The sequence below is a fragment of the Strongylocentrotus purpuratus genome, unplaced genomic scaffold (assembly GCF_000002235.5).
Source record: "Strongylocentrotus purpuratus isolate Spur 01 unplaced genomic scaffold, Spur_5.0 spur5_scaffold_14, whole genome shotgun sequence".
Lineage (NCBI taxonomy): Eukaryota > Metazoa > Echinodermata > Echinoidea > Camarodonta > Strongylocentrotidae > Strongylocentrotus > Strongylocentrotus purpuratus.
Window position 1 is genome coordinate 16,726,918 of NW_022145599.1, and position 122,212 is coordinate 16,849,129.

A 122,212-nucleotide genomic window follows, 5' to 3' on the forward strand; every position below is an offset into this window, starting at 1 on the left:
TAACGTAGTAGTAGTAGTAGTAGTAGTAGTAGTAGTAGTAGTAGTAGTATTTTTAGTAACGTAGTAGTAGTGGTGGTAGTAGTAGTAGTAGTAGTAGTAGTGTGGTGGTAGTAGTAGTAGTAGTAGTAGTAGTAGTAGTAGTAGTGTGTAGTAGTAGTAGTAGTAGTAGTACTAGTAGTGGTGGTAGTAGTAGTAGTAGTAGTAGTAGTAGTAGTAGTAGTAGTAGTAGTAGTAGTATTTTTAGTAACGTAGTAGTAGTGGTGGTGGTAGTAGTAGTAGTAGTAGTAGTAGTAGTAGTAGTGGTGGTAGTAGTAGTAGTAGTAGTAGTAGTAGTAGTAGTAGTAGTAGTGGTAGTAGTAGTAGTAGTAGTAGTAGTAGTAGTAGTAGTAGTAATAGTAGTATAGTAGTAGTAGTAGTAGTAGTAGTAGTAGTAGTAGTAGTAGTAGTAGTAGTAGTAGTAGTAGTGGTGGTAGTAGTAGTAGTAGTAGTAGTAGTAGTAGTAGTAGTAGTAGTAGTAGTAGTAGTAGTAGTAGTAGTAGTAGTAGTGGTGGTGGTGGTGGAAGTAGTAGTAGTAGTAGTAGTAGTAGTAGTAGTAGTAGTGGTAGTAGTGGTAGTAGTAGTAGTGGTGGTAGTAGTAGTAGTAGTAGTAGTAGTAGTAGTAGTAGTAGTAGTAGTAGTACTAGAAGTAGTAAAAGTGGTAGTAGTAGTAGTAGTAGTAACGTAGTAGTAGTAGTAGTAGTAGTAGTAGTAGTAGTAGTAGTAGTAGTAGTAGTAGTAGTAGTATTTTTAGTAACGTAGTAGTAGTGGTGGTGGTAGTAGTAGTAGTAGTAGTAGTAGTAGTGGTGGTGGTAGTAGTAGTAGTAGTAGTAGTAGTAGTAGTAGTAGTAGTAGTAGTAGTATAGTAGTAGTAGTAGTAGTAGTAGTAGTAGTAGTGGTAGTAGTAGTAGTAGTAGTAGTAGTAGTAGTAGTAGTAGTAGTAGTAGTAGTAGTAGTAGTAGTAGTATGAATAGTTATAATATCATTAATATCTTTACCATTACTATCAATATTTTCATTTCCACCATCAGTATTATTATAATCACTGTACCTGTTATTAGCATTATCAACATAGTTACACTACTTTAAGTGCTCGCCCAATACAAGTTCCTTGTACTTTTTTTGGCTCGATCATGTCTTTCATCCTGTCTTCATGGTATATCTCTCACATCCTTACTCCGAACTTGGCTCTGGCATCAGACATTTTCATTCATGAAAAAAACTCCTCCCTAATGCCCTGGCGCGCATGTGTGACCCTTGACCTCCGTTATTCGCATTTCCTCGAAACCGTGCTCGACTTTTGAAACATGATAGATTTGCACGCTTACCTCCGGACTTACAGGGTTTAAATCGTTCAAAAAATGTGGCGTTAAGAACATGTGAAGTGACATTAATCCGATTGGATCGGTTTTTCTCAACCAAAAGTTCAGATTCGTGTCGTAGACTGATAGTGGAGGGAGAACTAAAGCTCTCCCTCCCCTTCCCCCTACCTCATTCCCCTTTCCCGCATCTCCCTATCCTCCACCTTCCCCTTCCCCTTTCCACGTTGCCTGTTTGGGAATATATTTGTACATAAATGTGGAATGCAATATTATGTGCTCTTGTATTGGGGGCGTTTTCATAATAATTCAAGGGGGCAGGGGGAAATAGAAAGATATTCATGGGAGGGTCTTGGAAACTGGAAAGGGTATCCCTCTCCAGTGGTAGGGATTGAAAAAATTCTCTTCGCACATTGCACATAATAATAATAATGGTATTCTGGATTTATGTAACGCTTACTAGTTAATACACCAACGATGTTTGAAAACACTAAAGGGATACGTTCTTATTTTCTCCCTCCTCTACTTCCCAATGTTCTGTGGCTGTAATCCTCCCCTCTTTACTGAAAATCTTCCAAGTTAAACAAACTCTTTTTGCAATCATGACGTTCTTGTCATCAAGGTCCGCCTTTCGTCATCAATGTTTTTCCCTCAAACTTGAGTGTGTGCCCCCCCCCCCCCAGCCTCTCTGTAGTTGTTTCAATTTTCTTTCACTGAGAGGGTCCTTGCTTTATCAATGTCTCTCTAAAAAGTTTACCTGGTCACAGTTTTGGAACAGGTTAATCATATTATAATGACAACCAGTACACTTGTTTGTATATATCAAAATATATTGTGGTCTACATATTCCTATCTTTGCGCCAAAGAAATTTCGGTCAGCGAAATAGCTTTCCAGGAACCATTCTTGGTGGCGCTGTTTAAGATGTCTCAAATGGTACTTTGCTCGAAACCGGCTCGAAACTGTAACCAATGGTACGTTATATAATGTGCTAGTTGACAACCATTAATGCATTTTCCTCTAAATTTGCCCTCAAACCTAACCCGTGTAAAGGCGCTGTGATTTAAGTGGCGTTTTAATTCAACAAAATCAGGGGAGGGGGTAGTTATTTCCAGAGCGAGTGGTAATTATTCAAAATGGTCATGTAATAAATACAAAGAATTGAGTCTTTCTGATAATTACTTATCAATTTTAGATTCTAGATTTAAATATTATTATCTCTACTTTATATATGGGCTATAACTACAGCTCTTCATGAAGAGAGAGGGAGAGAGAGAGAGAGAGAGAGAGAGAGAGAAAGAAAAGAAAGACGGAGAGAGAGAGAGAGAAAGAAAAAGAAAGACGGAGAGAGAGAGAGAGAAAGAGAAAGAAAAAGAAAGAAAGAGAGAGAGAGAGAGAGAGAGAGAGAGAGAGAGAGATGAGAATGGATGGAGTGGGACAGATAGAGAGAGATGTAAATTGAAAGAGTAACGAGGAGGATCAAAGCGATCTTTTTATTTTCCTTTTTTATTTACCCTTCCCCAGGGTTCCTTTATTAATCATTAAAATCATTTTCACAAAAGATTGATACATGCACTATACCATTACGTGTCTAATTAATATTCAAACAATAAAATATTACAAAATAGCGTCTGCCGCAAAGCGATCATATCAAAGCTCAGGAATAATTCTTCTCAGTGTTGTTGGGAGCACTTTTATTTTGAAATCTATTTTAGGCAGCCGGGCAGATTTACTGCCTTGGAACCAAATCCATTTTCATGAATCTATCTGTATTATTCATATTTCATGGATTAAACCAGCAGGGAATGACGCAAATGCACTTGCACAGATCTATCATGATTATACTATACTGTCATGGGATTCAGTTTGTAGCTTTAAAGGTAATACAAAGTTTTGGTATGGGATCTTGAATTTGGTACAAATGAACATATTGGAAGCATATGCGATCCTACAATATTCAATGATCGTTGCCGCGGTTGAATTCGGGTCTGAAGTTATATAATTGTAAATAATAAACTCTTTATGTTGTATAGCTCCCTCTCAAGGTCAAGCTATTAATTAAGCTATAAAACAATGTTTCTTGACTAAAATCGACGATTAGCTATTCCCGTTTGGAAATTATATATCACAACTACATATTCTGAGATTTTCATGGTCACATGCTACTATTGTTCGGCCCTAGGCGCTATTTGAAATCGGGAGCACCGGTAAATTGTTATATTCAATTTTTCTCAAAAGCAGAGGTGCTTTAGGGGCTAAATTTTCTAGTGCTTATAATACGTCCACAGGGGCATCCAAATATATCAAAATTGTAAAGAATCACTATCCACCCAATTTTCAAAATTCCCCCAAACTTTGTCTTACCTTTAAAGGAAAATACAACCTTAATAGAGAACTACTCTTTAAAAAAAAATTATAAATCAGAAAGTTATAAATTGTTCAAGTCGTATTCAATCATTGGCAACGCTGTGACGTTTCTTACGAAGTCCTCCTCAATCTCTGTACTGAAAATGTTATACATTTCCATTTTCTTAGCTTCTGAAGAAGGAATATGTATACATATTCATAGAGGGGTTGTGTATAGACAGACACATATGTGCAATGATGGCTGATGATAGTGGGCATGTATGACTATTTTATGTTCTGTAGAGAAAATAACAATTCGATATTAGCTTTGCCAATTTGTCTTTTGGTCGATCAAAACTTTCAAACTTTCATAACTCATTTATATTTTATCGAATTTCGCTCAAGCTTTCACTCATCTGGTTTTTGTTTTTTTCTGCTGATTTCTTTTTTTTTCCATTGAAAACAGCTTCAGATTAGGGTGCACTTTCCCTTTAAAGACATTTTTTAAACAACGTTTCCAGTTTTACAAATCTGAGATGCATGGCCCTATGTGTTATTAATGTCTGCGATATGGTGTAATATTGAAGTTTTTTTGAGGCACTTCTTTATCATTTTGAAGCGCAATTTTTTAGGGCTTCAATATTACACCATATCACAGACACTGATAACACGTAGCCAGGGCCGTGGATCTCAGAATTAACATTGTTAAATGATGCCTTTTAAGAAGAAAAGGAACGTCTTGAAACGTTTATTTGAAACATCGATCCTTTGTAAGTTTTTACTTTTTTGAGGCACTTCTTGATCATTTTGAAGCGCAAATTTTTAGGGCTTCAATATTACACCATATCACAGACACTGATAACACGTAGCCAGGGCCGTGGATCTCAGAATTAACATTGTTAAATGATGCCTTTTAAGAAGAAAAGGAACGTCTTGAAACGTTTATTTGAAACATCGATCCTTTGTAAGTTTTTACTTTTTTGAGGCACTTCTTGATCATTTTGAAGCGCAAATTTTTAGGGCTTCAATATTACACCATATCACAGACACTGATAACACGTAGCCAGGGCCGTGGATCTCAGAATTAACATTGTTAAATGATGCCTTTTAAGAAGAAAAGTTACGTCTTGAAACGTTTATTTGAAACATCGATCCTTTGTAAAGAAAATCTTCTTTATGTATCAAACAGTGTGTAATGAGCAGAACGCTAGGTCTTGAATCAACCTAGTATAGTTAAGATACCATAAACGTTAAAGGGAAAGAACAGTAATGGTCATGCGATTGCATTGTGAAAGAAACATTGTGGAATCGATCAGAAAAGGTTGATCATCTAGCATATAAGTATTGGTCTGTACTGCAAGGTTCTGGAATCATCAAAATGATAAGAAATATGGCCCAGTCTTCGTAAAGTTACAAGCACGGTACACAGAAAGATGTATATGGGACTATATACGCACACGTGCGCGACACGTGTGCGTATATCTCTCACAGACCATGTAGATAAACTAATTTACCAAATATATCAATTAGTAGGCGGTTTCCCGGCAAATTTTTTATCATCGTGTATTTAGTCAAAACATATTCTTTCACATGATTGGTAATAAGAGCTTCCATTTCATTTTTTGAAATTGGGGCGTTTCCAATACTGGTCTTTACCTTTAATTGTTGGTTGTTATCTTTCTGCGTACTTTCAAGTAGGCTGTCTACATGCCCTTACAACTTAATATAAATGGAATCAAAGTTCAATTAATTCATTCTATGATCAGTGATATCAGAGTCGGAATAAACGTTATCAGCTTCAAGGGTGTCCTATACAACATTGATGTTTATCCACTGGGGAATTTCCACATACTTGACGTCACAGTCACGTGATGAATAGAGCGGTAACTTCATTTTGTGAAAGAAGAATAAAGGCACATTGCACAAGCATTTGACAGTGGCGGATCTAGAGAGTTTCAGAGATGGCCCTTACCCCCCCCCCCCCCGTCTCAGTCTGGTATATCCAAAAGAACACTCTGTTTATTCACTGGGGAATTCGACATGCTTGACGTCACAGTCACGTGATAAATAGAGCGGTAACTTCATTTTGTTAAAAGAAGAATAAAGGCACGATCACAAGCATTCAACAGTGGCGGATCCAGGGATTTTTTTAAAGAGAGGAACCGTGCCGCCCCCCCCCCCATCTAAGTCTGGTATATTTTATCAAACTACACTCCTCCTCCCTGGGTCCACCACTGTTTGCCCCCCCCCCTCTTTCTCTCATTTCTGCCTGGCTTCCAAGTTCCTCTGTACAAACAAACTCTCTCACTAAAAATAGTAATAGTTGCAATTTATATAGCGCCTTTTCCACTGGATACAAGGTGCTTTCCATTATGATAAAAATTCCCACTCTCTCACTCCTTCTGTCATCCCTCCCCTTCCCCTAACGTCCCCCTCCCCCGGCCCTTTCAAACAAACCGCCATACTTTGGCCCAATTTTCTGTAATTTACCCACCCCTCCCACTTACCCCCCCCCCCCCCCATCATTGCATCAGGGACAGTGCCCCTGATTACATTACAATAGTCCAAAGTGAGGTATGTACGTGTGCATTAGGAGCAATCAGATTATTTGCCACTTCAAATTGGGTCAATCTGTTCCTGGAATCATGCTCTTAGGGGCGCGTCGTACGAGGAAATGCCCCTAAAATAGATGGCCCTTTCCTCTCTTATCGCAATGCAATGCTGCAAATGTATTAACGACGATCACCATTCGGCATTAGTGCCTTAAATTGTCTCCCACGTGGGAAACTTCATAGCGGATTATATAGGCCTCGCTGATTTGACTGGAATGGGAATCAGATTCATTCAAGGAGGTATGTTTTATTAATTGTACGTCATCAGCATCCCGGAAGGAAGCTGTAAGTTTCTTTTTTTTCCTTCTTCTTTTTTTTTAAAACTTGGAAGAGACCCCAAAAGACTTTCGAAAATTGACCCGAGGCAGTGTAGCATTGTCCATCACCTGTTTGAAATGTATGAACACGACGATGATGTATTGCTTAATCCGAAAATAATATCTATAGGATATAAATAGGCTATTTGCGATCGTGTGTTTGGAAACTTTTGACCAAATAGCAGGAAACATAGATAACGACACATTCTTAGGATGGCTAAAGACATTACTCTGTCTTTTCAATTGAGGCAATATCGTCGACTTCTGTCGGCCACGGATGTAAAGTATTTTTTTGTTGTTGATTTGTACAAATGCACTCTTCACGAGGCTACACAAAATGAAAAGGTGACGACTCATCCACCCTTCTTCTACTCATTCTAGGCATTAATAACAATATAATTAACAATATAATTAATAAGGTAATAATAATGATAATAATAATAATGATAATAATAATGATAAGGATAATAAAAAATAATGATATTGATGATAATACTGTACTACTACTATTACCATTACTACTACTACTTTTACCTCGGTGCCAGGTAAAAATGTCAGATGTAAAAATCTGACAATCTGACAATTTTACCTCTGACATTTTTACCTCCGACATTTTTTCCTCTGACATTTTTACCTCCGACATTTTTACCTCTGACATTTTTTCCTCTGTCATTTTTACCTCTGACATTTTTACCTCTGACATTTTTTCCTCTGACATTTTTACACCGAGCCTTTACCTCTGCTACGTTTATTATTACTACTACTACTTTTACCTCTACTACTTCTAATAATGATAATAATCATCAGCTTAATAATAAAAATGATTTTGATAATGATGATGATGATGAAAAATGAAAGAAGCTGGTACAGATACGTGGAGGGGGGAGGGGTGGGGGATAGGGAGCGTTTGATATCGCGCTTTTGGACCCCCCCCCTTTTTTTTTTTAGAAAGGCCCTCGATATATTGATTAATACAAGTATTACATCTTGAGAAGTGATCGGAACTATATCACACCGGTTCTATAATTTGGATCATTTGTAAATATATTATTTTTGTATCACTCAAAGGGTATGCCTGTTTCCAAAGACCGAAACTGATCTCTCCAATGTTTCGATTTCTGTAAATTTCGTGTGCTGCCTCCAGTGGTAAAATTTTGCCAGTTTCCAGACGGTCTGCTCACGCATTCGAAGAGAGAGAGAGAGAGAGATGTATTGTCGTTTTACAATAGACCATTACGTAGTTAGCACATGGGTCAAATGACCCCAAATATCCACATATCTTTTACTCATGGAGAAGTCCCACTTTGTGTATTTTAGAATAATCAATGCCAAAGTCATGTATGTGCTTCATGAATAGCTTGTGTTTGCCCTCTTGTATCATATTAGGGACTTTTAGATTTGCACAACGACAACGTGGATTGCTACGATCGACGTCCTTTTAGTGCACTGCCTTGAATGGACGTCACACGTATCAGTCCACGCAAATCTAAAAGTCTTAGTATGTGTCGTAGGTGCACATATGAATAATGATTACATAACATGAGAATGTTCTCATCTCGGTGGGTTTTACAATTTTATCACAAATGGCCTTTATCGGCTCATGCGCAGATTGTTTCTACGAAATGGTCTAATTGACTGATAGTTGAGGTTTTGTTCCCGTTTGATTACATTGATGTCTGACAAAAAGTAAACTTTGGTGGTGATCTAACGTAATCTTTTCTTACATAATGAATGAGGGCCCGTGTTAAACATGTTGAATATGGGCGTGGCCGTGGCAGACTAATAGAGTGTTAGAGAGAGAGAGAGAGAGAGAGAGAGATGGGGGAAGAAATGGAGAGCAGAGAAGGGGGAGCGAGAGAGGGAGGGAGAGAGAGAGAGAGAGAGAGAGAGAGAGAGAGAGAGATAGAAAGAGAATGGACTGTATGGGTAGAGAGGAAATAAAAAATACTGCAACATTATGTGTTATTAAGACGGAAACGCATAATACTTGTAAAATAAACATTCATCATCACAATGGCAAGATCACGTTTATGCCAGGGAGGGGGGGGGGTTGAATAAATTGTGATGGGATAGCTGGAGCCCCCACCCCGCCCCTGCTTGAACCGCTACTAATTTCTGCAACTTGGAACAATCGGCTCCATCGACTTGAACTTCAGTCAGACGATCTACTTACTCAAAACTATTTACAACTCGAGTAGCTCCGTCAAAGTACCAGAGGCGTAGCCAGGGCCGTTTTCAGTGTCTGGGGGCACATAAGTAATTATTAATGGAGCGTTAAGTAAATTCATAGTCAGCAAGTGAGCGATCGAATCGAGTTAGCTAAAATGCATTTGGTAAATTGAAACTTGACGTTTTCATACTTGACCAAGTTAGATTGTATAATGTTATTGAGCATGGAAATCATTATCATAATTCTGTTTTTGGTTCTGTTTTGCACTCTCTATTTAGGGGGGGGGGGGCACTGGTAGGGACATGTCCCACGCCCATGCCCCTAATAGCTTCGATACTTAATTTTCCTAGAAACGAAACTTGAGATCTACCAAGCTTATTTATATAAGACGAGGGGGGATCCATTTTTCATTTTAGTAAAGAGGGGAGCGATCACAATAAAAATAAAATGACATAAAAGTGAAATTCTGATTTAAAAATTATAAGCGTGACACATTTTTAAAATATGAATTTAAGGTTTGCCACGTTGTTTTAAAGGGGGTACGGGCTATTTGTTTACCCTAAAGTGCTTCTGCTTAAGGGCCCGTTTCACAGTCTAAGCAGATCATGTCGCTCTACGTTCTCGGATTAGAAAAGAAAATGAGGAATATGATAATCTAGTTCATAGATCACACAATATGACTTGTCGAATCGAATAGGTAGAATATTATTTTTATTATTTTCACAAATTTCGCCCATTCCGATTTAGAGGCATTCCAAGTGTATTGAAATATTTTTGGACACACCCCTCCCGTCAATGAGAAATCGAAAGAAGACATTCCTCCAATCTTACCGGAAATTTCGTTTCCTCTTTTGATATCTTAAAATAAGGCACCCTCTTTATTTGTTTTCCCTACTTTGTGGAGCGTTTTGTTGTTTTTCTACTGTTCCTAACAACGAGACGGAATGTAGATACAGATATGGAGCAAACAATGTGGCAATGGCGGGGGGGGGGGGGGGGGTGGCGAAATAAGAGGAAGGTGGGTATCGGGTGTAACGTCTTGGCCCCCATTTAAAGTTCATGTACGAGAATTTCAAACAATTTCGAAATTTGTCGGCACGTCCGAATTTCAACCCAAACAAAATTATTGCGATTTTGTTTGGAACGATACATCTTTAAATTTCCTTTCCTTGCTTTCTTTGTACAATCCAGGTCAAGTTTGTACACCGTGGATCTGGCTTAGTGGATAGATTGATGATTCCGGGAACGGTGGAAATGGGGTTCGAAATCCCAATAAACCACCACAACGCCCCTTTGGTATTAAAGGTATGAATGACCCCTTGCGTTACTCCCTTTAGATAGGACGTTGACATGTTTAAGACCGAATGTGTTCTGGTTGCTATGTATGTACTACCGGTATTTGTTTTGTTGCTAAGTTGTATCGGTACTCACATAACAATGCTCACATCAACTTCATAAACCTAGTATAATTAGCGGTGGTTTTTTTTAGAGCTCCTAAACGAAGGACATACCTAATACCACCCTCCGGTAGCTACGCCCCATGTGTCCCATTGTATGCAACATCAAAGTGACATACATAATCTTGTGCCCGCTCCCTCTTAATCTGAAATAGAACATCGTTTGCACGCAACACGAGAGTTCACTGAACAGTATGGAGTATGGACGACCCACCCTGTTCGTCCTTGAATGAGTGTGATCTTTATGAAAAGATAATTCTGTAGAAATGATATTGCGTGTTGAACGCATTATAAAGAGGTGCTGCGACGCGCCGATGTTTTTCTGACCTGCGATATTTTCGTTATCATTATGAGCACTGTCGTGTATGTGATTTGGTGTTTAGCCGCGGCGGATAAGAAAATTGTATTGGTTAACATCATGTATTCGAGTTATACATTCTTGTAGACGTTTGTAGCTGTACCAAAATATAATTCCCATACCGTTATCATGATTATAATCCTCCAATTTTTCTACGGTTATTTTTTGAGAAATGTTATATCAAATGAGAAGAGGCGGCAGCGCAACTACTTTTAAAATGAGGAGGGGGTGCACTCAGGGAACATTGATGGTGACATGTTTTTCTCCTATTCCACAATCGGTAAACTACGGATGCTATTCTCCCTCCCTGACCCCAACCCACCCAACCCCCCCCCAAAAAAAAACTCGGCGGATGGGGGGGGGGGGGAACAATAGCATTGAAAAGCATCTTTGAAATGAAATGATATTTCAAAGACTTCTGTCCATGAGCTTGACCGGGAGCAAAAGTAGGGGCAAACGCTTTGGCGGAGCCTGGAGGGGCCGACGGAGTGGAGGGAGGGGGGGGGGGTGCCAACGCCCATTACCCCTATCAGAGCTGCACCCCATAGAGCGATTGAATTGTCCAACTTTTCAAATGATTAACAGAATTCGTAGACTTGACCGAGTTAGCCTATATAATTTTGTGGCCAGTATCATCGGTATAGATTATTTTTCACTTCTTCTGTATGGAATATTTATGTCCCAGGTAATAACAATTATCATTAGATCTTATTCAAATATCTGGGGTAGCACATCAGTGTTAATACTGCTAAACAAACAATTAATGGGGGGGGGGGTGCAAATGTGGATTGATGCCTTGCCAAGAGACACGAGTGCCGGGTTGAGATTCGAACCCTCACCCCTTGGATTGAGTATAACGTGAATGAACCACTATACCATTCTCCCTCTTTCATCTTTGACATAGGCTCAGTCTGAAGGGGGCGCAAAATGGATCATTACCCCTGTTATCTAGAGTAGTTTGTTCCAAAGAGCATAAAATCAAATTCGGTTGGAAGGAGTCGGTTTTCATTTTATCAATACACATAACCCTTCCATACTATTGTCTAAAAACAATGAAAATATTCGATATTTTACGCATTAACAACAGAAGAAAAAAAAATCCCCTCCCCGCTGTTAAAAAACTTGTATATCTTCAATCACTTCAAACCTCTAATATAAGCTCCCAAAACAGTACCAGGGGGTGTTTCATAAGGAGTTCGTAAAGTTACGCATGACTTTACGAACGACTTGTATATGAAGTGCCATATAGGATGCCCAAAGTTTTTTCTGATATTTCCAATAACCTCAATTAAATTATGGCAAAAAATATACTTTGCATTAAAAATGGTTGTTATAATAAAAATATTAATCTACATCTGCACAGTTCAACTTAATAAATAATGATCAATAATGATTTAGCATCTCATTTGGCTTTTCATATACAAGTCGTTCGTAAAGTCATGCGTAACTTTACGAACAACTTTATGAAACACCCCCCAGGATCACAATTTACAACCCACATCGGGTGTAATTAAATATCACGACAACTCGTCAGTCATCCCGCCTCATACGTCGTATGCCGTAATAACCGGGTTTTCAAAGGGGATTTCCCTTTCTTTATTCTCGCGTGCCTTTGTTGTGCGCTACATTGGCATAACCCAATATCACAATACTACTTCTCTCGCTCGAATTCTTCTTGCTTATCTCTCCACCCCTATATTTTACTCACATTCCGTTGGTTCCTAGCTCACATTCAGATGAAATAGCTATGAAAAGGAGGGCTCAAAATCAAACAGATCACCGTCAATACGTCTAGCTTTCGCGCGTCTGAATTCAAAGACAGACGAGATTTAAGAATTATGAACAATATATTACTACATGAGTGATTTTGGTCATTCGCAAGATGCACATAACACTATTTCTCATATTTGCCGATTCTGCGATTTCAGACATACCAACAACCGAACAACAGGCCTACATCGTTTAAGCGTCATAGAAAGACAACATCCCTTATCTATAATTTGTTACCATCTCTTGCTGGAAAAGCAGGTCAGGTTACAAGGGCAGTGCGAGTCTGTACGACCACGCGGAGGCGTCTAATTTTAAACCATGATTCATATTTGTACTTTCCACGCATAGGGTCGCCTTCTCTAAATATACGCGGGAATGTTTATCATGATTGTATTTACTTGTGTGTTTCGCGCGCCCCTGTTTCTTTTTTTCTTGGAAGCAGATAAAAATGGCATCCGGAAGATTTCCATGGTATTGGAGGCCGGTGGAAGGAATGGTTTGTATAAAGTGGTAGGAAAAGTCAGAAATTATGACATCATCAGCTGGACATTTAAAGTGGATTTAATATAGGTGGCCGATGAGCTTCATTCGGAACGAATCGGTATATATCAGAGTATAAAAGGTAAGCAATAATTGATGAAAATGTTTGCTTTAAGCGTTGTTTCATTTCTCCATACCTGCAAATAATGTTGTTGTTGTCAGTTCTTGTTGATTTGTGTTGTTGTTGGTGTTTTATGCTGTAGTTGGTTATCTAATCATATTACTTGATGTCGTAGAATCTGATTAACCCAACATTGTGTAGTAGGCCTAGCTATCATGGCGCTCCTTTCAAATTTATTGGGGTACACTTGTTGAGGGAGCATTAGCCTTCTGGTTGGATGAAATGGGAGGAGCTGGAGAGACGAACTGGGCAGGATGTAAGAGGGGCGGGGTCGACGGTGTATCTCTTTTCAATTTATCCTGCATCTCGCTATACCCCCACCACTTCTTTCTCTTTCACCCTCAGTACCCACACCCCTCCTCTACCTCCCTCTAGTTTGCGTTTCTTTCTTTTTGCCCTTCGGTGAGGAGGGGGTAGTTCCCCCTATTCAATAACCCCATCGGCGGTACACGCTACTCTTGTTGTGTAGTTTGAATGTTGCTGTAATGAAGTATCTTAGTATTCTTTTTGAAATTGAGAATTGAGAAAGAAATATCAAGAGATTGTCAAATTACAATAAAAAATGTAACTTATCAAAATTGAGTTATAGGGGCCATTGTCATCTTTGCAAATGATTATGATGATTGTTTTTACACAATATCGTTTCACTATACCACCGTTTTTATCATGAATGCAAATGATACCATGCAAGCGCAGTCAAACCTTTAACGTCTGGTATATCAATTGAATGTGTCTTACTGTTATGTTAACATTTAAACTGCCTTAATTATGTCAATTTGTGTGTAGTAATTTTTTGTGTGTAAATAGACTAAACTCATTTTTAGGTCAAATTAAAGATATTTTTTATGACAAATCGAAATATGATGTTCTTTTAACAGAATCATTTATTCAAGCATGTATATTCAGGATAACAGAACACTTTCAAATTACTTCTTTACATATTGGTTCTGTTAAAAAAAAACATAAGCATATCAATATCAGTGTTTATAAAGGTAAATTCAATACAATAATAATGAAAAAACAAATGATAAAAGAGAATATGAAAAATGAAACGAATAAATCATTATTAAAATCATTAATTTATAGTTTACAAGCATGTTCTGACCTTAAAAATCATATTAATATCATAATCATACTAGTAAATACGGGAAGAGCAAGATTAACTCACAAATGTTATTGTTGAGTTTACAATAGGACAAATAAAATAAAACTTTTAGACAAAATTCATACATTGGACAAAAATTACATTTTGGAAAATAATAATTAGGACGAGTAAAATCAATTAATTCTTACCCCTTTCCCCTTCCTCATGATTGACTTTTTTTTGTCTACCCCCCCCCCCCCCCCCCCGACAGTTTTCACGCTCTATATAAAAAAAGACCTTCAACGCTCTAAATAGGAAAAGCACTTAATGTCGAGACTTTATGAGGCAAATCGCGGGTAACACGACATCAGTCAATGGAGTAATCAGCATTAGAATCAGGTTGGGTCGGTTGCACTTTTGCATATTGTAATGAGGCCCATATTATATTCTTACCGTGTTGATATTGTTAATGAAGTATAGCGTTTTTTTTAGCAGAATGATTCTAGAGTTTCCTATTTACGAGTTTGGTGAGTAATTCTGAAGTTGTTCAAGGACATCGTAAGTTGTGTGCGTGTGTGTGTGAGTGTGTGCGTATTCATGTGTTCGTGTGGGAGTGTGTGTGTGTGTGCGTGTGTGTATGTGTTTTTGGGGTGACACAGCGGCCCCATTCGGTTTTCGTCACCACGTCCATAATTGTCCCGAATACATATAATGTTGTTTACTTCATTTCACTTTACATTTATTCATTTAATTCCATCTTTGAAACAAATAACTAAATAAAAACAACCTCCATTTGACATTAATACGTGATTGCATAATAAGGAAGATAGAATTGTATGGAAATATAAATGCAATAGAACAGAACTTTGAAGCAGAAAGGTTTATAACATGGTTTTGTCCAGACAGTTTCCCAGTTCGTTAATATCACGGACAAAATAATGAATCATCAAATATATGACTCGATTATCTAGAAAAGTATCACATTATTTCGTTTTTTTAATCATCATCAACATGCTAAGGCGATATTCCATATTTTCAAGTTTCCAGGAATGCCAAGGTAGTTCAGCTCAGCCAGTCGCATAATCCATTTTAATTTGAGGTGAGGAAACTAGCAAATTTATGAATAATCACTCGGGCTTTTAATATTTATGAAAGGCGATTACGTCACAATGACGGGCGTGTCCTTTTAAAGCTATTTTGCCTATCACGACTAAAATCATTAATATTGCTATTTTTACTGTAAAGGTGTACATACAACATATGAAATGTAGACACAATATATGTGATTGGTCCTTCAAAATAATAAAAAAAAGGTGTATTTTGGTCACTACCCTGCAAAGGAATCAGTCGTTATTTTCCAAGAGTGTCAACGTATATTATGTGAAAATTCTATTTCTGATCGCTGTATATTTTTCTTCACTAACTTTTGATAAGTTTGGACATTTATTTGAATAGTGCTATGTACATATTTTAACTGTTATATTAAGATAGTTGTTATGATAACTCTGGTTTGTAGTAGACCCAGGTTTGTATGATAACAAATTAAGCTTCGTAATTCTTAGTGTGATTTATTGTTTAATAATTAGTTTTTCCAATATTCTTCAGACACGAAGTTTTTAGTCATAAACGTCATATTTTGTAACTTAAAACAAAATTATTGTATCATCAAATTTGGTAATGACAGTATTTAGGGACTACTCGAGTGGGGGCCACCAAGTGGGCCTCAGTGTGCTTTTTTCAAGAGTTTATTCTTAAAACTTCTCGTTCAACCATGTACTATCTACTAAAATTTGGGTATATAGCACGTGTAATTCAAATCTCCATACCTGTACTTGAATACTATTTACTACGAATGGATATCACGTGCCGAGGTGTAGTGTAAAAAATGATATCATATATCGAGATGAATGAAAACGTGTCACACGCACCGCCATTCGTTGATATTACTTCATGATGAGTGCGCATGTCCAGTAGAATATTTCAAGTAAAGTGGCGCAAAGCACAGGTACATTAATCTTCAACTTTTTTTCACACGATTATAGAGCACGTGCGATAAATGATCTTTAATGAAACGAAACAATGGCATCTTCTTGGCAATTACTTCTGTGCTGACGTGAAATACAAATACCTATTGTTTTCCAGGTTGGAAGCCAATTGTATAAGGAAATAAAGAACTTGTACATTTTCATTTTTTCCTCTCTTGATTCTGTTCGTATAGTCCGGCGAGCAACCGCCACGTTCATGGTTTTAGCCCGGCACCGCCCCGTAACCAAACTAAGGGACATGGACGATTGAGATTGGGGTAAGTCGAGTTGACTCTTTTAAGTGTGTTACTTTGCAAATACACTTCTTATAAATGAAGTATTTATACCGGCCATTTTTTCATGGAATTCACTCCACAGAATTTAATCTGTTATTTTTATCTATATGAACGTTGTATTTTTTTTTATTAATTTAAAGCTGTAAGACATTTATAATCTCGCAATCCAACGCAGTTGTAGATTTAAATGTAAAAGAGTAGACTAGTCATTTTTAACAAGTGATAAATTCATAACCAGATTGCAAGACTAGATATACGAAACGAAGTTTTAAAAATATCTGTTTTATTTCTGTGGTGATGTATATCAGTTTTGTAAATTGATTTTTATGTATTGAATAACTATCAACATCATGTCAACATATAAACCTATTTTCAGGCTTTTCCGCTTAAAAGAAGCAATGTAATTTGTTGTAATGGAATATACTCATATCTCATTTCAAATTCTAATTTGATAGCGGAACAAAATTGATGCAATAATTTAAAGTAATTTACACATTAAAAAAAAAAAATCCATTTCGATGTCAAATGATATATCAACTTCTCCCAGATCGATTCAAATGGGTTTTAATAAAATACAGTAGTCACAGAATACAATTTTCGAGATAGGTGATACAATAATAAATATCTATTAAAAAAAAACATATGTATAATATATATATATATATATATATATTGCATATTATAAGAGCGAAAAATTTGTAAAAAACAATTTCTTCTTGTAAAGAGGATTCTTATATGTTGTTTCTGATTTCTCGCGTAAACAGATAAAGGCAATTAGAAAAAACTATATGAACGTTTGTTTGTCTGATGTGTTGGTTTTATTGTTCCACATAAAAACTGTTGTCTCATACGTAAAATTTAACAAGGTAATGCATAACTGACACAGTGATAGACTTGCAATATAGAGAAATAAAAAGCAAGGCCTGTGGTTCCTGAATTAAATACATAGTATCATATTAACCGGGCTAAATTGAATTGTATTAAAGTTGGCCTATAAACATAATATATGTTGATATGAACGATCAAATATCTAGGACTTTTATATACTTTTTCAAACTTGTATGGTTATTTCAACTTAAACAAATTATATAATCAATAATTCATTCATTTTCTGCATCGGATTAGTATGATGATTCGTAAAATATTTGGTTAAATGATAATATCATACTTTTTGTATACATATGATTCGAATAATAATAGTTCTGACTCAACAAGGGACTTCACAAAATATTGTGACTGTAGTATATTTTGTAAGATCTCTGCTGTATAATATTATATTTACTAGGGAATAATAATGCGACTTGTCTAATATGACTCAAAATCAACAAAAAATTTCCAATAATGAAAAATTTATACATGTTGTAAGAAATAAACATTCCAAAATAATGTACAAGCATAGCTTTTCACCATGCCCTAATATTTTGCACAAAAAGAGAAATCAATTATCATGAAGGTCATAACATGAAAATCATATATTGCTCTGCTATTACTGTTCAATTATTTTTTTAATGAGATTGACGTAAAACATCATTCTCAAAATAATTGAATCTAAATCTGCATCTCATTTGCATGCACATTTGCATAATAACAAATAGTTTATATTCTACATTCATTGCAATCATTATAAAGCGCAGCACTAGTATTTCAATTTCTGCATTATTGTCTTTTGCCTTTAAATGTTATGTTTATGTCTTAAAATAATGTCTTTACCTTGTTGAAAATACACTTGAATGGATCTTTAATAATATCATTTTTTCATGATTATTAACACATAGCCTATACACTATAATAGATTCGTGTTTTTTTAATAAATCTGTGGGTATACTGTTTTGCGGACTAATACATTCGTTAAACAGTTATAATAATCATGATCATGAAACAAAAATGGAAGAAATAAACAGATAACTAAATTTTCAAAAAAAAGATAGAAGGACAATGAAGAGATAAATGCAAGTTGCTTTTTTTACTAAGTATTAGATAGGTTGTACCAATTTTGTATATATATTATTTGTTATAGTGTACCAAACATTATAGGCACCAAATTGTAAAATAGTATACCACTTCATGATATTCTATTCATAGCTTTGTGGTTGACTACTCTCCACGAATTTCTCTTGTCACTTTTCTTGGAATCCTTCACAAACATTCGTTATTTTTAGTTCAAAGCCGATTCGAAGAGTGTATTCTTTTGACCTCATAATTTGCATAGGTTAGAGATCGCGTTCAGCTCCCACACAAAAAACATTTCAAGCACATGTTATAATAATGATAAGTCCATTTTATAAAGCGCAGCTACTCTATGAATATACACTACTGCGTTTAATACGAATTATCATATTATTACCACAGTTGTAGCTGAGCTGCCATAACATTTGAAGGCAGCTTAATTTTTTCTGTTTTCATGGAAAAAATACTCTCTTCTTAAACATTTTAAGATTGGGTTCTTTTGCAGGTAAAACTTGGTTGGTTGGTTGGTTTTACCCGATTGCTAAGAAAGCATGTTTAGCAACCAAATAAATTGTGACCTTTCTCATATTTGTTAGTAGTTTGAAGAAGGAAAAAATGCCCCCTTGAAAAGTATTTTTCTTCAAATGACTTCATAATCATGGCAAGAAACAGTTAAGGAGTTTGGACCAAGCTTTCATGAGTAATCCAATAGACGCATTTCTGTGAGAAGAGCAATATGACGTTCAGCAATATTTAATAACTTACTTATTATTTTGGGCGGGCGGGCTGGACATGGGGAGCTTGTGGCCGGAGTTTTCTCCAGGGGGCTGCTAGATATTTTGGCACGGAGGCCGGTCACTTTGTGGTCTGAGGACCGGTCGATAAGAAAGGTTTAGATCAAAATGACTGGTCTCATCAAAATTCCCTAACCGATTTTCAGTCCAAGTCCGCCCCTTTCAATCTACCATTATCTCGTTAAAAGAAGAATTTTATTCGTACCCTGGTTCGCGGTTGCGATAGGGTTACTTCTCCCCGTCACCTCCGCGATGAAACCGAGGCAGTATGTGCTAAACTCACTGAGCCAGTGAACATTGGAAACACACATTAAGCTGCCTGCCTGAATATTATATCGCAATTCATAATGGTTTAGGTGTCTTGCTACATGGATTTACTAACCGAAGTACATTTTCTTTCCACTATACTTGGTAACCGTATCACAAACAAACTTTGATATGGAAATATATTATTTCCAATGATATATTAGTATATTATCATACACCTGGTTCTACTACAGACAGATAACATATATACATAACACTATTCACATTAATGTCCAACTTATCAAAAGTTAGTGAACAAAAATATAAAGTAAAATAGAATTTCACACATGTGGTACGTTGACACTCTTGGAAAATAACGACTGATTCCTTTACAGGGTATTTACTTGAGAGATATAAATAAGAATGACATCGTGTGTAAAGCACAAGGTATTTCAAATGGTAAATAAGATATCAAAAATACAAATTTTTATTGTAGTGTTTTTGTCACAAAATGATAGCCGTAATGGATTCCTTTTGCTTTTGTTATGACTAGCTTTGAAATTTATTAATATTCAGTCTTCTTAAAATACAGGGTAGTCCCTTCAGATCCACAAGGCCTGCTTTTTAAGGGAGCTCTGTAGGCAAGAGACAAAGTACATGGTAAAAATTACACACACAAAAAAAAAACATTACACAAATAATACACAGTAATTTCCTATACTAGATATATTAGTTACGTTAACACAGAACACTTTCAGTTTTAAAAAAAGACGTTCATAACATTCAAGATTGGTTCAAATGAGCCAAATGAAGGAAGGGCGTATAATCATATTTGTCAATTAAACAAAGCAAGTTCACATAAATTGATATACTTGCACTGATAGTGATACGTTAAAATCGTGTTCCGAGTATAGTGTTCTTGTCAGCATGTCCCTGTTAGCAGACCTCGTTAACCCTTTCCAAGGCTCATTCCAAAGCACGTGGTAGTAACGTAGCCAGCAGAGGTTGGTCATGGCTTGCACCCCCTATTTAAAGGCCCAGAAGAAATGTCGATACAATTTACAGTGGGTCTATACGGCATGCGGGGTAACCCAGTTAAACTCAAGTCGATGTCGTCCTCGTTTTTACTGGCGGATTTACGGGCGCACAGGCCGGTGCCCCTTTTAAGATCCAGTCGTGTATTCAGTGGCGTGATGTGAGTCCCCCCCCCCCCCCCCTCCGTCAAGAGGGTACCGGAATGATTGGGGCGCTGCATGGTATTATTAAGAAAATAAAAAGCAAATTTACAAGGCTGCTGATTAGGGGGAGGGGTGTGGGAGGTGGTCAATGCGACTCCTCTATCGTTATTTACCCCTCCCCCAATCCCCTTTTCCCTCTTTCTTTTTCGTTTTATATATTTTTTTTCTTCTTCAGCACTCAATAAGGAATGGGAGGGAGGGGAAGGCACATGCCCCCGTGTCCCTTGTTACTACTTCACTCTGTATATATTAAGTACACCAAGAACAAAAAAGGGTACATCCAATCCCTTTGTTCAGGCACTAACCAAAGGTTTTTGATGATTTTCCCTATCATTTTTTTTGAAAAATGAGGTCACATGACGGCATGGAAATCACGAAAGTAGGAAAAGCAGCAGTTCATTACGACTCGTGTTCTCCAAAACTGTTACTAAACTGTAGCTTTTCCACGAAGTACAACTGATGCTCCGTAGCGTCTATAGACCCAGTAACCATGGTAACGTCAAAGTTGCGTTCCACAACGAACTGGATGCATGTAATATTCGGGACAAATAGTGGTCATCGGTTTTCTGGTTCGAAGGGAAAAAATCTATGACGCCTCGAGGTTCAAAACTGGAGCACGCCATCCTCGTGAGAAATCGTGATCATCAGTTTTCTGTTTCGAAATTAAAAAAAAAGCCTGTGACACCTCGACTTTCGACACTGGAGCACGTCATCCTCGGGAGAAAGCGTGGTCATTCGTTTGGACTTCCGGGTCAAGTCGTTTGGACTTCCGGGGTTGTCTTGGCTATTGTGTGTAAACACCCTCTTTCAGTCTCGGGGCAAGAAAGACGGGTTGTGACCCTGTTCATACTGGCCAGCACAATCCCAGAAGTAGAACAGACGAATACATCCCCGTGTGGACACGGCTTGGAAGATCTCGTCTTGACAATCTTAAAGTCATCTTATGCTACAGACCGAGTAGGGTTAATATTGGCTAATGTGTATCGAGACATTGTCATGGGCGGGAATGAGGGGGGGGGGGGGGGGGGGTCTCCTAAAAAAAAAAAGGATGTCCACACGCTAGCATTTTTTGTTCATGTTCTATGATTGCTTGTTTTATAAAAATATCTAATACCTCCTTATTGAGAATATTTGTGCTAAAGATGATCCGTATTTTGTCACAGTGGGGGAAAGAAGAGAAATTTCTACAAACAATAACTCTCACGTTAGCATTGGAACTGTGCAAAATTACTCATCCTCGAAGAACGAATCCTTTTATTTGGATTGGCTGATCTTATTATTTTTCTCCCATGTAATTATTCTCTACTTTATGTATGATATCCAGCGAAGTTGATTCATCATCATCATCATCATCGCAGTGAGGAGAGTATCGATAACAAAAAAAACGCGAGTACGTGGGGTTTTGAGGGGATTCATTGCGTCGAAAAATAGAGATCGGGCACCGTTTCGAATCTCAACTCGTAATGCCCCGCAAAATCCCAAATGCTCGTGAGTTGTACACACCGTCATCAACGACACTTCCGATGTCGGAAACATGACGATCGAGACAGAGAGTGATCCCGTAGCATGGATTCCTACCTATCCGAGGGACGGTGTCGAACGCACTTCACTTCGACGTTTAGCTGAAAACACCCGTTGACTAGTTATATGCCAACCTTTTAAACAAAAGTTTCCCCTATGTACATAAAGAGAAAGTAGATTGCAAACTTGCGATGGATTGGAGGACTTGTGATTGATTTGGATCAAACTCAACTCTTTGTAAGACGGGGGCCTGATCTTACATCGTACTCCAAGACTAATATTGTCATGATCAAAAGTAGCAATAAACAATGAAAATGATTGTGCTCTCTCAATACCAAGAGGGCAGCACATGGCATGGTTCTTCAGGACCATCCGTACACAGTTCGGCCGACTTGGTTTTACTTGGTCACAAAATGTCGTAGATTCTGTTGTTTGGTGCCTGCTCAACACAGCAGTCTTCACCATACTGTGCCCAACTCGAGCAGGGTTAGTTGGCCACACTCGTTTGTTCGGCGCCTTTGTGAGTCATTATGTTCTAATGAGAAAAAAAATCCTAAATTTATGGCTCGGCTCGTCATCAACGAAGATGGATTTTCCCAGACAATGTGCAGGTATTAAAGTCCTTTTCTACTCTTCATCCTCTGGATCAAGTAGCTTTGATGTTGTATATACTCAACATCTGTAGGTCCTAATTCCTACATGACCGGGTGTCTTTCCAATTTTCATGAAATTTGCCCCTTCCCCGTTTGTTCAACAAGCTGGAGACACAATTAATCTATTTTGATGAAAACAAAACAGACATGAATTTAGGCCCCACTGAAAATATTCGATTTTTGGCAAAAAATGCTGAATTAACCCCTCGTTCCATTTTTGTAAAAAAATAGTCTTTTTCAAATGTTCATGATGAATGTATCTCTCCACACATTTTCGACAAGGCTTCCGACAAGGCAGGGTCACATTAACCCTTATTTGATGAAAAAAACATAAAATAGGCCCAATTGTGAATTTTTAGTTTTTGACCAACAAGATGGAACTATCCTAGTAAAAAAAATTGTCGAAAATAGGAAGAAAAAAAAAGTCGATTTTCGGGCAAATATATAAGTGCTGAACTAACCCCTTACCGTTTTTGAAAAATACAGTCTTTTTCAAATGTTCATAAAGTGTATCTTTCCACTCGTCTTCGACAAAGTCTGGTTGTATGTACCCTTAATTAATAAAAAAAAACCCGTAAGAATATGCCAAGATTGTCAATTTCTGACCCAAAATGCTGAACTAATCTCCTTGCAAAGGATTTTTGTAATTTTTTTTTTCTTTTTCATATTTTTATGGAAATATGTTCATGCACCCTTTTTCGACAACCTGGGATGGTAGTAACCCTTATTTGATAATAAACTAGGAAAATAGGCTCGATGGAAATTTGTGACTTTTGGCCGAAAATGCTGAACCAACACCTTGCCGTTTTTGTCAAAAATTGATATTTTTCAATTTTCATAAAATTAGTCTCTCCACCTTTTTCGATTAACCTGGGTCACATTTACCCTTATTTGATTGAAAAAAAACATCAAATGTGCCCAATTGTAAATTCTCCATTTTGGGCAAAGAAAAATACTATGAAAATATGCCCGACTTACAATTCTTTACTTTCGGCTGATTTTTGTTGTCATAATCATTATAATCTTCTTTATTTTCATCAATAACATATTTACCAATTATGATTATTTTCATCACCATCATGACTATCATTACCATCAATGCGATTCTTTGTTGTAATCTTTACAATTCTCTTCTTAATGATTACCACTTTCGTCATCACCATCATCATCACCACCACATATATCATCACCATCATCGTCATCATAATCATTGTTATCACAATCATCATCACCATCACCATTATCGTCATCACCACCACCAATATCATCACCATCATCATCATCATCATCATCATTGTCATCACCATTCTGTGTTAATGGCGTTGGGGTTAAACTATCAGATACAGTATCAATAAAATTAAATAGCAAGAGACTGCTTCATTTGTAGAAATTTAATGGGGGTACATAACTGACAATAAAGTTTACAAATATACACAAATATGTTGAACATAATCTCAAATACAAAGGTAATTGCAAATGCACATTACACCTACACATTGCAATGATAACTTTGTGTAATGCACATCAAAGTACATGCTTCACAATTGGAGGGGAAGTCCAACCTGATATTGAGTTGTTTTGATAAAAGCAAACAAAATAGAAAACGTACAAAAAAAGAGTAACAGATGAGTGCAAGTTTGAGCAAAGTATGATTACATTTTTTCTTTTTAAAGGTAAGCATTTTTGAAGTTGTAATCAATGAAATGTAAATACTATTTTCGAGGACCTCTCCAATATGCTCTGTGCTGAAAATTACCTGAATTTCCATTTTCTTAGTTAATGATGAAGGAATGGATATGTTTCATATGAACAGGGTTGTGTAAAACATGTACAATAAGGTCACATGAGGTGCATGTGTGATTGAAACTTTCATAATAACAAATAAGTACAGACCTAATGGGAGAGGATCTCGAAAGATCTGCTGCAGAGTTGTAATTTTTGTATTTCATCGATCTTAAAAATGATCTATAATTAATCTTTGCTCAAACTTTCACCGATATATTTCTCTAATGTCCCTGTCTCTATCAAAACAAACTTCACATCTGTGTCAGCATGGACTTCCCCTTTAAACAATGACAAAACATCTCAGCACTGAACATAGTTTATAACATGTAAGTAACAACAAGAAACATATAGGCAAGGATGAACACATAGGTAACCTTTTCATACTGAACATAATCCATCTGCATAGAGTTATGAGACATCTATATATTTGTATAGTTTCTGTGATGAAAATTACTGTAACAATACTTGTAACAACAAGAGTTGAATTCAAAAGAGCTTCATATTCTCATATTCAAGATAAACCAACTGGAACTATTCCCAAAGTAAAATTGCACTATGAAAAAATGACTAATGTGTCAATGTTCACTTATTGCCCAAACAGAAAAGCAAATACCTGTATATAGATGTATGAAAGTGCTAAAATCTGAGTTTACAAAAAACATAAGTTTTTACATAAAAGTTTACAAAACACATTGAAATACATGTATCAGATTTATTGTTGCTTTTAAAAACACAACCAACTCATAAAGTTTATAAATCTTTGCAATTTGAAATCTGCCCGTTCATAGAGCTTTTTTCTGTACTACTAGGGAAGTGCTACGATATATTTATTTTTTAGATTCATTCATCATATACATATCTTTTGTTTAGTAGCACAAACTGGAATAATTTACAACCTTACATTACATTAATAACACATGAGCAAACAAGAAATGTTAGATAACACACAACATATAAAACTTCAGTTTAAAAAAAAGATGCAAATTTGCATCCCAGTTTATCCATTGGTTTGCCCCGATTGAATAAAATTCAGACACCAATACTGTAAGGCATTAACAGAACTACCCTATTATATGAATATACCAAATTTATGTATACTCCTTGACCAGATTCCCACCATTTTTATACATTTTATTTTTCGATCATCTTTGTCGTCCTCCCTTACACGTATGCCGCACAGAGCATTCTGAGCCCGATTGTCTCCACAAATCACACCATCCCCGAAAATCCCCCCGTTGTTTAGGAGGGTATAAATGAAAGGACTGTCCATGTTTTAGCGTTTCAGGGTGTGTTCTTTTCACAGCAGATTTGGCGCGCAACGCAGTAACAGTCCAGGCGGTGGCGACTAGTGTACTCCTTAAAACAGATTTGCAACCTTCACAGGCATGAATTAAAATAAGTGCACCCAGGGGAATAATTGTTGTGTGTAGTGGTGGTTATTTTACCCGACTGCTAAGAAAGCATAAATGCTTGTTAGTAAGCGACCAGAAGACCGTCGGCTTTAGGTCCTCTCCGAAAGACCTGGCAATAAGGATTAATATCTTACCAAAGGGCACTAGCGCATCGACTTGGTTTCGAACCCGGGTCGCCGGATTACAAGACTACTGTTCTACCAACTGAGCTATCGCGCCTCCTTATTATTCAAATAATTGCTTTCTTTTCCCTAATATGAACTGTGGGCTCATTCAAGCCCCCCCCCTCCCCATAAAAATTAATAACAATGAGGGAAGGGGGGGGGGGGTCATGTCATGTCACATCTCAATCTCATTCTCTTCAGATTCAAGTGATAATGCAGATCGAGGTATAATAACGTGACGTCAATGGCCAAAGTCAATTCTCTGAACTTGTCTATTATGCCAGAAAGGGTATTCCCTTTTTGAAACCCCAAACAGACACCATAGACTTCGACATGCAGACTGTATTCAATTTCTATTCGTTTGAGCACATATATAATGTCTACACTCAACCTTATGCTGCAGAATAATTTCAATTTTGGGTAGTTGTGTTTATTAAACCCCTATTTCTTTCACATTATTTAACTGAACTTATGCTTCCATTACCACACAATGTTTACATCCATAAGAAAACCTTCTGAATAGATGTTCAGGAAAAAAATAGTTGTCTGACTTCACTAAAATCAATAAAAATTTCACTGGCAATTAACTATTAACTTGACACAGCTCCAAAGGTGAAAAATGATGAAATCAAGCATGACTATAAACTGGAAAATATTTCTTCAAATCATACAGGAAAAAGAAACTTTTATTTTATTTTTCTTTTATTCGCATTAGTCGAGGGTAACAGAGTATAAGCTTGTAACTTGCCAACAATACTGCATGCTGAGGTCCTGTTCAAGGCAATCCCTAGACACACCATACATTGCTTTTGAATTTTGTTTTACAATCCCCCCCCCCCCCCTTCCCCCACCTCCCCACAAACTTCTCATCTTGCTGATGCGATAATGATCACATCATTATCACATGTAGTTTCAGGACAGTTCATTTGACAATGAACTGAATATCACTAAATGCCAATGCACTCGAGAGCCTTGCACATTTATCACTAATGTAGCCAGAGTAGGATCGGGGGGCGTTTCACAAAACTTGTCATCAGTGACAAATGACAGTTTTTGTTATAAGCTACTGAAATCCTTGCTTCTGATTGGTTATCAGCAGATTTGTCACAGATTGTTGTTGTATGTCATTGAAAAAATGCTTTGTGAAACACCCTCCTGGTCTCTGGTTTTCCGTATCTTGGTCTTAGTATCAACCCAAAGATCTATAGATGCAAATACATGGACTAACAAGTCCCCCTCCCCCTCCCCAGGTCTTATTCTTGTTAACCCAGGGGGTGTTTCACAAAGATCTTAAGTAGAACTTAACTCTAAGGTGGACTTAAAAATTATGGACAGCCATTGGAGTCTTAAAATGAAATATATTCAAAAGCAGAAATTCAAGTATTTTAGACTTTTTATAAATTCAACATCCAGAACATGAAATCTCCTTGATGATAGAAAATATGAATGATTAGAATAAACAATTAATGCCTTTCAAAATAATTTTTACAAAATATTTTCAAAGATGCTAATGGCTTTCCATAATTTTTAAGTCCAACTTAGAGTTAAGTTCTACTTAGGATCTTTGTGAAACACCCCCCAGATCTCTGGTACACAAGTTCTAATGCTATATACCCGATTATTTGATAATGATGTGCTGTATAAAGTAACTAGGGTCTGCGTTGAAAAGAAAAGTTAGAGGCCGTGCACACTGATAGTAGTAATCGCTCATTTGTGATATGCAAACTATTTATGAAGAGTTGGATAGAGTAACTTGGAGCGCTGCCAGCGCTTCCCAGGGTTGGGTAGTTACAGTGCTAGAGGTGCTAGCCCGCCACCGCTATGATACTGGAAATGTATGGTTGATGTAAGGCAAGGTCGATGGGGTGTACATGTATATATGTACAAAGGGGAGTGGGGTGGGGTGTAAAGTGGGGTGGGGTGTAAAGTGGGGTGGGAGTGGGGTTTGGAGTTGGGTGTGGGGGTATGGAGTGGGAGTGGGGTGTAGGCCTAGGGTGGGGGTCAGGTGTGGGGAGTGGGGTGTGGAGATGGTGGAGTTGGGGTGTGGAGTAGGGGTGTGGGGTGGGGTGGGGTGTGGAGTGGGATTGGAGACAGCATGCGGTGCTGGGAATGTCTAAATATAGCAGCAGCCGCAATCGTTTGTACTTGGTGGTGTGTAGGCGCTGAACGTCTATTGCCGAGGGAGCGGATGCGTGGAGCATTACTTCCGGGTTTCAATTTCCAAAGTTGATTTATCGGTTACGCAGGTTTGGAGAGCACAGTGTACTCTCACCAATTTCCTTGTTTCTTTCAAATTAATGGAAGCTACAAATGTACATGATAAATCACCATTTCTTACATTTTTCATTTCATATCACCAAGGGAGCTTTCACATGATGTTTTGAAATGTTCATCACATAATTCAGAAGCTTTAACTGGAAAATTGCAAGAAGGATTGACAAAGCAGAGCAATGCCTGTCATAAATTCCTTAAATAAATCTTCAAATATTCAAATATAAATACCAACAAACTGAATGATTTTGAGGGTTTCTTTCCCTGCAAGCAGGGAAAGAGTCACTTAACCCTACAAGCACCCAAGCTCCTCTACATTGTGAATCTAATCAATCCAACTCAGTTGTTCTCCATAAACAAAGAGGGTATTCTTACCCAACCCCACCCCCCTCAAAATAAAAAATCTCTTTGCTCCGGAAGAAAAAAATATCAAAACCAGAATATACATACACTGTAGTGCATCATTCAAAGTTTATATATATTTTAATTATCTACAGTACATTTTCAAAGAATTTATGGAATTATTCATGCATTGAGGATTCCGCAATGTGAAAATTAGTAATCAATCATTGAAATGTTATTGATTTAGTATTAAAGGGATCGTTTAACAATATTAAATCTGAGATACACGGTCCTACATGTTACCAGTGTCTGTGCATATGGTGTAATATTGAAGCCCTAAAAAAAAACGCGCTTCAAAATGATCGAGAAGTGCCTCAAAAAAGTAAAAATCTTTTAGTGACCGGTTTTACCATACTCGTTTTCCCCAATAGACTGTAGTGTTATGAAAACCGTTCAACGAACGGTTTTCAAAATTTGTAATTCCAATCATTACTATCTTGATAATCAGACAGGCGATCGGCTTGTAAAAGTCATGGAGTTCCTGACTGACCTAAAGGTTTATAGTTATCATTGCAGCATGAGCTAAATCAAGGATTATTTTTAAAGGATCTAAGACAAAGTTACCGGATCCCTTTAAAAGGCACATGATACTCGAGGCCCTTGTTGGGTTAAGGAATTAACTGATATATCCCATTTTTGATGGTATAAATACATGTAGGCCGTAGATCAAATGAAGCTGAAACAATCACAAGGAGCAATCAGCTGACAAACACAAACTCATGATGTCCTAAATAAAAATGGTATTTGCTTTAATCATAGCAACTCCATGAATGGATTCACTACAATATACACATGATTCCTTGAGCCCTTTCCTTAATACTTTTTTGGAGGGAGCCTTATGAAAAACTTTATTAAGAGGGTCTGAGTAAATCAGGAGCCAATCCTTTTAAGTCTTATTTTTAATCTCTCACAAAGACTCTTATCACAAGACCTCTATAATTACCCTTTCCTGTCCTGTACACTTCTTAGCTATTTGACTTCTTTTCATGAATGAGTTAAAAATAACTTCTAGCTATTTACAGGGGTTTTACTTAAAGGTAAAGACCAGTTATGGTCATGCGATTGCATTGTGAAAGAAACGTTGTGGAATCGATCAGAAAATGTTGATCATCTAGCATCTAGCATCTGCAAGGTTCTGGAATCATCAAAATGATAAGAAATTTGGCCCATTCTTCGTAAAGTTACAAGCACTATACGCAGAAAGATGTATATGGGACTACCCCATATCTCTCACAGACCATGAGAGAAACAAAATTTCCAAATATATGAATTAGTAGGCGGTTTCCCGGCAAATTTGTTATCATCATGTATTAGTCAAAACATATTATTTCACATGATTGGTAATGAGAGCTTCCATTTCATTTTTTGAAATTGGGGCGTTTCCAATACTGGTCTTTACCTGTAACACAAAACACTTGTGTTTCACACCGTGATATACACTGTCTATAAGTAGTTATTTTCACAGGGGTTTTATTTTTGCGAATTTTGCGAATCACTTATTGATCGCAAATTCAACATGCTAAATTTTTTCCAGCAAGTAATGTTGCATGTCTAAATCACTAAAGTGAACCTGGCTGGTATGTAGCACACATCATCTATACAGCACAAGTCATCAATGGGGCATGCAGTGCAGTTTGAGAGCACACCAATTGTAATGGGGCACTTCAATGGATTATTTCCATTTAATGCTCCCGAACTAATCCTCATATTATGATGATTGCAATTCTCGGGAATGAGTTCATGATCCACGGAAATAGAATAATTGATGAAAAAGCATATAATTGGTAATGGTTGCGCTTTTTAAAAGCAAATTAAAAAAATGATGAATTTGTCCTTAAAGGAAACCTCACTCCAAAGAATAAATGCAGGTATTCCGAAAAATGAGATGTATTACTGCCTTTTGATGTACGATATTCCTCACAAAACTGTACAAGAGATATACAATTGAAGAGATTCATGGCATGATGTGATACCTTTTAGCATGATGTGATTCTCTTGAAAATGTGACGTACCAGTTGAAGTTGTACATGTATCATGCACCATGCTTTAGTTGGAAAGACTTTTTAAATCAATAAGAAAACCTTTACTTTTCAATGAGGAAATATCGTAGATGAGAAGATAGAAATTATATTTGGTGAACAATATATAACAGGGGAACAATTGTAACAAAGTCATTTAAAAATACTAATATATAGGAGTTGACAAATCTATTGCTGAGAAAGTGAACATTATTCTTGTATTATGCCTCTCTCAAACATGGAAGACTATGAAATCTTGTAGATTAATGGGCAAGAATATAATAAATCTCTCAGAATAAGTAAGGTTATTTCTTGGGTTGAGGTTTCCTTTATACCCTTTGAAGGCGAAAATATCTTTACACATAAATATATGCTTATACACTAGGTGCCTTAATGTCCTTTATATACCATCACTTATGTATCGTCACCTCAGCCATGGGAACATACCTCTTCACAATGATATATGTCTTCTGGAAAATAGAAAGTATTTTCTTTTGATATGATATTAATTTTCCTGGTATGAAATATAATCCTGAATGGGATGAAAAGGGTTCATTGAGACGTCCTTGACTGCAGGGCGAGTACATCTACAATTTCATCTTCCCTGTGTATATCCTCAGGCAGCATTCATGACGAAAAACACGTGCAATAAAATGTAGTTAACTGCAGGCTGAATGCATCTTGTCTTCATGTTTATCTTTCCGATATAGAGTCAAAGGCAGAATGGAATGAAAGTATTCAGTGAGACTCAATTGACAGCAGGATAAACACATCTCGACTTGGTATGAATCTTCCTGAAGTAGTTTCTTATATAGAGCAGGAAGAAAACGCTCAGTTAAACGTAGACAACCATGTTGTGAACATGTCTAAATTCCATATTCATCTTCCTGCCATTAAGTCTCATACAGATGGGTCAAGAAATGTTCGGCCGAACATACATGGCTGCAGTGTGAACATACCTCGGCTTGATACTCATCTTCCCATCATGAAGTTTTCATGCAGGAAGAGATTAGAACGTTCAGTGAAACATAGCTGATTCCAAGACCAAGATCTGCCTCGGGTGGAGAATGCCCCTACCAACTGGCGGATTCTTCAAACAACTTAGTAGGTTCCTTGGCTGCAGCCTCTGTCGTGATAATTCATTAATCAAACACAGATATTATTACATAACAGTTATGAAGGAGGGAATATTTAAAGGAGAACTCCACCCTGATAATAAATTGCTTTTAATAGAAGCAGAAAAATAAGAGAAAAAAACTAAGTGAAAGTTTGAGCAAAATTTGATTAAAATAAGAAAGTAATTAATTTTGGAAGTTGTCATCAGGTAAACACAAATTGGCAACACTGTATCTTGTTAGCTTGTCTCTAACTTGCACTGTACAGAAAATTTCATAAGCTTTTCTTTTCTTAGTTATTAATAACAAAATATATTGATTCATACAGGGGTTTTATAAAAACATATTTGCAATAGTTACATATATTAAAGGTGAATGTATGATTTAATTTTTTCTTGAGGAAAACTATACATTTTTGAAGTTTTTTAGTACTACAGGACAAATGGGAGGGTTCTTAATTTGTGTTTATTTGATTGCACCTTCAAAAATTCATAACTTTCTTATTTGAAATCGGATTTTGCTCAAACTTTCACTGACCTATATCTCTTACTTAATATCAGAGTGGACTTCCCCTTTAACTGTATTATCTAATCATTGGTGTCAAATACCCTGAACATCAGTTGTCATTGATCTGCTTGGTACATGTAAATATCATGGCAAATATTTTGGTCCACCAGTATATCAAGAACAATTCAATTTCAAAACTCAAATTCTTAGGCGCAATGTGCGGCCCACAGCATGAGAAGGGTTTAAAGATGAAGTTGAGTTGTGGCCATGCGATTGCATTATGAAAGAAACGGTGTGGAACCGACCAGAAAAGGTTGATCATCTAGCATATAAGAATGTGTGTGTATTGCAAGGTTCTGGAATCATCAAAATGATAAGAAGTTCGGCCAAGTCTTGGTAAAGTTACAAGCACTTGCACAGAAAGATGTATATGGGACTACACAAACACGTGGCGTAAAAAGCCGGCCCCCCGATTTTTACGATGTGACATGCATATTTAGAATATGAAGGCATTTGAAGAGCCATGCTTTTCAGGGAACATGTCTTAACTGATGTTCTTCCACACTTGCATAATAAGAATGAGTAATGCTCACAAATTATTTTTCCCCTCTTCCCAGAACTCAACCTTCTCTTTAACATTATGCACATTATTTTCCACTTCATTATCTTGTCAGTATAGCATTCAGCAAACACATACATGTACATACATGTATATGTAGCTGAAATAGCAGACCACAGCGAAGATGGCTATCCAATATACATCGAGGGTTAAGTAACTCCATATTTTGCCAAAATGAGTATTTGATATCAAAATGTTCAGAAAAATGTGGGCTTTCCAGGAAACACATAAGACTAACTCAACCCAAAACCTCATTTTAATAAGTCAATGGCTAGCCAAACATAGACTTTACTCCTTAAGGCCCAAGGGCTCAGTGACACATAAACCTCTTTTTCTCAAAATGGCCAAAATGGAGTTATGTCTTTGTGTCACTGACCCCTTTAACATGAACTATTATGTGAAGGGTTATCATGATGGATTCCCTGTTGTTCATATTCATTGTGTTTCCAAGAAATTGGGAGGTAGTACTGGCACGCTCCACCGACACTCATCACTCGACAACCCCAGGCAGTGAAAGCATAGCTGCAGGTGCTGGGGCCCCGTTTCATTAAAAACTTTTTATCTATAACAAATGCTTATTTCTATGATAAATTTGCTCTCAGCCAATCAGATGCCTTGGTTTCAGTAGCTTATAACGGTAGCTTGTAACTTCTTATTGATATCAAGTTTCATGAAACAGGGCCCAGAAAATAATGCTGGCTCCCATGACAACCATTATACCGATGATCACCATTAGTGATGAGATCTAATTGGAATACAGTCTACCAGTCTACCACATGAAGTGATATTGTACTGGTACAGTTTTTTAAATCCTCTACATGAAAGGCAGGGATATGTAAGAAGAGGGGGAGGTGGGGGGGGGGGGGGGTGATATTAAGAAATATATGTCTTTAAAAGCATTCATGAAAATTAGAAACTTGTATAGACAATCTGATAAAAATTAGTGTCTGATATATTTTATCTTCAAAATAAAATAGTCTAGATTGTTGTGTATCTCTATAATGCAAAAAGAGGCCGTTTGTGAAGCTTTTACCATTTTCCCAATATACTTTGCTCAACATTCTCTGCAGTGCAGATGTATTTTAAAATAAAAATAAAAGCTTCTATTAAACTCTCTAACTAGCTTTTATGATAACCCTTCATAATTCATATTTCATTTTCTATCCCAACTTTTGAATTCAATTGCTATGCATCAAAGCCAATAAACATTTATGGTGCAAACTTGCATCACCAATTTTTGCCCATTTATCCAAGTCCAATATTTCACCATTTGTTTCTCCTACCATGTGAACATGACAAATTCAATTTACGCTGAATTTCAGCTTGCCGTCAGGGCCCCATTACACAAAACTTGTCATCAGTGACAACCAACAGTTTTTGTTACAAGCTACTGAAATCCTTGCTCTTGATTGGCTATCAGCAGATTTGTCACTGATATCTGTCATTTTTCATTGAAAAAAGGCTTTGTGAAACAGGTCCCAGGTTCCCATCGCTCTCCTGGGTAAAGAGCGGCACATATACATGTAAATTAATGTCTTACAGAGGGACATAAGAGTCACTCTTGGGATTCTAACTCAAACAACAGGAACGATTCAAAGCTGAATCAATTAATCCTTGATTATTTAATGACATTGCCGTAATCATTTTGTAACTACTTATTCACATCTTTGATATATTTGTCTAAATCTTTTATAATATTGCTGTGCGATGTAACCATTGTTATTTTGTTATGTTGCTTCTGTATTTTGATGTTTGTATTATGATGTAAATATTAGACTGGAGGTTGTATGTCTTTTTTAAATTTTTTTGATAACCAAACCAATTGTATGTTATCTTTGGAATGCCAAATAAATACTACTACAACTAAAGATAATAATAATACTGGATTCATAACATGAAAATTCATCCAAGGGACCATTCATTAGCTGCTGCATGTCGGATGTACCTCTGACAAGCCTTTTAGAGTGTAATATTACCGACTAAAGAGTGCAGAGTACTCATTTTGGAGCCAACAAATTAAAAATTATTAAAAGATATACATTTCTGACACCTCAGTCACACCGTCATACAACTTCAGACCGACTCCAAACCGATCGATCTTTGGCCATAGACGTAATGTAATATTTTTGTTCTGTCTGGTGTCGGTCTTGTCGGTGTGACCAAGGTATGATCATTGATCAGGGGTCTGTTTCATAAAACTTGTTATCTATAACAACTGCTAAATTTCTATGACAAATTTGATCTCAGTCAATCAGATGCATTGATTTCAGTAGCTTATAACAGTAGCTTGTAACTTGTTATTGATAACAAGTTTGCTCTCAGCCAATCACATGTCATGATTTCAGTAGCTTATAACAGTAGCTTGTAACTTGTTATTGATATCAAGTTTGCTCTCAGCCAATCACATGTCATGATTTCAGTAGCTTATAACAGTAGCTTGTAACTTGTTATTGATATCAAGTTTGCTCTCAGCCAATCACATGTCATGATTTCAGTAGCTTATAACAGTAGCTTGTAACTTGTTATTGATATCAAGTTTGCTCTCAGCCAATCACATGTCATGATTTCAGTAGCTTATAACAGTAGCTTGTAACTTGTTATTGATATCAAGTTTGCTCTCAGCCAATCACATGTCATGATTTCAGTAGCTTATAACAGTAGCTTGTAACTTGTTATTGATAACAAGTTTTATGAAACAGGGTCCTGTAGGGATAGAAATTACCATTATCCTCGCTGCTTGCTCTATCTAGTTTCTTGCCTTCTGAAGATGGTATAGGTGGAGTGACACTCTTTCTCGAGACAAAGGGGGTAGCACTAAAAAGAGAATCGATCATTTTCAAAATGAAAATTAGTCAATGAAATATTACTATTCCAGTCAACATCTATCTTATTTAAAGACCAAATGTATTGGTATTGATGAAGGGTTCTTTAATATCAAAAGGATGAGCATGTTTGAGTGAGATTACTTTTGAATTGCTTACCAAGAGAACAGGGCATTGCTTTCATTTCACAGTATTCATTGGTTGATGCTAGGTTAGCTGTACCTTGGACAATCTTTGAAATTTGCTCTGGTGTAGAAATATATTACTGACTAAAGAATGAATGAAAACTCAGTTTAAAGCCAATGACCTGGGCCCCGTCTTACAAAGAGTTGCAAGTCCTCCAATCAATCGCAACTTTGCAGTCTCCTATCTTTTATGTACATAGTTGCAATTGAATTAATCGCAAATAAGTTGCGATTACCGTAATATCAACTCTTTGTAAGACGGGGCCCAGGATATATTTGAACTATAGTTTTTACCTGTTGACACCCTGCATGAAAATTCTTCAAACAGACTAAAACAAAAAATGATAAAGAAATATCTGGCACCCGATGAAATCTTATCAAACTCACTTTGGATCCATCTGTTTGAGCTTCTTGGCCGTACTTGACATAAAGCTAGCGACCTCTGGGTCGTCGAAATTGGCCAATTTATCCGGGGACTCGTCAACCATGGCACGCTTCTTTCCACGAGGGCTCCCGGGTGTCTTCGCTTCGGCGGAGGAGGGGGCTTCTTGGAAAGCTGGGAAGGGGACAAAGTCTCCAGCCATGAACTGAGATTTCTTGTAGTCCGCGTAGGATGTGACCTGGTAGAGAGGGTTCTTCTCTAGGGTCCGTCGAACTGTGAAGAGAAAAGGTATCAAGTAAAATTAGTGAAAACAATACTTAAAGTGACTCAGGAACATTGCCTCAGATTCTGAAACAAAATCTTTGATTTAGCTCATGCTGCAATCATAGTTATAAGCCTTTAGGTCAGTCAGGAATACCATAACTTTTACAAACCCATCGCCTGCCTGCTTATCAAGATATTGATGAATGGAAATCAAAATTTCATTTTTAGTTTTCCTAACGGTTTTTATAGCACTAGAGTCTCTTAGGGAAAATGAGTATAGTAAAACCGATCCCTCAAAGATTTTTTACTTCTTTGAGGCACTTCATGATCAATTTGAAGCGCAATTTTTTAAAATAACACGTGGGGCTCTGCATCTCAGATTTAACATTGTTAAACGATGCCTTGAATAAAGATTTTACTGACAGCAGGGATAATAAAATAAGCTTTTTTTGAAGGGGCTCCTAATTGAACTATCTAGATTCTGCATGCACACTTCCAAGAAAAGTCATAAGCCATAGACCTATGGTGACAGAGCACTGACATGAGGAGGCCCAAAACTTTGGAACGCTCTCCCAGTATCGCTAAGCTCGATGACAGACGTTGAGGTGTTTAAGAAAGGACTAAAAAAGTGTTTTCAGTGATTATGAATTATCAATTGTATAGTACATTGAAAGGGCCTACGCTCCTGAAATGCGCTAACAGGAGAACAATATATCATGATCATTATGTAAGCTCTGCGTTATCATTTTGAAATTTAATAGGTCAAAAAAAAAATCATAATTGAAAACTTTCCTAAAAGTATTAGGGCAAAATATTTATTATTAGCAAGATTTAAATCATTTTTATTTTTGACATTTGAAGTTTGTAACTGGCAGTATTCTATTCATACCATTCGTTGTGGAAAACAAGGTCTTTAGATCTGAAATTTTGCACATACTTTCAAAAACTTGTTTTGCTACTATGGATAATTTGTTGTGATAAGATTTTGAGGGCTTGCAAGTCCCTGAAAAGGGCTTTAAATATATTGCTTGGGGAGATGAAGAAAAAAAAGGCTGCCGATTTTGTTTCATAAGAAAAATGATGTGATTCTCAGTTTAACCAAATTTGTTCAACTTTGTCTGAACAGCAATGGTACATGGTTCAGAAACTTGGAATGTAAAGACGATAGAAGAAGGTTCCTTGAGGCAACAGACAGAGCCATGATACAGATAACATGTAGTGTGAAACTGTCTGATAGAAAGAACACAAGTGTGCTCAAGGAAAGATTGACCTGGGAAGAAACATTAGTGGAACTGGTAAAACAAAGTGGATTGAGAAGGGAAGATGATTGATGAAACTGTGAAAAGAGCATGGGATCTGCCGGAAGTGGATGGCATAAGATGGAAAGGAAGACCGAGGATTTCATGGAAAGGTATGGTGGAGAAAGAAAGCAGTAAGGTTTGTCATCATGGTGCAGAAGTCGGTAATCCCTCATAAGTGGGAAAATACTGACGTTAAAACATAATGCTGCTGCTGCTGATGATGATGACAATGTTCTTGGGAAGCAATAGCTGCCTTTAGCTAAGGGGAGGGATTAAGGTGTACCAATCACAAACAAATTTATGTAGGTGCATATGGGTGCGTCGAGAAGTCTACCGGTACTCATACGTCACTTTACGCTTATTAAGAGTGCATTTAAAATTGCAATATCACTTTATAATTGAAAACCATATTCAAAGTATAGTATAGTGACATGGAAGCTCTAACATAAAGAGGAAGAAAGGTTAGAGAGTGCTGTAAATGTCAATGATCTACATAATCTATTTGCATCATGTTCTTCTGCGAAATGAACAAGAGAGGAAGCTGTATACAGTGACCAGGCGGTCAAGATAGGCGATCTGGGAATTAATTTTCATAGAGCCTTTTGCTCTGGAAGCAATGTACATAGTTAAGTATACGTGTATAGGGTGAGGTAAAAGGTGAGATAGTGCCCTAAATGTCAATGATCTACATAATCTATTCCCATCATGTTCTACTGTGAAATGAACTCGAGAGGAAGCTGTATACAGTGACCAGACGGTCAAGAGAGTTGATCTGGGAATTGAATTTCATAGAGCCTCTCACTCCGGAAGCGATGAACATAGAATATGTATATAAATCCTCTGGTTTCTCTATGCCAAGGGCAAGGTTTCCACGGAGGTAGGATTTCAAATGGCATTTAAATACAGGATGTGTCTTTCCTAGCACAGTGTACATTTCATCTATAACACATTTTTTTGGTATGTACATCTGGGGAGTGTTTCACAAAGACTAAGATCGCCTTTAAGTTGGACTTAATTACGGCAGGCCATTCATGACACTGGTTGCACTCACCATTATGATCTTTAGATATTATTTCTTCCTTTAATATTGAACTATCAGAACATTTAAATGCCCTAGATTTGTGACCATGATTTGTACGTCCCTTGATAGACAAATGCCAGTAAATGGTGAGAGAAAACAGTGGCATGAACGGCCTGCCATAGTTAAGTCAAACTTAAAGTCGATCTTAGTCTGCTTGAAACACTCCCCTGGGCCTATATTCATAAAACCTTAGCTAATTACATACATGTAGACAAAAGGACATAGCTTGAGATGATAACTGGGCTGAGTAAAGTTTTAAGAATATGTGCCCTGGATCCATATTCATAAACCCTTACTAAGCCTTGTTTGCAAACTGAAATGAAATGCTTTTAAAAAAAATACATTTCTGATGTGGAAAAAATGTTATATGAATAAAAAATAATATATAATAAATAATAAATAAATAATACAAAATGAATAATAAGTAATAAATAATAAATGAATAATGAATATTGAATAAATAACAGTTAATGAACAATAAATAAATAAATAACACAAAATAAATAATAAGTAATAAATAATAAATTAATAATAACTATTAATAGTTAACGAATAATAAACAATAAATGAATAAAAAATACTGAATAAATAATAAATAATAAATAATGAATAATAAATGATGAATAATAAATAATGAATAATAAATAATGATAATATATGTATTTCTTACCCTGTGAGGCTCTATCTTTCTTCATCAAGCCAACCATAGCGGACTTGTCGTCAATCCAGCTGATCATGATGTTGCCAAAGGGAGTGAAGAGGTCATAGAGGTCAGTTGATTTCCATTCCGACGGAAAGCGCACATGGAAGATGTGATCTCTGGAAGGTTGCACTGAGAGTGATGAAACAAAAATAATGATTTCATTGATTATATCTTTTGATGATGATGACCAATGCCTCACTACCATTAATAAAGAAAGCATGTATATAATTGTTAACAACCAACGGCTTTAAGTCCTGTTCGAGGGCCTTGGTAATGAGGATTATGGCCTTACTGCTATTAAAAGCATGTATATGATTGTAAGTAAACAACCAGGGGACCGACGGCTTTAAGTCCTCTCCAAGGGACTTGGTAATGGGGATTAATGCTTTACTGCTAAGAAAGCATGTTTTTTTTGTAAGTAAACAGCCAGGGAACCAACGGCTTTAAGACCTCTCCGAGGGACTTGGTAATGAGGATTAATGCCTTACTGCTAAGAAAGCATGTATGATTTAAAGTAAACAACCAAGGGACCAACGGCTTTGAGTCCTCTCTGAGGGACTTGGTAATGAGGATTAATGCCTTACTGCTATTAAAGAAGGCATGTATATGATTGAAAGTAAACAGCCAGGGAACCAACGGCTTTAAGACCTCTTCGAGGGACTTGGTAATAAGGAATAATGCCTTATCAAAGGGCACAAGCACACTGACTTGGTTTTGAACATGATCTGTGCCTGTGGAAGGTTGCACTGGCAGTCTGGCATACAAAGAGGGATGATATAGTATATTGATTTAATTGTTTTATCATCCAAACAAAATGTTATTACTTCAAATGTTGTGTTAATATTCTTCTGGCAAAGTAATGTACAAACTTTAATACTGGTTAACAGAAAATGAAAAGAAGGTTGCGTAACTTGTTTATCATTCCAAAAATTGATGTTTGTTGGTGATGTTTGAATGAGCACTGCCACTGCCACCATACCATGAAAGGGGGGGGGGGGCATGCCATTTATGTGAACCCAACAGTTGATTCAGATCTACATTCAGTTATTGTCATTGGGAGTTTGGAATGAAAAGATTAAATGTATCATGAAAACCGAATGTGATGAGCTTGTCTTTTGTTCAACAACTGTATGGCTCGTTCTCATGTTTAAGAAAAAAAAAAAAAAAAAAAAAAAAAATCGCTTTAGAATGTACTTTAGCATGTACTGCATGGGCTGTTTTCATGAGGTCATGTATAGTTACATGATAATATTTGGTTGCTAGCCCTAGTTCTTTGGATCTATAGAAAACAGATTTTTAACGAGTGATTGACTTTTGGCATACTTTTTATAAATTCATTCATATAATTATTATAAAGAACATATATCCCTCATTCAGCACTCAAATATGGGAAATCAAGGCACATTGTTTGTCTCAACTTTAAAGGTAAAGACCAGTTTTGGAAACGCCCCCCTCTCAAAAAATGAAATGGAAGCTCTTCTTACCAATCATGTGAAAGAATAAGTTTTTACTAATACATGATGATACAAATTTTGCCGAGAAGCAGCCTACTTATTAATATATTTGGTAAATTAGTATATCTATTTGGACCTGATAGATATAACGCATGTGTCGCGCACGTGTGCGTAGTCCCATATACATCTTTTTGTGTACAGTGCTTGTAACTTTACCAAGACTAGGCCAAATTTCTTATCATTTTGATGATTCCAGAACCTTGCAGTACACACCAATACTTGTATGCTAGATGATCAACCTTTTCTGATCGATTCCACAACGTTTCTTTCACAATGCAATCGCATGACCAGAACTGATCTTTATCTTTACCATAATCATTTTTTTAATTAATACCGGCACAGCAATTTAAAGAATTAACATGAAGTTGTGGTGCATTTTTATTCTGTAAATGCGCAAGACATTTAAAAATGCATGTTCCTCTATTTCATGCTTGTTGGTGTGAAGTATATAAAAATACAGGCTTAATTCCCTTCTGGCTCCAAACAGTGTGTGCATGATACATTGATAGCTGATTGAATTAAACTCCCAAGGGGATCTTTTTCTGCTTTTGTTTGGGACCCCCTCCCCTATGAGCATAATTTACCAAACAAATAGGTTGGTAAGAAAAGAAGACAGGTAGGTATTATTTCCCCTTAAATGGATAAAGAACTTGATTTAAAAGACTGAAATCTTCTGTAGATAACCAGTTTCTACACTCTATTTTTTGACGAAAATGCTGAACATGTTTATTTGCTGTTTCCATGGAGATAACAAGTTTAAATTAAGAATGAATTGGAGCGATCAAGCGATTAGCCGCAAAACAGTCCAATCTCAACGTAATGTCTGCTGAGAGCCAGAAAGGTATTATAAACTCTAACTTTTAATGTTCACTATTGTTCAGTCACCTAAACTCTATTCTGTGAGAAAGGTCTCTCATATTTTGTGGTTCATTCTTATTGTGGAAATTGCCTCGGTGTGCTGCAAACTGTGAAAAAATAAGATTTATTGACAAAACCGCAAGGGTATACCGGTATCATCGTTTTTTGCAATAAAACAAGAAGTTCGAATTAGTCCATTCTGTCAGATATGATGTTTGCAGCTGGCAAATATGAACAAAGTTAGCCCTAGTTTGCTACAAACTGTGAAAATAAAAATAAAATGCCCTGTCACAATTTTTTTTTTTTTTTTTTTTTGGGGGGGGGGGGGGGGGGGAGGGGATAAAACCGTAAGGGTTGGGGTTGATCACTTTTAACACAACACATAAGTGCTTAAAATCTACCTAAGTGGCAATAAATCATATAGGTAATATTATGATTTGAGACGGAGAGAGAGAGAGAGAGAAATAAGCGATCAAAACACACAAATTACACATTACATGCCAGTGCCATTCAGGCACTTAAGGATTCCAGGGTGCTGGGTAATGCCGGGTGAAAAGAACAGACCGAGTTAATTGGAGTATGACCGTGAAAAAGTGACCAGAATAAATGGTATGCATCCATAGACATATAGAGCAATGTATTCAACTGCATTCAGAGGAGAGGAAAAGAGGGCAGCCATAACAGATTATGGCAAAACCACAATCCATTTTAAACATTAAAAAGAAAATTATGATCAACGAGTTCAGTTCTGATTACAAATCTTTCAAAAGACATGTCAATAATCCAATTAATAAAATGGTTGCAAGATTGTATTAATATTGCGAGTGGGGTTATAACTGATGGGGGGATTTTGGTCAATGGAATTGAAGTAATTGAGCAATGCATGCTCATTTTTGTCAACATGCAAGCCACATTCAATTAGAGTTTCTAAGAAGGGTGATAACTGCCCAGGGGTAGGGTAGAGCAGACCTGCCAACCTCTGGAGTTCAAAAACTGTATTCCTTAATCCCAAAAGTTGTATTTTATTGACAGAAGTTGTATTCTTAAAAATAAACATGGACTGTTACGCGGATCAATTTTTTTTATGGATCATTTGTTGAATATGCATGATTTCGTTACAACTGTTGTGTTTGATGAACCAATGAACATCCCCAAATTGCCAATTTGAAATGCTTGTAGGATACTTTACAGGACAGAATGGGCATTTTGCCATTGAAAATGGCTAACACACACACAAAATACCCACATAAAAAAAAAAAATAAAAAAAAAAAAAAACTTTTTTTGTTTGTTTTTGAAAATCGTATTTTATTCAGGAAAATCGTACTGTCGTATTTGCTTCTAAAAATCGTACTAAATACGACTAAATCGTACTGGTTGGCAGGTCTGGTAGAGTAGTGAGTGGTCTTGTAACCCTGAAGTCTCAGATTCAAAACACAATTACAGTAATGCACTCAGTCAGTGCCCTAATAAGGTACAGTCTAACCTACTTTAACGACCACCTGTCTACAAAGACCACACCTTTTGTTCCCTTGAAAATGGTTTCTCATTGAAACATGTACTAAAGGAACCTGTACATAAAGAGACCACCTGCCCATAAAGACCACTATTCTTGTCTCCCTTTGGTGGTCTTTATAGACAGGTTTCACTGTATCAATGCTTACTTAGAAGTCCCTCTGAATGGATTAAGGTCAATATGTTTACTAGTTGCTTATCAAAACGCTAACACTTGCTTTTTCAGCAGCCTGGTAAAACAACAACCACAACAATGATTAATCAATTAGTCAATTATTGAACATTTCCTGGAGTAGTACACATCTTGATTCCAATGGCGCTTAAGAATACTTAAATTGAATGAAAATAGAGTAAATTTTTAAAAAATGAGAAAAAGCAGGTACTTTTATTGTAATACCAGATTCCACCCCCCCCCCCCCTCTTTGCCTACCACCCGACATACATTGTACATACCTATTGTAATAGATATGGTATTCTATTTTCAAATATTGAAAAAATCACACTTTGGAATTGTCTCTCACTCTCTCAGAGTCTTTCCCTTACCACAAAAGCAGCTCAAAATCTCAACTTTACAATTGTCAATGTTACATCACATTGAAAGAGCAGAGGAGGGCCAACATTTTCACATAGTTTAACACTCTCAACAGGCTGGATTCAACCTTAACACCATTGGATCGATTGTGAATCTAACGTTCTAATTTTGTTGTCAATCCTCTGCCCTTCTTAATAGATATTTAACATTTGAGTTTTAGAGCAAGCATTTCAATGTTGCCTGCTGAAAGCCATAAGGACGTTATACTCATATGAACACAACCGTACATGTTTTAACACCCTTCTGAATAGCGATTTAACATTTGAGTTTTATAGAGCGAACACGTTTCAATATATACGTTTCAAAGCCCCAGGGACATTAAACTCATATGAACACAACCAAACAAGTTTAAATGTCCGTCTGAATAGAGATTTAAGATTTGAGTTTTAGAGCGAACACGTTTCTATATACGTTTGAAAGCCATAAGGACGTTATACTCCCATGAACACAACTGTAACAGTTTTAAAGCCTACATGTATCTGCACTAGTTTGGCCAGGAGGGATTTGACCTCCCTGCATGGTGGTTAGGTGGCTATCTCATCAAATCAGCTCTCAATAAACATAAGAAAAAGGGGACCATCGGGGATCAACAGGTACCGCTTAGGCATTGTTGGCTATATAGAGGGCGCAAGTAGTTACAAGTAGTGCAGTGGGGCTTTAATGCCCTTCTGGATCTCAGCAGATCAGATTACCCCTAGGTAGGTGCACTGTACTTTTCTGGTATTGTTATGGAAATGGCATTTATCAGATCAGATTGAAATGCATGTACAACAAAGAAGAACACTACAAACTGGGTGAGGCAAGCAAGCATGGCTTTCACAGATAGCCTGCCTGCATGCATTTACATGCACATTAACGGAATGGGATTTAAAAACAAAAAAAAATTAAAGGAGGGGGGGGGGGGGGGGGGGGTGGGGGAACCACAGTAAAAGAGACCTACCATTAAAACCATTTTGCTCTGATCTTTTTTAGGTTAATTCTCTGGTATACTATATTAAACTAGATGGAATTCGACTGCGCGCAGTCGAAAATGATGCCTCCGTCATAGAGCAATTTTACAAACCGAAACGGAAGAAATTTTTCAAATTCAAGTTCAATTGTAATCCATTAACATGTTCTCAGAATATCGTGATTACAAGCAATTTCTCATATACATATATGACCCTTTGATCTTTGACCTCATGACCCTAAAATCTACTCAGTTCATTGGCTCTGCAAGATTTCCTGAGTTAAATAGTAATCCATCTGTCAGTTCTAATGAGAATGCGTCCACAAGCTATTTTTGCATACATAATGAGCCCATGACCTTTGATCTTATGAACCATTCATTGGCTCTGCAAGATACATAAATGATCTAAGTTTGGCAGGAATCCATCAATCTGTTCTAATGATAATACGATCACAAGCTATTTTTGCATACATAATGAGCCGCATGACCTTGACCTTTACCTCATGACCCCAAAATCTAATCAGTTCATCAGCTCTGCAAGTAACATACATGACCTAAGTTTGGCAGGAATCCATCAATCGGTTCTTGAGATAAGGCGATCACGAGCTGTTTTTGCATACACAATGTGCGCTGTGACCTTTGACCTCGTGACCCCAAAATCTAATCAGTTCATTGGTATTTGCAAGATACATACATGACCAAAGTTTGGCAGGAATCCATCAATCGGTTCTTCAGATAACGCGATCACAAGCTGTTTTTGCATACATAATGAGCCCTGTGACCTTTGACCTTTGACCTCGTGACCCCAAAATCTAATCAGTTCATCAGCTCTGCAAGATACATACATGACCAAAGTTTGGCAGGAATCCATCAATCGGTTGTTCAGACAAAGTTTGGCAGGAATCCATCAATCGGTTGTTCAGATAACGCGATCACAAGCTGTTTTTGCATACATAATGAGCCCTGTGACCTTTGACCTTTGACCTCGTGACCCAAAATGTAATCAGATTGTTTTCCTATAGTGATACACACTATCACTAAGTTTGAAGTTTAAATCTCCAGTGGTTCTTGAGATATCATGATAACAATCTCAATGTATGGAATTTCATAAGTTGACCTCTGTGACCCTTGACCTTTGACATACGTGCTCCAAAATCTAATCAGATCGTCTTCCTATGGTGATACATACTATCCTTAAGTTTGAAGTTTAAATCTCAAATGGTTCTTGAGATATCGCGCTAACAAACTCAATACAAGGAATTTCATAAGTTGACCTCTGTGACCTGTGACCTTTGACCTACGTACTCCAAAATCTAATCAGATCGTCTTCCTATGGTGATAAATACTATTCCCGAGTCTTAAGTTTAAATCTTAAATGGTTCTTGAGATATTGTGATAACGGTCAAACGGGACGGACGGACGGACGTACGGACGGACGGACGTACGGACGGACGTACGGACGTACGGACGGACAACCCGAAAACATGATGCCTCCGGCACCACCTTCGGTGGCGGAGGCATAAAAAGTCACAACTTTTGATCACTTTGCTGTCCCAATTTTTTACCACAAATAGAAGGGGGAAATAAAGGGGGAAAACAAAGGGGGGAAACAGATTGTTATACTTAGTCTGATCAAAGCTCTAGTAACGCTATGAACTTAATAATCATCAGATAATCTACATACCGGTACCGGTACATAAAATACTGTAATGAGATTAGTAACATATGGGACAAAATACTTTCAAAGAAAAAATGTTTCTTTAAAAGTAAAAGCAACTACAATACATGTAGTAAAGAACCGATAACTGCAATCTACAATGTCTTCTTTGAGAAGCATGTCATGTCATAGAGTTCACTCAGAAAGGCTATTTTTAAGCATACGGTAACATGCTTTTATTTGAGAGCATCGGAACAACATCCTCCTTTGGACTACTGACCTTGGACTCCCTCCGGCAGAAACACCATACACATAAGGCCTGTCTTCATCAGCCCGAGTTTGCCAAATAACCCCCTATTTTAACCATCCCGATTGTTAATTTGCGGCTTCATCAGCCTGCAGTTGCAATTAGTGGGATATTTGTCAAGAAAATATCCCGAGAAAGCTTGGTCTTGTTTCCAAAATATTCCGCTATTCAGGAAATAAGGTGCTGATTTGCGCCCGTCCAAGGTAGTTTATGATGAGCCTATCGGTCTGGTGAAGAGGCAATTTTGAACTTCGGGATAATATCCCAATTCTGAAAATAGCAGGTTATTTGGCAAACTCGAGCTGATGAAGACAGGCCTGAAGTCATTACTGTTTCTTGCATGTCACATCATCAAAGTGTTAAAGCAAACTGGAAAGAATTACAAAGGATTCATGTCTACACCCTGAGGGAGACAAGACCAAACAACTGAGGGGGTAATCACTCTTTGGTGAGCTATCTACCTCCCAGAGTTGGGCCAAATTAGTTCAAGCGAGGGAGCAATATCTTTTAAATGGAAAATAATGCTTTGCTATGGGTTGGCTTGTTTTTATAAATACATACATACAAAAGCATTTAAAAGAGGAAAAAGCTAGATGAATTTAAAGTAGGTCTATTCAGCCATTAATAAAAATAACACTTCCCAGAGGTCCAGTGGCGTGCATGCCAAACATAGCAGCATACAACTATATTGTTACCTCACTGGAAGGGAGTTGGCAAAACTATGATGTATAAATGGCTCTGGCCAGTGTGTGATTACCTTTTATCTAAACTATTGTAAATTTATCCCATAGCAATCAAATATCAAGCTAACTTGATGATAGTATCTGCTGAAAGCAAGAAGACTTGCATCATTCTACAAATTTATGCATTTCTGGCTTTCAACCTGTGATATCATGAATATAAACGCCTATTATTTCATGAATGTATGTAACATAACATTATTTCTAGGGCCAAATTGGTAATCATTCAAGAAAATGTCTTATTTGGCTAAATATTCAGTTTTCATGACTTAACTACCATAGAATTCTTGTTCCATGACTCAAACATCACAGGATACAGCTTTCATGACTTCAATATCCAGGATTCAATTGTAAGAACTAACATAATTTACCGGTAGGCAAACATTTTCCTTCGCATTAAACAGTTTGTCCAATGCCATAAAAAGTAAAAAGTTGAGTAAACAATTTTTTAGAAAGAAAGGGCCAAGAAATAACATTTTAACATGAATGATCAAGGCAAGACATTATTGGAAACTCAATAATTAAAAGAAAATTAAAAAACTTACAATCTGGTCCGTCTAAATTCAAGTATGGCATGTCTGCAATTCTGTGTAGAAACATCCTATGCAGATGAAAAGGAGAAGAAAAAAAAAAAGACTTTGTAAACTCTATGCCCATAGTCATTCTGATAATACTAAGAAAAGGCTTTTCAAATTTAGCAACAGGTTGAATTACATGAAAGCAGAAAAAAGAGAAATAGGTTGGCAAAAGTGTGAAAGAAATGACATTAATGCATAAAAGCAGTTGTAAATGTTAGAAAACGTAGAAAAGAAATATTTGAGAAACATGGAGGTGTTTCAAGTTCGCAGATAATTTATAATTCAAATTATCTTCATTGTAGAACTACAGTCAAACCTGTCTACAGCGACCGCCCAAGGGAAACACAAAAAGTGGTCTTTGTAGACAGGTTCCTTTAGTACATGTTTCAATCAGAAACTATTTTCACAGGAAACAAAAAATGTGGTCTTTGTAGACAGGTGGTTACTAAAGCAGGTTTGACTTTATTAACATGTCAGGTTTTTGTGTTTTCTTGTGATTCACAATTTCACATTATTTACTAAAAGATAATTCATTCATCAGAGAAAATCCTACATAAGCCATGATAAACTGCATGGGCTTTTCAAGAATACTGTGCTTCATATTTTTGTATACTGCAATACACAAATAGCTCGGTGGGCGTAGGAACTTAATTTGCTGAGCGCAGTAACACTATCAGCTTCACTTGCCACATACACACGCACGCACGCACACACATGCAGCGGTTTTATTATTATGTGGACAATGGATTCTAAAACAAGAATGTAAAAAAACATCCAAATAATGCTATATTCCACAGCCTCACTCCACTTCTCTTCAATGACAAGGCCTTCCCAGCAATCTCCAAAACGGCTCTAAAAATAACCCGGTGGGAAAACCCAGCATAATAACTTAACTTAACATTCTTGGTGCCTATGTACATGAAACACTGAACACAAAGGAGCTAAACTCTCAAAACTAGTATGTGGAATGGTTGATTGAAGCCAGTTCACATGCAATATTTAATACGACTATCACAAAATGCTCTTGGAAGATTTATTTATCTGAGGCGTTCCTGACCTAGCAGCAACTACTGTCTTTAAACTGCAAACCAACAATACGCAAAAGAGGGGGGGGGGGGGGGGGGGGGGGGGGGGGCGGGAGAAACAGATCAACGATGGAAATTTGTGAAGCTCGAAGGGGAACTATAGCCACGTGTGAACAACCCGTAACCTTCTTGTGAGCCAGGAAGTGTGAACAGAAGACGCAAGCTAAAACAACATCAGTTGGCCTAGATAGTAATTAATAGACACAAAACGGGAGACAGAGAGGCACAAATTTTTATAATGGAGTTGTTGTGTTTTCGCTCTAGGTGTGACAAAATGGGTTTTTACGATCATTCATAAGTGCCTTGTTTAGATAGCATAATATACTACGAGCTATATGTGACCCATACTCTTACTACATCATAACAGGGCCAATATTAGTTCAACCCATACCCATTCAATCTGTACTCACAAATATATCTTTGTTCCGAACAAACAAACAGTTACGCATACCGGAATTCTACTTCCATTCATTAATCAAAGATATATATATATCTAACCGCAAAGAGCTATATAAACAGGGGGAATTTCCAAGCTCCATCTCTGTTGCCGCCAAAAATGGCCATAAATAGCGAGGGATTCCCACACCGGCGGTCGAGTATGTTGATTTAACTCTACTGTAACAAGCATATTAGGATGTTTATATAGTAACTCTCTTACGATTGTGGACGAGTATCGAGAGGATGCTGCTTTACTTAATGTAATGTCTTAATACATGCTTTCTTCAAAAGTAGCAAAGAGTTAATATGCTATTTCAGTTCTTAAAGATAAGCTTGAGTTTTGATAATGATAGAAAATAAATTCTCACAGAATCCAACAAAACTCACACTGGATGTTCAAGTTTACAAATAAATGACGTGTGCCAAACGATTTTGGTAGAAAATGTATAGGGGCTGAGCAAAGAGCATAGAAAGATAAGGAAATCAAGGTAAGTAGGCCTGACACCATGTACTTAACAAAGGTCACTACGTGCAAATGTGAGTTGTGGTTTGTATTGAAGATGATTTCTGGTAAGTTTTTGTGAGTTTGTTTGTATTTTACTGGTTTAAACAATCAATCTACTGCAGGATAAACAATCCAGAATAAATTATAGCCACGTTCTCTCTACATATGATTCCCATACCAGGGCTCAAGATTAGTTTTAAAGTGCACTGGAAAACTGGATAAAAAAGATGTTCTGCAGACATATTGAAAAAAAATTATGTTATGGTTGGAATGGGAAAGGTTTTTAGTAGATGCTTTTTTTTAATGATACATTTTGGCCAAAGTTGGAAACAATAAAGCTGCAAGCTCTTGCATATTGGCCATTCCCCCAAAATGAAGGATGTTCATCATTATATTCAAAACACAAAGAGTTTGGAAACTGTCAAATAGTACGAATATATAGAAATGGCCAAATCAAATGACCACATTTTGGAAAAATTATGAGATGTGTACACTGCATTGTGGCTCAATGTTCTAAAATGTGTGGTTTTGTTCAAATAGTGCCGTTCATGAAGAGGTGTTCGCGAAGAAATCATCCATTTGCCAATTTGTGATCAATCTTCATATCTTTATGACTAAACACCTCTTTTCTCTACCCATAAAATTTTCCTATATTTCCCAGATTCATTTCGATCATTCTTCTGCAAAATGCACATTCTTGTTTTTAACATTTCAATTCCTAGACTGCAACGTCGGTCTGGCGCTGCTCAGTGGCTGCCGGGCTCACGATCAATTGGGCAAAAAAATTTTCCATTTTTGGTTTAACTTAATAAAATTTGGAGTGGACTTTAAAAGATTATTATTATTATTATTATTATTTGGCATTCAGGTTTTAACTAAATACTAATGCATGAAGCCAGTGCAGTTTCCATTTTCATGAGTGATATGATGTACATTTCTGGTTCTTAGCCAATTTACGTAGCAAGAATTACCAAAGAATAACCGATACATAAAACTGTACCGGGAAGATCCAGCACATATATGCAAAAACAAAACATGATCTCCTTCGTGGTATCGTTTGATTGGTCCACGCCCGAGACAAGGAGGCGGGGACTAAAAGTGGGTGTCGACTTCTGTGTGGTAAATGGATGAACCAATGAACAAGAAATGAGTGCAATGTGAAAAAAAAGTGCAGTTGATCGCATTCCATACTTTACAACTTAGAAGTTCAGATGAGGTTGATCAATGAATGAAATTCTTACATGTAGATGTAAGATCATAAACTCCTCCAAATAGATCTGCATTCAGTAAAAAAAAAAAATGCCATGTGCTACATTAAAGCCATACTGCATGAGAAGCACTACTGCAAATCCCCCTTTCTAGCGCCATCTCAGGTCAGCTGTAGCAGTATGGTTCCATAACTTGCTGCTTCCCTAGCTTAACCATTGGTTCTTACATCGAGTCCCCTGTCTGCTAAATGGAAATTTGCCATTGCGTTACTCACGGTTGGCAAGTTAACCATGAGATGGCGCAATGCAATAAACAGTGCGCTAGAGCGCAGAAAGTTCAACGGTTCGGTATTGCTTTGATCATTACCAGGGCTTTATTCATCTGTGTAACATTGTCAAGGTGATCTTGTCTCTCCAGGGGAAGAATGATGGAATGAATGTAGAGGTGTGGTGGTCGAGTGGATTTGTCGCCGGATAGTGGACCACAATGTCTGCGGTTCTAGTCCCGCCGCAGCACTAATGTCCTTTGGCGAGACATTAATCTATATTTGCCACACTCGACCCAGGGGATGTTAATGGGTACCTGGCAGGTAATAATTCCTTAAAATGCTAGATGGCCTTAATGATTTTTATATCGATAAACCATTAAAAACCCAATCGAATGATGGTTGTTCGATAATCTTTTACTTTATCCTTGTTGATTTCAGACCTGGGGCGTCTACAGTTTTAGTGACAAGACACTTGGCTAGTCAGACTTGTACATGGGTCAAAACAAGGGCATGAATGAACTTTGACCTTGATCTTTGCCATGTTGAGGGGCATTGTGGCCAGTTTAATAGGAGGGAAAACATTCAGTAAAATGCCTTGCTGCATAATTTGAATTCAGCACTTTATAAGAGCTTCCGCTTGCTTTTCTCGTACTTCTTACTCAGTCATGATGTTAGGTAGCACAGCGAAATGTAGAGGCAGGGACAAAAGCAAATTGTTAGGATATATGGAGCTAATAAATGCACATACCATCTAGACGAGGCTTCATTTTAGCTAACCTTTCATTTAGCTATGCAAAATACGAACTGTAATTAACAAATATCCATATTAAACTATTGTGAATTTTGCATTCTGGACGCCTTTTTTCGTACCTCAGCATTTTGCTGAGCTCCCTTAGTTTCAGAAAATCTTTTTAAAAAAAGATTGAGTTTGTTTGCTGTAAAGTTTTTGGAAGTGCTTGGACCCCTATCCAAAGCAGTAGCTAGATGAATTACTCAGCAAAAAGAGTTACACGAGAAAGGGATTATTAAAATGTCTTATGAAAAGCATAGATTAGAGCCAGTTTTCTCAAACATATTTCCTTTCCCAGTGTGAAGAAAAAATTACCTCAATAATGTGAAAATTGGTGGCCGTGCTTATCTGTACTTAATAATAAAAGGCCCAGATGGGAAACAAAGTACAAAAGTAATTGTACTCGGTGATGCTGAAAATATATATATATATATATATATATATATATATATATATTTTTTATAGTACACGGCATGGACAGGCAGCCACGTACAGTATGCAAGGTGAACTAGGCCCGGCCATGCATTGTGTTATGTGAACATGCACACACGTCACATGTACACATGAGTGGGAAGGTTGGAGGCGTGGTCTATGTAGAGAGAGAGTATTTGATTGGTTAATAGCTCAAGTGATGTACACAAACACACAATGAGAATGGAGACATGAATACTTTGAACTGACCCGATTCTGATTCAACCGAAATGGTTCGATAAGTGCTTTAGAATAAGTTCAATGGTTGAAACTTCATGATGTCACCGTTTCTACTTGATCGAGCCATGGGTCGTTCAAAACATTCAATAACAACATGTATCATGGTTGATTCAACAGTGATAAAAATACTTGGCATTTTTTTGGTCTTGCAAAGTACAACATATCTCATTCTTCACTCTCTCTCTCTCTTTCTCTCTCTCTCTCTCTAGCTCATACTCTCTATTTCTCTCTCTCTCTCCTTCTCTCTAACTCGTGCTCTCTATTTCTCTGCCTTACAGACATATTAATGGTATACAAATGATGCATGCGCATGAGTTCATTATTCGATCTATCCGCGCTCGAGTTGAGGCTGTGTGAATCTACCGCACAAAGCCAACGGGCTGAGGATAATAGATACACACACAGCCTCAACAAGGGTAGATAGATAGTATAATGAACGAATGAAAACATGCATCATTTGTTTTATACTACGAAACTTCTAGATCCTTGTTATTCAATGTAAAAAGAATTCATTCAAGATTGTTTAGTTAGAGTTTGGCTGACAAATACGCTATTGTGTTTACATACAGTGTACCTGTCACTTTTCTTGTTTATGTATGTATCTGTTTCTAACATGTTGTTTTTAAGTTATTGTTTTTACATACCTGTTGCTTTTACTGTTTATGTATGTATCTGTTTCTAAGTTGTTGTTTTTGAAGTTATAGTTTTTACATACCTGTTGCTTTTACTGTTTATGTATGTATCTGTTTCTAACTTGTTGTTTTTGAAGTTATAGTTTTTACATACCTGTTGCTTTTACTGTTTATGTATGTATCTGTTTCTAACTTGTTGTTTTTGAAGTTATTGTTTTTACATACCTGTTGCTTTTACTGTTTATGTATGTATCTGTTTCTAACTTGTTGTTTTTGAAGTTATAGTTTTTACATACCTGTTGCTTTTACTGTTTATGTATGTATCTGTTTCTAAGTTGTTGTTTTTAAGTTATTGTTTTTACATACCTGTTGCTTTTACTGTTTATGTATGTATCTGTTTCTAAGTTGTTGTTTTGAAGTTATTGTTTTTACATACCTGTTGCTTTTACTGTTTATGTATGTATCTGTTTCTAAGTTGTTGTTTTTAAGTTATTGTTTTTGAATACCTGCTGCTTTTATTGTTTATGTATGTATTTGTTTCTAAGTTGTTGTTTTTAAGTTATTGTTTTTACATACCTGTCACTTTTATTGTTTACGTTTGTTCATCTATGATTTATATGAAGAATACAAAATAAATGGAATGAGTAGTCTGGCGAAAAGTAGGGGCAGGAAAAACACATCGAGAATGGAAATGGCCTAATATTTGTAGAAAATGGTGAATAAAGAGTTGTAAATTGCATGGTATTTTTTGGTAATAAAAGCCTCTTCAAGGGAGAAAATATATCTACTAATTCTGTATCCTAATGATATGGGTCTACCATAGTCTTTTTCTGCTGGCGCATTTCGCTATTAAGCTACTGTAAAGGGGAAGTCGACCTGGATATTAAGTTGATAGAAGCAGAATAATTCGAAAAACAGTACACAGCAAGTAGGAGATTACAACTTCCATGACATCCTTATTTAAATAGGATTAAATAAGACTGGTTCTCTCATTATTCTACTTTTAAAAACCAACTTGAAGATCAACTTCGAGTTCTGGTAAATATAGAAAATAAATTCTCACAGAATCCAATGAAACTTAAAATGAATGTTCAAGATTACAAATAAATGACATGTGCCAAACAATTTTGGTAGAAAATGTATAGTGGCTGAGTAATGAGCATAGAAAGATAAGGAAATCAAGGTAAGTAGGCCCTACACCAAGTGCTTAACAGGTCACTATGTGTAAATGGGAGATATGTTTTTTATCCAGTAAGTTTTCGTGCAGTTTTTCTCTAGTTCAAACGACCAACTTACTGTAGGAAAACCAATCCAGAATAAATCACAGCAATTTTTGCTCAAACTACGATTCCCATACCAGAGCTCAAGATTAGCTTTAATATCAGGGTGGACTTCCCCTTTGAATTGAGTAAAATAGAATATTCCTTACTTATTGAGGAATGGTTCGATGAGGTTTGACGTCGGGGACACTCTGGGCTTGGGCGGGGTCAAGAAGGTGCCAATATAGTTGGCCATGGTGGCGAAGCAGACACCAGTCACATAGGCGTCGTACGCAGCCTCGTGGAACTTCTGATTAGCTGTGTAGTCTACGAAGCCTGAGGGCGGTATCACTGTGAATTGAAATGCAAATGCGGAGAGCATTTAAAAGCAAGGTCGTATGTTTCTTTTTTCATAATATGAGTATTGTATTATACTGAGAACGTGTGCCTTTTCTTTACTTCAAAAACCTTTACTTGAATACACAGTAGTTCACTATAAAGCTATCTCTATCACTATAACATGTGAAAGAAAATGTTTGTTTTTTCTTTGGCAAAAGAAACAGCATGTACAGTGATTATGCACATTATTATCAATACCTTTTTGAAAAGATTGTTAAAGTAGCTAATTTCTTTATCCCCTATTTCTCCTATGATGAAAGAAAATTATAATTGTTATATTCATGGAGAATAATGAAAAACAATTAGTGGGGGGTGGGGGGAGGGGGGAGGGGTAATCTTCCTTTCTAGTTACATTTTGCAGCACAGTACCAAAAAACACAATATGACAGATCTTTGAAAGTTAACATTCGCTTTTTCAGCAACAGTTGAAGGCAAGAGTTGACGGCATACCTATATGTGGTCTTCTGAAAGGTTCCTCATCACACTTGCTCATTAGATCATTCAGGCCTGTCATCGGAAAGAGTTCCTGCAGAAAAGAAGCAAAATAATTTTTTATAATAACATATGAAGAAAAAAATAATAATTATAACTACATGTATAGTAACAATAATAATGATAAACATAATGATAATACTAATGATAATGATTATTATAACAATATTAATAATAATAGAAATGAAAATAATTACAACAGTCACATATGTATGGTGCTTAATAAAAACGTTTCATGTGCTTAACATTGTAATTATTATTATTGTGCTTTTCAACTTCCATAACAGGTTTTACAAGAAACATATTCATGTTTTGAACCATGTAATTTAATCTTACTGAGCCATTAATAAAATAAATCTATATATTGTAAGTGTGGGCAATATTGTCATGACATTAACAATGTAGAACTTTAACAAGCAGTCGTAAGCTATCTAAATGTTGGTGGAGTAAGGTTATAAAGGCATAAACCGGTATGTTTTCTTTTGGTTTATCAAAGTTGTTAGGTGGATAAGTTTCTGTAAAATAAATGTGAATATCATCTTCATTTAAAGGGCCACTCTAACCCAACTAACATAGCCTTTCAAAACATGAATAAACCTCTACTATTTAATATTCCAGACTCTGATTTTTCACCTAAAAATGATAATAACCATCCATTTTTCACAGTTCACATGCTTGCAGGGCTATGCCCTTCGAAAAAAGGTAGTACGGTCACGTGGCCTTGATGACGCATTTGACGTCAATGCGAGCATGTCCGATTTGTCCTACAACTAAGGATCTTACATTAGGAATGATGAAATTGCCAGAAACGTACTGGGATTATCAAATGCATATTATTTTTCGGATAATTGTCTTTTTTTCTCCAATTAATATCATAGTTTGCCTTTTTAAAGACATTTTAATGCCTAAATCACCCTCCTTTTCACCGGAAAGGCGCCTGCATTGATGTCATAAGCATACGTTTTGGTTAGAGTGACCCTTTAAAGATTACAGGTGTATTATTTCAAAACATAAACATCAGGTGCACCATATGTTCACATAAGAAAGATTCGTTCGTGTTTAAACAGGATCAAATTCTAGCAAATGTTAACACAAGATTTATCATCAATAACCCTGGTCATTGTTTAAACACTCTCATGCGTATTAAAAAAATGCTACAAATCAACATCTACATAAAACTAGCATCGTTAGCACCACAATTAACAATACAACCTATAATAGACATATAATCTTACATCTTCTCGTCTTTCTCACAATATACCCTTTTAACATACAAAAATATTGAGTAGCTTCTAAAATTAAATTGTTATGACTTCCAGGTAAACATTTCTTGAATTGCAATTAAGTCATAAATTGTCTATAAAAAGTGATTATTACCATATTTAACTTTAAAAGCCCATAGTGATTTTCCACTTTTAGACTTTGGTCAGACATCACCCTGGTGCCAAATGGTTACAGGAAGGAAGGAATATTCCTTGAAGGCTGTGAGCACCGAAATTGACAGCCCGGCTAGAGGCAGGGTGATGTTTAAATGCCTTGCCTGGTTGATAAATGTGCTATAAAAATAGCCATTATCATTACTATCATCATGCAAAGCATAAACATTTTACGCTCTTTCATTTTCAACTATTTAAAAAAAGATGGCTCTATTGTGCAGAATGTGTAACTTTAATGACACTAGATGGCATAGTTACATTGTTGGAGATGATTTTACCGGATATTTGTGTATGCTTTTAAACCATGTAAAATGTATTATATTATTGAATGTTGAATAGTATATCTGATTTCTTGTCAAAATTACTGTTCTGTTGGAGATGAAAAATAAAACTGAAACTGAAACTGAAACTGAAACTATATACCAATATTGTACCAATATATATATATATATTATGAGTACTTGTGATGCGTCATTATTGCCTTTAAACAAATTCATAGAAATTTATTTACTAAATATAAATATGGTGCAATTAGAAACAAAAGAAAATAGAAGGTATATTGGTCGATTTTCCAAAGAGTTATACCAGAGAAGGAAGAGGCTGTCATTTGAAACTTGAATGGATTTGATGCTCTTTTTATGGATAAACAAGATGATTGCCTTACTATGTTTCACATTAGTTTGATGTAAAATAAAGACTTTTTCTATTATTAGCATGGAAATGGTGCACTTTTGTGAATGTATATATGTATATGTAAGAGTCTCTTTTTTGTTCAATAAGTAGAGTTATATTTGTTAAAACTTTAATGCGAAAAAAATTCCTACAAAATTTAGGACACTAGTGGGGTGTTGCAAAAAAGTTGATTTGCAATCAATTGCAAATATCAGTTGCAAATTTTGTAACTTGCAATCAATTGCAACTTTCTTGCAACGCCCTATAAGTGACTTCAGTGCCAGGAGAGGGGATGGAGGCATTGTCCATAGTATTTGATTGACAGAACTAAATATTTAAAGGTTGCCAAAATCAGGAAATTTTGACAATTTTTTTAATCGTTATCACGATGAATAAGTTAGTTGTGGAAATATTGTTTAGCATTAAGGCCTAAAATAAAGATGTTGTATTGCCCTTTGCGCCCGACCCAAAAATCTTGAAATCTACGGTCGGCTTTTTTAAAAAGTTTTTTTTTCTTACCGTTATTTAGAAGAAAAAAAATATTAAAGCATTCAAAACTGAGAAATATCAGCCCAGAGATGGAGAAGAAGAAAAAAAAAAGTAAAAAAAAAAAAAAAAAAAAAAATTCTGACCAACCGACCCATGTTTTGGCATCTAAAGTGCAATACAACATCTTTTTTTTGTAGGTCTAATGGCGAGGTGTGACCAAGTCTGAATGTCCTTATATGAACCTCTAAGCACACACACACACACGGCAGAGACTAACCTTGAAGGGTTGCGTATTGGCCATGACCTTGGTGTCAAGTAACCTTGAGAAGACACAACCAACCATCGACTTGAATTCAAGCAGGGTCTGAATATAATAGAGAGAGTGAGAGAGAGGAGGGAGAGAGAGAGGGGAATTGAAAGAGAAAGAGGGGAGGGAGAGAGAGAGGGGAGGGAGAGAAAGAGGGAGGGAGGGAGGGAGAGAGAAAGGGGAGGGAGAGAGAGGAGGGGAAGAGAAAGAGGGGGGATTGAGAGAGAGAGGGAGAGGAGGGAGAGAGAGAGAGAGAGTGGGAGAGAGAGAGAGAGTGGGAGAGAGAGAGAGAGAGATTTGGTAGTATGGGACAGAGTGAGTGAAGTATGGGACAGAAGTGTGGTCCCATTCAGCGAAGTGTGGGACATCGCCATTCGTTTATGTACTGGTCCATACTACCTCTCAAAATTACGGAAGTGTGGACCAAAAGGCCCACACTTCCTAGAAGTTTGGGGCAACTTCCATAGAAATGATAGTCACCAGTCTTTTGATTATGGAAAGCTGGAATGTATTGTATTTGCACAAAAAACACAATTTATCATTTAAAATTGTATTTACATTTGTGGTTTCTTGGTTGTCGTCACAGGGAATGACGATCAAGACAAAAACAACAACTAAGTGCTAAAATTAACTAAAAACCATAATTTTTTCCGGGAGACTACCTCAAAAGGGCCTTTATAAAGTTTAATATACAGGCACGCATGTGGACACCGGCGCCCCATACACTCTACATTAATTAGCTAATTAATACTAGGAGTAATTAGCGACACAAAAACAAAGCAATAAGATGGAAGAATCGAGCGATGACATGGACTTTTCTATAGATTCTACGGTAAGTACACCGCATATCTCACGTTAAACTAATAGTGAACTCTAACCGTGAAAAATAATTTCTAAAAACTAGTTAACAGGGACTCTACGTAGACTACTCGTAATTAGCACGCGTTAATTACCACCGGTAGGTATAGCGGCTAGTCGTCTAGTTACAGATCAGCGGTACCATACCCCTAACTCCAGGAAGCTCCAACACCGGCGCCGCGGCGGCGGTGTTGGAGCTTCATGGAGTTACGGTACCCCCAAAACTTCCGCTGAAATTACATCTCGACCTACGTCTGGCTTTAATGACTGTGGAAAAATGTCAATTTTATTCTTTTAAAACATCCCATACCAGACGGACATTTTTGTCTAGTCCAAATCTAGAATTATTGATCGTCCTTTTTAGGTTTAAGAAATAACTAATCTGGTCTAGATTATAGACTAAACATCTAGTACTTTGGAAGTAGAAATCTACTGTAGATCTAGAGGTATAGAGTTCTTAGTTAGACTTAAAGGTCTAGACCTAGATCTACTTAAAATGACACCATGATTTATGATAAAAATGTAATATTTTTCAAAGTGTTCCCAGGTTTTGGTTTGTTTTGTTTTCAATTAACTTCGGAGTAAATCAACAACTCTTTCACGTAAAGTCAGAAAACCGTATCTACTAAGCATAATTTAGCCTAGATCTAGTCTAGATCTATGACCTTTTTGATGATACAGTATGATTGAAATATGTGCTTAATTTTTAAGTATTAATCAAGTATCAGTAGACGGCTTCGGGTTAGACAGAGTCTAGGCTCTAGCTAGGGACAGTAGATAAGACACTCTGTGAAAATATTTATAGACCCTAAGTAAAGATTGGATGAAAAATATGATTGATGAAATTACAAAGTTCCATAGAGAGTGCTTCAGATGTTTGGAGAAGTGAATTCAACAGCTCATCTCTCCATCTCCTTTCTTTTTTTTTTTGCTGGATTTGCCATTAACTAATTCCTGTAAACATGTAGATTAAAGTCATTGAAATTATTGGTGAAATTAGATATCATTATAGGTGAAATAAGTCACATTAACATTTTCACACTAAAATTCCAACTTAAACAGTAAAGAGGCATTTAGAATGGAGTAGCACAAATACATTAACAACAAGCAGTAAACACAGGCAAGGAAAGTAATTGATGATTTTGTCCTTTTCACAGATGCAAGCCAATGCACACCATATTGCCAGAATGCTAGCCTTCAACATCCCTCCCCATGTATACTACCCTCATTTGAAAAAAGGAGGCTCTCTTAAAGAACTGGCAAGAAAATTTCGAAAAAGAGATGAGAATGATGAGCAAGAAGAGGATGATGAAATGGAACTAGACGATGATGAAGAAGAGGAAGGAACAGAGGATGATGAAATGGAAGGAACAGATGAGAATGAAGAGGAAGGAGGAACAGAGGGTGGTGACAAGGAAGGGGGATCAGAGACTGAGGAAGGAGAAAAGAATGAAGAAACCATAACAGGTCAGTTGTACTGGTAGCATAATGGTATGTTATAATTATATAAAGTATTGATCGTTGAGTAGTGATTTTTCTTTATTTGTTTCTGTTTTATTTTGTCAGGAGAGCCAATGGTAACACAGTGATGATTGTGTACAAATATAGTTTTCCTGTCCAAGAACACTTGCATGAATAATCATTTTCATATTTTGTTTACTTTGTTCTTCTCAAAAATTCATTACTATATTTCATCCCAACTTAACAGAGATCATCCTTGGGCAAGTGTAATCTAAACAGTTAAAACATTTAAGGAGGTTATCATGAGCTATCAGATGATGAAAGCAATTCAGAAACAACAGAGCTGTACACTTTAATGACTGAGAAACATATATCTGAAGATCTCAATTTATTGTTTTGAACTGTTCATTACAAATTGTATATCCTTGTTATCATTGTATTGAACACTTTAAGATGAAACAAAAATGTTATTTTGTCTGAAGAGCAGTAGGTTCATGAAAGTGAGATTACTTGTTATCATTTCATTCTAGAATCTTCTAAACGGGGAGAGCCAAGCTTGAGCAAAGATGAAACTGAAGATGAAGACGAAGTTGAAGATGAAGATGAACAAATCAAAGAACATCAACCGAAATCTGGTAAATATAACCAATCATTGTTATTCAGAAGGTTTTTGTATTACAAACAGTTACAGAAATAAAATATAAAAACAGCCATGATTTTGAGAAGTTTCTTTGGAACACTTCAAATAATTTGTTTACTTTGTTCTTCTCAAAAATACATTACTATATTTCATCCCAACTTAACAGAATCATCCTTTGGCAAATGTAATCTGAAAGATAAAATGATAGTATCCGTGTGAAAAGGGGGAATAATGGATAATCTCAAATTCTATAAATAGCTAAAAGATAGTAACAAATCAACTTTTTTGTGAAACAAGTACTTGTACTTATATCCCTCTTTTCCAAATATTCAATATACAAAAAAAAAAAATCTATTCTGTATTTGAGTATCCACTATACTAGTGATATGTTGAATATTACCATGGTAACAGCAATTTTATGTTCATGCTGACAACACAAAACATTTGAAATATATTTTATAGAAGAAAGTTCCATAATGAACCTGCACACTTGAAATACGCTAACGTTTACAAAGAAATAGGAAATATGTAGACACAAATAATCAAAATATAAATTGAGACGAGCAATATACATGTGTAATATTCCACTTCAAATACAATTTGCTATCACCATTCCTTCATGATATAACCATGTATGAACTATTGAGATGGATAAATGACACTCCTGTATTACCTGCATATGACATATGTTCAATTAGTCTTATATTTTCTATTTACAGAGTTGATTATTCCTAGAGAGCATCTGAGGAAGTTCTATACGGAATTGAAGCATCACGCGGATAGCTTTGAAGGTTTGATCATTCTTCTTCTTTTTTTAATTGCATGCGACTAAAGGAATTTAATAACAGACAATGAGAATGAATTGCATATCACAATATCTCAAGTGTGGTGATAGGGATACTAATGTGGAACTTAAATGATTTTATCTAATCCAACATAAAGAAAGTTTACCAAGTATGTGTAAATATCAAATTAACATGTAGTTTAGAGGGAGTCTGAGGTGGAATGCTCTTTAACAGGCTTATACATGTACATGCACAGATAGATTGAAATAATATCTGATCTATTGCTATGTGTGGTTTTATTGCAGGAACTGACTGAAACATTCTTTAACATTTATTAAAGATTGCTTTTATTACTATATTCGTATTTTCAGAAAGATTTGCAGCTGGAGAAGACCCAAGATGGGACCAAATAAAGATGTTGCGAGACTTCTTGCTGTTGATGGCAATGTTGAGTGGTGCTCCGAGGAGCTGTGTGCTTACGAATATGACTGGTGAAGAAGTAGCAAATGCTACTAATTGCTCTGGTAAAAGGGTCATTAAGGTAAGAGAAAAACTTAATTCTTCAAAGAAGAAAAGGAAGATACCGGTATGCCTTAAAAATGTTACTTCTTTAGTACTTTTTTACCTTCAATTAGATGTGTATTTGTAGATCTGAAAAAGCTACTTAATTCATAGAGATACTAGGAGTTGAAAGAAATCATGGCAGAATCAATGAAGTATCTGAACTTGCAATAAACCCAAGATAAATTAAACTGTAGGATACACGTTTATAAAGCCAGATTTTATTCAAAATTGTTTATGGTGGTATTTCAATGAAGAGTCTACTTTTCTGCAGGTTGGTGTTCACAAGACAGCTCGTGTTTATGGCAAAGCACAAGTGATCATTCGAGAGGATCAGTGGAAATATTTCACAATGTACGATGAAGTGAGGCATCTCTCTCCCGGTGGTTCTCAGTCAGTGGTAAACATGCAGGCACCATTCTTCCTGTCATCTAAGGGAAAGGGAGTAAACAAGCCCAGTACTGCACTCAATGAGTCTTGGAAGGACTTTGGCCTGCCAGGCAAAATCTCATCAAGGGCTATCAGGAAGACAGTGGTGACAGCAGTAAGTTAAAGACGTTGTTATACTTCTTTTAAAAGAATGTTTCTCTTTTTGTATCCCTCTCATTTTTATCAGTAATTTTGTATGGAGTTTAGGATAATTCATTTTATGTACCCAGTTATTCTTGCTTGTCCCATGCAACCATAATGAAAAACGACCAGAGCTTATAAATTTATGAACTTGTTAGATCTTGACTTTTAATATTAAGCATTCGCCTCCATGTATAGGCTCTAATTGGGGCAGATTTTAGTTTTTTCTAATGAAAAGAGCTCATTTCACCTCTTTTAATGTGTACTGAAGTCTCTGATCAAGTTTATGCCCCCGATACACATACTGATACTAGATGCATGTGGATTAATGCCTAATTCTTCTCACAGCATTTCATTCATTCCCTACGATGTTTTGTGTTCTGTTACAGGCACGAGATGAATTATCAAATGAGGAGCGGCAAAGAATCGCTAGTTTCATGTGCCATTCTATAGAAACTGCTGATCACTACTATGCTGCGAGGTATAAGACCTCACAGAACATCGAATGTAGAGACCGAGTCTGGGACATGCTTGTTGGAGAGGTAATAATTTGTTAATTACCCATGTTCCTTACATTAAAAATATGGCTGATTCCTTCTTAATTAAGATCTCAGTGATTTCGCTTGTCGATTGCCACAAAGTGCTCTGTGTGCACTATTATTTATATACCAAGACGAACTTTGAGTTTGATTGAGTTCAATGTGAATTTGCTTATCAAATTTTCATGAACAAAGGCCAATTGTAGTAGTGTATACATACTTTATGCATGATCTCCTGATGAAAAATGTCTCCCTATGTACTGAAAAGCTTGTTGGGGATCGTCAAACATTGCAACAGCTGACATATTCATGCTAATTGCATATCTCCCAAATTTGACATTGTAAATAATGTCCCATGCAGGGAACTACAAGTATACCATGTACTCTACTTGCAGAGAAAGAAAATACATGAATTCAAAACATTAGGGAACTTGTCTGTTGAATGCAAACTGAAAGCACCTTTGTTGTGATAGATTTGGCCTAAATTATTATTTTTTTAATTTTTTTAATGTACTGTATGTGCATAACAGGAAGTCCAGCACTATGCCGATCAGCAACAACAGCACAATTTGAGGCAATCACCCCAGCACAATACAGAGGCAACGGAGAGTGTGGAATCACCCAATACAGAGGCAGCAGAGAATGTGCAGTCACAACAAGCCCCCCTGACCCAACACTTACAAAATAAAACCAGAAAGGTTTGTAAACTGCTAACCCCAAACTTTCTAAATTCAAAAACAGCATTTTGTTTTTAATATTTTTTGGTTTTTAATTTTGTTTTGGGGGGAATGAGTTTTTATAACCCTTCCCAACAAAGTTTGAATAATCAGGGTGTGGGCAGTTGTCAGTCCACTGCAACATTTCTGAAGCAGACTACTTTTACACTGTTCGAGCCTTCAAGTTGACTTTCAGGTATAAATATGATTGACTATGGTAATGGCTGATTTGAAGAACAAAAAGTTGTTTACTGCTTCCAAAGTTTGGAGCAATATGGCAGAAACATGGTTGCCATATTTGGGGTATTAATCACCATTAGCAATATTTTTAGTTTTCTTCTCTTCATTTTGTCCCATTTGCAAGTTTATTAAGTGATAATGTAATATTAGACTTGGTTAGGTGGCTAGTGGTTTGTAAGTCTGCACTGTTTATCACAGATGCAATATTCTATGCTTCCTTGAAGACATTCTTGTGATTATTTATATTTTCTTTGCCTTGACTGTACTATTCAATATTGCTTTTACCAGCCAAGATCTCGCTTTAGACTGACTAGTTCTGAACTTGAGGATATGGAAAGAACTGTCCGTGCTGTGCTCAACAGAACATGCTTCAAAACAAAAAATCCAAAATTCAGGGACATAGTGAGTATTGTAGTTATTTCCAAAAGTATTTAGCACAAGTAAATGAATAATTCATAATGTATGAAATATTGGCCAGTTAGCTGTTTGCTAATGTATCATTAGCATGTTATGGAATATTATGTCATGTCAACTGGAAGTGTTATTAGGAAGAATTAAGAGAATTTCGTTATAATGTAGGCATATTGTCTTATCTCTCGTTTTGGGGAGTAAATATAGTAAAAAATAATTTTGTTTAACTGATATTTCAAAGGATATAACATCTGAATATTTACACTACATGGTTTATCTTTGATATTAAGATGTGTTTACTTTGTGTCCTTGTCAAATGACCTTTAAAAAAGTTTCATGAGGTTTAAAGGTACTATGTTCCTTTTGCAGCCAACCTCAAATTCTGTAGAACTTTGCAGGAATTATGAATATGTCATGTATGTCCTATCTGTGAAATGTAAACGTTAGCAGTGTCCTCATATTCAAATTATGCAAGGAAACCTGTTTACTTGCTAGACTTCACTGTCAGACACTATTGAGTGACTGACTGGCTTTTTTCTTCTTTGGTAATAACATACATGAAAAGAGTTGTAAAGGGTACATGAGCATTTGTCTACATCAATAACCCACTTCTTGTGATGGCCAAGATTAAATTGATTGAATCTTTGCGCAGCATAAAGCGTATGACCATTCGGTACAATTGTCTGAAAATCAAGACTATTACTTTTGGGCTCTATAGCCCTAAAGTCGTTTTGACAACTAATAGTCGTTATTTTCCCACTTGAAGACATTTTCAAGCCCCACCTTTTTTAGGGAAGTTCTAAATTAGTAATATCTTTTAAATGCAGTTGGAATTTAACTTTTTCATTTTTTTGGCCTGCAAATGGGACATAGTACCTTTAAGGGAAGTGACAAGAATTGCATATTATTCAGACATTTTGGTTTGACTGTTGATTAAACCAATTAATGTATTTATTTTGTTCAGACTGATGAAGCTTACCCCCTAATAATGGCAACTACAAGGCAGAAAATGTCAAGGCAACAGTTCTATGACAAGGCTCGCAACATGGGCCTGAGAGATGGTAAGATTATTGTCTTAATATATCCCAAGTCTTAAAAATAGTGGAAACCAGTTGATACCAATTAAAATGTTAACATGTTTTTAATGGTTTCAACTGGCCAGTTATAGCACCAGTGGATTCCAGTTTATTCTAGTAAAGATGTCAAACAATATTTCATGATACTAGTAACGACCAGTATACAAATACCAGTGGAAACCAGTAAAAGTACCAGTTGGAACAACTATCCCCAAATGGTGCTAAACTAATTCAACTAACATCCGGTTTCCTATTGGATCTACATGTAACTTGTTTCAGTTTGTTATGTTGCTTTCAAGTGAAAATAAAATGTCCCACTTGAAGCAAGTCCAATTACATTGAATGTTTTCCAGTTGAGACCAGTAGAATATATCAGTAGCCAATGGTATTTTCAACTGTATAAGGAAACTAACTACAAAAAGTTAACTGACTGGAATCAGTTAGTTGAGATCAAATGGATTTCAACTGGGATTAACTGGATATTTTTTTTAACCTGATGTATGATTTGGAATATGCTTGTCAGGACTTTTAAACAACCATACAAATCAAATCATGCCAAACTCATTTAATTGGAGGAAAGCAATTGCAAGGGAACGCCTTCCTCTGGTCTCTCTTTGCAATTCAAATTGAAATTGGCATTTACATTATGTTGGCCTAATGCATGTGAAAATGTGAAAGTGTGTTGCCATGGAAACATCAAATAGTATATATTTGTTGAAACAATAAATCTCAATAATGCAATACGCTGGTGTGGGATATAAATCAACTTAACTGATATTTCTAGTTTATTATGCTTACTGTTTACAATGGTTTCATGAAATCTTAGGATCCTTTTACAGCAACTGCATATCAGAGGCTGAATTAAGTTTGCATAACATATATACCAGAATCTGATTCAATGGAATCTTGGGTAACCTTATAGTTAATGTTGAGGGATAATCTAATTGTTTCAGAATACATTCTAATGGGATAACCTGTCACTTATATGTGTGTTTTTATCTCTCTTTAGGGCTTTGGTGACTGTATGGTGGATCGTTCAACATGTTACATTCCCTACACATCATGATGTCTTCTACCAGAGATTACCAGAGCACTCCAGAGTAAACAGAATAGTTCCAGATTCTCAGCACATTATTATATTTCTTTTGTTACAGAAGGGTTCATGTACCACTTAGGCAGCCATTTTTTTTTTTATGAATTAGCAAAGATTTCAAATCACCCTTCACCAACACAAGTTGATGTAATTTTCTTTGGGCTAAGGCTTTTGATAGAGTTGACCTTGTTTGCATTTATATAAATCACATGTCTGTTGAAATATGCTCTCGTGGATCAGGTCCTCCCTATTAAATAGGAAACAAAGCGTTTTTATGGTGCTAAATTTGGTTACGCACATGTTAATAATGTAAAAAATCACTTCATCGTGCTAAAACTAAGACATTCATTTAAGTCACCAGTGACCAATAGCTATTTAAAGTACCTTGAAATGAAGACAAGGTATATGTGTTTATATCCTGTATAAAAGATTGATAGATTTGAGCTGAGTAAATCGCCTTCAAGCACAGTTTCAGCATAATCTGAATGGTTGTCAGCTGGTATTGCATCTCATGCTATCGTGAGCAAGAGCAGCTTGCTATGATAAGTTGCATCCGATTGTGTATTGTTATGTTTATTTTTTCAGCTCGTGACATTACTAGGGAATATGAAGGTCTGGAGGATTTACAGGGGCGGATCTTAACTATTTGCAGACAAATTGTGGGGAAAATGTTTTTAAATATATGAAACATAATTATCTACATGAAACAGTTAATAATTTGTTGATTTATGAACCAATATACATTGATAAAAGTTAATATGTTTTGACATAATAGTGAATTTTTAAGCTTCGGGGATGTACACAAGTACAGGTGTACCAAGTTTGCATATTGCATTTCTGTAATAAATAAGACAAATGAAGTCTAAGCTGCCATTACATGCCATATCAGTAAACATGGACGGGAAAATAAGTACAGTTAGAGGGATAGTGAACCAATTGCGACCAATGGTCAATAGTTCAATGGTTAAGAGTTAGCTTTGATAAATATGCCTTTTAACACAATGATCCACAATATATATTTCAATAAATTTACCTATACATGTTAAGGATTTTTTGTCAGAAAACAGGAATGTTGGGATGAGAAATAACGGTACTCATTTTGTTACATGGTAACATATTAGTGGTATGTACGTTGTAAAGAGTAGCGGATATATCTGTAATCATTCAAGTGGGCATATATTGCAACACACTAAGAGATCGGAATGTTGCATCCTGGGAAAGTTGATGAGAACAATATGAGTAGTTCAGGACTGAGATGAAGCTATTTCTGGGTACTGGTCTGGTATACTGTGGCGTTAAAGCTTCTTCAATTTAATTGGATGTTTTATTATTGTTTCGTCGCGGCCAGCGGCTGAATTGAAAAAGATTAACAGCATAATGTAAACAATGAAAATGTACATTTTTTCTTAAAATGTAAAACATTGAAAGAAACTCAGTTATATAGAGGAAATAAGAAGGTTTATAATAATGGTCGAGATTTAGAGGTACTAGTCTACCAAAGTTTTATATATTAGGTCAGCTTGTTATAACATTATTATACATGATCATAATAATAATAATGGTGGCTACTTGCAAAGCGCCCAGGTCCGTCACGCATGATGTGATGTAGGTAACAAAACCTTTAATTTTTAGTTAAGTTGGACTGAGTGAAATGAGATTTATATTTTGAAGTAGAATTGAAATTCAGAATATTTATTTGAAATCAGAAAAACATGATGGAGAAAACCATGGAGAAATTACAAAACAAAGTTTCTTTGGGTTAATGATGTGTAGACTCAATAACGAAAGCAATTAAGAGTGTAATAGTTCAATTTTATTCTAAAAGCATTATAACATTGTTGAAACTATAAGCTTATAGATGAAACATAGAATATTGAAATTTATCATAATTGTATACTAGGGATTAATTAGACATCAATTTAAGGGGTTTTGTCATTGTGTAAGTTTTTTCACATTGACTCTGTACTACGTTGATGTTTGAGATTGTGTATAGTTTTATCCCATGTAACTTTGACATTGTTTGTCTGTACTCAAAGGTATATAAGGTATATAAAGTGCATATGTTTAATAAATCCTTAAACCTGTGATACACAAGAGTTGGCGTGTCAGATGCACGGCTTTTGGTTGTGTGTGGGTGTGTGCGTTTGTGAGGATGTTTGTGTGTGATGTAGGTCCCTTGGTCAGAAAATTTCATGATGCATATAGGCAGTACAGCCCAAACATATATGTCCGTGTGTGAAATGAATGCAAAAAAAAATGAAATGAAATGATCGAAGGAAGAAATAAAGAAATAACGAATCAGAGAAAGAATTGATGAAAGTTTGATTAAAAAAACTTAAAAACCCATTCAAAAGTGAGGACCAGATCGATTTCCTCTAAAGGGATGCCTGTTTGTGATGTAATATTATGACCATGCATAGCAAGGGCATTTAAATGGTGTTGTTGTTGTTGTTGTCGTAATTGTAGTGCTTAACTCAGCAAGCTGGGGCCGGTTCCTCGAAACCGTCATAAGTATAACTTCTTGACCATCCCATTCAAACGTGTGATATAAAATATATAGAATTAACACGCGTTTCAATGGGAAAGTCAAGAAGTTAGACTTATGACTGTTTCGAGGAACGGGCCCCTGGATACAATTCTTCGAAAGAGGGCGTCCCGCATTTTCGTATCAGGTTCATTTTTACACCTCTTCAGACTATGTTTGAAATGAACCCTTTTGGGCTTAAATAATAAGATATCAGAGATTAAACTATAAGTAGAAGTTTTAATAATAACATTAAACCATTTTCCTGCAATATTTGTCATAAGAATTTGTTAAAGAACCATCTTCTGTAGGCGTCCCACACTTCCTTTTTTAGTAATAATTATATATCGCTGTGTGATATGCCATAGGATTAGGGTTAGGTACATTAGGGTTATGGTTAGGGTTAGGGTTGAATAAACGTCTTACTGGCCAAAAGCCACAACATTTTCATTACAAAACATTTATATCACCATTCCACACATGATTATGAATCGTACAAGCTGAATTTCCTTGTTTTGAATAAAATGTTGGCAGTTGTGTTGTCCCATACTTCCACAAACGAATGAAATATGAGTATAAACAAAAAAACGCATATTTTGTTTTTCTCATAAAATTTACAGGATTAAACGTCGAGAAACTACTAATATTAAAGATTATTGCATGTTATAGCTGTTTAGCATTTTTTTGATTTTTTTAATCCACCCCAAATTAAGATTTAGACCAATTTGCATGCTGCTAAATAATCGTCCTTTGCAATTCTTTCATTTTAAAACTATTTGCCAAGTATCTTCTTAAACCCATTACAACATATAGGGTAAATCCTTTAAAACAACGAAATGAGAAACAGCGAATTAAGATTGCATGGAAGAATTAACAAAATTAAAGCTTGACACGATAATATAAAGGATTTTAAAAGTAAAAACGAAATTTGGACCTAATATCTCGTAAAAGAAAGGCGTAATTGATGATTCCCACACTTCCGATCGTGTACAAAATAAATGGGCGGAGCTAACGCGAATTAAGGTGGAAGACTGTGATCCTTTCTCACTTTGTATTTGTCCCACACTTTCTCGCCCGGAGAGAGAGAGAGAGGATTGAGAGAGGGGAGTGAGAGAGAGAGGGGAGGGAGAGTGAGAGAGAGAGAGAGAGAGAGAGAGAGAGAGGGGAAGGGGGGGGGGGGGAGAGTGAGTCATAAAAAAAATTGCACAAAATGTAATGTAGATATAGATTTGATCAGGATTTAACTCAAATATCCTTCACTTTAAGGATTAAAGCACACTTCTTGCTACTTTTTGAGACACAGCATCATAAATACGAAGCACATCTCTAGCTCTGTAAAACTTCTACCAATTTGTAAAAATAAAAGATGAGGTTCAAATTACAAAATGGCCTATTAATAGACATCTGCTTAAATCACATTCAACTCTTAATCCTACATTTTTTATAGGATTTGAAAATGAAACAAACATAAACTGAATTCTATTGACTTAATTATAGGGAATGGGAGGAAATAATACAGTTACAATTCAATTCAAATTCAAATTTATTCATGTTTCCAACAAAATATTACAAATCAATTATAAGCATTTAATAAAAATGTAAGAAATACATGTTGGAAACAGAGGGGTCCACTAAAAAGCAATGCTTGTACAAGTGTGCACACCTCAAATGATACTTAAGAATAATGAGTAATTAAATTAACTAATCTGTAACTACAAAAGGAACTACAAAATAGGGGAAAGAAAAAGGGGGATGCCAACAGAGACGAGAAAGGGACAAGACAATAATTTACACGACAAAGATAGAAGAACACGGTAATAATACAAAGAGTAGACAATGACAAAAAGAAGTGAGAGATCGAGGGTACAGAAAATAATACAAAATGATGAGCTGCATGTGGTTTGAGAAGAAGATAAGGAAAGAGAAATGTGCATGGGGAGCACTGTATGAATATTGCCAATTTGCAGATGAAGTACAGATCTACACTTACATCGGGGAGTGGGCCTGTGAATTGGTGCATCATGTGAATGACATCTAGCATCATGTTGTGACCTACAACGACCTTGCCCGACTCAGAGATCATCTTCATCACCCTGCAGATCCCTGACGCCTCGTCTACTTCATCCTGCAGTAGGGAGTAGATACGAGACAAATATTTTAAGAATACGCTGATCATTAAAATGATCTTATCATTTTTTTTAACCATCTGAGATATTCAGGAAAGTGACCAATGCTAAAGCCATAAATCTAGTCAAGTTGTATATAAAGTAAAGAGAAAGAACCATTATCACCTCTAAAAAGCAAAAACATAATGACAGGATCATGAAAATATTCACTTACCAATTCAGCCTGGAGTTTATCTTGGGCTAACTTCTTTTTCTCTTCTTCCGTTACTCTCCTCACCACTATGAATCTACCTTTCTGTAATAGAACAAAATATGGACGTGGAAAATAAACAAAATTGTGGCATACTTGTATACCCATTAGTTTGGTTGCTTTGATCTTCAGCAAAAATCATTCAGCATAATTACTAATATGTGCACAAGTGTATGTGTAAGTCAAAACTAAAAATGTCAAAATGGACAGCTTTGATCTCAACGAGTTGCTTGACAATCATTTCAATATCCCTTATTCTTGTTTTTCATTTTCCTTCATGGAAATTTATATTGCGCATTTCAATTTTTTAAAGACATTCATATCGACACTTATAACCTGGGCTATGATACTTTAAACTGTTTTTGAAATTACATCGTATACACTTGTTAAATTGTCAAATAATAGCACTCACTTTGTCTTCAGTTGTGTGTGTGTCTAAGTGAAGACCTGATGGATACCTGCATGTTCAAGAGAGATGTTTGGAGAGATAATGATCAAGGTAGATACATGTGGGGATTGAAGGGGGGGGGGGGGGAGGGATTTAAGGGAGGGGCACTGTGCCCCTCCCAACAGATTTCTAACCAAGAAAAAGCAGGGCATCCTCACTGGTAATGGTTAAAAATCAGGTTTAGGATTAAACGTAATTTGCTTTAGTGTGGTGCTGCAAGTGGTGACATATTCTCAAAAGACTTACTGTTTCTTCCTCAAAATGAGTAATTTAGGGTGATGCCCCCCCCCCGACTTTAATGCAAACCAGGGCCCTGTTGCACAAAACTTACCATTGATGGTAACTTTGCCATCAATGGTAACTACCATGGTAACCTTGATTTTGATTGGCTGTTGAGCACTGTTACCATGGTAGTTGCCATTGATGGTAAAGTTACCATCAATGGTAAGTTTTATGCAACTGGGCCCTGGGCCTCATTACTAAAAGCAGACGGATCATAGTAGTTGAAATATTTTGTTGCCCCTACTGAGGTCAAGGTGTGGCTGTGCCACTGGATACATGTAGCAATGATAGATGAAACAATTATAAATGAAATATTTCAGGGAAGATGAAGAAGATGTGAATAGAGCTTGGGATCTGGAAGTACCGGTAGATCGCATTTATAAGAGGGAAAGGAAGACCAAAGATTTCACCGGAAGATATGGTGAAAGAAAGAAAGCAGTAAGGTGGGTCTATTTGAGGAGGATGCTTGAGACAAGAAGAAGTGGAGGGAGGGAGTGTGATCATGACAAGAAAGTCAGTTACCCCTGTAAAAGGAAAATGCTGACTTTCATAAATGATGATGATGATGATGATGATATGAACTTTTTGCGGCTTAAAAGTTATGATTAAACACAATTCCAGAAGTCAAATATAACTTGAGTTGAAGTCAATCAACATTGAGTTATTGGAACTTTATGGACCATTTTACATTACTCCTACATTTTTGGGCAAATTCATCAAGCTAGTAATCTAGTTATCTAAAGGCATTAATCAGAGTTAGTAATACCATGCTGTGAAAATTATTTTTGACACTGAAAACTAAATTCCTCATATTAAAACAAACAGATATTAACCTGTTTTTCAAAACTTCTTTTCCGACAGGTTTTCTGCCAATACAATGGTGATTAAAGCTTCTTTCAGATATGATGGGGTAAATTGTGTGTTCTAAATAATGATGTTTGTGTAACACAATACAATTTATGTTTCTTACAACACAGAGGTCATTGAATACAAATAGGACTTTTGCTGCTTGCAGCTGCCTTTCATTTACACATTGCAACAACAAAAATCCCACTGCACTTTACCTCTTCATATCTGAACGAGCCTTTAGTGATTATCTTAACTTTGTAATGGTCTTACCTTGATTTAATTGTTTGGTATACTAGTTTCCTTTGGTACCTGATGGAAAAACAAAAAGGAAACATGGATAGCTTTAATTAGCTGACATGTATGTGAATAACGTTAATCTCTTCATTCTGTTCAAATGAAGAATATAATCACATTTCAATTACCAGATTTCATCATCAATTTGTCTTTAAAAGCTGGTTTTAACATAAGTGCAAATGTGAAAAACGTATTCCTATTTTGCCTGTTGAATAGTGAAATACCCATTTATTCCATAGTTTTTAGACAGTTACAAAAGAACTTTCTATACAGGGATTTGAAGTGGTTGATTATTAACACTTCAGTTGCTTTTTTGTATCTCTGCACGGTTGCTTGTTTGCCTCACATACTGATTTTACAAGTTTAACATAAGGATTGCTTTGTGCATGGCAATGGTTTTGCAAAATTACCCATTACTGGTCATATTTGGCTCCATTACGACCCGTTTAACACTGGCATAGATTAATCTTGCACTGGAAATCATAAAATAATCATAAACCTTTAGGTCAGTCACGAACCCTAGTACTTTTACAAGCCGATCGCCTGTCTGATTATCAAGATATTTATGATTGGAATTCAAAATTTCAAAAACCGTTTTCCCAATGTTTTGGAAACACCCCCCTCTCAAAAAATGAAATGGAAGCTCTTTTTACCAATCATGTGAAAGAACGTGTTTCGACTGTACTCTCTATTTGATGATACAAATTTTCCCAGGAAACCGCTTACTATAAATTGCGTAGTCCCATATACATCTTTCTGTGTACAGTTCTTGTAACTTTACCAAGACTGGGTCATATTTCTTATAATTTTGATGATTCTAGAACCTTGCAGTACACACCAATATTTATATGGTACATGTAGATGATCAACCTTTTCTGATTGATTCCACAACGTTTCTTTCACAATACAATCGCATGACCAGAACTGGTCTATACCTGTAACAGTGAGTCCCCGTAATTTACCCCCACCCCCACCCCCACAAAAGTATTGACACCCAGCATATCTTACCCTGTGCATGGTTCAAGTTTGAGTTCATCTGCAGTTCCAGCTGCAAACGCTCCAACTCTCTTGCTAAAAACACAGAATAAAAGAAACAGCCATTATGAAATGGTAGTGGCATTTGATTCATATGCATGCAGCCTGGTAGTCCCACTGCACTACTTGTAGCTACTTCCTCCCTTCTTTATAGAAAACAATGCCTAAGCGGTGCTCATTGGTCCCCCATGATCCTCTTTTTCTTATGTTAATTGAGAGCTGAGTTGATGAGATAACCATGTGTCAGTGACCACGCTGGGAGGTCTAATCCCTCTTGGCCCAACTAGTGCAGACAGGCTTTAAAGTTTCTTCAATTCTCACAAACCAGGAGAACTTTCAACCCTTTGGATTTCCATTTTTCATAGGGAGGAGTCTCTGAAATAGAATCATGAATACCTGAATGAAACTCCTTGATTATTCCCTACTGTTGGTCATACACTGTGCAATCTTTCCCCCTTATCACACAGACTTCAAATCTAAGATAATTACATGATAGTATACAAATATTGACTGCTCATGAGGATGATGGTGGGAACTATCACTCCCTCGGTGGTGTTCACACCGGCCCTTCTAACACCCCCTCGGCTTCGCCTCCGGGTTGATAGAAGGGCTGGTGTGAACACCACCGAGGGAGTGGTAGTTCCCACCATCATCCGATTACAGAGCAGTCCATATTTGTTTTATATACCTCATCCATTTTATTGATTCATGATTAGGTCTAGCTGTAGGTCTAGATCTAGCTCTAAAAAACAGTAAACGAGATCAAGAGGAATTTACTCAGCAGAATAAGAAAAATCCAAAATCAAGTCCAAGGCAAGATTATTGAATTCCTACGTGCTGCGCGTAACCATGCGATTGCGGAGGGGTTAGGAGTCCTATCCCAGGGTTTGATAGTAGCTATCAAACCCTCTGACGCAATGATCTTGATAGATCGAAATGCTCCTTGTCATGTGATATAGTTTTGACCAATCAGTGAATGACAATCTATGTATGAGGTAGCTATTAAGCTATAATGATTTATGAAACAGTAGAGGGTGTTTAATTTGTAATTATTTCACACGTTGTCATTCTTTTCTTGTGAACTGCAAAATCAAACTTTAATAACATTCTTAAAGTAACACAGCGAAATGTAGAGGCACGAAAAAGTCGCGTCCAGAATGCAAGAGGCGTAATAGTCAGGAGATGTTTGTCAATTAAATTTTTTTTTTTTGATATTTCTAAATGAAAGATGAGGTAAAACTGAAACCTAATAAGAGAATGGACATGTATTTACCAGCTCCAAATTTTAATCATGTTGTTCTACCTCTGTGTGGTAACATATGTATTCTTCAACATTTATGAATCTTGCATTCCTGGGGGGTGTTTCACAAAGACTAAGATTGACTTTAAGTTGGACTTAACTATGGCAGGCCGTTCATGCCACTAGTTCCTCTAATCATTCCTGGCATTGGTTTCCCAAGGGATATACAAATCGTCACAAACCTACAGAATTTACATGTGTTGATAGTTCATTATCTGAGAAACAAATATTATCCAAAGATCATAATTGAGAGACCAATAGTGAGAGCAACCAGTGGCATGAACAGCCTTCAATAGTTACATGTAAGTACAACTTAAATTCGATCTTAGTTTTTGTGAAACACCCCCCATGTTTTTCACTCAGACTCACCTGACATCGTCTATAAATGGCTTGTGTTCTTCAGGTATCTCGACCGGTCTCTTGGCGGTCGAGGGAGAGTTGAAGTTAGGACTGCAGTCTGAGAGCAGACTGGCGTTCCCCTCGTACTGGGCGTGTCTCTGCTGGACCATCTCCTTCACTCTCATGTTGTCTACTGCCGTCAAGTAACCAATTCCTAATAGAGGGTGTGCAAGTGAGATATCCAAGAATCAAGTTGGGAACAATTTTTTCTTTCGTAAATTTTGTTCATGAAGAGAATAGACACACAGCAATAACTACAGGGGTGATAGTGAGCACTAAAAAAAAAAAAGGTTTTTGTTTTCCCCTCAACCAAAAAAAAAATAGGGAAGAACAGAGAAAATAAGGGGGGAATTGGGAAAATCAGGATAAAATAGGGAAGAAAAAAAGAAATCGGGAAAAAATCGGGAAACTGATTTAAATCGGGTTTTATCAGGCCTGTAACTAACAGAAACAAGTGGTTATTTGACCATTTCCTTCGCTCTCATGTTGTCTACTGCCGTCAAGTAACCAATTGCTTATATAGACTGTGGGGCAAGGGCCAGTTAACCATCTGAAAAAAAAGTTTCGTAGTCCCATCTTTGGCAGAGAAAACTAACTATACCAAATGATTGTGATGAAGTTGCTGATGAGAAAACACCTTTGTTCTCCAAATTTCATACACCCGTTGATGAGATAACATGCTAATTAGTTTAATTGGATTTTAACAAGATTTCCTTGAAAAAGACTAGCGCCAACTATGGTAAATAGTCCATTTTGCTGATTCAAAGTTGCTATTTCTTGATTCTTTTTTGCAAAATGTTTATTTCAGACCTCTATGAGACTGTTCAGGTGTGATTTTTCTGCGCAATTAATTTAATCCGCTAATTAGTTTTATTGGATTTTAACAAGATTTCCTTGAAAAAGACTAGCGCCAACTATGGTAAAATAGCCATTTTGCTGATTCAAAAGGCATTCAAATTTGCTGTTTCTTGATTATTTTTTGCAAAACATTTATTTCAGACCTCTATGAGACTGTTCGGGTGTGATTTTTCTGCGCAATTAATTTATATTTATGCTGTTGGTGAACTTGAAAACACTAATTGCAATTTTCCACGTTTTTTTAATATTTCAGCACGTCATCAAGACGAGTTTTGTTAAGCCCAAGTTATGTAATTTCTTGCATCTTGTTTAAGTTACCATCTGTTTGTATATTCATGTCACTCATTTAACTCTTCCTTTTTTCCCTATTTCTCTCTCTATCTCTCTCTCTCTCTCTCTCTCATCACACACGTTTTTTGTTCTCATGTCTCCTCTTAAAAATCTCTTTTTCTTCCCCTGTTGTTTTCTCCTTACTCTTCCCCTGTTGTTTTCTCCTTACTCTTCCATTCTCTTTCATCATAATTTACCTTATTATATTCAACATGTCTTATTGAGTTTCATCAACTGTGCAAACTCCTTCCAATCAAATCATCAATATTGTTGCTTTTAGTTTATTTTCCACTTCCCCGAAAAATATATTGCTGTTCAAAACTTTGTTAATACTAATACTAGGTAGTACTAGCAACACTGCTCATGGTCTGCATAGCATCAGTTTAGAACAATACAAATTTCAAAGAGAAACCTAACAACAAATTCATACCAAAACTGCCAAATAAATTATATTCTTCTCTGTTTAATTTGATTTCATTCATTACGTAAAATGTATTACCGTACTACCATTTTGTCAATGACATTTATCTACAAGTAGATTACCGGGTACTTTTTCTAAAACCGGTACTTGCCACTGCCAGTGAAATCAGAACTATGGTACATGTATGTTGTAATTTACAAATGCAATTTAACTTGAACTGCAAAGATTGTTAACAGTTTTTACATAAATATTGATGGAATTGAAATAAATTATGAAACATTGATAAGATGTGTCTAGTCATTTGTTGTCTCTTTTTTTTTTGGTTCAAAGAAAATGTCCTAAAATATGTTGATAGAAAAATTGCCAAAAAGCTGTTACTGTTGAGGAATTCATAAATTTTACATATTTCGATTAGAACAAGTGTCCAAGGAGTGTGATGGAAAGTTTGAAACGACCCATACATTTGAACGTAATAAAGTTTTATATTTGACTATAAATCTTGGCAATGCTTCAACATGGCAAAATACATGTATGCATAATAAATAATAAATGTCCATATTATTATTATTATTATGAAACAAATGAGCATGCAATGCAAGTACAATAGTACATTACTGTAAGTGATTACTTAGTAAACATTTTTCCAGCTCTGAAATTATATCTTTACATATATTTAGTATATTCTTATATTACAGTTGCACATAATGTATATGTAAAACACCCCAGTCGACCCATACATTTGTATATGTCTATTCATGAAAGGTTGGTTATTTTGTACATAATTTACAAAGGAACCATAGGGATATAAAAATCATTTTTTTTTAATCCCCAAATTGAATAAGAAATATCAGAGAAAAAGTTTCACAATGATCTTGCCTTTGTTCATTTTAATTTTATCATATATATTTGTTGTTATCAATAGAACCAGTTAATGTTGAAAAATCTGCTGATAAACAGCAAAAAATATTGCATACATCTAGTGCTCAATATGAACGCGTAAATTTTATGCTGATGGTCTCAAATAGGTCCAACAAATCAAAGCTGGCAGATGAGCGCCGAGATTGTAGACTCCTACACAGCTTCTTAGGTTGTGAAGGGATATCAGATGGATCTGGGGGAAAAAGAATATAAAACACTAGGTCAGAAACAAAGCTCATATCAAAAATTGGCGATAGCTTCGCTGTCATTTCAAAAATTTCAGATAGCTTTGGCGTCTTTTAAAAATTCTTTAAATGTTTCAAAAACAAAAATTCATATTAGTCTACAAGTCATTTCGAAAATTGGCAATAGCTTCGCCGTCTTTTCTATTTTAAAATTAAAATTGTTGATACTGATAGCTTGACAGCCGCCATGTCTATCTTCATGTTAGAAAAAGTGCCCCTTGTCTAAATATGCTTTCTATTTTGACCCCTATTGAGTGTGCAACTATAATGGCTTCATGCACTGATTACAAAAAAATGTAAACAACACACCACATCCCAGCACTAAATAAACCAGTTTAAAATAATGCTGTTTTGACCAGGACAATAAGTTAAACTAACTAGGAAGGCATGTCTAAAGTTAAGTAAAGCCTGGCTCAATGCGTCCAACTTGTCCGACATTTTTTTTGTTTTCCATTAGGCCTATTATTATAATTTACAGCTAAGGAGGGTCTACATGTACGTACATGATTACATCAATGACATAACAAACAAAATTGATGTCAACTCACAGAGGCATTGTAAACGATTCAATCAACTGACAGACTTCATCATTCAAGCTCCATCATGCATGCATAAAGGGCCTAAATCTAGGCCTAGCCCATAGGCCTAGGCCTAGAGCCTAGAGCCTAGAGCCTAGAGCCTAGAGGGTCTAGACTCTATTCTCTAATTGTTTTTTTTTTTAATGAGGCTAGAGCTAGATCAAAGTAAAGGCAGGGCCTTAATTTTTGCTGGGTTATCATGGTTATCATGGTTATTGCAAACAAAGAAATTGAAACTCACCTTCAAATTCAGTCTTGTTAGAATCTCGAGGTATTTTACGGAGAAAAGTGCAAAATTGAGACGGATTTCCTTGCCAATGTCGCCGGTATTGAACCGTATACATACAGCGACATGCAGTACCAGTGCAGCGCAAATTACAACATTGTCATTTGCAATGCACCACTGGTACTGTCGCTGTATACAACAACCGTGAAGGCACGTATACGGGCGACATTGGCAAGGAAATCCGTCGCAATTTTGCTCTTTTCTCCGTCCATATTTTTCAAAATCTCAGCAGAAGCAAAAGCTTTGGACCATTTTGTGTCTGTAAATTCTTTCAAAACGACATCATTCACAGTTGGGAAGTGAATAAAACACCTCTTTATCTCCGTATCGGTGACGAAACTTCATCGGTGTCATAATTATGGTTGTTAGATGTTTTTATGTAGCGAACGAGGACAATGACGTAGGGAAAATCCCGCCTCGTGATTGGTTGAATTGGACACACCTCCGATTTCCCGGGATATTACCCACGATTATTAGGAGGCAACATAATTATTATCTTTAATTAGTTTTCACGAAAAACCGTAAAGAAAATGAGGAGAACAAACGGTAAATATGTTTGTAATAATTTTCTTTATATTTTCATACTGGTTTGGTCGACTGCCACTGATGGGACTACGAAACAACACAATACAGTGACTTGCCCTACAGTCTAATAGAGGGTGTGCGATCGACATATATTCAAGAATTGAATTGCCAACAAATTTTTCTTCATGATTATGAAGGGAATAGACACATAGCGATAACTAACAGAAATGAGTGGTTATTTGAGTAAGTTACCGACAAGCAAAATTTAATGGTTCATGAACCATTATAAATCCAAACGTTATCTAAATATTCATACACGTAACTACAGTCAAACCTGTCTATAGCAACCACCCAAGGGAAACACAAAGAGTGGCCTTTGTAGACAGGTGGTCTTTGCAGATAGGTTCCTTTAGTACATGATTCAATGAGAAACCATTTTCAAAGGAAGCAACAAATGTGGCCTTTGTAGACAGGTGGTCACTAAAGCAGGTTTGACTGTACTTATTTAAACTTAAGTTACAATCAAACAAATAAACATCTTTTTCTAAGAGGTCAAAGGTCACCTTTCTTCAGCTACACATTAGAATAAAACAAAAATATAAAGTGAGAGAAAGACAAAACACCAACCTTTATAGAACACTTTGTTGAAATCAAAGCCGTGTGACACCAGAAAATCTATACTGGAACTCTGGAAAGATGGAGAAAAAAAATGACTTAAACTTTAAGGTCGTAAAACCAACTCGAAATCCAAACTGCAGCAAAATATGTCACTAAAGATGATTGTAGATAATCATCAAACTGAATCTCTAGGATTCAATAGATATGAAACCAACAATGGTCAAAATCTGATGTTTCAGATCCACTTTAACTATGCATTACCTTTTTCAAATCTTTATTTGTCACTCTCCACAGATAAGGGGGGTGTTTCACGAAGATCCAAAGTCAAACTTAACTCTAAGTTGGACTTAAAAATTACGGAGAGCCATTTGTAGCATTAAAATAAAATATATTTAAAAGCAAAAATTCAAGTATTTTAAGACTTTTTATAAATTCCACATCAAGAACATGAAATCTCCTTGATAATAGAAAATATGAATAATTTGAATCAACATTTTATGCTTTAAAAAAAAACTATCACAAAATATTTTCATAGATTCTAATGGCCTTCCATAGTTGTTAAGTCCGACTTAGAGATAAGTTCAAATTAGAATCTTTGTGAAACACCCCCCAGGGGAAATACAAATAGGAAAGCATATTTTCAGAATATTTTTTTTGAATACCTGACATAGGAATCTCTGGTCTGGAGCCGCACGCGTGGACGGTCTTGGAAAGACGTAGAAGTTGAAAGGATAGGCCACATAACCATACCTGACAAGCAAAAGACAAATATATACATGATAATTCCTTCAATAAAAAAATAAAATATTTTGTAGTTTTATTAATCTATTTTTTATCCCATGTTTATAGAACAAGTACTAGCTTATTTAAAAGCTTTGATCTATATTCAAAACAAGCACAAAAATAATAGTTTTATTTATCATTTTTTGTCCCATGTTTATAGAACAAGTACTAGCTTTAAAAGCTTTGGTCTATAAGTGTAAGTATTTTAAAAATGATTGATGATTTCATTATGTTTCTCAAAGATTAAGCTAAAATATATGCAAGTATCTTACTTTCATTTTGAATTACTTCACTTTGTTGTATTGCAAATTTGTCACTTAAGCTTTTCATATCTATATATTTGGACGTACAGGGATCATGATATCTCATATAATCAGGTATGCCAACATTAAGATCTATTTTGACTTCTTGTAATGACAGAACATTTCTTTTTAAAGGCTTTTGTAAGTCTAATTTTGTTAAAATGCATTTTTTTTAAAAACATAACTGAAGATTTGCTTTCATTTGTGGAAATACTATCTTCAAAAACCTTTTTATACTTTATATAGCGCTCAAAAATATCCTCCTTGTGCCACATTGTATTTATCATGGGATAGATAGACCAAAGGCTTCAAGATTACTGAACTTTTTCCAGAATAAGATTAATCTTTATCGGTGTAAATAGGGTTGTCACAAGACTAATCAAGACCGGAAATTGATAATTTCACGAAGACATTGTGTCGCACGAAATAATCCTTTTAATGTTTGTTACCTATCGTTTTGTGCACAAATGCATGTGTGGCAACTGAGCAACAACGCAGGGAGTGAGAAAGGTGAAAAAAGCAAGCATAGTGTTAAATGAAAGTGGTCTCACCCTTTCTTCTGTTTCTCATACTTGAATATGCAGACACCAAGCTGAATCAACAGAAAGTCACAACAGTTCTGGAACATACAATGGATCAGAAGAAATCAAGAAATTACAGCTTTATAGCTCTTTAGAGCTTCTATGCTACCTTCTATCTCTCAGAACTCCCATCCCCCTTCTCTCCGTCTCCCCTCCCTTTCCCTCCCCTCTCGTTCCCTTCCCCCCTCTTTCTCTCTCTTTCTGTCTCTTTCTCTGTCTCTATTTCTCTTCTCCCCTCTCTCTCCCCACCCCTATCGTCTGTCTGTCTCTCTCTCTCTCTCTCTCTCTCTCTCTCTCTCAACTTCCGAAACTAACCCATAGGCCAACATATGCATATTATAAAAGGGAGCTTTGAATCTAATTGCAAACGTGAATACAATTCAGTCCTGTTGCGTTTAGGTTGACGTGATAAGCATGAAACCACTTATACAAAACCATGGATTTGGTCTTGATGAAGGAAAGGAGTCACCATCCTTCACACGATAATTATGAAAAAAACTTGGTGACAACCTTATACAAGGTCAACAGACAAAATTTTGGACAAATTGTATGTTCCTCACACTGTAACCTTCAATGTAAAACCTCTTATACCAGGTAATCCTTATACCGAAAACGTGCTGGTTCACCTGTAGACTACTGAATTTTCTCATTCCCATAAACACAGGGACCCCCTATTCCCCCCCCCCCCCCCAACAATGGGTAAAGTTAGAAAGGGAAAGTTCTTATACTTAAACCACTGGATTAGGAATTCACTTTCTCATAACTCTTTGAGATGTTGGACCGAGTAACTCTTATACCAAAAACATGCTGGTTAACCATAGACTTCTGAACTTTCTCATCCCCATAGACTTAACACACGGACCCCCCTAATCGCGTAGACAATGGTTTAAAGGGCTAGTTGAGTTTTGTTGCAGAGGGCGCTACACAATTTTTTTTTTGTGAGATAATGAAAAAACTAGTGTCAAATTTGAAAGCAGTATAATTTAAGTGACAAAACCATCTTTGTTTTGATTCATATCGGTTCAGAGACGGCTGAAATACCCATAAATATAACATTTCTTATATTTGTGGTGCCCCACAAATTTTCGGTAATTTTGAAACCGGCCATTGATAAACGGGATAGCACCTTATACGTTTTATTCCAGCCAATGCCAATATTGGCTTTTTGTTGGCTTTTCCTGTTGATTATTATTATTTTTTTTTAACGTGGAACTGAATTGGTATGATCATATTCAATGTAAATTCACACATTTTGGGTCTAAAATTACCTTCATAGCACTTTTAGGTTCTAAAAGGGCACTAGAAATGTCATAAATAAGATTAATAGCTATAACCATGCACTTTGAAGGCATTTGCGGTCTTAAACAAGAACTCAACTATCCCTTTAAGTTAGAAAAGGAAAGTTCTTATACTTAAACCACTGGATTATAGGACTTCACTTTCTGGTACCTCTTTGAGATGTTGGTACCTCTCTGCTGGAGTATCAAAGACGCCGGGACTCGACCCGCTGTGGAGTCCTGTGAACTCCCCATCGATGGCTACGAATGAGCAGTGATCTAATGCCGAGCTCATCAACTTCAATGCCTCATTGAAATCTAGAATACGAAGAAGAGAAAACAATATTTTAATGAGTTATCTATCAGACATTACACGGAACTATGTGCCGATCTAGTGCCGAGCTCATCAACTTCAATGCCTCATTGAAATCTAAAAAACAAAGAAAAGACAATATTTTAATGAGTTATCTTTCAGACATTACCAGGTTAAATGTGCTACAGTGCATGTCCCATTTTCAGGCCAAAAAAATGAAAAGGTTAAATTCCAATGGGATTTGAAAGATAATAGTAATATACTGTAGATCTTCCTTCAAAACGCAAGGGCTAGAAAATGGCTTTTCATTGGAAAAATAACGATCGTTAGATATGGGTATCCCATACAACTTGGTTCAACTCTCCCCCCTTTTTTTTGCTTGTCAGCTGATAAGGTGACCATTATCCTGTCAAAAACATGTCAGAAGTCCCCCTATTCCCTCCCCTCGTCAATGCCTATGAGCACCTTTCAGGCTGTTGCCTGTTGCGTACAGAGGATTTTTTCAAGGGGGGGGGGGTAGGATTGGCTTTTGGGGGTCATCCATTACCACTTTTTTCTTCTTTTTTTTTATTTAAAAAAAAAAAGGGGGGGGGGTTTCCTCCAAAATACCGTATACACAATTAAAAAGTTAAAGGGGGGAGGGGGTTTAACCGTACGCGCCTGGTTGCCATCATGGCATTTCCTCTTCTCGCCCTGAACAACTTCTAGTCGACTTGTCGAGTTACAGGAAACTTGTCATCTTGTCCTCAAGAAGTTGACTATCCGATTTGCATTAATTTGTCATCTTGAGTTGTCTTCTGCCTTTTCTGGTCCTGATCTAAACTGCTAAAGACAGTTGACTTGCGGAGTTTTAACGACAACATCTCATCTACCAGTAGGCAGTACCATACTCAACTCATTGGCCCACAGTCACACTAACACTCACAGACTAGATTCGGGTTTGAATTACTCCCGCAATTTTCCCACACTCACAGCCCAGACTCGACCCGGAGACATGGCCATGGCAGACACAGTCACGACTCGCATTATCACAGTCACATCTCACAGAGTGACAGACACTCGAGCTCCTCAGTAATCACCGACTCCGAATTTGAGTTAGTCCATTAACATACTGTGTACTTTACAGATGATGTGTAAGCGAAATAAATTAATAATCTACTCACTATCAATGGTCACTTCCATCTTAACTCAAACCGAGTGAAAAGTCGTTGAATATTGATCACAGCGTCCAACAAATGATTCTTCGTTCGCGTTTTTAACTTTGGCGGCCTTGCGCAACAATATGAACTGAATTTAGCGATCAACCGGTCAATAGCATTAAAATGTGATCCTAGTTAGTCTGCGGAAACAGGCTCTTTTATTGAAAAATATTGCTGCTATTTTCATTCAAGGGGACATTTCAGCATATTATAGTACATTGCAGAAAAATATTTTTGAATCACACTTGGAAAAATTGTGATTTATTTTCATTCATTTGTATATTTCTAATCGTCCACTAATTACCTCCGCCCTAGAGAATATGTGGGCACAAGGGATTCCCTAGCTAGGCCTATAATTGCAAGAATAAACAAATATTTGATATTTTTATAAGACTGTTTAGAAAACAAAATGTAATAGAAATATGTTTTGTAGAATTAAGTATATTCGTCAAATCAGATTGCTGGTTTGCACTTGTCCTAGATAAAGACAAAGACCGTGAAAGCAAGCTTCACACGGTTCAGCAATTTATACAACAATGGAGCCTATAGTGATATATGCAGTAATTCAATGAATGAGGAGTATCCCTATCGCAATTTGAATATGTTGTTGTTATGTATGACGTCTGAAATTAAGACTATTCATGTCTTGACTTGTCATTTTATGTATACGCATTGCCCAATGTACCGCGCGCAGTTTCCATCGATGCCTTCATCGAATAAAGTCCATGCTACCACCATGTAGTTTTAAAGTTACGAATACGTCTTTATTTGTCATCTTTATTTGGCTGAACATCAACCTTGAACATTGACAGAACATAACATTGGCGACGAGGATGGGATGATTAGTTTGGTTTGCCGCAGTTTGCTGAAATAAAGACTTGAAAAAAGTTTCTCCAGCAGAGACCCGACATGGTTTGGAATTATGCCTGAGGCTGTACACGTGCAGTTTTTTATGAACGCTTTGCCGTACAGCACGTACAGCTATGGAGAATTGTGCATCAGCATGTATTCAGCAAATGAACCGAACTAATGGAGCTGAGTTTGCCTAATTTGGATGAAAAACTCTTTAGCCAGGAGATCCAGCCGTTGATCGTAGGTGAGCGAGTATTTGTTTTGCTGATGTTGCCTCATCAGTTTAACTTTATTAGCCGCAGTTGGATGAATGGTGAATGGATGCCCCCAGCCTAACTTTCAACTTGACGATCAACCAGTGGCAGTGCTGCAGTAGTACAGTAGGCCATGCAACTCAGTAGCAGTAGCCAAGCCCATGCAAGCTCCAACCAAGTTCAGGGTCCAGCCCAGCCAGCCCAGCCCGCCAGCCAGCCCAGCCAGCCCAGCCCAGCCCAGCCAGCCCCGCCCAGCCAGCCAGCCAAGCCAGCCAGCCAGCCCAGCCCAGCCAGCCCAGCCCTGCCCAGCCAGCCAGCAAGCCAATTCAGCCCAGCCCATGGCCAGTTAGCCAGCCCGCCAGCCAGCCAGCCCAGCCCGCCAGCCAGCCCAGCCCAGCCAGCCCAGCCCAGCCAGCCCCGCCCAGCCAGCCCCGCCCGGCATACATTGTTTCAGAATCCAGGTTCCTGTATCTAGATCTACTGCAGCGTAGACTAGAGGAGGAAGTGTTTTGTTTTAGCCTTAAAATTGAAATACAGGAAGTTGTTACTTCGTGATTGCCTTCAATTTAGGACCAGGATCCAGTTCAGTGACAGTGTCAGTTGACTCAGTTCATAGTTTCGGACTAGTAGCAACCCACCCAAGTGAAAGCCAGACCACTCATCATGAAGTGATGGTGATGTTGATGCAAGCAAATAAACATTTAGAACTCATTTGATAATATTGTCGATTGTTATGATGAATCTGTTTTGTAACTGAGTGTAAGGACCAGTCCCAGACCAGGACTAGTACCATTACAAGTTGAAGTGTAATTCAAGTGTGAAGATGTGGATCTAAGTAGGTCTACAAGTTTAGAGTTAGACATTAGTCTAGGGTTTTTACAGTGTAAATAACAGTAGAACCTATTAACAATCAGACAATAATTACGTCTAGTCTTTGCAGTCTAGTCCAGGTCTAAGTCAAGAATTTTGTTCTTCAGTTGTAAATTGCTTGTCAAAGAAATGTGTATGTGTTAGATACATGTGTGGAAGTGGAAAGAGCCCAAATGTTGTTGTTGTTTGGTATTGGTATTTCAAGTCAAATATTTATGCAAGTATTTGTTATGGTATAAAGTTGTTCATTACAAGTTTAATGCGCCTTACATAAACATGGCAGCACAAATGTTTGGTAATGTCCCTCAGTTGGACTCAGGGTATAAATTTGAAGATTGGATTGAGGTTCTTGAGTCATGGGTTATAGCTAATGATATTACAGCAGATGCAAAGAAGAAGGGTATATTCTTATCAGGATTAGGAAGTAAATCCTATGCCACATTACGTGCATTGTTGCAGCCCAACAAACCAATTGATAAAACTTACCAAGTATGTAAGGATACCCTGTCTGAACATTTTGCCCCCCAACCAACTGAAATAGTCCAAAGGTATAAGTTTTATACTTGTGTTCAAGAATCACGTGAAACAATCCCGCAATTTGTTGCTCGTTTACGCCAGTTGAGTGAAGGATGCAAGTTTAAAGAATTGAATAGCATGCTTCGAGATCGCCTTGTAGTTGGTTGTAAGGACAAAGCTACACAAAGAAAGCTTCTTAGTGAATCAGAGCTTACATTTGATAAAGCGTTGAAAGTAGCCATGGCCATGGAGATAGCTAATAGAGATGTTGAACAATTGCACTCCAGTGACAATGGTAGTGAAGACAAAGAGGTTCACCAGTTAAGAACCACGCAGATGAAAGAAAGGTCTTCAAGCAAGTGGAATTCCAAGCTTACTGAGAAGGAAAAGCCCACAGGTCAGTGGACTGACCAGAAGTTAAGGTGTTGGCGTTGTGGATCGACAAGACATGTTCATCAATCCTGTCCGTTTCAGAAAGAGCAATGCTATCAATGCCAGGAAATTGGACATACTAAAAGCCAATGCAAAGCAGTAAAGAACTATTTTGCAAGATAATTATATTTATGCCAAGTGAAACTATTGTAGATCAAACTCTATTTGTTATGGGGTTAAACATTTTTAATCTTGTATTGCATAAGTCTGCAAAAGTTCAACAGATGTTGTTTATATGTGTTACATAATTATAAGGCAATGATTAAAAGGTAAACATTTATTTTCTTTAGCGATGAAAGCTAATTTGGTGCATTCATCACAAGTGTTGATGTTTTAAAAGTAACAGTGTAAATTGTTCCACATTTTATCAAAAATACTACACGATTTTCATGGAGAAAATGTTACTTATTTTGGTCTGTTCTTTATTATGCCAGGAGATAAGTTAGTTGATAAAGTTTGGATCCAATCAGTTTTGTATCAAAGTACAAGGATTTTGTTTTATTTTCTTGCCATGTAAAGTTTTCATGCATAAAGTAATGCATAAAGTACTGCATAGAGTAATGCATCAAATAATGCATATGTTGACTATTTTCACGGAGGAAAAGTGTTGTTCCTTGGGTGTCAAACAACCTTCAAGTAAAACTTAGATCAGTAAAAATAGGTTGTTATAACAGTGAACATTTTGTGTTGTTGTATTTACATGCATACAAGCAATGTTGCTAGTTTATGTTATACATGGAATAGGATTTTTTTAATAGAATCAAGTTGTGTGAGTACATTCCTATCTTGCCAGTGTCAAATCTCTATACAAACATTTTTTGAGAAAATAAGACCATATTGTTATATAGTTCTGCCCTAGTCTGCATGCCAGTTTGATACATGTATTTCATTTTGATGTACCCATGTAATTCACTAAAAGGGGGAGGAATGTTATGTATGACGTCTGAAATTAAGACTATTCATGTCTTGACTTGTCATTTTATGTATACGCATTGCCCAATGTACCGCGCGCAGTTTCCATCGATGCCTTCATCGAATAAAGTCCATGCTACCACCATGTAGTTTTAAAGTTACGAATACGTCTTTAACAAATAATTATAATTATAACAAAAATAATAATAATAATAATCGACTTGATTCACCTGAACAAATCTTAGAAACAAAAATCACCTCCATAAATAATCAAAACGGCTTAGTGCATTCTATTTATTGAAGATGGCTTTGAACTTAGTCCGTAACTTCAGTTTTTACAATTTGACAACTTCGTTAACGCGTCGTGCGCTGCCTACCTCAGTTTCTAATTCTAAAGCATTTCCTGTTATTTTGAGAGGTAAGGAGTCATTGAATTGTTAACCATCTTTCACTCCGAATCAGATAGTCGACTGTCATGTATGATCGGTAGAACGTAATGCGATATAGTAGCTTAAAATCGTCATGTTCGTCATGGTTTGTTTATTGTGTAGTCCCATCTGCTGATAAAATTGCTGGTAGATATGAATGAGAAGCACGAGACGCTGAGCTGCGCCCGTAGCGTAGGCAACACTACATTTCTATCTACCTAAGATAGGAATATCTAGGTGAACGAATCGTTTACGGTTTAGATTCATTATCAGAATCACATTACCATTATTTTTGTTCTATTAGACTTTTACTATTTCTATGACTAATGACTGTCTTGAGCATGAGACATGAATTTGAATAGGTCTAGTAATACTAGACATGGGCGTAGATCTGTAATTGATACCTATTGTTCAGGGGGGATGATCTATTCATTCATCTCCCCTGAACAATAGGTATTACGTAAGGATTGACGCCCATGCTATAGACTCTAAGTTATTGAGTCTAAGTCTCTTTGCCAAGTTCAGGGCCGTGTATAGATCTAGGGTCTACTGATTGATTCTAAGTTTGCTCAATACATGATGAGCCATAGACTTACGCTCAATGTTATGATCAATCAAAAGGCTTTAAACGACATGGCCCACAATTTAGATACCACTCTCGGTGTCAGTCATAGGACTTTATTCTTATGTTAATAATACACCTCTAACATTAGTCAACCTTTTTTTCTGGAATTCAAATGTACATCTAGATCTAGATCTAGCCTATAGACCTCTACTATAAATTGCCTTTTCATATCAAACATTTACTGAATCCCCAGAATGTTTTAGAAATGGCTGTTTTCCCAGAGTCCAGACACGAGACATAATTCATAAATGTTATTGATTTGATTTTTAGGAAAATGTATTGCTTCATAGGGATGGGATTGGGCCAGACTGCATGACAGTTCTTCACTTTTCTGTACAGGGTATTTTTTTTGTAATTGATTCTTACGATGAGACTAAGTAATGTGGTAGTTCATCCACATTTCCCTCCAGGGCTTAACTTTATCTCAACTTTATCTTAACATCCCCAGACAGACGTCCCACTCAGCGTTTGATGACCGATGTTGAGTTTATCAACTGCTGATGTTTATCGACATGGATGAGGAATCCAAGATCACCTTGACAGCGACCAACAAACGAGAGTGGCCAAACTCAACCCTAAAGGCACTGAACACATTCCGGCAGTCTGAACACTCCTTATGCGATGTCTTCCTCCAAGGGGAGGATGATATGCCCATGGAACCAGTCCCCGCCCATCGGTGCGTGCTTGCTGCCAACAGCGTTTACTTCCATGCCATGTTCACATCGGGGCTTGCGGAGAGTAAACAGGACCACAGGGAGATCTCGATCCGTGGGGTAAACACAGAGAGTCTGTCACTTATCGTGGAGTTCCTCTATGTGGGAAGCTGTCGTCTGCCTAGCGGAACCATGCGTAGAGTGATGGACCTGCTTGCTGCTTCGACCATGCTGCAGGTTGATGAGCTTTCCCATGCATGCAGCATCTACCTTGAAAAGTGCTTAGACTCTGACAGTGCACTAGGTGAAATCAAACGGGCTGTTCACCCTGATATTCGGTTATTTGAGTTACAATATTTATAACAATGTAGTAACATAGTCCTTAAAACTTAAACCTATCATAAATGTTAATTTCTAAATTAAAAACAAAGGTCAGGTTTAATTTGTGTATCCATCAAATACATTTTTTATTTGCCTGCTCACAAAGAAAATTGTAGTGTAAAGAATATTAGACCTTGGTCTTAAATGTTAATTTTTAAAAATAAAAACAAAGCCTCAGGTTCAATTTTTGTATCCGTCAAATACATTTATGTTTGCCTTCTCACAAAGAAAATGGTAGTGTAAAGAATAAGAGGCTTGTATCTTGGAGTTGTTAGTGTAATTTTTATAGAGATGTTTTATGTCACTACTCCTTGCACTTCTGTTGTATAGTTTTCATGAATTTAACTTTGGAACCTGATTGTACACTGCAAGACGTACTACAATCCCTAACGATTAATTCATAATCTACGATAAATTTCATACTTGTATTTCACTTTTGGTTTGATTTGTTTCATCGGACAGTTGTCATGAGTATTCCTCTTCTAAATGTTATTTTTTGTTGTTGCTGAAGATTGAGAAAAATTTATGATCTTAATGTCTTTATAAGACAAAATTTGTTCTCAATAGTAATTACGGTAATATTTGTTTATTGTTTCTCAGAGCTGTGGCTGTTTGCCGAGAGTTATGGAGTGTCTGACCTGGCTGAACCTTGCAAGAGGTATGTCCAGTCATATTTTCGGTCGATCAGCAGTAGCCAGCGTGTGCTTGAGGTGGATCATCAGGATATGGCAGCCCTGCTTGGTCTCGAGGAGGTCAATTTAGGTAGGTCAAGGTTGAAAGTTCAATAGATATTTGCAAGAATCATGCAAACAACTGATGTTACTCTCATTTTTTACAGGAGCAGACTTACCAAGAACTGTCCACATTGTCCGTTTGAAACAGGAAGGGCATCAACCCATATTCTTTAATACAGAGTTAACACCCTTCTGGCTCTGAACAGATGATGCATTGTTTATATATCAGCAAAAGGACCTTGTGGTACACCACTTTTTTTAAGGTTAGATAAGATGTTATTTGACTAGATGTTAAAATAAACATATAAATAAATAAGTGAATGAATGGATAAATGAATGAAAAAAATAAAGATATTAAATAAATTAATATATGAATAAATAAGTTAACAGTACGAGTTAGAATAAATGAGAATGAATAGATAAATAGATTAACATATTAATTATTTATAAATTTAAACATGGTCTACAACTTGAACCCCCATAGGGAATGCAGCAAATGAAGACACCCTGGTTGAACTACTTCTGAGATGGGTGACCAATAACCCCAAAGCTCTTGACTCAGATCTGCTTCCTGTTCTCGGTAAGGTATGTTGGAGTGAAGCCAGCCAAGAGTGCAAGGACAAATTCAGAGAGACACTTGCTGAAATCTCTAAGGACAGTTCGCCAGGTAGGTCCGATTCAAGTTGAAATGTTCTTGGCTTAATTTGACAGATACATTTGCTCTTTTGCGAGGAGGCAGAGTTGAGTTTAGTCATTGATGAAAGATGATGTCACAGAATCACACCAAGTCTAAAAATCTGCTAAATAATGATGTTGAAGAATGGATTATGGTAAACATGCAGCTGAGTAATGAGCAAAGACAGTGTTTGATTTATATTGCTCTCTTATTCTCTCATATCTGCTCCTTTTGTTCATCTGTTTTTCTCCTGTATTGACATTAAAATTCTATTTCTTTTATAGAATCTTTCCAGGCTAAAGAGGTTTTTGATACCATCTCAAAATCATCATCTTTGAACCAAAGCTTCAATCGAACCTTCTTCTGCTCGGTGTGTGCTATAGGAGGCCTTCAGAATTCAAGGGCAGGGTGAGAATTTTTTAAAAACAATATATTGCAGGAGCTGATGATGCCATCAAACTTGATGGCAAAATATCTTTGCTTTAAGGCCCCATCTTTGCCAAATGTGGTAACTTGCTGACACTAAACCACTTTTCTTCTTCTTCTTCCATTTGAGTACCATCTCTCTTACATAATATTGTCATACTTTGTTCAGAAAAAGGTGCGCGGCCGCAGGAACACGTGCAGGGGAAGTGAGTGACAGACAAATAAAAAAAACTCAAAGCTAATGTGCAAGTCGTCCTAGAGGGTGCCCAGATAACAATACGACGTTACGCCAACGTGGGGCCAACGTAAGCTGTTACGTTGGTCCAACGTCGCCAACATGATGTTGGGCCCACGGCTTTCTTGCCGGTGGGCCAACGTTGGCCCGACAGTGACAAAATGACATTAAGCCAACATCGGGCCAGCGTTATGCCGACCCCTATCCGACCATATGTGCCGATGTCCTCCCGACATTGAACCAACGTTATGCCAACCTCTTTTCCACCGTATGCCGACGTCTTTCCGACATTGGACCAACGTCGTCCCAACCCTTTTTTAACCATGTGCCGACGTACGACCAACGTTATGCCAACCCCTATCCCACCATGTGCCGACGTTGTTCCGACATTGGATAAACGTTATGCCAACCCTTATCCCACCATGTGCCGACGTCTCCTCAACATTGGCCCAACGTTATACCAACCCCTTTTCAACCATGTGCCGACGTCTCCACGACGTAGGGCCAACGTTATTCCAACCCCTATCCAACCATTTGCCGACGTAGTTCCGACATTGGACCAACGTTATGCCACCCCTATCCTACCATGTGCCGACGTCGTGGGCTGTTACGTTGCGCCATCGTCGTCAATGTGATGTTGGGCCAACGGCTTTCTTGCCGGCGGGCCAACGTTGGCTCAACAGCGACGAAATGACATTAAGCCAACATCGGGCCAACGTCCCCCCGACGTATGACCAACGTCATGTCAACCCCTATCCCACCATATGCCGACATAGGACAAACGTAATGCCAACCCCTTTTCCACCATGTGCCGACGTCTCCCTGACGTAGGACCAACGTAATGCCAACCCCTTTTACACTATGTGCCGACGTCTCCCCGACGTTGTCCTAACATAATGCCAACCCTTTTCCCACCAAGTGCCGACCCCTCCTCCACCATGTGCCAATGCTAGACCAACGTTATGCCAACCTCTTCTCCACCATTTGCCGACGTAGAAGCAACGTTATGCCAACCCGTATCCCACCATGTGCCGACGTTGTACCTCCCCTTTCCAGTTCATGCCAACATTCTTTTGACATTACCAACACCAACTCAAAAACATATTCACACCAACATCAGTCGTCCGTTCATAAGAACATCGTCATCGTCAAACACATGCATCACAACGTGACAAGGAAAAGCCAAGTAGTTCAAGATTGGATTAAATAAACAGAGCAAAATCCACAAAATGAAGATAGTAACAATTTCATCAAAATTAGACTGAATTTTAGAAAAGTTCATTATAGAACTCGACTTAGATCCCGCTGGAAGATATGTATAATAACAATATTGAAGCAAGAGGGACATGTTATTTTAATTTCGTCATGTCTATTATCTTGTACATTTTAATCACTATCAAAACTTGATAACAACTTATTTGTCCCATTTTAATGAAAAGTTCACCATCTTGCTTCTTAGAATTTGCTCTGAATACATCCCCCTCCCTCTAAAACAAAAGAACAAGGAAAATAAACTGATTTTGTGATAAAACATACTTTATTTTATGTGTAATAAACAAACTGTTGTAAATGTGAATACAATTATTGTACATCTTTCTTCTGTATTTTCGTTTGAATTCGAAAAAGATGTAAACATAGTTTCAAGCTCAAGGTATCTCAATGTGTCACAATATAGGCCTACTATCAATGAATGCTAGGACGATAGGAGCTGTTATAAAATGAATTGTCGCTTACACGTAACACAACATAACATACTGAAATTCCTTGTACGAATATAATAAACAATCCTCACAACTTCCCGAGTAAAACAAAACAAACTTTCTGGCAGACGAACACGATTGCTTATGACAAGATTCCTCTACATATGTACAGCACAAAAATATAAAGAAATTAATAAAGTGTCCACCATTTCCATACCAAAAACTAGGCAATTAATGTAAACAATGTTCCATAAAAAATAAAAAATAAAATTCAGAGAAATTGCCAACATTTTTTATGCTTAGGCATTTCAGAGATGCTGATACATTTCGTCGCCATATCTATTGTTAACACATCTACAAACTGTTTTTTTTTTAGGAGGGATAGTATACATTGCTTGAATGTGTGAAGTAAAGCAATCGCTAAATGTTTATATAACAAGAGAGGAAATTTGAAAGTGAAGTAAGAAAGAGCAGAGCTTGTAAAGGGAAAAACACAAGTTTCTTCACTCTGATATACCACTTTCAATATTTCTTTAAATTGAGAAGAAGGTAGTACGAAAAACATTCAGTCACTTAGATATATGAAACATTTTTTTCTTACCTTTGAAATTCTTTATAGCATGCATTTAGTTCACACGTTATACAGGCATTCAAATCAATTACGACCTTCTTCGACTCATGGTATAGCTCTCTTTTTAAAATTGGGCCATTAGTGAAATTTCACCACAATAAATAACAAGTAAAGATGCATAGCACACTATTTAATAACAAAAGTTATTGTTTATGTTTGTGTACAAAACATAATGCCTGCAGAGCTGGCTAGCAAGCACCGTAGCTTGCCTAAGCGGAGATCGTTCTTGATATAACATCACTAATCCTGTGGTCAATCATTCCGAGGAACTCTGAGAATTGTAAGGGGCGGGGTCCACCATTTGACGAGCAACTTGGAGAGGTTTTCAAAAAATTGTAAAAAAATATAAGGAGGCATTTATTTATGAAACAATTGTTATTATGTTGCTTTAAAAGGGTCTTGATACAAGACATAAAAGTTTTAATTTCCTAAGGCAATGGACCTTTAAAGAACGGGTTAGTCGGAATCAAAATCTTGTCTAGCTTGTGGTGGTACAACTTCGACATCTGCGGCAAAAAAAAGAAGAAGAAAGAAACCAAACAAGATTTAAAAGCAGATCATGGAAACATCACCTTGAAATAGTACGGATATTAATCAAATAGTACGGCATTTAAGGGAAGTAGTCCTGAGTGGCACATCCTCCCTAGTTTTGATGAAATTTCATGGATAGAAGTACTTTGTCATGAAAATAACTTCGTTCAAACTTTAGAGCGAATGACCCAGACGTATGGAAATTAGAAAGGAATGGATTTCTTTTATTTTTGTCTTGTTTAATTAGAATAGCATCAAACACTCTTCTTAACAAAGGAAATATACATTTGAGGTAAAATGGCAGTAATATTCTTCAATAGAAAGAACCAATTTATAGTATCTGTTTGCTCAGTGTTGAGATGCTTGATTGATAACAGTTTAAAGCCCCTCTTAAGTGTTGGATCCCAAAATTAGCCAAAGAATAGATGGCACAATCTCACTTAAATGGTATGATGTAAAAGAGGATGTCATTAACACCCGGACACTTCTGCAAATAGAATATTGCCCTAACAAATGTGTTTGAAGTAGAATATGGATGAAATAATACAAAATTTGCGTTTTCTGCATACAACACAAAACCCTTAGTTAGTAAGTTTGTATTCTTTCTAATTTTTAGGACAAATTTTTGAAGAAGAGTGGCATTTTCTTTCACATCATTATAACATTGAAGTGAAATGTGAAGCTCCCAATACTTTTTTTTTGTATTTATGTAAGCTCCCAATACTTGAGAGAGCTCGAGGGGCTTCAAAGTAGAAACAAAAACACAAAGCTATATCGTTAGTTGCTTATACAAGAAACAAATCAATTGACTGTGTTTTGTTTTTTGTGGCACCCTGCATTCAGAATTGTTTCCCAAAAAATACTGCTATAAGCAGTATTTCAAGATTTGTTGTTGTTGAATAGTTTTGTAAGTGATCACAATGCAGTTTCTCAATATAATCAGGAAAAAGATACTAGCATCCGTTAGCAGCTATGTCCTACACAAACGTACATTAATCCAGTACATTTGTACTTTGTGTGCAGGGCACAACTATAACGAATACTAAGAAGTGCTATCCTGTCTACATGTATAACTAAATACAAAATGAATAAAATGCCAAATGACATACCCATATTTCTGAATGTTGAGGTCAATGGGGTCGTTGGGGTCGACAGTGTTCTGGAGGTTGATGGGGTCGATGTCGAAGGGGTCCTCGGTGCTGTTGATGCTGTTCTGGATGATCGAGGTAGGGGTAGCTGGATCTGAACGGGTAGAGGAATCTGGAATTTGTTGTAAAGTTGACGATATGAAATGCAGGATTTCATATTTAAATTTCAGAATTGTAGGGATTATGGGAGAAAAAAGTATTGGGAATTGGAAGAGCTATATAGAATTGAATGTATTAATAAAGAACGTCAGAATGTTAAAAATAAATAATTAGAATATTTACCTTCAGTTCAAATTATAGCAATTTAATATACATGTGCATAAACAATAAAAACTAATTTGAAAATGAGAATAAAAATGGAGCAATAATCAAATTTGTGAATGAAAATTGTGAATGAAAATTATGGGATCGATCAGTGTTACCCCTGCCCCCAATATTTTTTCCTATTTACTATTTGATCAAATTGAGGTTCTTGGCCAATTGCGACTTTAAATGATTGCAAATGCCAAAATGAGGGTAATTCCCACCAGCTATACCTCTTTCACATCACACTCACAATCCACTAAATGTGTTGGTACAAAGTTCTTGCATATTTTGGTAGACTTGGCACACTCCCTTGTAAGATTTCAGGAGGCTAGAAACATGTACTAGCGGGATATCTTAATTCACAGCCCAATCTCGTAATTTATTCCTTTTCGAACTGAATCATCATCAGCATATATTGAGCTACTACAGAGTATAGTATCGGACCTACTTCTAAATCTGAAAGTATCAGAGACTATAATATCATTTAGATATGCATAAAAAAATGATGCGTCTTCCCATTCAGCTCTATTTGATTCAATTGGTCTTTCCAACAATGCATCAGCACCTTCAACACTTGTAACACCAACAGATTCACAATCATTTGATTCATGGTCGATATTGCATATTGGGATGAACATCATCACTGTCACGGACGCTGCAACATGATGCATCAATACATCATCTAGGTCTAACTCTAAGTCAGGAACATATTAACATTTATCACGGCAAACACTCAATGCATCTGATGCCGACACTTCGGCCCCCATCATAGCCATCATAGCCATCACTCACACTTCAATTGCACGCAGCGGATGTGCATGCTATATAAGCGTACGCCGAGCGGTACACTCGTACTCATGCACTTTCACTTTGGACAGGGAATTATCAATGATTACTTTAACAATTTCTCATGCTATTTCCCTCGCTTTGTGACGGGGAGTTCTCACACTATACAATTTATCAGTTTCACGCGACATGCTCACAAAAATAACGTTGAAAGAGAAAGAAAATCATTCATTTACCATGCAGTGTTGGTACTCCCCGGCAACTGATCCAGACAAATGGACAGGATATGGCTGACGTACGTTGCACTTGCATGAGCACATGGGCATGCGCACGCATGCAATTTTTTTTACCCGGATGTAGCGGTACTAGGTCGTATTTGCTACGTTGGCCCAACGTCATATAGCCAACCAATATACATGCACTATTTATCAGTAAAGATGGAGACGATATAGACAAACGTTAAGCCAAGGTTGGCCCAACGTCGCGTATATTAGCCAACATATCCACCATTTCTCAGTAAAATTTGAAACGATGGACCAACATTGAGCCAACGTTAATAGCCAAACGTCGAATAGCCAATTAACAGCCACAATTTATCAGTAATAATTGAGACGATGGACTAACGTTCAGCCAACATTGGCCCAACATCGAATGGCCAGCCAAAACCCAACATTTAAAATTTAAAATTGAGATGATGGACCAACGTTCAGCCGACGTTAGCCCAACGTCGAATAGCCAACCCAAAGCCACCATTTAAAAAAAAAATTGAGACGATGGACCAACATGAAGCCAACATTGGCCCAACGCCGAATAGCCAACCAAACGCCAACAGTTATCAGTAATATTTGAGACAATGGACCAACGTTCTGCCAACATTGGCCCAACGTCGAATAGCCAACCAATAGCCACCATTTATCAGTGTAAATGGCGACAATGGACCAACGTTGAGCCAACTTTAGCTCAACGTCGAATAGCCAACCAATAGCCACCATTTATCAGTAAAAATAGTGACAATGGACCAATGTTCAGCCGACATTGGCCCAACGTCGAATAGCCAACTAATAGCCACCATTTATCAGTGAAAATGGCGACAATGAGCCAACGTTAGCCCAATGTCGAATAGCCAACCAAAAGCCAACATTTATCAGTAATAAATGAGACAATAGACCAACGTTTAACCAACATTGGCCCAACGTCGAATAGCCAACCAATAGCCAAGATTTATCAGTGATAATTGAGACGATGGACCAACATTTAGCCAACATTGGCCAAACGTCGAATAGCCAACCCAAAGCCACCATTTATCAGTGAAAATGGCGACAATGGACCAACATTGAACCAACAATAGCCCAACGTCGAATAGCTAACCAAAAGCCACCATTTATCAGTGAAAATGGCGACAATGGACCGACGTTCAGCCAACATTGGACCAACGTCGAATAGCCAACCAATAGCCACCATTTATCAGTGAAAATGGCGACAATGGACCAACGTTCAGCCAACATTGGCCCAACGTCGAATAGCCAACCAATAGCCACCATTTATCAGTGAAAATGGCGACAATGGACCAACATTAGCCCAATGTCGAATAGCCAATCAATAGCCAATATTTATCAGTGATAATTGAGACGATGGACCAACATTTAGCCAACATTGGTCCAACGTCGAATAGCCAACCCAAAGCCACCATTTATCAGTGAAAATGGCGACAATGGACCAACATTAAACCAACAATAGCCCAACGTCGAATAGCCAACCAAAAGCCACCATTATTCAGTGAAAATGGCGACAATGGACCAACGTTCAGCCAACATTGGCCCAACGTCGAAGCGCCAACCAATAGCCACCATTTATCGGTGAAAATGGCGACAATGGACCAACGTTCAGCCAACATTAGCCCAACGTCGAATAGCCAACCAATAGCCACCATTTATCAGTGAAAATGGCGACAATGGACCAACGTTCAGCCAACATCGGACCAACGTCGAATAGCCAACCAATAGCCACCATTTATCAGTGAAAATGGCGACAATGGACCAACGTTCAGACAACATTGGCCCAACGTCGAATAGCCAACCAATAGCCACCATTTATCAGTGAAAATGGCGACAATGGACCAACGTTCAGCCAACATTGGCCCGACGTCGAATGAGCCAACCAATAGCCACCATTTATCAGTAAAGAATGGCGACGATGGCCCAACGATTAGCCAACGTTGGCTTGCCGACTGCGACCCTGCCGACCATGGCCGACGTTGGCACAACGCCGTATTGTTATCTGGGTGGTTGCCCTAGGGGGTAGTTGATTGGGGGTGGGTATCCGAGAGGTGGATATTCAGGGGGTAGGTGTCCTAGAACCTTCCCAAACATTTAGTACATTCCAACTATTCACATCATGTTTGTTCATTTGTATAACTTCGAGACGACGATGCCCACAAACCAGTTCGATGGAGGTTGCAGACATCGACACGAGGACCGGCACAGTCCTCAGGCAGTGGTCCAAGCCGAGGGGGTTCCACGGGCGACAGTCGACTAGCAACATCAATCCGCAGTACCACTTCCTACCGTTCCGTGGTCACCTCTATGCATTCTACTCCTTCAATCAAGATAGAAACCTCTTAGCATCAGCCAACTCAAATCGCTATGGCAACAAACCTGACGATGTGCTTTGCCTAAGTGTGGCTAACATTATGAATGCCAATCTGAAAGTGTTGAAGACTAGAAGTTTGAATGTAGAGTCGGTGTGGTGGGACTTGATTGACAAGCATAATTATGCACTTGCCAGGGATGAGGAAAGGGGCGTGGTCTATCTGTGTGGGTGTGCAGAGCAGAGGGAAGGTACCTCATCTAAACGGGTCTTCAAGTTGGATATCGAGAATAACGACTGCTCTGAACTGACCAGTCTACCATTTGGAAGGTAGGGTCAATTATAATTTTGTTTCTCTTTAGTCTATGTTGGACTAGCTACACGTGTATGGGTTCATCTATGAAAATAGAGGATATGAGGAAACAGCATAGCAGATAATTTAGTGAAATTTGTTGTGCGAACTTGCCCTTTATTCAATAATTTATAAGGTCTCATAATCTCATTATCTCTTTATCAGATGTTTGTACAATTTTTATTCAAATCACTGTGAGGAGAACATGGTAGGCCTATATGTAAAATATTTTAACAGTTACATTTTACAATATTCAATCTACATTTGATCTATGAGGATTCGCATATCACAAGCACATCTCTATGCATTTTTTTGAAAACTGATTTTAGGTCATTTAAAGATATACATATTGAGCGTCCCCGCCCGCTTCCTTTTTGGGGGCCGCCTTCTTTTTTAAAAATTTATTTATTTTTATTTTTTAATTTAAATTTTTAAAAAAAATTTAAAGAAAAAAAAACATGAAAAACAACACTGCTAAAATGGATCTCTTTCTGAAAAAAAAAATGTCAGCGGCCATCTTGAAAAATAGCCTGACAGGGAAAATGTACCGAGCAGCCATTTTGAGCGGCCACTTTGAAAGAAAAAAATGGGCCTCCTTCCTATTTTTCAAAAAAACAGGACGCCAAACATGTTTTTTTTTTATTTGGCCTTATTCTCTTTTTGAATACTTATAACAATGCAATGTACTAGTTCCTCATTTTTCATATTTTTGTAATATTTCTTTTTTTCTTCCAGATCTCATCATAGAGCGGTAGTGGTAGAAGGAGACCTATTTGTACTTGGTGGAATAGACCGGTTACTAACCCCTCTCTCAACTGTCCTTAAATATGACTGGAAAAACAATGCGTGGGAAGAAGTGAGGTCCATGCATGAGCCCAGAATAGATGGAGCCTATGCCTGCGTTGGTAAGCGTGCTTATTAAAGTCGATCTAGCTTTCATGAATGAAGTTGATCTCTAGCTACCACAGCATTTTAAATATACAATTCTGAATCTGAAAATAGATCTTCTGATGAGCAGCTTTGTGCTTCAAAGCACCATAGACCATTTATCCCTCATGCTGTGATGTTGTGCACTGCCCCAAGTGGTACACAGTAAGTAGGACAGGTGCGATAACTGATACCTGAGGAACCCCATAATTAAAGTTCTGTTATTTTGTCCTTATTTGGTATCACTGATGAACGCTGCTCATATTGTCATTGCAGTGCCAGATTATTGGTCTATCATACAAACATAACAGCGATATCTATATCTCTTTTTTTGTTGACAGATGGCAGGATATATGCATCAGGTGGATCGACCTCCAAAGTTCGTTCAAGAAATGTTGAGGTGTACAACCCTTCTCTGAACATCTGGACAACACTAAGTCCATTGTCGGTACCCAGGGTCAACCATGCATGGACTCGTTGCTGTGGGAACGTATCTCTTTGCTATGGGCGGTAAGGGATAATTCTCATTTTTTTAAAACAAATTCCAGTGATACATGTACTGTAACAACCTATATGGCTCATATGTAGGCTGTATCTCAATGTTGACTGTTCATTACATGTAAATTGTACCTTTTTTGCTGATTTTGCAAACAGGTCAGTCGTATTCCGGAGAAAACGGTGGTGCCAGGAACGTCCAAAGAACGGTGGAGAGGTACAGCATCACAGAAGGTTGTTGGGAGGCTGCTTGGGAGATGGCAGAGTGCAGATGGGGGATGACAGCTTTCACCCTCTAGAACAGTGATGTATTAAATTCCTTAAAGAAATGTCCACAAAAACAGAAGAACGATACAGCATCACCAAAGGATGTTTGAAGCTGCTGCGGAGATCGATACGTCAGTGCTGGTGGGAATTTATTTCTCTAACTATTGGAGATCGGTGGTTCAAAGTGCCTTTCCCAATATGATGATCCCACTATAATTTCCTTGCCCAGACTTCCATGGTTTTGACCCTTTCCCGTGCAAAATTATTGAAGGTCAAAAAGGTTCAATATTCAGCTTGATGTCAATGCCTCAATTTCTTATTTGTTTTCATGAAATCTTCTATGGACGTGTAAAGTTTACATTAACTCTTTAGATATTGGTATGGGTTAAAAGTATCAAGGGTTATTTCAACTGTTTAGAATATTACTATTGAATTTCATGAGACCGCCTCAGATTTGGAAGCCCCTCAGGTCTTTTCAATAGATTAATAAATGTTTTGAAACTTGATACATGACAATGTGCCCATTATATTCTATACCTCAAAGTGTTCGGAAAGAATATTGTTGTCTGCAATTTCCTTAAAGGGTTCTGGAATAGTTTACCTGTTGTGATATTCAGTCCTGTACCAAATTTTATGTCTCCGCAACAAAGAAGCGGGATCGAGGCATTATGTTTTTGGGCTTTCCGTCCGTACGTCCCGTTCTTGTGATTGCGTTATCTCAAGAACCGATTGATGGATTCCAGCCAAACTTTGGTCATGTATGTATCTTGCAGAGCCAATGAACTAATTATATTTTGGGGTCAAGAGGTCAAAGGTAGCAGGGCTCATTATGTATGCAAAAATAGCTTGTGATCGCGTTATCTCAAGAACCAATGGATTCCCGGCACCAAACGTTGGTCATGTATGAAACTCGAGCCAATGAACTGATTAGATTTTGGGGTCACGAGGTCAAAGGTAACATTATGTATGGAAAAACAGCTCGTGATCACATCATTATAGAACTGATGTACAGATTACCATCAAACTCGGGACATGTAGGAATCTTGCTGAGCCAATGAACTGATTAGATTTTGGCGACATGCTGAGGTCAAAGTTCAAAGGTCATGGGGCACATTATGCATGAAAAGATAGCTTGTGATCACATTATCATTAGAACCAATGGACAGATTACCATCACACTCGGGACATGTATGTATCGTGCTGAGCCAATGAACTGATTAGATTTTGGGGTCAAAGGTCATGGGCACATTATGTATGCAAAGTGATTGCATTATCATTTTACTATTGTAGAACACTTTTTAATTATGCATAGGAATGGTATTGTAAAATAGTAATCCACAAATTTTAATCAGGGTCTATGCAGTTCGGTTTTCTCGTGTACGTATCATCATCTTTATTAAAGTGCAATATTAATGACATATTTTTTGTGCATACAGAAAATGTACCGGTATAAATTTTTCATCATTAAACTGTATTGTTTTTAACCTGAATTCAGAGGTATATGAGTACTTTATTTCATTTATTTATTTCTCCTTTTAATGTTTATTAAAGTTCCTCCACTCCAAATCACTTTTAAATGCGTACTAAGCAATGTGCTACAAATGCACATTTATAACTGACCAATTGGGCAGTTAAATCACAGTAGAAATATGTCTTATCTATCTGATTTATGAGCATGTTTAGATGGATGATAAGTATGAATGTGTGTGTTTTTCCCCATGACTTTTGTTTGTTGCATGTACATGCACATTAAGTTTAATAATGGACTTTCAAAGTGGGCTAGTGAGTTGTACTTCCCTGTCTTGCAATTCTGGTTGGTCTGAGATGTGGAACAAGTGGTTTGTGTGGCACACTATTGATCTACTTAATTTCAAATAAGTTACTGCCATAGATATTTGATTGCCATCTTTTGATGATCTGTATTTCACATGTGTGTTGGTCATTCATTAGCAGATGAATGGCATTTGAGTGTATACGGTGACAACTCTTAAAGTGACTCGGTAACATTGTTGAAGGTCGATGAAAAGACTGCGTAATTTTTGTATGAAATGCATCTTATTATATTTCTTCTTAAACCACAAAGATATTTATGGTTTTCTTTGAAGGCGTCACTGTTCGACACACCCTCTAACAGTAATTTCTCCCAACCAATTTTTGAATGTTCCCAACCGTTTTACCATGAAAATAAGATCTTTCGACGTTTAAATGTTTGGAATGGTATATAGAGTCAATTCACTGCTTTGTGACGATTTAAATTTCACCTAAAATTTAATTAAACTATAATAATATAGTAGGAAGAATTTTGGAATTGAGATCAGTTTTTCCCAATTTTTATCAGTAATAATGGTCTTTTTTCACTCAGACTTTCAGATTATCTTCAATTGTACATTAAGCATTGAAGTCACTACCTTAGCACCAGTTTCTCTCATCTCAACAATATACCAAGTCCCTTTAAAATACTTCTTGGATCTGACCACAATGTATCATGAAGTACCTGTTTATGAAACACAGTTACATAATTTTTTTTTAACACATTGGACATCAACAGATTCATGTGTAACGTACAGCATGCATGCAAATACGTACACAGTCAATTAAATGTTGAACTGACTGAACATTCATTTCACTCCCTGCCAAGGCTTTGTTTAATTAAAACAATGGGACACAAAGATTTTATATTTCAGTATTGATTGATATATAGACATTGGAACGTGTAAAAAACACATTAATTTTACCTTTTTTTGAGATAGCCCCCCCCCCCTTCCTGGCACTCAAGGGGTGGGGGGGGGGCCGGGGCGTGCGATTTTTCAAATTTTCGAAGTCCCCCAAAAATGATTAGTGCTCACTATCCCCCCCCCCCCCCCCCCCCCCCCCCCCCCACTGAGCGAAATATTGGCTGGTACGATTTTCAAATTTTAGCACACTAAATTTCAAATTGATTTCAAATTTGGGCCCGGCCCCACCCCTAAGAAATCCTGGATCCGCGCCTGAGCCCCCCTCCCCCTCCCCTGCTAATTGAGGAAGTAAACTATATACGCTGCTGCATGCACGCTCGTCATTTTCTCAACTGACTGCATGTGGGCCGCGCGGCGCGCACGACACGGAAACAGTTGCATTCAGCGAAGCAAGCAGCTAGTGGCTGCGCCGTGATCATGCATGCATGCTATGCCGGTACCGTACCCGGTAGATACCCGGACCCAGTGAAGCGTTTCCCGTTATTTTGAAAGGTATGAGGTCATTGAATTGTTCTTGGCGCTATCTACCTAAGATAGGAATATTGGTTTTTAGTTTTAATTCTTTTTTGTAGGACTAATGAAATGAATAAATTCTTATCTCCAGAAGTATCGGATTATTATAATAAAGCGTGACCAGCTAGGCCAAGATCAGACAGAATTCAGACATCACTGCACTGCATGCACTAGCTGTCGACGATGTCACTTCAGTGTCAGACATATATTTTTTTTAATGTCACCAGTTACCAGCTAAGTCTATCGTTTAATAATAATTAATAGTCAACCTTTCTTTCTGAGATTCAAGTGCAATAATATATAGACCCTATAAAAATACAACAATATTACATTTGATTTATACAGTGCCTTTTCATAACGTGCATTTTACGCGGTGTAGGCCCTAGACTTAGACCTAGAAAAATATTTCATGATTTATAATTTACCATATCTGCCATGTTAACTAAATTCCCCCCAATTTTTTCTGAAATTGCTGTTTTCCCGGAGTCCAGACATTTATTTGATATTTAGCAAAATTTATTGCTTTTTAGAGATGGGTAACCTACCCAGGTCAAAAAACTGTTAAAGGTAAAGACCAGTATTGGAAACGCCCCAATTTCAAAAAATGAAATGGAAGCTCTCATTACCAATCATGTGAAATAATATGTTTTGACTAATACATGATGATAACAAATTTGCCGGGAAACCACCTACTAATTCATATATTTGGTAAATTTGTTTCTCTCATGGTCTGTGAGAGATATAGGGTAGATCTAGTCCCATATACATCTTTCTGTGTACTAGTGCTAATTGTATCTTTATGAAGAATGGGCCAAATTTCATATCATTTTGATGATTCCAGAACCTTTCAGATGCTAGGTGCTAGATGATCAACCTTTTCTGATCGATTCCACAATGTTTCTTTCACAATGCAATCGCATGACCATAACTGGTCTTTACCTTTAAAGGTAAAGACCAGTTAAAGGTCTAAGTGAATTGGTTTCAATATCGGGCTCTATAGTGTCAAAGTGAGAATTGCAACTGGTACCATTTGATACCAGTTGATTCCAGTTGAAATCCAGTAGATGATACCAGTTGAAAACAAGTAGATACCAGTTGAAACCAGTTGAAACCAATATGATTACCAGTTGAAAACCAGTAGATTTACCAGTTGATATACCATTTGAAAAACAGTTGAATATCCAATAGAGACCAGTAATCATGTACTGGTTTTCAACTGCTAATCATTTACTTGTTTTCAACTGGTAAATCAACTGGTAATCATCTACTGGTCAGCAACTGGTAATCATATTGGTTTCAACTGGTGGTTTCAACTGGTAACATACTGGTTTCCAACTGGAATCAACTGGTATCAATGGTACCAGTTGCAATTCTCACTTTGACAGCAAGTAGATTTACCAGTAAGGCCCATTGGTTAATATACTGATATACCAGTAGTATGGCTAATGGCTTTCAAATGGAATCATCGGGTAAACTACACCCATTGGGTTTGAATATGTCCAACTGGAAACAACTGGTCTCAAATGGTCCACTCTGGTTTCATGGGTTTCAACTGGAATCAACTGGTTTCTTTTCAGCATGTGCCAGTAGAGTCGATGGGTTTCAACTGGGATATACTGGTGCATGTGAAGTTTACCAGTTGTGTCGACTGGTTTCAACTGGTACCAGTTGAATCCAGTTGAAACCAATAGAATAAACTGGCATATATACCAGTTCCTTCAAGTGGATTCAACATGGTAACAGTTGATTCCAGTTGATACCAGTTGAAAATCCAACTGGTTTCAACTATTATTTTTATAACCTGGGAAGGGCGAGACATTCACAACATCTCCTCACTTTTCTGTTTACATGTAGGGTTTTTGTTTTTGTAAGTCATTTTTTTTATGATGAGACGTACTACATATGGTAGTTCATCAAAATGTAATATTTGTTTTTATATCAAACTTCATACTTATTTAGATGCATCTCCCTCCAGGGCTGAACTTTATCTCAACATCCCCAGACAGACGTCCTACTCATAGCATCCTTTGTTACAACCGCTGATGTTTATCAACATGGATAAGGAATCCAAGATTACCTTGACAGCGACCAACAAACAAGGGTGGCCAAACATGGCAAACTCAACCTTCAACACATTCCGGCAGTCTGAACACTCCTTATGCGATGTCTTCTTGAGAGGGGACGATGAGATGGAACCAATACCCGCCCAACGGCATGTTCTTGCTGCCAACAGCCTTTACTTCAATGCCATGTTCGCATCAGGTTTTGTGGAGAGTAAACCGGACCACAGGGAGATCTCGATCGGTGGGGTAGACACAGAGATTTTGTCATTTATCGTGGAGTTCCTCTATGTGGGAAGCTGTCGTCTGCCGAGTGGCACCATGCGTCGAGTGATGGACCTGCTTGCTGCTTCGAACATGCTGCAGGTTGATGAGCTTTCCCGTGCATGCACTATCTACCTTGAAAAGTGCTTGGACTCTGACAGTGCACTAGGTTAGCTTTATAGATATACCGGTAACATAAATCTGGGTTTTACTTTCACAAAGTGGCAATATCTGATCTTTTTTCTCTGACCTTAGCCTTTTTTGCTAGATCAAATACTTTGGGGAAATGGTATCATAAGTCAATTGACATTGTTGTGTAATATATTTTAATGGGTCAAATGAATCCGGACCCTATATATAAAAAACTTTTTTGTCATATCAAGATACGATCATTGATGCAAAGTACTGAAATCCTTATTTAGAGTTAAATGTACTTCCTAACTATAAAGATATATGGTCGGAAAAATGTGGACTTTGATGTTTGTATTATTTGTCTACAAAAGCTTTTAAAAAAATTGATCAGTGTGTGTCTATTATATCTCAGAGCTGTGGCTATCTGCCGAGAGTTGCAGAGTGTCTGACCTGGCCGAGACTTTCAAGAAGTTTGTCCAGTCATACTTTCGGTCGATCAGCAGGAGCCAGCGTGTGCTTGAGCTGGATCTTCAGGATATGGCGGCCCTGCTTGGTCTGGAGGAGGTCAATTTAGGTAGGTCAAGGTTGAAAGCTCAATAGACATTTGCCAGAGATCATGCAAACAACTGATGTTACTCTCATTTTTGACAGGAACAAACTTACAAATACAACTTTCCATATATTGTCTGTCTTGAACCAGAAAAGCATTAACTAATATGTTTTAACACAGATTTCAACGCCTTTCTGGCTCAGAACAGATTAAAACATTGTTTATATATTAGCAAGAGGACCTTGTGGAACACCACTTTTTTAAGGTAAGATAAGCTGTTATTTAAATAGATGTTCAAGTAAATAAATGAATGAGTTACAAATGAATGAATGAATACATATAGAGATATTAAATAAATAAAGTATGAATAAATAAGTAAAGATACAGTTAAAATAAATAAAATGAATAAATAAATAGACATATGAATTAATAATAAATCTAAACAATTTCTATAATTTGAACTCCCGTAGGGAATGCAGCAAATGAAGACACTTTGGTTGAGCTACTTCTGAGATGGCTAACCAATAACCCCAAAGCTCTCGACTCGAATCTGCTTCCTGTTCTCAGTAAGATATGTTGGAGTGAAGCCAGCCAAGAGTGCAAGGACAAATTTAGAGAGAAGCTTGCTGAAATCTCCAAGGACAGTTCGTCAGGTAGGTCCAATTCATGTAAATATGTTTTGGGCTTAATTTTACAGGTACATTGCTCTTTTGCGAGGAGGTCATGTTGAGTTTAGTAATTGAAGGAAGGTGAAGTCACAGAATCACACCAAACTTGCAATAAATGACCAAGACATGGTAAGACTACAAATAAATGCTAAATCTGCCAAATAATGATGATGGGAATGCATTATACATTCTGCTGAGTAATGAGCGAAGACAGTGTTTGTTTTATACATTGCTCTCTTATTCTCTCTTATGATATCTGCTTTATCTCTCTAATGATATCTGCTCCTTTTGTTGATCTTTTTTTCTCCTGTATTGAAATTTAATTTCTATTTCTTTTATAGAATCTTTCCAAGCTGAAGAGGTATTTGATATCTCAAAATCGTCATCTTTGAACCAAAGTTTCAATCGAAACTTCTCCTGCTCGGTGTGTGCTATAGAAGGTCTTCAGAATTCAAGGGCAGGGTCAGTAGTCTTCTTTTTTAAACTACAGCTAGATTGCAGGAGCTGATGTTGCATTAAAATTGATAACAAATCTTACTATCAAAAGCAAAAAATTCCCTCTGCTTTAAAACTCCCATATTTGTCAAATGTTGTGACCTGCTGACTTTAAATCGCTTTTGCCCCACCCCACCCAGGTTTTAAAATGGGTACCCAATATAGATGTGAATGTCATTGTAGTTTGCTCAGCATTGTGAACGTTTGTAAATTGGCGCCTGGCTGGAAAGCTCGCCAGAGAGTTGAGTATGTGCATACATTGTGTGCGAACAAGCCTGAATCCAATGACTGGGGTAATAACATTAATACTGCTGAAATAATACAGAAGATATTTTTCTTACATGTTCTGTAAAGCAATATTTAATCAACATTCAATTACATATGAGGGAATTGGGTTGATCAAAATGCAACATGAATTTTTTTAAAAAAACCCATCGCCTACGGAAAATAGTTCCTTTATTAAGCCTAGGGGAAGAAAGAATTCAGTAGTTAACTGGCTAATGGACAAGACTTCTCCCAAACATTTAGAAAATTTCAACTGTTCACTTAATGTTTATTCTTTCATATAACTTCCAGACGACGTTGCCCACAAACCAGTTCCATGGAGGTTGCAGACATTGACAGGAGGACCGGCACAGTCCTCAGGCAGTGGTCCGGGGAGTTCAAGGGAGGGTACTGTTTCCTACAATACCATGGTAACCTCTATGTATCATCCAACTCATATCACCGTGACAACAAGCATATCGATGTGCTATGCCTGAGTGTGGCTGACGTTATGAATGCCAATCTGAAAGTGCCGAAGACTAGAAGTTGGGATGTAGGGTCGGTGTGGTGGGACTTGTTTCACAAGCAAGAATATGCACATGCCATCGATGAGGAAAGGGGCATTGTCTATCTTTGTGGGTGTGCATCGCATAATTTTCCTGCCTTACCTAAACAGGTCTTGAAGCTGGATATAGAGAATAATGATTGCACTGAACTGACCAGTTTGCCTGCAGTAAGGTAGGTTAAATTTGTTTCTCTTTAGTCTGTTGCACTAGCTATATATCCCTATGGGCTTATCTGTGGACAAATAGAAAAAGAAGATGTTACAACATAACAGCTCATTCAGTGAAATTTGTCGTGCTAACTTGCCCTTCATTCAATAATTTATAAGGTGTCATTATTTCTTTATCAGCTGTTTGTACAATTGTATTCAAATCACTGTGAGGAGAATAAGGTAGGCCCATGTAAGATATTTAAAACAGTTACATTTTACAATATTCAATCTATATTTAATCTATATCATAAGCACATCTCTTTGAAAACTGATTTCATTCTCCTTTTTTTTAAACACTGAACAGTGCAATGTACTAGTTTTGCAATTTTCATCCAAATTTTTTGCTATGGGTGATCAATGTTTTATATTTCTTTATTTCCAGAGCTCATCATACAGCAATAGTGGTAGAAGGAGACCTATTTGTTCTTGGGGGAGAGGAAGACTGGTCGTGGTCAGGAACATATAACCCTGTCTCAACTGTCCTGAAGTATGACTGGATGAACAATGAGTGGAAAGAAGTCAGTCCCATGCTAGACCCCAGAACAAATGGAGCCTACGCCTGTGTTGGTAAGCATGCTTATGAAAGGCGATCAAGCTAGTTGATCTCTAGCTACCACAGCATTTGAAAAATACAAGTCTGAATCTGGAAATAGATCTTCCGATGAGCAGTTTTGTGCTTCAAAGCATCAAACACTATTTATAACGTAGGCGATTAAAAAAAAGATATTGTATTGCCCCTTGCGACCGACCCCAAAATCTTGAAATCTACGGTCGGCTTTTTACAATTTTTTTTTTTACCGTTTTATAGAGAAATAAATATCTAATGAATAACAAAATATGTTTTAAAGCATTCAAAACTGAGAAATATCAGCCCAAAGAGGGAGCAAAAAGAAAAAGATTTCCGACCGACCGACCCTTGTTTTGGCACCTAAAGGGCAATACCACATGTTTTTATGTGAAGTAGCTGGAGGCATTACTTTCGACTGCCGCAGTCGAAGTTCCATCTAGTTTTGTTAGGCCTTATGCTGCGATGTAGTGCATTGTCCCCAAGTGGTGCTGTATACACAAAAAGCAGGATAGGTCCAACAATTGACCCCTGAGGAACCCCATAATTTAAGTTCTGTTATGTTGTCCTTATTTTGTATCATTGATGAACGCTGCTCATGAAATGCAAGAGGAAATATTTACTTTGTCATTGCACTAAGTGCCAGATTATTGGTCTATCATACAAACATAACATTGATTTCTATTTCTCTTTTTTTTTCTGACCCATGTACAGATGGCAAGATATATGCATCAGGTGGATCGACCTCTGTAGATCATTCAAGAAATGTTGAGGTGTACGACCCTTCTCTGGACATCTGGACAAAACTGAGTCCCATGTCGGTACCCAGGGACAACCATAGACTTGTGGCAGTGGGAAAGTATCTCTTTGCTATGGGCGGTAAGGAATAATTCACAATTCACAGTATGTCAATGACCTTTCACTTTTGTGGCAAAATGTTCCAGCTCTATAAAGTCATCACCTCACTCTCGGTTTTACCGCAACCTTCGTTTCAGATTCTGTCTTAGTCAAAGGCCTTACCTGTGGTCTCTGCCTGAAATATATGCCTTATCTAGCCCGATTAGTATTTTTCGCGATAATTTTTTAACGCCAAAGAATCTTAATTTTGCTGAAATTTTATGACTTTTTTATGCCGGAGGCATCATGTTTTCGGGTTGTCCGTCCGTACGTCCGTCCCGTTTGACCGTTATCACAATATCTCAAGAACCATTTAAGATTTAAACTTAAGACTCGGGAATAGTATTTATCACCATAGGAAGACGATCTGATTAGATTTTGGAGCACGTATGTCAAAGGTCAAGGGTCACAGAGGTCAACTTATGAAATTCCATACATTGAGATTGTTATCATGATATCTCTCAAGAACCACTGGAGATTTAAACTTCAAACTTAGTGATAGTGTGTATCACTATAGGAAAACAATCTGATTACATTTTGGAGCACGTAGGTCAAAGGTCAAGGGTCATAGAGGTCAACTTATGAAATTCCATACATTGAGATTGTTATCATGATATCTCAAGAACCACTGGAGATGTAAAAACTTCAAACTTAAGGATAGTATGTATCACCATAGGAAGACGATCTGATTAGATTTTGGAGCATGTAGGTCAAAGGTCAAGGGTCACAGAGGTCAACTTATGAAATTCCATACATTGAGATTGTTATCATAATATCTCAAGAACCACTGGAGATTTAAACTTCAAACTTAATGATAGTGTGTATCACCATAGGAAGACAATCTGATTAGATTTTGGAGCACGTAGGTCAAAGGTCAAGGGTCACAGAGGTCAACTTATGAAATTCCATACATTGAGATTGTTATCATGATATCTCAAGAACCACTGGAGATTTAAACTCCAAACTTGTTTAAATTGCTCTATGGCGGAGGCATCATTTTCGACTGCGCACAGTCAAAATTCCATCTAGTTTTTTTCAAGTCTTGCGCATCTTTTGAAATAAATGTTTCGAAAATCGGACCTACCGTATCAAAGTCACATGACCCTTTTGTCTTTGCATGTCAGCCTGAAAATGGCTCATTTTCGTGATTTGAGTACAAAACATATTGAAACCTCATTTTTCCAAAAGAGAGATAAAACATTGGTTATTTGGTCTTGTGACTCTTGTTTATAGTTTAGGTGTTTATTGTGGGGTTCAAAATAGTTGAATTATAGTTAGAATTGAAACTAGAAAATTTAATTCGTCATGGGGACGAATTAGGTGGTCTGTCTTCACTAATGATAGATTTGAGAATGGGAGAAGTTATCTAGACATGTAAACAATGATGATCATGATGACCATGATGATGATCATGATAGTAAAGGTGATGATGATGATAATGATGTTATATGATAAAAACGATAATGTTAATGATGATGATGAGCATGATCCTGACATCTGATTGAAAAAAATGAGGAAATATTTAGATAGCAAATAGTCTCAGCTACAACATACTAAAATTTGGGAGAAAACTGTTGAATAACAACCGAGATACTGGTCAAAACACATTGTCATGCAGATTCATGTTTTAAAAAAAAGTGACCTCCCATAGACATAACACGCAAGTATGACAAATTATGCATTGTCGCCTTTAAAGGGATCCGGTAACTTTGTCTCAGATTCTGAAATAAAATTCTGGATTTAGCTCATGATGCAATGATAATTATAAACCTTTAGGTCAGTCAGGAACCCCATGACTTTTACAAGCCGATCGCCTGTCTGATTATCAAGATATTTATGATTGGAATTACAAATTTTGAAAACCGTTCGCCTGACGGTTTTCATAACACTACAGTCTATTGGGGAAAACGAGTATGGTAAAACCGGTCACCCAAAGATTTTTACTTTTTTGAGGCACTTCTTGATCATTTTGAAGCGCAATTTTTTTAGGGCTTCAATATTACACCATATCACAGACACTGATAACACATAGAGCCGTGTATCTCAGATTTAACAATGTTAAACGATCCCTTTAATCGAATATTTCACTATGATGACGTTATCCAAATGAAAAATAAATGAAATATTTCTCATAGAGAATTATCTCAGCTACAACATATCAAAATCTGGGAGAAAGTCGATCACTGATAAGTGAGATAATCTCAATTAAACAAAGACAAAAATGACGTCATCAACAAAATATATTTGTTTGAGTTTAGATGCCAATATGATGACTTTGTTTCACTTTGTACGAATCAGGGTGGTATGAAATCATATCTCCAACTCGTGCTTTCTCCAACCATGATATAAAAATTGGGGGTCGATGGACTATCTAAAGAGCTATTTCGATTGTTTTTGATCAAATTTGCATTATATTGCCCATAGCAGCACGCGCGGATTTTAAACTTTGACGCGCGCTCACGGCTTTATGAAAGGTCAAAAGTGACTGAAATTAATGTAAATTGTCATTTACGGTAAGAAGAATCTAAATCATGTAAACATTTTGAATTTTACCTTTTCCGCGCGTTGTGAGCGCGCGCAACGCGCGCGGGGACACGTATGGACGGAAAATTTTGAAATGCTTAAAATGACCTGATTCGTACTCTCGTTTAAAAGTTAAGTGATTTTGAGCATTGTTAAATTTGACGCGCGCGTACACGCGCGTCAAGACCTTTATGTGACCTTTGATGACATGACTTGTTGAACCTTGACATGAAGAATATGTGATATGAATATGAATGACCTTTGCTTATGCATCATGAAGATATGATGGATAATGGGATTTCACAAAATGGCGCCTGGATGACGTCACGATGACCTGATGACCTTCAAAATGTTCCTGTCACGTCTCATGACAATGATCAATGACTGTGCCAAAATTGAATGAAATTGACGAAACCGAACTTGAGTTATCCTAGGCACAAAAAAGTGTAGGAAATTAATAAAAATAAAGAATAAATAAATAAATAAATAATAATAAAGAAAATTCTGATGAAAACAATAGATGATCTGTCGAAAACGACAGACCACCTAATAAAACAATAAAATATATAAATTATCAAATCAATAGAAAATATAAGGAATAACCTAGCTCTTCCAATTTATTTTGTTGTATTATTATCCCAAATGGTCTAAAGAATATATGTAGCGAAAAGCAAGGTTTAAATATGAAGAATATATGATTTATGGGTAAAAATGTGAATTTTATTACCTTATTTGCATAAATTACCATAAATATGCAAATGAGTTAATTTTTCCAACAAAACAAAATTACCATAGTAATCTATACAATTCACTTGACATGCATGCAAACTTCCTGGCTATGCAGTTTCAAAATAGCCCGGCTATATAAGGTTAAAAAATCTGTATCTTAATAATGTTGTCTGTTCATTACATGCATATTGTACTTTTTTTTGCCGATGTTGCAAACAGGCGAGTCGTTTACAGAAGAAGACGGTGCCTGTTCATGGATAATCCTAAATACGGTGGAAAGGTACAGCATCACAGAAGGATGCTGGGAGGCTGCTTGGGAAATGGCAAAGTTCAGACAGGAGATTATGGCTTTCACCGTGTAGAACAGTGATGTAAGGAATGTCCACAAAACAAAAACAAACCTAGATGGAACTTCGACTGCACGCAGTCGAAAATGATGCCTCCGTCATATAGCAATTTTACAAACCAAAACAAGAAATTTTTCAAATTCAATTGTAATCCATTAACAGGTTCTCAGAATATCATGATTACAAGCAATTTCTCATATACATATATGACCTTTTGATCTTTGACCTCATGACCTGCTCTGCAAGATGCCCTGAGTTAAATAGTGATTCATCTGTCAGTTCTAATGAGAATGCGTTCACAAGCTATTTTTGCATACATAATGAGCCCATGACCTTCGACCTTTGACCTCATGACCCAAGAATCTACTCGGTTCATTGGCTCTGCAAGATACATACATGATCTAAGTTTGGCAGTAATCCATCAATCTGTTCTAATGATAATGCAATCACAAGCTATTTTTGCATACATAATGAGCCGTATGACCTTGACCTCATGGCCCCAAAATCAAATTATTTCATCGGCTCTGCAGGTAACATACATGACCAAAGTTTGGAAGGAATCCATCAATCGGTTCTTGAGATTACGTGATCACGAGCTGTTTTTGCATACATAATGAGCCCTGTGACCTTTGACCTCGTGACCTCAAAATCTAATCAGTTCATCGGCTCTGCAAGATACATACATGATCTAAGTTTGGCAGGAATCCATCAATCTGTTCTAATGATAATGCAATCACAAGCTATTTTTGCATACATAATGAGCCGTATGACCTTGACCTCATGGCCCCAAAATCAAATTATTTCATTGGCTCTGCAGGTAACATACATGACCAAAGTTTGGCAGGAATCCATCAATCGGTTCTTGAGATAACGCGATCACGAGCTGTTTTTGCATACGTAATGAGCCCTGTGACCTTTGACCTCGTGACCCTTCAATTCAGAATACATAAACATCAGTTTGTGAAGGACATCTACATCAATATAACAAACACATAGTAATGAGTGGTACATTATGAAATATAGCGCACAGAACAATATTACATATTTGTTATGTTTTGCTATTTCAGTGTATGTTTTAGCATTTGTCCCTGTCTTGTAGTAATAACCCTTTCCACTTTTTCTAAATAAATTATATCCAACCTGAAGAAAAAAAAGTGTTTACCATATATGACAAAAGCGTAGATTATTTTGCTACTAGTCTCGACTCCAAAACATATATCTGTGAGTGACAATGGGAAACTAAATATTTTGGAGCCAATTACTGATAACTTTCCAGAATGTTTTTACGACAGGACAAGTATAGAAAAAATGAATTAACGTTTGCATACCTGTTTGACAAAAATTGCATATTGGTGTACTGTATGTGCAAATATTCATTTGTAGAAATCCTTCGATGGAGGAATTTGAACTGAAATTCTCGTAATATGGAATCTAAAGTTGTCAGAAGTGGCTCTGTCAAATTACATCACAGTGGCAAAATCGTTTCACAAAGCCACTTCCTATATCTTCCTCATCTAATATAGTTGCATTCTGTAAATTTTGTAATGAATCGATTCCAAGTTTTACATAAAGTCGATGACATACTAGTTTCTCCAGTTGTTTATTTTAAGACCTCCTATATATATTTCAATCATTTAACGAGTTTAATTATTTCTGATACAAGTTAACCTTAAATAATATGCATTTTCCCACCATTATTAGACAAGTTTATTTCAAAACTTTTTCTTTTCTTTTTTCTTTTCTTTTCTTCTTTGCCGATGCTTGCCTTCTATACGGTGCTTTTAGTGTGTAATTTATTAAAGGGTGTTGCTTTTAATACATTTTAAGGGTGTATTTGGGGTGTTCATTTTTGTTTTTCAAATTGAACTGTAATATGTCTCTTTATTTAATTATTCATTTGTGTATACTGGGTAGTGACTTTTGATATCATATTTCTACATATTTGTAGAATTTGTCGAATTCTGGACCTCTCGGTGGAACAGCGCCATGTTGGTGGATGCTGACCATCCAGCTGTTTATCTCTTATAGTATGTGTACCTATTGTGCAATTTTTTTATTATTGTCCCCCTTTTTAAACGGAAATAAATTCAAATCAAATGATCCCACTATTTAATATATCCCTGCCAATATATCCATGGTTGTGACCCTTCTTTGTGCAAAGTTATGGAAGGTCAAAAAGGTCATCAACCCATTCTAGGGATTTCCTATTGAACTTGGCGATGTAACTATATTACATACTGAACAGTTCAATAATTTTTCTCACTTTTTTTTTTTATATAAGCAAATAATTATTTGGTTAATAAATAACAGTATTTGAAATATTTTTGAAGAGTAAACTTAAAAAAATTAACTTCATTATTGGGGGAATTTAATGTAATGGCATCCTACAGGCTACTCCATTGTAATATGTAATTACGTGTTCATTTGGAATGTACCAAACTATGATATGTATTTTGTGCCTCGATCTGCCTCTGAAGGTGGTGCAGGAAGCATTATTGTGTTATTTACATCATTTTTTAATCAGATTTTGAAAGAAATGATACTGATAATGGCGTCATATTCATCTATTAAAGTGTGAAGGATCGATTCACTGAAAGTGGCTTTCGAAAAAATGGAGCATTAGGTTTGTATATTCATGGCCGTTATTAACGTTTTTAAATATTAAGGACAATTTTAGAATGCTTTTAAAATGTGCATAGGAATGGTAAAGTAAAATTGTAATCCACATATTTTAACCAGAGTATATGCAGTTTACTTTTATAGTGTAACATTATCTTTATGTTAATGTTTTTTTTAAAGTGCAATTTTACTTTAGTGATGTATTTTTGTGCATACAGATATTTATACATTTTTATCAATAAACTATTGTTTTTTACCTGAATTCAGAGGTTGTGAACACTTCATTTTCTTTATTTCTCTTTCTAGTATTTATTAGAGTTCCTCCACTGCAATCACTTCTAACTGCGTACTAAACAATGTGCTACAAATGCACATTTATAACTGACCAATTGGGCAGGTAAATTATAGGAGAAATATTTTTTTATCAATTTGATTTATGAGCACGTTTAAATGGATGATAATTATGAATGTGCAAATGTCGGACACAGTCAGGGGGGGGGGGGGGAGTCCCATATGACTCGTTTGTTGCATGTTCCCTGTCTTGCAATTCTGTTTGGTCTGGGAAAATTTTGTGGCACATAGAAGATGAATGGTATTTGAGCGTAAACGGTCACAACTCTCAAACGTTTCTTGCATCTGACCACAATGTATAATGAAGTATCTGTTTATGTAAGACAGTTATATATTTGTTTAAACACATTGGACATTAACAGATTTGTGTGCAACAGCATGCAAATACACATCTGACTGAAAATTAATTTCACTCTTTGCCAAGGCTTTAATTAAAACAAGGCGACACAATGATTTTATTTTTCAGTATTGATAGACATTGGAAATGTAAGGTCACTTTAATACATAGAGCAATATACACATACAAAGTACATAATTATTATTATGACACTGACACGTAATTTAGGCTTCCACCAACCTGAAAATGAGAAGGCAAGCTTTCACCCACTCATAATATGGGCAATTGGGCATCATCCCATCCAACATTGGACACATTATTGGATCATGGAGTAGGTCCATGATTGGATGGAATGATGACCATACAGGGGCGGATCTAGCTTTTTGCTAAGGGGGGGGTTGACCAAAATAATGACAATGCGGAGCATCGTCCACGAGCCGCGAAGCGGCGAACCGATTTTTTTGGGGGGTTTATTTGAACCCCGTAAGTGATGTTTTCCTGGCATCTATTAACACAATGGAGACCATAAAAAGCAGTGCATGATAACGTCTTTTTAAATCAAGTAACAGTTAAATACACAGTTATATCCAGAGTTATCATGTGTTTGGTTAAGTTACCAGATGAGTTGAATATCTTCTCACAATATTTGCACTTGAAAGGGTTTCTCTCCAGTGTGCGTTCTTTTTTCTTTCTTTT

At 36.8% G+C, this 122,212-nt stretch overlaps 5 protein-coding genes and 1 long non-coding RNA gene across 6 annotated transcripts; 4 read left to right on the forward strand and 2 right to left on the reverse strand.

Moving 5' to 3' along the window:
- Positions 1-31,972: 31,972 nt before the first annotated feature.
- LOC580516 (poly(A)-specific ribonuclease PARN) lies at positions 31,973-87,108 on the reverse strand. The gene is made up of 19 exons (XM_030985117.1): positions 86,934-87,108; positions 85,630-85,775; positions 84,151-84,218; positions 83,177-83,264; positions 82,524-82,584; positions 77,706-77,889; positions 76,010-76,072; positions 74,978-75,016; positions 73,541-73,586; positions 73,093-73,173; positions 72,743-72,877; positions 59,249-59,335; positions 56,333-56,408; positions 55,654-55,834; positions 48,554-48,609; positions 39,846-40,007; positions 36,535-36,802; positions 35,863-35,954; positions 31,973-32,025 (listed from the first exon to the last, which is right to left on the reverse strand). Exons 1-19 carry the CDS (start codon positions 86,950-86,952, stop codon positions 31,973-31,975), a joined length of 1,905 nt encoding a protein of 634 aa, XP_030840977.1. The 5' UTR covers positions 86,953-87,108.
- Positions 59,985-68,551, forward strand: LOC100892106. Its single transcript, XM_030984317.1, has 11 exons — positions 59,985-60,110; positions 61,294-61,603; positions 62,128-62,232; positions 62,957-63,028; positions 63,394-63,563; positions 63,858-64,127; positions 64,543-64,695; positions 65,223-65,390; positions 65,937-66,050; positions 67,024-67,120; positions 68,145-68,551. Exons 1-11 carry the CDS (start codon positions 60,066-60,068, stop codon positions 68,153-68,155), a joined length of 1,515 nt encoding a protein of 504 aa, XP_030840177.1. The 5' UTR covers positions 59,985-60,065; the 3' UTR covers positions 68,156-68,551.
- Positions 79,367-81,695, reverse strand: LOC115923509. Its single transcript, XR_004063924.1, has 2 exons — positions 81,327-81,695; positions 79,367-80,455 (listed from the first exon to the last, which is right to left on the reverse strand). It is a non-coding gene; the product is annotated as an uncharacterized LOC115923509 (long non-coding RNA).
- Positions 87,109-88,208: 1,100 nt separating the features above from the next.
- LOC105438730 (matrix-remodeling-associated protein 7-like) lies at positions 88,209-92,359 on the forward strand. The gene is made up of 3 exons (XM_030985118.1): positions 88,209-88,449; positions 89,622-89,858; positions 92,307-92,359. The coding sequence occupies exons 1-3, from the start codon at positions 88,209-88,211 to the stop codon at positions 92,357-92,359; spliced, it is 531 nt and encodes a 176-aa protein (XP_030840978.1).
- LOC589010 (kelch-like protein 8) lies at positions 91,112-104,974 on the forward strand. Its single transcript, XM_030984318.1, has 9 exons — positions 91,112-91,223; positions 92,307-92,815; positions 93,493-93,654; positions 94,111-94,293; positions 94,587-94,710; positions 102,487-102,981; positions 103,739-103,908; positions 104,272-104,440; positions 104,585-104,974. The coding sequence occupies exons 2-9, from the start codon at positions 92,359-92,361 to the stop codon at positions 104,730-104,732; spliced, it is 1,908 nt and encodes a 635-aa protein (XP_030840178.1). The 5' UTR covers positions 91,112-91,223; positions 92,307-92,358; the 3' UTR covers positions 104,733-104,974.
- A 2,882-nt stretch (positions 104,975-107,856) lies between these two features.
- On the forward strand, positions 107,857-118,320 carry LOC575978 (kelch-like protein 8). The gene is made up of 9 exons (XM_030984319.1): positions 107,857-107,919; positions 109,900-110,433; positions 110,809-110,970; positions 111,417-111,599; positions 111,956-112,076; positions 112,686-113,111; positions 113,531-113,715; positions 114,428-114,592; positions 118,082-118,320. The coding sequence occupies exons 2-9, from the start codon at positions 109,983-109,985 to the stop codon at positions 118,222-118,224; spliced, it is 1,836 nt and encodes a 611-aa protein (XP_030840179.1). The 5' UTR covers positions 107,857-107,919; positions 109,900-109,982; the 3' UTR covers positions 118,225-118,320.
- Positions 118,321-122,212: the final 3,892 nt, after the last annotated feature.

What these genes read in the sequence shown, in the direction of transcription:
- LOC589010 (XM_030984318.1), top strand. Translation starts at nt 92,359, where the DNA reads ATGTTTATCGACATGGATGAGGAATCCAAGATCACCTTGACAGCGACC. An exon ending in CTCTAAGGACAGTTCGCCAG is followed by an intron (nt 94,294 to 94,586) that starts GTAGGTCCGATT and finishes TTTCTTTTATAG; the next exon opens with AATCTTTCCAGGCTAAAGAG. An exon ending in TGGAGCCTATGCCTGCGTTG is followed by an intron (nt 103,909 to 104,271) that starts GTAAGCGTGCTT and finishes TTTTGTTGACAG; the next exon opens with ATGGCAGGATATATGCATCA.
- LOC105438730 (XM_030985118.1), top strand. Translation starts at nt 88,209, where the DNA reads ATGCAACTCAGTAGCAGTAGCCAAGCCCATGCAAGCTCCAACCAAGTT. An exon ending in CCCGCCAGCCAGCCAGCCCA is followed by an intron (nt 88,450 to 89,621) that starts GCCCGCCAGCCA and finishes ATCGCCTTGTAG; the next exon opens with TTGGTTGTAAGGACAAAGCT. An exon ending in TGAGAAGGAAAAGCCCACAG is followed by an intron (nt 89,859 to 92,306) that starts GTCAGTGGACTG and finishes TAACATCCCCAG; the next exon opens with ACAGACGTCCCACTCAGCGT.
- LOC100892106 (XM_030984317.1), top strand. Translation starts at nt 60,066, where the DNA reads ATGGAAGAATCGAGCGATGACATGGACTTTTCTATAGATTCTACG. An exon ending in ACTTTTCTATAGATTCTACG is followed by an intron (nt 60,111 to 61,293) that starts GTAAGTACACCG and finishes TCCTTTTCACAG; the next exon opens with ATGCAAGCCAATGCACACCA. An exon ending in GGAAGACAGTGGTGACAGCA is followed by an intron (nt 64,128 to 64,542) that starts GTAAGTTAAAGA and finishes GTTCTGTTACAG; the next exon opens with GCACGAGATGAATTATCAAA.
- LOC580516 (XM_030985117.1), bottom strand. An exon ending in CACACACAACTGAAGACAAA is followed by an intron (nt 73,174 to 73,540) that starts GTGAGTGCTATT and finishes GTTCTATTACAG; the next exon opens with AAAGGTAGATTCATAGTGGT. An exon ending in GAATTTAGACGGACCAGATT is followed by an intron (nt 40,008 to 48,553) that starts GTAAGTTTTTTA and finishes CATCACTCTCAG; the next exon opens with TGCAACCTTCCAGAGATCAC.
- LOC575978 (XM_030984319.1), top strand. Translation starts at nt 109,983, where the DNA reads ATGTTTATCAACATGGATAAGGAATCCAAGATTACCTTGACAGCGACC. An exon ending in GGACTCTGACAGTGCACTAG is followed by an intron (nt 110,434 to 110,808) that starts GTTAGCTTTATA and finishes ATTATATCTCAG; the next exon opens with AGCTGTGGCTATCTGCCGAG. An exon ending in ACCAGTTTGCCTGCAGTAAG is followed by an intron (nt 113,112 to 113,530) that starts GTAGGTTAAATT and finishes CTTTATTTCCAG; the next exon opens with AGCTCATCATACAGCAATAG.